A 144,179-nucleotide genomic window follows, 5' to 3' on the forward strand; every position below is an offset into this window, starting at 1 on the left:
TTTATAGAATGTTTTCATATCACACCTTACAGATATTTATTTGTAGACTTGAAAGCTGAAATCCCAGAAGAGTTTCGGCTTAGGTCAGGTGTATTATCCTGAGATAATCCTGCTATATTCATACCTAAGAAAAACAAAACTTTCTAATATTCAAAGTCTATTAAGTCTACATGTGCTGACAACCCCAAATAAATCATCTCCACAACAAAGGAACGTTATATTGTAGGGGCTTCTACTGCTCACAGAGCTAATTCCCAAATAGACATGCATGCACAGACCCAAGGTTCTGGCCCATTAAAAAACTAGTTTCTAGTGTTGAGTTTAGTCGAACAATGAATAAAGTTTCCTTCCTCTGGACTTTCTAATTAAACGGCTCTTCGCCTCATTCCAAAACGCGCTCTAATATTACAAAATGCATTGACTGACCTTAAACTAACCATTTGCGAGTTGGTGTTTAGTCTACTCCTGTTTAATATTCAGACTTCAGGTGTTATGCCAATATCTGTGACCGTCTAATTCTGTGACCGCAGACCGCTGTTGCACATTTCCTGCCTACGTGTTGTCAAGAAAGGCACGAAGAAGAGCGTTTTCACAAACAACTCATAAATATTATTTTAGATTACTCCTGCTCTGCTGTGTGCAACGCATTTGATGATTGCGATCTGTGATGGCAGTTGCATGGCCTCCGATAGTTGTGAAACTAGTTGATGGTTTCTTATTTTTGAACTGTCTGTGGTTCCAAATTGCTCCAAAATTATATTCCACTTCCCATGCCTATCTGGAATCAGTCCAGATGTTGGCAGTTTGCCCCTCGGGTAATTGACATACTCTGGTGTGGGACCAGAAGTGTTAGTGGGTCGCATCCCACTATATTTCTAGATGCTATCAGTGCCTTTTCTGCAGCTGCTATTGTGCGCACACACAGGCTGCCCAGCTGCCACGGGGTCTAGTTTTCCTGAGAAGTTAGCTACCGGACCCTGCCCGGCACCATGGGCTTGTGTCAAAACACTTGTCATGTAGGCTCCTTTAACACCGACTCTCTGTTCAAATGCTTTCAGGGGATCTGGTCTTCCCAGAACAGGCATGACCTGGAGCAGTCGAATAAGTGCTTTGAATGCCGAGTGGACCTCTTCAGTCCATTTCAACTGGGTTGAGTTAGATTCTCTTGTGGACATAATTTGTCTTAGTGGGCCTTTGTGTTTGGCATATGACGGAATGAACGTGCAACAATAGGAGCACATGCCCAGAAAAGACAACAGTTGTTTCTTAGTTGTTGGTCTCTGTATCTTTAAAATGTCCTCTATTCTATCTCCTGACAGAGAGCGAGCTTCCTTTGAGATGACATGACCCAGGAAGTGCACTTCTTATGGACCTTGTGGCCTTCCTTTGCTAAATGATTTAGCAATATCACTGTGGCCTCTTTGCATGCCTCTCCTGTGTTTGCACAAACGAGTAGGTTGTCAACATATTGCAACAGCGCAGTGCCTTCTGGAAGTTCCCGAGAGGCCAGGCTGTCTCGCGGTGCTGCATTGTAAATGATGTGTGACTCACAATAGCCTTTGCATAAGAGAGTGAATGTGTATGTCTTACTTTCAAAGGAAAATGCAAACCAGTACTGGCTATCTGGATGCACGGGGACACTTAAAAATCCATTTGCTAGGTTCAATACGCTGAACCACTGACTACCTGGGGGAATCTGGGAGAGAATGGTATGAGGATTTGGTTCTTCTGGGGCCCTGTGGTGTACTTACACACTGACAGCCTGCAAATCCTGTTCAAACCTCCATTCTTCCCGTCCTTGTTGTTTCGGCCTATAGTCAGATTTTGGGGTGAAGTGTATGGGGTCACATACCTGTATGAGCCCCACATCGCTCTTACCTTGTGCCCACAATGCTGCAGGAACAGTTCTGAGTTCCACATCCTCTTTCTGAGAGGGTGAGATGGCTAAAAAAATACCAAAAGGGTCAATCAGCTCCACTCCCTGCCTGCAGGGGAGCCAATAAGAAGCCAGTTGCATCTATGCCCTCCTGCTAGGGCTAAACATTGTACTCCTGCCAGGACCTTTTTTCCTGTCGGCAATATCAGATATCTCTATAATCCATTCACCGATGTCCTGCCACTGTGGTTACTCATATACACTGTAGCGAATACACTGGTTATTTATGAATTATGAATGGGGCATCATCCTGATTGCTCAGGAACCAATATTGTGATATATTACCAAAGGGTTAAGTTCTGCTTCCACGCAGGACCTAATATCATCGAGCAAAATATGTATTTACCACCGTGACCAGTGTGTAACGATTCAACCAGGAAGACTCGGATCCAGTTGCGGAATGCTGTAGTTTTTATTTTTGAAATGAATACGGAGTACTCGTACAGGTGAATAACTCCGTGGGGTGTGTGCAGTGTATGAGTGCGGTAGTCGAGGTCAGGACGGTCCGAGTTCACGCTGGGTAGACAGATGGCTGGAGGTACAAGAGGGCTAGGCTGGGGACGAGGTCTGGAACGAGAGCAAAGGTCAAAACACAGGAGAGCAATCACGGGGAGATAACGCTTGGTAGATGGCATGCCAACAATACTTCGCAACCCGGAAGATAGAGGAGGAAGCTTAAATAGTGCGAAAGGGGAGGGGCGATGAGCGGCAGGTGAAACGCATCACACGGCGATCATGTGCTGTTCCTGACACAGAGTAATGAATAAATGTACAAATTGATATTACAATTGATGCATTATAAGGAATAACATATGGAATGATTTGGCTTAAGAATGAAACTAAACCTATATGTAAATCTACTAATCTAAACCAGAGATATAATGATAACCAACAAAGAATAAGAAATTAAACACAACAGAATAATAAGCAACTATCGACGGTCATGGGATTTTAAATGGATTATATGACTAACGTAAGACGTCTCTAACTAGCGTAGGACCCAGAGAGGGACACGAAGTCTTAGAAGGAAACTAGGAAGGGAAAGAAGAAGGATTCTGGCAGAGGCTAATGGTAACAACAATTACTAACCGGACTCTGGGAGAGATAGAAGTTGGGAGACAACAAATTGAACTATCAACCCCAAGGCAGCATATGAACTCTGAGGGTCTTACTTTGATGAAGGCGTGTTGTGAAGCAGACTAATCGGTGCGCATTCACGATTCATTTACTCCCACAGTGGTTCAGGTATGCCGGAGTTGGCTTCTCTGAGACTGCTCCAATGGCGGAGACTTAGCAGCGACATCACAGTCGTGGCTGGGGGGGGCATAGTCAAACTTGTTGCTGTTCACTTGAGGAGGTGTACTCGGAGTTAAATTAAAATCAATATCTATCAGCCAAACAGAATTAACTTTACCTTAACTAAGGAAAGAGACTACGTGAAATGAAAGTAAGTGAGGAAGGGGGAGAGTTGTGACAACTGCCCGTCTCCCCTAGGTCCAGTTAATGGTTGATGAAAGGCAGCCTGGCACAATTTAAAATTTCAAGGTTTTAAGAATAATTACCCTTTCCTTGGTTGGAAGGTTGTCGAGTTGGTTCAAGTAGGCTGGGTTCCAATTCCGTGTACAGTTCAGATTTGGAGTTACAAAGATCTCTGAAATATTTGCATCTTCAGTTCTGTATTTTAACACAGGACTTAGTTTTATGAGTGTAGGTCCTTCCTGTGTTGTGAGCCCTGTGTTCTTCAGATTGTAGTGGTGCTTCGGCACCTCTATGCGTGCTGCAGGCACACTGCGTCGTTATTGACGTCATCACGCTGTTTTGTCGTCCCACATTAGTGATGGGCTTTAAATTCAGGGCGTAGACCCTGCCAGACGCACATTCTGGCGGTCCTGCGCCATTCTGCCTGGCCATCAGCATTGGGTTTGCTGTTCGCCTGCGGGCGATTTCGGTCGAGGCCGCATTTGGGATCCTTGTTTTGCACATGTAATTTCAGGGAGTTTTACTCAGTGGTCAGCATTCTGCAGTGGCTCCTCGGGGTTTTAATTGTGCTTTGCGTTTACGCGCTTTTAATCCTTGCAGTGGTTTACCTAGTTCACTGTCTGTGGGTTTGGTATGTAACTACTCAGCCACGTATTTGCGTAGCATTATATTTTTATAGTGCGTTGTGGCTAACGCTTCCCCCTTTGTAGGCTGCTGAGTGCTTCATCCTCTTTACCGGGCCTACAATCAGTTTCACCGTGCCGGGCTTTGCTCCGGCTGCTGTTCTGCTGTAACGCTGTACTGCTGTAACGCTGTACTGCTATTCTGCTTTTTTGTGTTTTATTATAGAGTACTCTCACGTTGTGCTTGCTCTGCCAAACGGCGGTGCTACATTGAGCAAGGCCGCGTGCTGTATTAGCATACGGCAGCACATGGGCAGTAACTAGAATCAGCATGTGGGTGTGCGTGTGAGGTTGTATGATGGCGTGAGTGTTACTGGGTATTAATTCCTTGTTATTGAATTTATTGTTTGGTTATTTGGTTTGTTTATTTCCTTGTTTGTGTTTTGAGTGAGTTGGTTAGTTATTTTGTTCGTTTCATTTTCTTTGGGCCTTGAATTCCTCCTGGGGGTGGTTGAGGCATTTGTGGTGCCCTTCTTGGGGATGCTATATCTGCTGTGCCCTCTGGGATGTGATATTTGAGTCAAGTGTACAACTTCTCTTGCATGTGTGATCACTGTATTTTGGGAATTGCCTTACTGCTGGCCTGGTGTGCCCAACCATTCTTCGGGGGGCATTGTACAGGGCTAATCATCATATTTTTTTGGTCTTTTGGCAGGAGCAGGGACGAACGGTGGGGAGGCCATAGCCAGTGGTGGTGGGCATTTGCGAGAGCTGCGGTCTCGGTGGCAAAACCGAAGCAAACAACGCTAACCCAGGCATTTCAAAAAGGCACCACGTATGACAAGTCCAGTAAGCGGTGGAGCGAGATAACGGATGCTGTTACGTACTATCTAGCTAAGGACATGGTTCCTTTCACGGCAGTGGAGGACGAGGGATTTAAACACCTTATGAAAGTACTTGACCCCCGCTACGAGATGCCAAGCAGGAAATTTTTTTCCAACACTGCAATGCCACGTCTATACACAGAGTGCAGACAGAAGTTAGAACATCAAATACAAAAAGTGCAGTTCTTCGCAACAACCAGTGATCTGTGGTCTAGCCGCACATCTGAGCCTTATTTAAGCTTGACCATCCACTACATCGACAAGTGGAAGCTCTGCAGTGCGACTCTGCAAGCAACATACTTCCCAGATGATCACACGGGGGAGCTCATCGCCCAAGGGCTGAGAGACGCACTTGAAAGTTGGGGACTCCGTGAGGAGAACATGACTTGCATGACCACAGACAGTGGGACCAACATGGTGAAGGCCCTACAGCTTAACAACTGGACTCGTCTTCCCTGTTTTGGGCATAGGCTGCACCTAGCCACTGGTGAGTAAACGTTATAAATTAATAATGCAACATCTGTTAAGATGTTTTCAGTACGTATCCGGAACAGATTATAAATTAAAAAAAACAGTGATGGGGTGTCTATGATTAAATAGTTAATATTATTGTTTATAATATTTATAGTACATTCTACCCACTGCTTATTGCTCTTCTGGTCAGATGCTAGACCACATTTCGTGGCCTGTACTCGTACATGTGCAATGACAATAAATTGAATCTCATCTCATCTCAAATGTTTCTTCACATATAATAACAATAATATATATTATTATAATGATGCTGATAATCATAATAAAAATTCTGAATGCGCATTGCAACACTTTTAATGTTAATAATTAATGGCATATTAAAATGTTCATTTTGTTATTTTGGTTTATTTCTGTCATTGCATCTTACTAATGAAATACTGTGCTCTTTTTTCATAGAAAACAGTGCCAAAGATCATAGAGTTGTTCGTGTGACATCTGTCTGCAAAAAAATAGTCAGTGCATTCTCCTTCAGCTGGAAGAAGAAGAGGGATTTGGCTCAAGCTCAAACAGCTGAAACTCCCACAAAAAAAACTCAAAACAGAGTCGCCAACCAGATGGGGTTCCAGACTTGCCATGATCGAGAGAGTGTTGGAGCAAGAAAGTGCCATCTCGCAGGTCCTGAAAGCTGACAAGAAGACACGGCAGTTGGCACCATCATGGCAAGATATTGAAGTCATGGAGTGTGTTAAGAAGGCCCTTGGCCCTCTGAGAGATTTCACTGATGCGCTTTGTGGGGAGGACTATGTGAGTGTCTCATATGTCAAGCCAGTCCTGCACCTGCTGAAAGTGAACCTTCTTGAGCTGAATGAAGAAGACATTGAGCTCACCAACACAATGAGGACAACAATCCTCAACTACCTCACTGAAAAGTATCAGGACCCCACCACTGATGACCTGCTCGACATGGCTTCGCTTTTGGATCCAAGGTTCAAGAGACAGTACATTGACAGTGACAAGACAGAGGAAATACAAGCCAGAGCTGTTTCTGAGATCGAGTCCTTATTGAGCACAGCACAGCATTCACTGCCCACCTCCACTTCGCAGAGTGATCCTGGGGCAGAATGCCAACCCCCACCAAAGAAAGCACAAAAGAAAACATTAGGCGGCCTTTTGAAAATATCAGGTGCTGCATCTGCAGCTGGCACAACAGCTTCCACCCCATCTATAAGAGAGGCAATCGAGGGGGAAATGAAGGCATATCTTTCCACTCCACATGCAGACAGTGAGATGGATCCTCTGGATTGGTGGAAAGTCCACGAAGGAAACTTTCCATGAGTTAGCCAACTAGCTCAGAAATATCTGTGCATTCCAGCAACAAGCGCTCCCTCTGAACAAGTCTTCAGCACAGGTGGCAACATAGTAACTTGCCAAAGGGCTACTCTCAAGCCAGATAAGGTGAACAAATTGATTTTTCTGACTAAAAATCTGTGATGGGGAAACTGTGAATTTCTCCTTTTTATCAGGAGCAGTTTGATATTTCTATGTTGAAAACTTGCACTAATACAGTTCTCAGTTTGCTTTGGACAATTTTTTAAAGCTATTTTGTGTTTGTGTTCTTCGTTTCATATTTTACTTTATTTTTTATATTCTATGAGAATGTTCTTTTTATCAGAGTGATGTTCATTTTATCAGAGTGAGAATGTTTACTTTATCAGTGAAGATGTTTAATTTATCACAGTGATGTTTACCTACTTAATCATGTTTACCTACTTAATTCACTTATTTTGTTCTTAATTATATTCTAATAGTGCACTTTATCAATGTAACGTGTGTTGTTTAAATTTTTTGTTTACAATGTTTGCACATGGAAAATTGCAATACCGTTCATTAAAATCTGCTTAAAAAGAAAGCTTTTTGTAGCCCCAATTTTTTATTTTTATTTTGGATTTTTTCCCATATCGCCCACCCCTAGTGTGGGTGCAACCATTTTACTAAAAGATTGGAAAAATACAATTGAATACATTTGATAGTAAATAAACATTTCTACAATAACCTTGTCTCTGTCTTGATTGCACAAACTTGATTGAGTGGGAACCCTGGTAATCAGAGTTGTATAGTAACGAAGTAGAACTACTTCACTACTGTACTTAAGTACTAAAATGCTGTATCTGTACTTTACTGGAGTATTATTTTTTCTCCTACTTCCACTTTTACTTCACTACATATTTTCCATCAGTTTAATACTTTTACTCCGATACATTTTTTACGTGCTGTATAGTTACTCGTTACAATTATAAACATGTTAGCTGGCGCTGTCAACGGGTCAAGCGATCAGGCTGTCTATGAGAAAACTGCGCATGCTCCAGTCGCGTCTCGTTTACTCTGCTGCTGCCTTCACTGAACACTTGAGCTTTGTAATTTAGGTTCACTTCACACGTCGTGACTGGCGCAAGGGTCCACGCGGTAAAAATGACGCAATCGCGGTGGATTGTGATCTTTGACATCTTTGTAAGTGATATATAAAAACAATTGATAATCAAACTTTGTTGGCTTTCTTTAATTAATTCAAAACACTTAATTAATTCAAAAGTACACAATACTTGTACTTTTTACTTTCAGTACTTGAGTAATAAATTTTAGACTAAACTACTTGCAATACTTAAGTACAAACAATGCTGAATACTTCTGTACTTCTACTTAAGTAAAGTTTTTAAAGAACACTTCAACTTCTACTCAAGTCAATTTTTGATAGAGTACTTGTACTTTTACTCAAGTATGGGTCTCTAATACTTTATACAACACTGCTGGTAATTGGATCAATTTGAGATGTTTGTGACCACAAATTCACTTTCCCTCGGGAGCTTATACCCCCAGGGGTGGCGTAGTCAAAGTTACCTTCTGGTTTCTGCCATACACTACAAAAGGAAGGTTGATTCTGACCAGAACTCTCAGATGGTCTTTCTCCCAAGCTCAGGAGATCATATAAGGTTAGAATTCTAAGCTTTGGCAGACAACACCGCTATCTACTAAAAACTTCACCTTGGTGCCATTCACTATCAATGTTATTTTTGGTAAGCCCTGCAGTTCCTCACTAATCTTCTGTAAACATTGATCATTTAAACCAGATACTTTCCTTTTGTTGTCTTCCATTTGTGGTCCTGTGCTGTACCCCTCTCTGCTGCCCATCAGTCCCTGGAGTTTTTAATCTCCTGCTCAGTGTCTTCTTTTTCGGGACAGTCTCTTGCAAAGTGTCCTGGTTTTTCACAGTTGTAACAATTTCCGTCACCCATTCCTTTGGGGTAGCCATTTCGTCCCCCTCCACCTCTACCCTTTCCTCTGCCCCTCCCTCGTCCTCTGCCAGTGAGCATGTGTTGGGTAGTTTGTACCATGGTCAGCATAGCCTGTTATCGAGTGTCATTCTGTTTCTGAATGTTCTTTTTTTCTTTCTTTGCCAGCAGTGCCTCGAGGTGCTTGGCATGAGTTCTTCTCCGAAGTGTCATCCTCACATATCTGCAAATGCCACTCTAAAAAAGCCTTGCCACCCCTGATGCCACCCCAGTTGGCAGCAACAAATTAAAAGAAAAGTTTTTAAACTTAAAAAGTTTTTAAAACTCTTGGCAGGGTTATGCTTTTTTTTCTGGCATCCAGACAAATTCCGTTGTGTTCCTCATACCCTCTCAAGTATTCCTTCTCGCTGCACATTTAACCCATGAGGGGTACCCGCTGCTCTCCTGTTTAGTTTTCAAAAAACATTTTAATGTAATCTGAAAACAGGGTGTCGGAGCATTTGGGGAAATGCCAGACTTTAAAGATGTTCAGCATCTCGTAGCCTCTTTCGATGCACCAAGTATCTGTCAGGCCTCTTTTGTTGTTGGTATGCTCGCACTCCAATAGCCGTTGTAGCATGCAGGTTTTACAGAGAGGGAAGGTGAGCTTGCCATTTACTCTGTAGGGCAGAACAGGCGCCCACAAGCCTCTGGGGGGCAGAACTTTGACCCTGACTATACAGAAATATTGATCTATCAGCGGGAAGTCCTTGAATATGATGACGGGGTGTCCGAGGGGATATGTCTTTGTTTTGTTGGCGAACGGGTAGAGAGATGTAGTAGTAATCGATCCTTTCACTGGGTTGAGCCATGTAATGCAGATTTAACGCGTTGGTCCTACCCCCAAACAAAGTGTCGCAAGGGTTTAGTCTTTCAGGAAAATCAAAAGATTTCAGAAAGCTTTCCACATCTTTGTCGGTCTTTTTCATCTTGCTCCACTCGTGTTCCCATATCACAGTCACGCGCACATTGTACGTGTGCTTCAAGTGCTGAATTCTCATCTTCGTTCTCTTGCGTAAACTCCCATATGTCGCACCTCGAGTCAGAGGATGATGCTTGTGTGAAGTGGAGCATTTATCACAGCCATGATAAAAACACCCTAAAACTTTCTGCAAGCCTTTCTGTTCGTTGTATACATCCACGGTGTATTTACCGAATTCCACCTCCTCGCCGTTCAGAGCATGCTGAATGTTTATCTTCCACTTTTGCACCACATACTCCAACCATTGAATAGAAGAAGATGAAAAAGGTTTCTGCCCTTTGTCATGCCTAACCCCGCCCTCCCTTTCAATCATGTCTCGTGTGTTTGGTTTTTGTTCCGCCCTGTTATTATTCTCTTCAGCTGTGTCTCATTAGGTTTGCACATTAGCTTGTGTATTTATATTGTGTGTGTTCTGTCATAGGTATGGGTTAATTTGTGTGGTTGTATTTGTAGTGGTTTTGTAGAGTATTGAGTGCTTTGGTATATGCTTTGTTGTGTTCTAGGTCATTTCCTGTCTAGTTCTTGATTTGTCTTGTCTGGTTGTTACACCCTTTCTATGAACCTAATCTGGAACTGGATAATAAATTGAAGGCTGGGTAAAAAACAAGCAAACCAGGTGACTGTGGTGCTGAATTTAGCTATTCATTATATTACGCTTGCTGAGGATTTGATCATCCTGTAGCTCATCATTATGGAGATGATTCCGTGCCTATTCGAAATGTAATCGCTACTAGGCAAAAATGGAAATGCAATCCACAAAATGCATTGCTTTTCCATACAAACATGCAGAAAATGTGCCACAATGAAATGCAAAAGCACTATTACATTACGTTTCAATGCACTTTATCTCTTTATTGAAAAACAATACACAAGAATTACCATTCAAAACCAAAACGCTGAATTTGTGCCAGAATTGAATATAATACAGCTCGAAATGTAATCACGGCACCGAGGTATTGCTTTTCACCGTACGGTATTTCTGACATAAATGTCTCCTTTAAATGTAATGATCACGAGATTGATTTAAACACTGATGTGATGAAAACATGCCACAATGAAAAGTAAAAGCTACAGTGTGTGTGGATTTGTATTTAAAGAAAGAAACGCTGAATTCGTGCCAGAAGCCACCTTGAAATGCAATCGACTGAACGTCATTGTATTCCACTGCGAAGCTGTGTTTGTGCCAGAATGAAATCTAATCACTGTCCAATAGGAACGCTCGCCTGAATTTGGGGCGGGGCTTAGACTCCAGTCAGAAGCAATCGCTCGTAGTTGGACTTGAAAGCAGCAGAAATGTCTTTTCACGACAGAATAAAAGAGGAAATAAGCAGTCTAATTGGACAAATTGAGGCTGGTGCAGTTACAGACGACTACGTGCTTAACTTAATTAAGCTGAAGGTGCTGGACAATATTGAAAACGGACCTTGAAAGTGTCGTACATGTGCTTGAATTCCACCTTGTGAAGGTGGATGAACCCTGCAAACAGAGCTGAAGAGCGGACAGTCACCTCGACCCGCCACAGCGGAGCCCCCACGATTGCTACCCGTATTTTCCAGATTATAAACCGCTACTTATTCCCTCACACTTTGAACCATGCGACTTATAATGAGGTGTGGCTTTTCTGCAGATGTTTCTTCACCCGTCAGGGGTGGAACAGAAAGTTAATCAGGTGGTAGGACAAAGTTGTAAATCAAAGAAGAAAGTGCTCATTTTCATTTAACACATGCAAGCAGCAGGCACGACGGAGAATTTTTTTCAAACGAACTTGTGCCGAATTCCGACACCCCTAGTTTGCACACGCATAAAAACACTACAGATGATATTCCGGAGTTACAGTGATTTTAACTTAGTTCATTGAGCACTCTAGTTTTGTCCTAACTAGATATTTAGACATAATATTGCTCTAATACTGCAAAGTCGTGGTCAGAGGTGAACTTCGTATAGCCAGTGTGTATTTTATTTAACACCCTTGAGCAGTGGCGTGCACACATAGACATCAGGTGGTGCTAAATGTAACGACCACTGTTCGGTCACTGAAGCAGTCGGACACAGGGGCTTGCTTTCCACTGTTTATTCTGAAACAGATTTTATCATGCGTTTATCTTCTCTTGCATAAGACGGCTGCAGACATCACAAGCGTCCATCCCAGAGCTCTCACTCGTCTGATAATTTATACCGTATAACTGTACAAAACGCACGTGATCGTATAGATTGTTCTTACTAAAAACACCGAAATTACAGATGAAAAGCATTTTCTCAATGCACGCAAAATGAACATGTTGTAACACACACAATACACCTACACAATTGTGGAGGGAAAATTGACAAACTGTAACACACCTGAAACAGATTTCATCATGTGTTTATCTTCTCTTGCATAAGACGGCTGCAGACATCACAAGCTGGGTAATAAAAATATCAGAAATTATATGTTTAATCAATCTTCGCCGACGAAGCCATCAAACACGGCTCAGGTAACTGGAGCACGTGTGTCGACAATATAGCAAAGTTAACTTTCTCAACTTTTAGTTTTGTTAATCAAATTTACTCACTAAAAAGGGACAATATGTTTATAAAATGTATTCGAAAAGTGTTTTAGGGCTTTTAGCTAGGTATTAACTAAATTATATAATATATTAATGAGAAACTGCAGCAGCTACACACCGTCCATCCCAGAGCTCTCACTCGTCTTATGGAGGTACGGTAACAGCAAAGGGACACAGTCTGCAGTGACGTCAGAGCGAGAAGAGAAAAGCTTCCCAGAACCATTATGAACCGTTTTATAATAATGAAGCCATTTTGGTGAAACTCACTATATTATTATATATATATTTTAACCCTGTTACATAAAGCACCACCAACTCTGCCCTTTATCAACGAAAGTGCCCTTTTGAAACTTCGTTTTTTAATAATAATAATTATTATTATTATTATCATCATCATTTTACTGAGGTCGGTTTGAAATGATCTTTTGAAAACCTGAGCGATTTAAAACAATGCCCTAAAATGAGCCACCACCTCGCACACACCCGACCTCTCTCTTCCTTTAACACCAGATGCGCTGCAGCTACAGTTCAGTTCAAGGAAGCGTCTTCAGCACAGCACGCACGCTCACAGATAGACTTCTTCTATGGAAGAAAAATAGTTCCATCGGATTTTGAATTCGTATTTGAAGCACTGAATTTGTTTGCCCTTGAATTTGAAGCTCTGAATTTTTTTTGCACTGAAATTATGCATCTGAATTTTGTTGCCTTTGAATTTAATGCTTATTAAAATACAATGAAAAAAAAATTCGAGCGTTAAAAAATTCAAAAGATTTTTTTTCAAGTTGCTCGAATTCGATTGGTCAAATTTGGCTCACAAAATACGCGTGCAAAATTTCGCGTGCTAAAATACGAGTTCAAAGATATTTAGAGTAAACATCCGGGACACAAAGGATGAGCAATCGATTCAAGACTCCAATCGAACCAAATCCAACCAATCACGCTCCACTGGTCACGGCGCTGTTTGAAGCCACAGGCAGAGAGAGAAAGTGAGTTATGTCGGCGCACGGGATCGGCTCCTCTTCGGTGAGTGTATTTACTCCTTTATTTGTCTATTGTGGTGTTTTTAAGATTCAGTAAGATACAGTAAACGACGTGTTGCACATCAGAGGTTTGCGCTGGACTGATCTTTTTTTTAACTCGCTATGTAGTCAACATAGCTGCATATGTGTGTGTCCGTCAGTCCACACTGTGCTTTATGATATTATATTTATCATAAAATCATTACATTCGTTTATTATTTCCTTACCAGTCGAGTAGTTTACAACTGTTTTTAACTCTCCGTGGGGTAATGGTTAGTGACGAGAGCTTCGGACAAAACGGGCCTGACGAGTGATTTGTTTTTTAAAATTATTATTATATGTATAAAATCTTTCTCTCTGAGTTTACTTTTGGATAAGGAATTTATTTTTTCATTTTCTCTTCTGTTTATTACTCTAAACAGGTAGTTGGACGTGTCACAAGACAGATCAAGCCGTTAATGCCCGGTTCACACTACACGATTTTAGGCTGGTTTTTCAGTCGCCGACTGATCGGCGACAGAAACTGTGGTCGGAGGCAAATCGGATAAAAAAAACAAAAAAAAAACGAATCTCAAACTGCGAAGATTGTGGAGTGTAGTGGAGTGTAGTGGAGTGTTGTGTACGATGTTAGCAGGTGCACCACTAACACAGCAGGAATTCAATGGTTGCAACACAGAAATAAACAGGACGAAATATTTTTCCTCTGCCTCTAGGGCATATTCATTTTAATGAACAAATCGCTATAACAAATCGCTCTAACTGCTACCACGTTGCAGTTTTTAACAATCAGAATAAACCCAGAAATAAATCAAACGTTTACAGTACATACAGTACTTAACACATTTACATTCACATTCATCAGACACTTGTACCAAACATGACTCCCGAAAATTTAATCAATTTAACCTTTGAGACAGGCTTGGTCATAGCATCTGCTATCATTTCATCTGTAGGACAGTAAACAAGTGTCATCTTTCCTTCTTTAATGGTTGACCTTATGAAATGATACTTGATGTCCACGTGCTTGCACCTTTGTCTGCACACAGGGTTTTTCACAAGTGCAATAGTGCCCTGGTTATCCTCATGAACAACAGTTTGAGCATATTCATAGGAATCCATACCCTTCAGTAACTGCTCTAAATTGATACATTCCTGTATTGTTAGCGCTAAAGCCATGTATTCGGCTTCGCATGTCGATAATGCTACTGTGGGTTGCTTTTTGCTTTTCCAAGATACCAGTGAGCTGCCTTTGCTCATGCTCACACAGTAGCCAGACGTGCTCCGTCTGTCGCTTGTGTCTGCCCCCCAATCTGCGTCACTGTATGCCCGGAGGCCTAAACCATCGCTGCTTTTTCTAAAAGTCAGCTGCTTGTCTGTGGTACCTCTTAGATAACGCAGTACATGTTTTACTGTAATCCAATTTTCCTCTGTGGGATTTGCAAAATGTTGTGATAATTTACCTACCACAAAACATAGATCAGGTCTTGTACAAGTAGCTAAGTAGATGAGACTACCTACAGCTTCCCTGTATTTCCTTACATCAGCCATCTTGGGTGCATCATCGGTGTAGTCAACCTTTTGGTCACATGGTGTCTCACGTGTTCTGCACTCCTGTATCTCAAATCGGTTGAGAATCCTTTTAACATACCTCTGTTGTGACATTGTTATACAATCGTCAGATTGGCTGAAGTCTATGCCTAGAAAGTGCTTCAGCCTGCCTAGGTCCTTCATCTTAAACCTGGTGGAAAACATTGCCTTCACTTGCTCTAAACTACATGTGTTGTTCGCCACTATGATAAGATCATCCACACAAATGACAATTATCACCTTCCCTGCCTGTTCAGATTCTTTAGTGTAGACACAATGGTCCGCTGGGTTCTGCATGAAGTTGTCATCTATCAAACATCTGTGTAACATCTCATTCCAGTTACGCCCTGATTGCTTCAGACCATAAATGGACTTCTCTAGTTTACACACTAGGTTTTCTCCCACTTTCTCATAACCTTCTGGTTGGTCCATATAAATGTCTCGGTCTATGGGTGCATGTAGATACGCCGTCTTTACATCCATTTGATGTAGTGCTAGATTTTTAGGGCTGCCTTTTCTCTTTTCTCTGGCTATATCCCTTCACCACAAATCTGGCCTTGTACTGTTCACGTCCATCACCACCCTCTTTAATAGAGTATACCCACCTTCCTCCCACTGTTTTTCTGCCCTTTGGCAATTTGGTCAGAGTAAAGGTCTGGTTTTCTTCCAGTGACTGTATCTCCTCGTCCATTGCCCTCTTCCATTCACCTGCCTGTGGTGATGCCATAGCCTGTTTAAAGGTCAGTGGCACACCACACACTGCTCGGTAGCAATAGTCAACACTGGTGAGTGTACTATCATCATCAACATTATCTTCCTGTGTATAGTCACTAAGATAACTCGGGGGTTTACGCTCTCTAGTGGGGTATCTCCCACTGCTTGAGACCTGTGGCGTCACCCTGTGGTGCTTCTCGCCATCGTCTCCTGGGGATTGTGGACTGTCTGTCTGTATGTCTGTGCTCGTAGTACTGGGCTGAGATGTGTCTGTCTTCTCACTACTTATAATGGGGTCAAATCCTAGGTCCTGAGTCTGAGTCTCGCTCTCACATGTGGTCTTTGTGATAAACTTGACCAGTCTGTGCTTCTGCACTTTTCCCTTGGTGGGGTAGTAAACTAGGAAAGCAGGGCTGCCCTTGTCGTGCCCTACGAAGAGTCCCTTCTCACACCTTGGATCTAGTTTACCCCGTCTTGTTGGTACGCGTAGCATTCTGACCCGAATTGGTGCATCTTGGCTAGATCACATTTCTTCCCTGTCAGTGCTGTGTACGGTGTTGTGCCGGTGTGCTTGTTAAAGCATCGGTTCCTAGTGTAGGCTGCTTCCTGAACGGCATAATGCCATAGGCTCTTAGGTAAGTTGCTGTCGATAAGCTTACACCTCGCCATCTCAAATAGAGTGCACCCTTCCCTCTCAGCTATCCCGTTCTGGTGTGGGGAGTAAGGGCAGGACGTCTCGTGTCTGATTTTGTTCTCTCTCAGTAAGGCCTTAAACTCTCTGTTAGTAAACTCTGTCCCGTTGTCTGAGCGAATGCATTTCACATTACCATAAGGCGCTACGTCAGCCAGGAACTTTTCAGTAGCCTGTACGGCATCACTCTTTGCTTTGAGAAAATATGTGAAAACTACTCCTGTGCCCACATCTGTAAAAGACTGCATATACTTGAACCATTGGTCACTGGACCAGCTAGATCAGTATTCACCAACTCAAGTGGTGTCTTCACCTTGTCAGTTGTATTTCTGTTTCTCGTCTGAGTAAACTTCCCCTCTATGCACATGACATTCTTTGTCAGGCTTACGCTTTGCACCTTTAATGTGCATGCCTACGGTTACATCCTGGAGTCTTAGTATATCATCATAGTTACAATGCCCCATAATCTCGTGCCAGGTTTGGATATCATGGCTAACATTGCACACATCATTTTCATCACACACTGTTTGTAAGTAGTACATTCTGTTGCACACTTGAATGTTAAACCTTGTGCCATTAGGTGACATAAGAACATCATTACCTTCCTTGAAGAGTACCTTGGCACCATGTGCAGTGGCACACTTTACGGAGAAAAGTTCTTGTGGAAATGAAGGGATGTACAGGGCGTTCTTAAGAGTCACTGTACATCTCTGTCCGTCGCTGTCGATGAGACACACCTGTGCATCTCCTCTGCCTTCCGCCAAACCGAATGTCCGCCTCCCGTCGGCCAGTTCCATGCTGTGGCTCTCCGGTTTGAATGTGCTGTCGAAGGTCTTGAATCGACTTCTGTCGTTCAGCATGTGGGATGTCGCGCCTGTGTTGACGATCAGCCTCTTTTCCTCGATCTGCCGCTGCTGTGCTGGCTTGCAGGTGTCGTCGGTCTCCGCCTGGAATGTGGTGTCGTTTCCCGCGGGTCTCCGCGCGCCGATCCGTTCTCCACAACTCGCTGCACGACCGCCGCTATCTCCAGCGCGAGCGCACTTATAGCTTTGCACGCGCTCTTTCTTTCTGCAGGCTTTGTCTGTGTGGCTTGTGCTTTTGCAGGAACCGCACCAAACTTTCCGTGTGTATTTGTCTTTTCGATGCCCATTTTCTCCGCATCGCCAACACGCCATGTTTGTCAAAGATCCGCCGTTCCTTTCCTTTTCCCGCTGCGCGGGCTTTCAGAACTCTTTCTCCCGCCATTTCGATCACTGGCTCTGCATCCTCCGACACCTCGAAGTTTCGCAGTTTAGCCTTGAACTCCGTCATTTGCATCTCCGCTGAACTATGGGTTACCATCAGCGTAAACGGTTTGTATTTCTCTGGAAGTCCCCTCATAACCATTGCCATCATCAGTCCCTCACTCGGTGCCTTGCCCGCACCTCTGAGCGCTGTGAATATTTGCTCTGCCCGGATAATGTACTCGGTTACAGTTTCTGTATCCGCTTTCTTCAGCGAGGTCAATGTAATGTACAAGGAAACAATCCGTGGCCTACCTCTGCCAATGTAATGCCCTCTCAGCACTTGCAGACTCTCATGTCCCTTGTTCTTAGTATCTCTGAATATCAGTCCCAAACTCACGTTGTCCAGCAATGGCGCCAACGCGCAGTATGCGTCAGCATTTAGCTCATCATCCTTAGCTCGTTCCTCTGCGGTCAGCGGTTCAGGAGGCTCGTTCAGAATAGTCTCTTTTAATCAAACACGGTGCAAGCAACACAGCATCCGTTCTTCCCAGAGCTCATATTCAGCTTTACCGTCGAACATCGGCCACTTTGCCTTTTGGTTTGCCATTCTTCCCAACTTTAGCTTAGCTCTCCGGTTTTACCGCGCTAAACTAGCTATCACACTTTCTCTTGTTACAACTATTGTCGTCGTTCCTGGGCCCATAACCTGTTAGCAGGTGCACCACTAACACAGCAGGAATTCAATGGTTGCAGCACAGAAATAAACAGGACGAAATATTTTTCCTCTGCCTCTAGGGCATATTCATTTTAATGAACAAATCGCTATAACAAATCGCTCCAACTGCTACCACGTTGGGAGAAGGCCAAGAGAGAGCATCAAGTGCAATACATATATATGTGTATGAGGGCGTGGCTTCACCAGTCATAGTACAATCATTAAGTCGATAACCCCCCCTTGTGGTGTGAACAGATATATCTGAACCGCTTAATCCCACTAGTCGGGGTCACGGGGGGGCTGGAGCCAATCCCAGCATCTCCGGGCGAAGGCAGGGTACACCATGGGCAGGTCGCCAGTCCACCGCATGGCCAACACACACGCACACCTACGGGCAATTTAGAGTGATCAATCAACCGAACACGCATGTCTTTGGACTGTGGGAGGAAACCGGAGCACCCGGAGGAAACCCACGCAGGCACAGGGAGAACATGCAAACTCCACACAGAGCAGCCCAGACCGAGAATCGAACCCAGACCGCCTTGCTGTGAGGCGACAGTGCTAACCACCACACCACCATGCCGCCCGTGAACAGATATACATTACAGAATACATCAGTCAATCATACACGTCAACATACGATAAGCTCATCTCGGGAACGCGATCGCTCTCTCACGCTGTACGCACGAGAACATTGTTCGTTTTTTTATACTGTATTTATGCGTAAAAATTAAAGCGCATCTAAATCTAGGTTCATGCTTAAAAACGAAAGCTGCTTTACGACGAATATTTCAGTCTCTAAACCCATCGTTAAGCGGGGACTCATTGTACATTTAACTGAACTGATCAGTTTCTGAACGGTGCCTGTCAGTTCAGAGTTCATGCCTGTAAGGTCTTTCGGCCGGTGTTGTGTTGAATTCGTTTATCCGCGCATAAAGACGCTACAGATTGCGATTTATGTTTCTATGCATAAATAAGAGCTAGACTTTAATTATCCATCACAGCAAATGGCACGGAATTATCTATGTCCAAAGCCACACTGGATCAAGGGTGTTAATTATTTTAAATAAAATACACACTGGCTATACGAAGTTCACCTCTGACACGACTTTGCAGTATTACAGCAGTATTATGTCTGTAGCAACCCTTGGATTTCAAGAAGAGAGTCTCGACAAGCGCTTAAGTTTCTTTTACTTTGCTTGAATCACAGCATAAACGTCGTTCATTTATTTCACCTCATAGCGCCGTGAAAACTGAATAAAATACAAACAAGATATCAGTCACTCCATACAAATCACACCAACCATATATAAGCCATACAAACAAACATACCTCGCTGCGCTGACCAAGGACTGCAAAACATGGATTGTCTTACTCTGTTGTTAAACACAGGCGTCAATATTTCTTTTAACAATGCAAACCCGCAATACACCACAACTAGGCTGCCTTTGCAAACGGCGACGTCTCATTACGCCCACCTGTGACACCTTTACCTTTATAGGCATTCCACCCCGTGCAATCCACGGCATCCCCAGCAGGACAAATCCAACCACATAAATACAAAACGCACACAAACATGCACAGAACACAAATACATCAACACACAAAACCAAAATCAATAAATCCAGTGAATTTAAACCAATGATCCTGGTCAGTTACACTCCCACCAATCATGTCATGTTACAATTCATACATGATTCTCAATTCTAATGATCATTTAATATCCCAAGGTCAAATGTGCAAATAAGCATAAAATATTCATCATGTTTATTCATGTACCCATATGTGTGTGTGATACTATTCACTCTCAAGTAGCAGAACTAACTTTTGTATTGGTCTTTCTATGATTGAGAATTTAGATGGAGAATTGTGTTTAGATGATCTCTGTTCCCCTACTTGTAATTTAACTCTTCGAACCAAACCATCACCATCCACAGTTGTTTCTACCACTCGTCCCAACTGCCACTTACTTCTCTGAAGAATTTCTTCCTTGATAATGACCACATCATTTACCCTAAGGTTTCACCGGGGGACATGCCACTTCTGCCGTGTCGAGATATTGGACAAGTACTCCCTCTTCCATCGGCTCCAGAATTGTTCAATCAAATATTGAATCCTACACCATCTCCTTGTACCATATATGTCCTCTTTCACGAATTTCCCAGGAGGCGGAAGTGCAAGCTTTGATTTCATAAGAATGAGATGATTAGGTGTTAATGGTTCAAGAGAACTGGGGTCATTTATTCCATCCAAAGTCAATGGGCTGTTGACAATGGCCATGGCCTCATAAAGGAGTGTTCTAAGAGAGGCATCATCAAGCCTGCCTACACCTTGAGCCAAGGTAGCATTTCACACTGCCTTTCAGCAAGAAAATTTTCCAAGGACTGGTGATCACATTGTTTATGCGCTTCTCTTAATTCATTCTTGGCTCCTACAAAATTCCTCCCTTGATCACAATACAGCCGACTCACAGCTCCTCTTAAACTGATGAAACACCGGAGAGCATTAATAAATGAATCTGTAGATAGATCTTCTAACATTTCTATATGCACTGCTTGGGAATAAAGGCAAGTGAATATCAAACCATATCTCTTGTACTCCTTACGGTATCTTTTAGTAAGAAATGGTCCAAAGCAATCCATTCCACAGTTTGTGAAAGGAGACGATCTCTCAACACGCTCTTTAGGGAGCTCAGCCATGCGTTGCTCTTCCACAGGACGCCTCAATCTCCGACACTGTACACACTTGTGTATGAGCTTGGCAACCAACTTACTGCAACCAAGGATCCAAAACCCATTTGCCCTAAGTTCCATTTGAGTTTGACTTTTGCCCTGATGGCACACTTGAGAATGATAATGAAGTAAAATGAGCCGAGTGATGTGACCATCACTGGGTAAAATGACCGGATGACGAAAGGCTTCACTGAGAGCTGCATGTTTCAATCTTCCACCAACACGGAGTAAGCCATCACTCAAAATTGGATCGAGACAGAAGAGTGGACTGGAGCTTGGAAGACGTCCCATTTCAAGCATCTTTATTTCTTGGCTAAAGGACTGCTATTGAACAAGGCTTATCAGCACTTTGGCTGCACTCTCACGTTCCTTTACAGTCACAACCTCCATGAAACATTTTGGCCCAGAGCACAGTCTTTTAATTCTTGCCACTACCTTAAGGAGTGTTGCCCAGGACGAAAACCTAGACAAGCGTTCAAGCATGTCTATACGCTCACTCGTGCTTGATAGAAATAGTTAAACTACCTTCACCTCTGGGTCGCCAACCAAGAGATCTGATGGAGAAGGTTCAGCTTGAACTTCTTGCCTCCACAAGAACTTCGGACCTGATAGCCAGTTAGATGACAGAATCTCTGATGAGCGAAGTCCACTAGATGCATGATCAGCTGGGTTTTCTGATGTATCAACATAATGCCACTGACTTGAATTTGTATTTTCTCTTATCAACTGGACACGGTTTGCTACAAATACGTGAAACCTCCGTGCTTCATTATTGATGTATGCTAGAATTACTTGAGAATCTGTCCAAAAGAACTCTCTATCAATCTTCATGTTCAACTCTGATTTTAAGAGAGCACTCAGTCGGGCTGCAATCACAGCAGCTGACAATTCTAAGCGGGGAATACTTGTGACCTTTGATGGCGCGACTCTAGCTTTAGCCATGACAAGGCTACAATGGACTTTGTTATGGTCATTCTTATAGCGCAAGTAAGAGCATGCTCCATATCCCACACTGCTGGCATCTGAAAAGTGGTGTAATTCAATGCTCACATTCTTGCCAAATTGTGTTGGATAATAACATCTTGGAATTGAGATCACTCTCAACCCCTCAAGATCTGTTTTCCATTCCTCCCACCGTAAACGCAAGTCATCAGGAAATGGATCGTCCCATCCAATACTCCTACGGCACAGCTCCTGAAGAACACTCTTTCCACTCAAAATGAATGGAGCCACGAACCCCAATGGATCGTACAAGGAAGCTATGACTGAAAGAATACCACGACAGGTGTCAGGTTGGTCCTTCCAATTTACATTAAAGCTAAAGTGGTCAGTTTCGATTAGCCACTGAATTCCCAATACATACTCTACTGGGGAAAAATCTTGATTGAAATCGAGGCTTTCAATGGTCGCCGCTCTTTCAGAGGGATCCACACAACCAAGAACTGTTTTCTCATTCGAATTAAATTTGTGAAGCCGCAGGCCTCCTCTTTTGCACAACTCCTGTGCTTCAACTATTAACTGAGAAGCTTCTTTAACTGAGGGAACGCTCACTAGTCCATCATCAACATAAAAACTGTTTGTCACAAAGGCTGCTGCAAGTGGATAGACTGACTTGTATTGTTCTGCCAAGTACTTCAAGCCAAAGTTAGCACACCCTGGGGAAGATGCAGCACCAAAAAAGTGAACAGCCATCTGATATTCTTTGGGCTCACAATCCAGGTCTCCATGCTCCCACCATAGAAACCTCAGATAAGTGTGGTCCTCAGGCCGGACAAGGAATTGGTGAAACATTCTTTCAATATCGCAGATGATCGCTACTGCCTCCTTTCTGAAACGGCAGAGGACTCCCACCAGAGAACTAGTAAGATCAGGCCCTGTCAAGAGTGTGTCATTTAAAGAGATGCCATGAAATTTAGCTGAACAATCAAAGACAACTCTTAGCTTGCCAGGTTTTTTAGGATGGTATACACCATGATGAGGTATATACCAAATAATCTCTTCCACCTCTGTCTCTGGAACCAGCTCTGCATCACCATTCTTGATCACCTCTTCCATAAAGGTTTTGTAATGGTCATACAATTGTTGATTAGCTTTCAACTTCCTCTTTAAATGATGAAGGCGAACTATAGCCAGCTTCTTATTATTTGGCAGTGAGGGAGGACCTTGGCCTTTAAACGGAAGAGGCATCTCTAAATGGCCATCATCTCCCTGTTGAATGTTTTCACTAAGAAGCTGAATAAAACGCACATCGTGTTGAGACACAAGTTTGCCCTCAGAATTTCTCTCATTAAAGTCAGACTCTAAAACTCTCAGGATGTCTACAGCGGGTGGAACAGCAATTTCCTTCACTCCAACTCTGTGCACAAACCTTTGGCTTCCTTGTCTCGCCAAATGGGGATTCGCTGCTCCTATAATACTCCATCCCAATTCAGTCTTTTGTGCAAATGGCTCATTCTCATGACCAATAATGACCTCAAGGGGTGCCAAAGCTGAAGGATAATCTTATCCAATAAGCAATCCCACACCACAATCTTGAAGTGGTGGCAACTTATTTGAAAGATGTTTAAGATGAGACCACTGCAAAGCTGTAGCTCTAGTTGGTATACAAGACTTGTCAACAAGGATAAAGTCACGTGTATATGCTTGACGTAACAAAACACACCTTTTATTGTAAAAACTTCTAACTTGCAAGCCACGTACACTTTGACTAGCTATGACTGTATCTACAGCAGTCATTGTACTTAACTTCAACTGCAGAGGTTGAGTAACTACATTTAGCTCTCTAACAAGGTCTTCCAAGACAAAGGTTGAATCGCTCTGTGTGTCAAGAAGAGCATATGTAAGAATTTCCTTTTCAGGTTCATTTACAGAGGACAAGAAAACAGGAACAATGCTTGAAGTTGCAGATGCCTCTCGAATCAATGCATGAGAATTGACCTTATGAATGTCCTGGAACATTTGCCCTTCTGTGATAGCAGAATCAGTCGTTGTAACCTCTCCAGGGTTTCTCTCTCTCTCTTCATGCAAACAAGTCGGATGGCGACGGCCACACACCCCACATGCATGTCTTGTCCTACAGTCTTTAGTGATATGGCCCTTACGTAAACATCCAAAACAAAGATGATTTTGATATATAACTGACCTTTTTTCTCCCATAGATTTTGCTCCAAAGACTGGGCACTTAGCATTACTATGAAACTGATCCTTGCAGATGGTACACGGTTGCCTTGGCCTAAATGCAGATCCACTGTCTGAGATCTTTAACTTATGATCCTTTGTTTGGGCACTTGTGCTAAGAGCCTTTGCCTTTTTATGTGGCCTCTCATCTGATGGTCTAAAACTCTGCAAGAAAGGAGAGGCAATAGAGTTGCAGGCTATGCGTGCTTCCTTCAACACAAACTCTGTGAAGCGGTTAAAGGTTGGATATACTCCCAATGCATCAAGTTCTTCTACAACGATCCTACTCCATTTTCGTATCATCCAATCTGGCAGTTTTTTCAAAAGCTTATGATTCTCCTCGCAGTCATTTAAAATAGCGAGTCCTTTAACATGAGGCATGGCTTCCACACAGCCCTTTAAGAAATCTGCAAAATCTCTTAACGCAGAAGAATCATTTAAGCTAATCTTAGGCCATTTCATAAGTTTGTCTCGAAAGGCCCTTTGCATAACAAATGGGTTTCCATATCTATCTTCTAAAACGGCCCAGGCACCCTCGTATGCATCTTGAGAGCTGCGATAAAAGAACCCTTCTACAGCTTTACGTGCCTCTCCTGCAAGGTAACCTTTCAGAAAGAGCATCTTCTCACCAGCAGGAATAGGTTTTCTGCCAATTAAAGTCAGAAATGACATCTTAAAATCAACAAACTTCAAAGGACCTCCAGTGAACACAATTGGTTCGGGAACAGGGAGACGATTTAAGCTTAGAGAACTAACAATTGCTTCAGCCAAGCCGACTGTCGAACTCTGAGAAGATACTTGTGGTTGTGACTGTATAACTCCTTTGCTTACGGGTCTGCTTGTATTCATAACAGACGGGGTTCTGGTAACAGGAACAGTATCACAGAGCTCTCCACCTGCACTCTCCACATCTCCTTCAAATTTATTATAATGTTCAAACTCGAGCTGCAGCCACCTTAACAGCCATGTCTGCTTGCATCATTTCCAGTCTTGATTTCTCCTCCTCAAGCTTTTGCTCCACTTCCGCTTGTTTCTGCTTGATTTCGACCATCATCTGTGTCTCATGGAATTTCCAGTCACTTTCCAGTTTACTGAGTTTAGTCTGTTGAGCTTGTATCTTCTGCATAGATTTTGCATGTTCTAACTTTGCTGCAAGATCTGCCTCTGCATCTGCTCGCTTACTAGAAGCTGAATTGGCCACGGACACATTTTCTAACGCTTCCGGTACTTCTGAGAAGACACTTTGTGTTTGTTCCGCCGAAAACAGATTTATATTCTTCTCTATTTAAAATCATCCGTACTCTTTCCTTTTCCAGTTCAGCTTTAAAGGGCTCATGAACAAGGCTCGATTCTATTCGTTTACTCACTAAATCACATATTTCTGTAGTTAGTGTATTACAAGCATCTAACTTCGAAACAATATCTGGAGTATTACAGTTTTTCTCGATTGTTTACACACTAATACTGGTAATTGAGACACAATGACCACAACATGTAACTATTGCACCAACCCCCTGAACCAATTCTACTAAACTACAAGCACAACTCCTGTTTTACACTCAAATTGCAGTTCTAAAACACACTTTTTTCCAAATACTACACACAATTTTCTGCATTTGGCATAATTTTCATGAAGAAAATCTCTTGTTTTCACAAGGAACACACTGCTATTCAAAATTCTAAAGTTAATTGTCCTATTATGCACACTGACTCATCACATCAGCAAACACCTGTCTCACATGTTTACAATCAGCAATCAGAGCTTTAGCATAAAATGGCAAAAGGTGAGCTCTTCTGTTTTGGAGCAATGGATGCCAACATTGGAAACAGAGGCAGAGCCAGAGGAGTGAGAGTAAGAGGAGGAGGACGAGGACGAGGAAGGCCAAGGACCGTAATCTCTGATGAGATCCGAGCCACTTTGGTTGACCATGTGGTCAACCATGGTCTAACAATGAGGGAGGCTGGGCAAAGAGTACAGCCAAATTTGAGTAGGTACACTGTAGCATCCATCATCCGGACTTTCCATAATGAGAACAGGTAAGAAATCAGCACTCAGTAGGAAACTGCAGGACTGCATATCAATACAGTACTCAATGAGTACAGTATTGCCTGTGGACTGTTTTGTAGGACTGTAAATATAAATATAAATGTTTCAAGTATTTGGGAAATGTATTCCTGCACAGTATTTACAGTATTTTACTATTTGGATTGCAGAACTGAAAGGTTACCACCACGAGGTGGACGGGAACGTCTTTTGTCTCCTGAACAGGAAACTGAAATCCTGAACATGGTCCTAGTAAATAATGCCATAACATTACGGCAAATACAAAGAAAAATAATAGAAGACACCGAGATCTTTCAAAATATTGATAGGGTAAGCTTATCAACGCTGGACCGTGTCTTGCGCAGAAATAACCTGAGGATGAAGCAGGTCTACAGGGTGCCTTTTGAACGCAATTCAGAAAGAGTCAAAGAACTGAGATATAACTGTGCAAGTAAGTCCTATACAATCTCACAACTGATGTATACACTCAACACTGTATAAATTATACATATTTCAGTATTGTAATCATAATGATTGTGCTTCACAATAGTGACTCCTCCATGTCTATTTCTGATACTGTCATGTGTGTTGCAGAGAATCCTTGAGCTAGAGGTGAACGCAGTGGAGCACCAATTCATATTCATTGATGAGGCTGGATTCAACCTCACAAAAAGACGAAGGAGGGGAAGGAATATCATCGGCCAGCGTGCCATTGTTGAAGTTCCTGGCCAGCGCGGAGGGAACATCACTATGTGTGCAGCGATTACCCACCACGGCGTCATCCATCACCATGCTACCCTTGGCCCCTACAACACTGCCCATCTAATCACATTCCTCGACACCCTACACAACACACTCATTCCACCAGATCAGATAGACGGTCCAGAGCAGCTCAGGTACGTTGTCGTTTGGGACAATGTAAGTTTCCACCGGGCTGCTCTGGTTCATAATTGGTTCACTGCCCACCCACGCTTTTCAGTTGTTTATCTCCCTCCATATTCTCCATTCCTCAATCCTATTGAGGAATTTTTTCTGCCTGGAGATGGAAAGTGTATGACTTACATTCACAAACACGTATACCCCTTCACCAAGCTATGGAAGACGCATGTGGAGATATAGCAGTTGATGCTTTTCATGGCTGGATTCGCCATGCTAGGCGATATTTCCCCCGCTGCTTGGCCAGAGAAAACATTGCTTGTGATGTGGATGAGGTGCTGTGGCCAGACCGAAACACGAGAGGATGCAACATAGTTTTTTTTTTTTTTTTTACTGTAACTGTATACAGTAAATTCTTCTGTTTTGTATGAAGGCCACTGTATGTGCAACTTTGTGTTGGGTGGGATGTACACTGTGTACATTGCTTTTGTGGGAAAAAATAAAATATATTTGTTACTGTATATGTGTGTTCTGAGTATAAAAACACTATTCTAAAATATTTTACAATGCACTTATGTATTTCCTGTCTGTAGTAAGTGTAACACTGCACAAAAAAGGCCAAAGTCATTATGATGAATGGAGAAGAAGTGTTTTCCATTCATCATAGTGTTTTACATTGAGCACATCAGTGTTCAACCAGTTGTTATAAATGTCTATTCATATGATGGTTTGTGTGTCATCTGAGAACAAAATACCATTTTGAGAAGATATAATATTGTTCTGACTGTAAAGTTTCATTTTGAAAGAGAACTGAGGGGTTTTGCCCATTGTGTGTGTGTTTTTCTGATTTGTGTGTAGAGTTTTGAGAGTATGAGGCATGCTTTCAGACAATGTGTGTAAACAATCGAGAAAAACTGTAATGGAATTGCGTTGGAGTGGTTCATAACTTTGATTGACGCGGTCATATCCACTTTGAATGTACTGATTTATTTTATCCAGATCCTCCTTTGAACAAAATTTCGTAAGACCTTGTCTACATTCTCTAGCTCCGAGTTTCCAGTTTTCGTATGCTTTAAAAAATGCCTTTACGTGTTTCTTAGCTGATTCTTCGCGCATCTGCCTACCTCGTTCAGTAGGTCGCCTTTCACGAGAACCAGAGGCCATTTCTTGTGTCTCAAATGATTTTTCTTCTGTTACAGGCTCTTCAACAAAGGCTCCCTCATCAGTGGGTTTACCTTTTCCTTCCAACACTGACATCTTAAACTTCTAATTATTATATAGTTTGTAATTACCTCTAAGCAATCAAACAAATCATATATTAAGTGTGTAAAGGTGCGGCATTACTTCGATCGTTAAAACATTAATCCAGAGTAAAATTTAAATGAGCTTGTGCGAATAAACTGCACTCAATGAAACACGTTTGGCCTATGCGGGTTTGCTTAATTTAACTAAAAAATGTGAAAGGCTTATCTGGACCATATACATTTCAAACATGAACAAGTTACATTTGAAATAAGACCACTAAACATTCATACGTTAAACATTTCAAGCACATTAAGTAACAATTCAATTTCAAACATTTTCTCGGGAAGTTCGTTCGCAAACAAATGAAACGTTACTTCTGCTTGAATCTATGGAGATGATTCCGTGCCTATTCGAAATGTAATCGCTACTAGGCAAAAATGGAAATGCAATCCACAAAATGCATTGCTTTTCCATACAAACATGCAAAATACGTGCCACAATGAAATGCAAAAGCACTATTACATTACATTTCAATGCACTTTATCTCTTTATTGAAAAACAATACACAAGAATTACCATTCAAAACCAAAACGCTGAATTTGTGCCAGAATTGAATATAATACAGCTCGAAATGTAATCACGGCACCAAGGTATTGCTTTTCACCGTACGGTATTTCTGACATAAATGTCTCCTTTAAATGTAATGATCACGAGATTGATTTAAACACTGATGTGATGAAAACATGCCACAATGAAAAGTAAAAGCTCCAGTGTGTGTGGATTTGTATTTAAAGAAAGAAACGCTGAATTCGTGCCAGAAGCCACCTTGAAATGCAATCGACTGAACGTCATTGTATTCCACTGTGTGTCTCTGCGAAGCTGTGTTCGTGCCAGAATGAAATCTAATCACTGTCCATTAGGAACGCTCGCCTGAATTTCGGGCGGGGCTTAGACTCCAGTCAGAAGCAATCGCTCATAGTTGGACTTGAAAGCAGCAGAAATGTCTTTTCACGACAGAATAAAAGAGGAAATAAACAGTCTAATTGGACAAATTGAGGCTGGTGCAGTTACAGACGACTACGTGCTTAACTTAATTAAGCTGAAGGTGCTGGACAATATTGAAAACGGACCTTGAAAGTGTCGTACATGTGCTTGAATTCCACCTTGTAAAGGTGGATGAACCCTGCAAACAGCGCTGAAGAGCGGAACGCGACCTTGACCCGCCACAGCGGAGCCCCCGCGATTGCTACCCGTATTTTCCAGATTATAAACCGCTACTTATTCCCTCTCGCTTTGAACCATGCGACTTATAATGAGGTGTGGCTTTTCTGTAGATGTTCCTTCACCCGTCAGGGGTGGAACAGAAAGTTAATCAGGTGGTAGGACAAAGTTGTAAGTCAAAGAAGAAAGTGCTCATTTTCATTTAACTCATGCAAGCAGCAGGCACGACGGAGAATTTTTTCCAAACGAGCGTGTTGTGCCGAATTCCGCCCCTCATCCGGAGTTACAGTGATTTTAACTTAGTTCATTGAGCACTCTAGTTTTGTCCTAACTAGATATTTAGACATAAAACTGCTGTAATACTGCAAAGTCGTGGTCAGAGGTGAACTTCATATAGCCAGAGTTAATTTAAAATAATTAACACCCTTGATCCAGTGTGGCTTTGGACATAGATAATTCCGTGCCGTTTGCTGTGATGGATAATTAAAGTCTAGCTCTTATTTATGCATAGAAACATAAATCGCAATCTGTAGCGTCTTTATGCGCGGATAAACGAATTCAACACAACACCGGCCGAAAGACCTTACAGGCATGAACTCTGAACTGACAGGCACCGTTCAGACACTGATCAGTTCAGTTAAATGTACTGTAGCGTCGGTCCGCTGAGGGACGGCGCTATTTCCCATGAGCCCCTGCGGCTCCGGTATTGTTCCTGTTATGTGTAATGTTTGTGCATGTATTTATTGGTTATGTGTTTGATTGTGTGTGTTATGTAGTTTAAGTCACCCTGTATTAGTTTAAGTAGTTATACATTGTGTGAGTCTACCTGCCATGTGTGTGTGATGTTACTGTACTGATGACCTGCCCTCATGTTTCATGTGTTGTTGAGTCTGTTCTGCGTGTTCACGTCTCCAAGCGTGATTACGTTGCCAAGGCGATTTAAATAAAGGTGCTTATATTGCAAAATGGATCGCTTTCTGACTCCTCCCTCCTACACCACGCCACATTTGGTGTCAGAAGTGGTCCTACGAGATGAGATAGAGCGCATCTCCAAAGACCTCGAACGGCTGAGGAGGGAGACGGAGAAACCGTACGGCGCTACGAGGAAGAGACAACAGCTGGACGGCCCGAACGACAGCGACCCACCACTCTCGACCCGGCAGACGACGAGGAGGAGCGTGACGGCGGCAGCAACCCCGCCCACTCCTCGCGCGCGAGAAATGGAAACGACGGCGGCTAGCGCGGGACGCCGGTTGAGCCTCCCATGCTACAACGGCGACGCTGACTGGGCAGCCTTCGAGGCCCAGCTGGAGGTGGTGGCAAGCTCCGAGGGGTGGTCTGACGCGGAGACGGCGGCGCAGCTCTGTTTGTCGCTCCAGGGACAAGCGCTCAGGGTCCTGGTAGAACTACCACCTGAATGCCGACGTGAGCTCGCACCATTGAAAAGGGCACTGACGACGCGGTTCGGAAGACAACCCGACGAATCGGCGGCAAAACTACTTCTGGCCAACCGGAGACGGAGCAGGGGTGAGCGGATAGGTGTCTTGGCCTCTGAGGTGGCGCTGCTGGTACGACAATCCTACCCGTCATTCCCCCGGGAGGCGCAACAACAGCTCTCCCTCGACCACTTCGTACGCGCATTGGAGCCGAGCGAGCTGCGGATGCACGTCCGGCTGGCGAACCCGGACACCATCGATGCTGCGGTGGACGAGGCGACCAGAGCCGAAACGATTCTCTCCGGGACAGTCGACGGATGGACGGCGACAACACGACCTCGGATCAGACAGCCTGGAAAACAGCTGACGTGCTGGCGATGCGGCGAAACCGGCCACAAAGCAAACTCGTGTGACGCGCCGGGAAACGACATGGGAGCCGCCCGGTGAGGGGCGCGGCGACTCCACGAAGCACCAAGGAGCCCTCTAGTGTTATCTCCCGAGTTACCGGACTCCCAGGACTCTACATCAACTGTGAGTTAAGCGGTAATTCCTTCCTGGCGCTTATCGATACGGGGTCGTCGGTCTCCTTAATCAGGCCTGACCTCTTGCCCGATGACGTGGGGGGTAATTTATCACTGTCGGGTAGGACCACGGAGTTAACAACCGTGACGGGGGACCGTTTCGAACTGGTCGGGTGTGTCCCCGTGACACTGGATTTCGGGCACGGGCCTTGGACCCAGTCTTTTTGGGTGGGGGGTATTAAGGACCCGTGCATTTTGGGCAGTGATTTTTTAAAACGCGTGGGGGCGGTGATAGACTTCGACAGCGGTAGTTTGACACTAAATGGCCGGGGGGTCGCTATACACGGGGATACTGTGACGGCAGAGAGGCCGTGTACTGTAGCCGTACGCCAGGCGGGGAGTGACGTGACAGCGCCGCCTAGTGTGGACCCGGTCCGTGATTTGTGGGAACGTAGCTGTGCGGGGTTGTCTGAATCGCAGAGTCGGTCATTGCGGGAGCTGCTCGAGCGTTTCAAAGGGGTTTTCGCCGCTAGCGAGCGTGAGTGCTCCAGGACGGGGCTCGCGGTTCACTCAATTGATACAGGGGACGCGTTACCCGTTCGGCTGAGGCCGCACCGTCTTCCCCTCGCAAAGCGTTTGACAGCGGAACAACAGATCAAAGAGATGGCCGCGGCGGGGGTGATAGAGCCGTCGGACAGCTCGTGGTCCGCTCCGGTTGTGCTGGCTAAAAAAAAAGGACGGCAGTTGGCGGTTCTGCGTCGACTATCGTCGGTTGAACGCAGTAACTAGGACCGATTCGTACCCCATGCCGAGGGTCGATGACACGCTGGAACAGCTGGCGGGCTCGGACTGGTTCAGCTCGCTAGATCTTCGCAGCGGGTATTGGCAGGTTCCTTTGGCGGGCGAAGCGAGAGAAAAGACAGCGTTCTCTATTGGCACGGGTCTGTGGCAGTTCACCGTCTTGCCGTTTGGTCTCTGTAACGCACCTGCAACGTTTGAGCGCTTGATGGAGCGAGTGTTAGCGGGAGTCGCTAGGGAAAAGTGCGTGATTTATCTAGACGATGTGTTAGTGCACGCTACCGGTTTTGAGGCTGCATTAGCCAACCTGGAGCTAGTTTTAGGCCTTATTAAGGAGGCGAACCTCTCGCTTAACCCGGCAAAGTGCAACCTGCTGCAACGACGGATCAGTTTCCTCGGTCATGTAGTTAGCGGTGAAGGCATCGCGACTGACCCGAGCAAGACAGCTGCTGTCCACGACTGGCCCACACCCCGCACGGTGCGCCAGTTGCGCAGTTTTCTGGGCTTTGCGTCATATTACAGGCGTTTTGTGAAAGGCTTCGCGGAGATCGCCGCGCCCTTACACCATTTGACGAGTGGCGGCGGCGCCAAATTCCGTTGGTCTGATGATGCGGATAGGGCTTTCCTCACGCTGAAAGACAGCTTGTGCAGCGCGCCGGTTTTGGCTTACCCTACAGCGTCGGGGCAGTTCGTGGTGGACACCGACGCCAGTGATCATGGGCTGGGGGCTGTGCTTTCACAGTTACAGGACGGATCGGAACGGGTCATTGCTTACTTTAGCCGGCGGCTGGACAAAGCCGAACGCAATTACTGCGTGACGCGGCGGGAACTGTTAGCGGTTGTGGAAGGATTGCGACACTTTCGGCCGTACGTCTACGGTGTCCCGTTCAAACTGCTCACAGATCACGCATCACTTTTATGGCTCATGCGGTTTCGTGAACCCGAGGGCCAGCTCGCGAGGTGGCTTGCGAGGCTGCAGGAGTTCGACTACACGGCTGAGCACCGTCCGGGCCGTAGCCATGGGAACGCCGATGCTTTATCTCGTCGTCCGTGCGCTGAGTCGAACTGCGTGCACTGCCAGCGCGCTGAGAATAGGACTTCTGAGGTGGGGCATTGCGCGGCGGTTGGTCAGGCCCCCGTTGCCCCACCGACGCTGCCATGTGTTTCCTGGGAGGAACTATCCACGGCCCAGAGGGGGGATCCCGAGCTGGGGTGGGCGCTGCACGGGTTGGAGGCCACCTCGTTACCGGAATGGGACGCCGTGGTACGACTGGGCCCCGTAGCCAAAGCAGTTCGATCCAGCTGGGCTAGTATGAGGATTGTGAGGGGTGTCCTTTGCCGCGTGTGGGAAGATCCGGGTAGCAGGCGCCGGCTGACCCAGGCAGTAGTGCCGCGGAGCCTTCATGACACAGTGCTACGAGCAGTCCATGGACTACCGGGCTCAGGGCACTTTGGTATCACAAAGACACTGGGGCGATTGCGACAACGCTTCTGGTGGCCAGGCTGTCGTACTGACGTGGAGCTCCATGTACACTGCTGCGACGTCTGCTCTGCAAAGAAGGGCCCGCCGAGGGCTGCCCGCGCCCCCCTTCATCCGTCTGGCTCACCTATGGAAAGGGTGGCGGTAGACGTGCTCGGGCCGTTCCCGGTCACAGATGCGGGAAACCGTTTTGTTTTAGTAGCCATGGACTACTTCACGAAGTGGCCGGAGGCCTATGCTGTGCCAGACCAGAGCGCGGTGACAACAGCGGAGACTCTGGTCAATGAGTTCTTTTGCAGGTTCGGGGTTCCTGAAATCCTACACAGTGACCAAGGAAGGAACTTCGAGTCGGAGGTGATGGGGGAGGTCTGCAGGCTCCTAGGCATCCACAAGACGCGCACGACTCCCCTTCACCCACAGTGCGACGGGCTAGTCGAGCGGTTTAACCGGACCCTGGCCGCTCAACTAGCCATTGCCACCCAGGGAAACCAGCACGACTGGGACAAGCAGCTGCCCGTTGTGCTGCTGGCCTGCCGCTCAGCCGTCCAGGAGACCACCGGGTTCACTCCGGCTATGTTGATGTTCGGGCGGGAGCTGCGGTCTCCTGTTGAACTGGCTTTTGGCCCTCCTGCGGACAACGAGGACAGCGCGTCACCTGGTCCTCCATTTGTTGCAGACTTGCGGGCCCGGCTGCACGAGGTGCATGCGCGGACCAGGGAAAGCCAGTCTGCGGCTGGAGAAAAGCAGAAGCGCGCATATGACATGCGGTGCTACGGCACGCCTCTGCCCCAGGACTCTGATGTGTGGCTGTACAACCCCCAACGCAAAAAGGGACTGTGCCCCAAGCTTCAGTCAAACTGGGTTGGGCCATGCAAAATCCTCTCCCAATTGGGTGAGGTTGTCTACAGGATCCGCTGGGGCCGGCGGCGCCTTGTGGTGCACCGCGACCGCCTGGCTCCTTACAGGCCAAAACTAGTGGGCGCTGGACGTCGCCCAGACTCTCATGCTCCTGTTTCCCCCTGTGTTTCCCCTGCTGTCCCCCCTTCTGTGTCCCCCATGGCCGGACAGGCCAGACCGCAGCGCGCACGGAGGCCACCGCGTCGCCTGCAGGACTACGTGTGAGTAGCCTACTGCTTAGTGTCGTGCTGATGTCATGTGTGGGCCTGGGATTGTTATGGGGATGTTCAGTATGCTTGTATAGTAATTGCAAAAAAAAAAAAAAAAAAAAAGTTTATCTGTTTTCTGACGTTATGTGCCTCTGTATTTATGCTGTTATTTGATGATGTGCCTTGAGCTGTACTTTGCATATCTGTTGTGTGACCACTATACTGTTGAGTCCTGCTTGGTCGCCGGGGACGGCTGACCTCTTGGGGGGGGGGCTGTGTAGCGTCGGTCCGCTGAGGGACGGCGCTATTTCCCATGAGCCCCTGCGGCTCCGGTATTGTTCCTGTTATGTGTAATGTTTGTGCATGTATTTATTGGTTATGTGTTTGATTGTGTGTGTTATGTAGTTTAAGTCACCCTGTATTAGTTTAAGTAGTTATACATTGTGTGAGTCTACCTGCCATGTGTGTGTGATGTTACTGTACTGATGACCTGCCCTCATGTTTCATGTGTTGTTGAGTCTGTTCTGCGTGTTCACGTCTCCAAGCGTGATTACGTTGCCAAGGCGATTTAAATAAAGGTGCTTATATTGCAAAATGGATCGCTTTCTGACTCCTCCCTCCTACACCACGCCACAGTACAATGAGTCCCCGCTTAACGATGGGTTTAGAGACTGAAATGTCCGTCGTAGAGCAGCTTTCGTTGTTAAGCGTGACCCTAGATTTAGATACGCTTTAATTTTTACGCATAAATACAGTATAAAAAAAACGAACAATGTTCTCGTGCGTACAGCGTGAGAAAGAGCGATCGCGTGGCCGAGATGAGCTTATCGTACACTACACTCCACTCCACAATCTTCGCAGTTTGAGATTCGTTTGGTTACTTATTCGCAGCTCCTTATTCGGCAGCTGAAGTTGGTTCCTTATTCAAAAAGGTTATGTTCACGATGCGTGTTTGCTGCGCGCTTTGTTTAAAAGAGATAGATTAAACAAACGAGCATAGGAGCATACATTTAAGAGGTTATTGTTTTCCATACTGATTTTGTGAATGTAGAAAAAAATAAAAATATAATGAAAGCATTCCTTATGTAAAATGGTTTCTATTTCAAGTCGTTCCAATTGTATGCGATTTGTACATGATGATTGAATTCGTCAGCTTTTCTAACGTAAGGAAACATTCTTAGATTTGAAAACTAAACACAGAAATGCTAATGGGCAGGTTCAGAAGCTTATTGAAGGCCTCATTGATGGTGGACCAGAGAAATAACAAATGCATCATGAAGAACAGGTCACTTCTTAAGAGAGGAACCTGATTTTAGCCTGATCCAACATCATTTTATACCTCAAATATATCTGGAAACACAACATAGAGTAGGTAAGCGCACAGAAAGCGCACTGAAATTATTCAGAGGGGTTCAGAGGCCTGCTGTATGCCTATAATGCGTTGGGCCAGACAAGCAACACATGCATCATACGTAAACGGTTACTATCTGTAAGAGAAACCTCATTTTGGCCTGGCCCAACATCATTTTCTGCCTCAAATCTAACAGGAAACATGGCATATTGAGTAAAGTGCACAGGTGAAATGGTTCAGAGGGGCAAGCTCAGAGGTATGCTGGATGCCTGTAAGGTCTTGGGCCAGGCAAACCTCAATTGCATCATACATAACTAGTTCTTATATGTATGAGACACCTGACTTTGGCCTGGCCCAGCATCATTTTATGCCTCAAATCCAACAGGAAACATGGCATATTGAGTAAAGCGCACAGGTGAAATGGTTCAGAGGGGCAAGCTCAGAGGCCTGCTGTATGCCTGTAAGGTCCTGGGCCAGGCAAACCTCAAAACTCAACTTGCCCCTCTGAACCATTTCCACGTGCACTTTTTAGCGCACGTGGAACACTTCATTATTAAAAAACATTACAAGCACATGTTGAATGAAATTTGACTTTTATTTGTAACATTCTCTAAACGTGAGTTTTCAATGGAAAAAGTCACACCACTAACTGATAAAATCCATATCCAATATATACAGTCATTTTTAAGTCCTTCAGTTAACTTCTGTTTACCCACTGTCTGCAGGCCTTGTTGCATATATTTTGCAATTATTAAATCTATAATATAGGCCTACAATAAAGACAGTAAAAAGACCAAAAAGTACGAGAAGGAGTTATAGGCTACTGAGTGTTTTCATTACACGAATGCAGATGGGCATTTTTCACAGGTAATGGGGAACTTCCCGTTTCTTCTTTCACAAACCAATGTGTTAATTTATGTTGCCTAACAAAACCTATACAACAGAAAACGTTCAGCTTAACACATAGATTTGCAAACTCTACCTTAATTATTTGTATGTGGTCGTCCTCACGTTATCTATCGAGCGACTAGTTTATCAGGTGACCAGTCGGCTAAAAATGCTTAGTAGTTTGGTGCTGTATGAGACATTTTACTGCACAAGAAAATGGTTTCACGTACGAAGTTCACCTCTGACCACGACTTTGCAGTATTACAGCAGTATTATGTCTAAATATCTAGTTAGGACAAAACTAGAGTGCTCAATGAACTAAGTTAAAATCACTGTAACTCCGGAATATCATCTGTAGCGTTTTTATGCGTGTGCAAACGAGGAGACTCTGAATTCGGCACAACAAGTTTGTTTGAAAAAAATTCTCCGTCGTGCCTGCTGCTTGCATGAGTTAAATGAAAATGAGCACTTTCTTCTTTGACTTACATCTTTGTCCTACCACCTGATTAACTTTCTGTTCCACCCCTGACGGGTGAAGGAACATCTACAGAAAAGCCACACCTCATTATAAGTCACATGGTTCAAAGCGAGAGGGAATAAGTAGCGGTTTATAATCTGGAAAATACGGGTAGCAATCGCGGGGTCTCCGCTGTGGCTTGTCGATGTCGTGTTCCGCTTTTCAGCACTGTTTGCAGGGTTCATCCACCTTTAGAAGGTGGAATTCAAGCACGTGTACGACACTTTCAAGGTCCATTTTCAATATTGTCCAGCACCTTCAGCTTAATTAAGTTAAGCACGTAGTCGTCTGTAACTGCACCAGCCTCATTTTGTCCAATTAGACTGTTTATTTCCTCTTTTATTCTGTCGTGAAAAGACATTTCTGCTGCTTTCAAGTCCAACTATGAACGATTGCTTCTGACTGGAGTCTAAGCCCCGCCCCAAATTCAGGCGAGCGTTCCTATTGGACAGTGATTAGATTTCATTCTGGCACAAACACAGCTTCGCAGAGACACACAGTGGAATACAATGACGTTCAGTCGATTGCATTTCAAGGTGGCTTCTGGCACGAATTCAGCATTTCTTTCTTTAAATACAAATCCACACACACTGGAGCTTTTACGTTTCATTGTGGCATGTTTTCATCACATCAGTGTTTAAATCAATCTCGTGATCATTACATTTGATGGCCGGTTCAGACTACACGATTTTAGCCCGATTTTGACCCGATTTTGTCGGAGCCGACAAGTTGCCTGCGTCGGATCCGAATTTCAGTGTCGCGAGCGACAAAGGTCCGTGTAGTATGACATAGTCCACGAGCAGTAATTTGACGTGAGCGACGCCGTCGGACTGTCCGACGAAAAGACTAGCATGTTAGAATTTTTTGTATTTTATCGCCTAGTTTGACATGCTGCACGATGTGCTCCCTGACGCTGACCAATAGGAAGACAGAGTGTTCTGTGGCGCACAAATGTAAACATGGCGAAGAGAAAGCGGGACGCTGCTCCTGGAGTTCGCTGGACCAGCGTATTAGAAGATAAGTTTGTTGAGCTGTGGCAACAATACCCTTGCCTTTTTGACATTGCTTCAAGGGAGTACCATGACCGGGTTAGAAAAGAAAGAAGTTGGCGAGACATAGCGGAGGCAATTCAGCTACCCGGTTAGTAGCTGTTTATGCTAGGTTGCTATTCTCCAGTATCCGAAACGGCACCCCTGCTTCTGGAACGCTGATGTTAAGCTAGCATAGGTTTAATACAGATATGTTAATGTTAATTATTTATATATATATATATATATATATATATATATATAAAGATACAGGTGTTGATTATATTCCATTATTTCTAGATGCATAGCTGTATAGAGACGTAAGCTAGAATGGTGCTAAAATGGTGTTCCAATGCTTTAAATTTACATTACAGTTGGTGAGGTTCAAACCAAAGCAGCCTCACTAAGAACACAATATGGAAAGCTACTCCGTCCCCAAGCAAGTGGTAGTGGTGACAAAGAACTTACAGCCAGGCAGAAATGGATTATGAGGAGTTTGGTTTTCCTGCAACCATTTGTGACCCACAGAGTTTCTCAGACAACACTTAATGTAAGCACAGCTTGGTCCTATGTGGTTACAACTTAAAACAAGGCTAATTTTTTTAATGATCAGTGCTGATAGCATTGTTGGTAATCCTGCTAGTAACATATGGCTTGTGTTTTTTGATGACCATTCATATTTAACTATGACTAATCATTTGTTTTTGTAAACAAACAGTACAATAGAAATCTGTATATAAAGTAATAAGGTTAGAAATGACTATTTCTACCAGATAGCCCACATGTAGTGTTATCTTCCCTGCTTTATATATCTTGTATTCATTATTCTAGGTAGATATGCATTCTGTCAGCACAGACATAACAGAGGAGGTCAGCGAGTACAGGGAGACAGAGGATGATGTGTCAGAGTCTTCCACCTTTACTTTGTCAACTTCACCTACAGACCAGACGTTAAGTTCATCTATACTCTCATCTGAGCTGAACTCACCTGGAAGTGCATCATTTCATTCCAGTCTGGCAGGAGCTAATAAACCTGATAGGGCACATAAGTCCAAGCAAAAGTCAAAGGATAGGGGATCTGATGACATAGAATGTGAGAAAGTTGCAATTTTAAAATCTATGTCTCAAACACTGCTGAGCACTAGTCAGGATGTTGATGAAACATTTGGCAAACAGGTAGTCAGCGAAATCAAACAAATAAAGGACCCTGTTACCAAGATGAGACTCCGTCGAAACATACTTTTAATGCTTTATGATGCCCAAGAAGCAGAGCAGAGAGCATCACCACATCCTGTACCCCAAAGCACAACACAGAGGGTTCACAGCTACCAAACACCTTGGCAGGGATTAAAAGTTATGTCATCTTACTACCCAAATTCACCCAGCCACATACCAGTACCTGCCCCAGTCAACTACTTGGCTGCACCTCAAGAGCCATATGACGAGGATAGACAAACCCTACAATCTCTGTGAATTTAATTATCACTTTGGTGTTAGACTGTACACTCTGAGTGCCTGTTATTTGTTGTTTTGTTACGTTAGCAGCCATGTTTAGCATTGGAATTTTTGGATATTTCTGATTACAAATTAGTGATAAAGCTGCTGAGCCATATTTGCCATTTGAAGGCTATTGGCTGTGTTTTATGTTTACAAAAGCTGCTGAGCCATATTTGCCATTTGAAGGCTATTGGCCGTGTTTTATGTTTACAAAAGCTGCTGAGCCATATTTGCCATTTGAAGGCTATTGGCCGTGTTTTATGTTTACAAAAGCTGCTGAGCCATATTTGCCATTTGAAGGCTATTGGCCGTGTTTTATGTTTACAAAAGCTGCTGAGCCATATTTGCCATTTGAAGGCTATTGGCAAGACTGTGTTTAATGTCTTTTTTTTTTTTTTGTACAATTTTTACAACCGTGAATAAATGTTTTTGGTGTTTTCTTTTAACACCCACCAGGAATGTATTTGTTAACCATTTAACACGCTACAAGAAAAGTGCCTTAAAAAACAAGCTAATTAACTCTCTCTTTAAAAAAAAAAGTAGCAATAAAATAAAAAAAAATCTCTTAATGTCCATATGGTAGTTTCATGAAACTCAAGGTTTCAGAAATTATGTTAATGACTAGATCATATTTTCCTGCCATGGAACTGCTCCAGCTGGTGACAGAAAGTATGCCTTCAACTCATCTCGCTGTTCTTTTGCTAGTATTGTAGCATTACGTGCCCTGCTTGCTGTTACAGAAGAGAGTTCTCCATTCCTTCGCCATGCTCCATGAATGATTCCATGGTTCTCATCCTCTGTATCCACAAAAGCAGGGGGCAGGTAGACCTCTGATGCCCTGTCCCTGAGAAAATTGTGAACAGTGAGAGCAGCAAGTGTGATTACCGTCACTTTATCAGGCTCAAGTGCAATGTTGGTCAGGAATACGCGCAGTCTGTTGGCCAAAATTCCGAATGCATTCTCAACTGTGCGCCTTGCCCTCGAGAGGCGGTAATTAAAGATTCGCTGCCCATGGTCCAGGTTTCGGTAGGGGTACGGCTTAACCAAATCAGCTCGAAGAGGAAAGGCTTCATCGCCAACAAACATATATGGCATGGTTATGTTGGTATCTGGCAAAGGCTCTGGACAAGGAACATTCAGCAGATCTCTGTCCATGGCAAAGCGTAGGTCTGACTGTCCAAACAGTCCTGCATCTGACACTCTTCCCTGTGTACCAACACTGGCATATATAAATTTGTAATTTGCGTCAACTACTGCCATGAGAACCACTGAAAACCTGGATTTATAATTATGATAGGTACTTCCAGAGTTAGCAGGCGGCTGGATGTAGATGTGTTTGCCATCAATGGCACCTAGGCAGTGAGGGAACTGCCACTTTTCTTGAAAAGCTCTTGCCACTTCTCGCCACTCTGCTTCTGTTGTGGGTGTCTGGTGAAAAAAAAAATTAAAAATAATATCTTTTTTTTCCACAAAGTCCCACACACAATTGAGCTATAACAGTAACTGTAACATGATCTTCAACAGTGAGTCATTTATCATTGTATAGAGATTTTTTTCAACAAGATCAAACCACTTTTAGTTTAAAAGCACCAAAACTTGGCATTCATATTTTGTTTTAAGTAGATAATAGCAACATACTGTATAAACACAAAACTTGCTCATCACAAAATGTTTCAATCACAAAAACTCAAAATGACTGCTTGTAAAATTTAAATATGAATGGTATGGCAAAATTTGTATGAGGCACAGAGATAGTGCTTCCTTTAGTGCTTTTCATAAATATTTCTATAATTTCATGTATTCACTCAAAACTCAAACTTTTATTTAGAGCAAATGTCATACCTTTAAATGGTTTTCCTTTAAGGTTTCATACAGGGCTACACAGGTGTCCATTATTATCTCACTGATAGTAGTTCGGCCAATTCGGTACTGGAAGCTCAGAGACCTAAAGGATTCTCCTACAGAGATTAGCAAGTTATTATGTGTTTGAAATGAAATATTTTATTTTAATCAATGTTCTTAAATTGACTATATTTACCAGTAGCAAGGAAACGAAGTGTGACTGACAGACGCTGTCTAGCACTGATGGCCCTCCTCATTTTTGTGTCCTTCTTCAAGATATGTGGCTCCACCTTTCCAAGTAGGTAGTTGAAATCTTCAACATCCATCCTGAGAAGATCACGGAATGCCCTCCTATCATTGTCCTATAGGATAACAACATCAATATAATCTTTGGCAATATTTGGACAAAAAAATATATATTTTATACAAAAAAATACTAAAGTGACCTTTTTCATAGGACTATCACCACTGAGTTCCCTAGTCAAGCTGACAAACATTTGATTTGTTTTCTGACTTGATTAGCTATCGATTCTAGATAATTGTCAATCATAATTCAACAATAGGAATGCTCTGTATTATGAAATAAAATATGACATATTTTTAAAATATGTGACCCTTCATGGTAAAGGAATCAAGCCTTGCTCTCGCAGCCTTATGATGTAGATTGTACATTTACTAGTTGTGATTGACTGATCAACATAACTTGTGTGTATGCCAAGACAGCAATGCTGGGCGACAGCAATAATAATAAACAATTAAATAATAACATTCTAATCACAAGTATTACTTTACTTTTATCCATATACGGCTTTCCAAACATCATACCTAGACTTCTGCAGGTAGCATGTTTTAATGTGGTGCCTTTTTAATATATTTATTTACTAAGTACATTACAGTTGGAGAGGTTCAAACCCAAGCTTCCTCACCAAATGCACTAGTTGCACGGTTTGAAAAGGTTGAGACCGATCACAGGTGTTGTGGCGAAATCAGCACCCCCGTCAAGAAAAGCACACCTTCTCGGTAGGGGGTGCATGATTTTTTATTATTATTTCTTACGAGTCAGCGTAGTTTAGAGCAGTAGCTTGGATATTTCCATTTTTGGTCGTATTTCTAAGTAAAGTTAAAAGTCTAGTAGCTACGTCTTTACCATACCTCAAGTTCTCTCTGGAGTACACAAAGCCCGTGAAGTCCTCTTTGGGTCACCCAGGAACGAGCCCACAGTCGCCGTTTCCTCTTTTTTTTGTGCTTTTCTGAGCACAAAAGCGCTACCACCACGCAAAGCGCTTCTGTCGCCATTATTGTCAGCTTCTATTCCCCGCCCCCGCGCGATGATCTACGAACTCACGCCGGGACGAGGACGATGTTTGGTCGGTGACAAACGTGTAGTGTTGCCAGTTCCTCGAGTACGACATGAAACGAATATAACTGCTAATCTGACATAGTGAACATCGTGAGGGACAAAAAAGTCGTGTAGTCTGCGCTTGGCATAAAGGAGACATTTATGTCAGAAATACCGTACGGTGAAAAGCAATACCTCGGTGCCGTGATTACATTTCGAGCTGTATTATATTCAATTCTGGCACAAATTCAGCGTTTTGGTTTTGAATGGTAATTCTTGTGTATTGTTTTTCAATAAAGAGTTAAAGTGCATTGAAATGTAATGTAATAGTGCTTTTGCATTTCATTGTGGCACGTATTCTGCATGTTTGTATGGAAAAGCAATGCATTTTGTGGATTGCATTTCCATTTTTGCCTAGTAGCGATTACATTTCGAATAGGCACGGAATCATCTCCATATGAATCAACCATGGACGCACTACGACAGTTCAGCTCAATTAGATTGTCCAGTTAAGTTCTCTCACCGCATCTGCAGTCTCTGTGTAACCATACCCACTTCTCGTGGAACTACAGCAGCCTCCGCCCTCCGACGCAGACCGGCTGGACAGACGACTCAGATGTAGCGACGAGTTTTCACTGTAGCAACCCTTGGATTTCAAGAAGAGAGTCTCGACAGGCGCTTAAGTTTCTTTTGTTTTGCTTGAATCACAGCATAAACGTCGTTCATTTATTTCACCTCATAGCGCCGTGAAAACTGAATAAAATACAAACAAGATATCAGTCGCTCCATACAAATCACACCAACCATATATAAGCCATACAAACAAACATACCTCGCTGCGCTGACCAAGGACTGCAAAACATGGATTGTCTTACTCTGTTGTTAAACACAGGCGTCAATATTTCTTTTAACAATGCAAACCCGCAATACACCACAACTAGGCTGCCTTTGCAAACGGCGACGTCTCATTACGCCCACCTGTGACACCTTTACCTTTATAGGCATTCCACCCCGTGCAATCCACGGCATCCCCAGCAGGACAAATCCAACCACATAAATACAAAACGCACACAAACATGCACAGAACACAAATACATCAACACACAAAACCAAAATCAATAAATCCAGTGAATTTAAACCAATGATCCTGGTCAGTTACAATGTCTAAATATCTAGTTAGGACAATATACACTGTGCGATCTTTTGCCCATTTTCAGCCGATGTTTCACTCGTGCGACTATTTTTGCGATCGGGCCGAGTTTCGGCTCAATCGCGTGTCGTGCATCGTATAGTTTACACAGGTAAACGAGGAGCGATTCACACCTCACGACCAACTCCCGATCAGAAATCGCAGCGTCGCAAGAATATCAAACATGTTTGAAATTCAAATCGCTCTTCGTGAGATCGCATGGGAGCGTCGGGTCGTATAGTGTGAGTATATGAATCGTGAGCTGTGTGTAGCGTCCCGGTTGAAAAAGTGGTCTCTCGAACGGATGGTTCACAACATAACATTTTATTATTATGCCTTAGTCATAAACACATCGTAAGAGCTTGTTCCCTCATCAACCAGGTGCTAAAGATCCATTAAAGTTACGAATAATTATTTAGTAATCTTGTTTTACACTGTTCTTTCAACCTTGACCGTGGAGTGCACCTGCTAACTACGCCTCGGAACTCACACACTGATAGCGCGTTTATTTTTCTCTTCTTCGTTTCTTTCTTTCAAAATAAAAGCATAGCGCTGCAACAAAATAATAAAAGCTTAGGAACCAACTTGCAATATGAAAACACTGAATATCAGGTCAGTTACACTCCCACCAAATCATTATAGCTTAACTGGCAAACAAATGGAGTAATAATGATTTCCTAACGAAGAAATGACCTGTAGCCTTAACTCATAAACACAGTTTGTAATAAAGAATGAACTTTAACTGTGGAATGCAATTAAACAGTCTCTAATAACAAAACCAGTTTCTGCACTGGGCGTTCCACTATTGAAGGTTTACTAGAACATTGTCCTTTCTCCAACTTCTTTTCTGCAAAGCGAATCTTTACTTTCCTTACAAGTCCATCTTTGTCGGTCACTGTGTCCACTACACGAGCTAATCTCCATTCATTGCGAGGTAAATCATCCATCTTTTCCATGACGACATCTCCTACCTTCAAATTTCTTCTTGGAGTGTGCCATTTCTGCCTTGTTGCAATGTTAGACAGATATTCCCTTTTCCAACGGGACCAAAATTGTTCTGCTAGGTACTGCACTCGCCGCCATCTTTTTCGTGCATAAATGTCCTCCTTAATGAAGTTCCCTGGAGGGGGCAAGGCTGCCTTTGACTTCATAGTAAGCAGGTGGTTCGGTGTCAATGGCTCGAGGCTGTTCGGGTCACTGAGGTTGTCTACTGTGAGAGGCCTGCTGTTCACAATTGCCATCGCTTCATAAAAGAATGTTCTTAATGATGCATCATCCATTCTGTCTGATGAAAGTGAAGCTGTAGAACGCATAATGTTTCGAACCGTCCTGATTTGTCTTTCCCATACACCTCCTGTATGGCTTGAGTGAGGAGTGTGCATTTGGAAGTCATACTGTTTCTCAGCCAGAAACGTGGTAATGCGGTTAGTGTCCACTTGTTTCAAAGCTTCCTGCAGTTCGTTTTTAGCTCCGACAAAGTTGCTTCCTTGATCGCACTTTATTTCACTGACTGCTCCTCTTATGGCTATAAAACAGCGGAGAGCGTTGATAAAGGCATCCGTAGTCATGTCATCCAACATTTCTATATGAATTGCCCTGCAACAAAGGCAAGTAAACAGAAGTCCATAACGTTTATGTACTTTGCGATCTTGTTTGGTTGTAAAAGGACCAAAACAGTCCATTCCACAAAAGGTGAATGGTGGAGATGGATCTAGGCGCTGTTTTGGGAGATCCGACATTTTTTGTTTCTCTGTGTCTCTTCTGAGCCTGCGACATTTTACACATTGGTGTATAAATTTTGCCACGGCTTTGTTGATGCATGGAATCCAAATTCCGTTTGACCTAATCTCATTGATTGTCAGTCCTCTCCCTTGGTGTTGTACCTTGCTGTGACAGTGAGCGACGATTAGTTGAGTAACGTGATGGTCCTTGGGAACTAATACTGGATGCTTCAGTGTGGAGGAGAATGAAGCATTTCGGAGCCTTCCTCCCACCTTAAGGAGTCCATCACTATCAAGAAACGTGTCCATTTGAAGCAGTTTACTTTTGATAGGAAGTGCCTTTCCCTGTTTAAGCAGTCTTATCTCCTCTGCATATTCATTTGCTTGTAGGTCCTTTATAACAACACATTGTGCATTTTGTCTTTCTTGTGATGTGCTATGGCCTGTTGTTTTATCTCCCTTAACACGGCGGATCAGTCGAGCTATGGCTTGAGTGGCCTTGTACCATGAGGAAAATTTTGTCAACTTGTCTGACAAACCTTTCTGCTCCGTTTTAAGTGAGTTTAGTGCATGTACCTTTTTAACCTCTGGATCTCCGAGTGGCACATCCATGTCAATCTCTGTAGCTGTGGGAATTTCTTTGTTCCATAAAAACTGTGGCCCTTGGAACCAGTTTGATGTCATAAGTTCACTTGCACTTAAACCTCTGGAGGCCATATCCGCTGGATTTTGCTCAGAGGAAACATATCTCCACTGCTGGGGGGAGCTGTTGAGCCTTATCTTCTGAACTCTATTGGAAACAAATGTGTGAAAACGACGTGCTTCGTTATTAATGTAGCCTAAAACCACCTTAGAGTCTGTCCAAAAGTACTCGTCTATCTCCGTCAATCCTAATTCATCCTTTAACATGAGGCTTACAGTGATGGAGACAGCAGCAGCTGTCAGTTCCAGTCTAGGTATTGTTACTACCTTGATAGGAGCAACTCTGGCTTTAGCTGTAACTAAAGTACAATGCACTTGCTCATCTTTGCTTATATGTCTTAAATAAGAACATTGACCATAACCGTACAAGCTTGCATCAGAAAAATTGTGCAATTCTGTTTTCACTATTTTGCCAAAGTCTTTAGGAACATAACAGCGTGGTATTGTGATTTTCTCCAAGTTTTTTAAATCTTCTTTCCATTTTTCCCATGCTGGCTGTAGTTCACTGGGAAGAGGATCATCCCAACTTGTGCCATGTTTGCATGTCTCTTGAAGCACTCATTTACCTGTGAGTACAAAGGGGGAGATGAATCCTAATGGGTCATAGAGAGATGCAACCATTGATAGGATGCCCCTTCTTGTAGCAGGTTGGTCATTGGGGAGAAAGCCAAACCTAAGTGTGTCTGAGTCTATGTGCCAGCGAATGCCTAGTGCTCTTTCAAACTTTGAGTCATTAAGTGCTAGGTCGCATGATTGCTGTGGAGAGGCACGTTCTGATGGTGGAATGCTTTCTAACACTGTTTTGTTATTACTTACAAACTTGTGCAGTCTGAGGCCACCTAATGCACAGAGAGCCTGGCCCTCCTGAGCGAGCTGAATAGCTTCCTCGATGCTTGCAGTGCTTGTTACACCATCGTCCACATAGAAATCTTTCATTATGAACTGGGATGCAAGGGGAAACTGTAGCTCATTTTCTTTCGCCAGATGCTTTAATCCATAATTTGCACACCCTGGTGAGGATGTTGTGCCGAACAGGTGAACCTTCATTCGAAGCTCCTGAGGCTCAGTATTCAGGTTGCCATCCTTCCACCATAAGAATCTTAAATAGTCTCTATCAGCTTCATACACATGAAATTGGTGGAACATTTTTTCAATGTCACATAACAAAGCAACTTGATGCCTTCTGAATCTGAGTAGAACGCCATTCAGATTGTTCAACAAATCGGGCCCTGACAGCAAATGATCATTGAGACTGTTGCCTTTGTATTTTGCTGAGGCGTCGAAAACCACTCTGAGTTTGTCTGGCTTTTGAGGATGATATATCCCGTGGTGGGGAATGTACCATCTTTCTCCTTCCTTTCCTTCACTGTGCACTTCCTCAGCTTCACCCTTCTCTATGACTTCACTCATGAACTTGACATATTGCTCCTTGTACTTTTGGGTTTTCAACAGTTTGTTTTTGAGGCTTTGAAGTCGTACAGTTGCCATTTGCTTATTATCTGGTAAGGAGGGTCTCTCTTTAAATGGAAGTGGCATTTCATAATGTCCTTCATTGTTTTTGTAAATGCCTTCTTTAAGTGTATTCAGAAAGAGAATGTCATCTTGGGAGATTGATATGTTATCCTTGTTGTCATTCTTAAAGTCATGCTCGAGAACCTTGATGGCGTCAGCTGGAGTCATTAAAGGGAGCTCCTTGGTCGTGACTCTGTGACATACAGCAGACATGCTAAAGGCGTCATTGTGGGATGAAGTGGGACCTACAATGCTCCAGCCCAGCGCTGTGCGGACTGCATAGGGTTCGTTCTCTCCTCCTAAAATTACTTGTTGTGGAGCTAATGCCTTGGAGCAATTGTACCCAATTAAAAGCCCAACTTCACACTCTAGCTGTGGAGGAATCTCATTCACTATTGCTCTAAGGTGATTCCATCGCCTTGCCGTTTCACAGGAAGGAATGTGGGAGCGATTAACAGGTATACAGTCTTTAGTGTAAGCAGGAGGGAGTTCAATCGTTTCTGAGAAGTTGTAGCCTCTCACCTTAAGACCTGATACACGTTCACTTGACATAACAGTATCCTTACCCAGCATTGTAGTGAGTCTTAACTTTATTGGAGTAGACTTAGCCTTAAGATTGTTAGACACATCTTGGTCGACAAATACTGTGTCACTCTGGGTGTCTAAGAGTGCATAAACAAGCCTTTCTTTACCTGGTTGTTGTTCTGAAGAAACCCATACAGGTACGATCATGGACGTGTTTGCACATTGTTCACTGGTTTCTGCGTTGAGAGACAGGGTAGTTGCAGCCTGTTCTGCGTCTATCTGAGTTGGGTTTGTGGCTAATTTAACATGGTCATAGTTGAAGTCGTGCAGACATGTGGGGTGTTTTTTCTTGCATATTTCACACACAAGTCTGTAGCGACAGTCCTTTGCGCCATGTCCAGGTTTGAGGCAGCCGTAACAAAGCCTGCTGTCTTTTATGTATTTCCTTCTTTCTACAAGAGGTTTGTCTTTGAACTGGGGACAACTGTGAAGTTTGTGTCCGCTGTCTTGACAGAGCGAGCATGGCAGTGTAACGCGTGACCTTGGTTTAGTGGTTTCTGTCTCTGTTACTACCTGCGTTTGGAGAACACTGGATGTGAGCCTTTTTTCCTTTTGGTGACTTTTACTAGTGGTTTTGGTGGAGTCGGTAGATTGGAGAGCCTGAAATGATGTGATTGGATTGCACAAGATCTCTGCTTCAGAGGACAGAAACTCAGCAAAGTCTTGTAGATCTGGAAACTTTCCCTTTTCTTTCATGCTCTGAGTAGCTTGACGATTCCACCTCGCTGCTGCCCAAGTTGGTAATTTTTGAACGAGTTTTTGATTTTCTTCACAATCGTTGAGAATGTTTAAGCCTTCTATGTGGGGCATAGCTTCATGACATGTTTGAATTAGATCAGCAAATGCTCTGAATTCTGTAGAGTCATTTGTTTGTATTTTTGGCCATTTTGAAAGTTTCTCTCTGAAGGCTTTCTGTACAACAAATGGGTGACCATACCTTTGGTTGAGGCGGTCCCAAGCATCATCATATGCGGCACTGTCATTTCTGTAGAAGATGCCATCAAGCATTCGTCGAGCTGAACCTCCTACATATTTCTTCAAGTAGTGGAGCTTGTCTGCGGGTGAAATATTCCTTTTATCAACAAGTGCTGTAAATGAAGCTTTCCACTCAATGAACTGTATTGGGTCACCGGTGAACATGGAGGGCTCTGGTATTGGCAGTCTATTCATGGCAACGCTGTCCTGTAACGCTTGAGCTAAGTAAAGAATGTCTGATTGTGGAAGCGACTTAGACGCTATGTTACTGTCGGAAACTTGAATGGGAGCGGAAACTGGGGAGGCCCTCTGGACGGCTCTGCTACAGTCAACATGAACGCTGCTCTCACTTTTTATCTCCTGATCATAAGTTATGAGCCTAGCCCTTGCGGCCTTTAACTCCTTTTCAGCCTTTAATCTGTGTAACTCACGTGTCAGAAGTTGGATCTTTTCCATTTGTTTTTCTTCTTCTAATAGCACTTCGTACTCTGCTTCCTTGGCGGCTAATTCAGCCGCAGCCTCCGCTCTCTTCTCAGCAACTACTGACCTTGCAGAGCTTGATTTACTGGCAAATGAATGTTTACTTTTATGTGTGACCGATGAGCTATAGATGGACCGAGCATAGTCCGGTTCGAGAAGCTCACGTAGGCGTGTCTTAACTTTGTCTCCGTCGTAGTCATCGATGCCTGAGAGTCTTTCAAGTGCAACCTTAATAAAGTCTTTTGTGACCGCTTCACATGCATCTGTAAGTCGCCTTGTATCACTAGAGGGGGTAATGCTTTCTCTAATCTCAGCATACAACTTTATGACATTGTCTCGATCTTTCTCTAATGCGTCGATGAGCGAGGCAATTTCGCTGTTTGTTATGTCTCTCTTTAATAGCTCTCGTGAAGTACGAATTTGCTTTTTCCATTGATCGTAGACTTTGCGGAGTCGTCGTTCCTTTTTACAGGCCTCCTCCTCCTGATATACTTGCATTTTTTCCGTAGGTTTCCTTAGACGAACGGAATGTAGAAGCTCCTCCTCCTCGTTGACCTCCGGGTCTTCCGTGTGTTCGGTTTCCTTTCCAGAAGCATCCATGCTTAAGTACGACACAATTAACCATCTGATCTAAGAAGACCTCAGCGCTGAGCGCGGGTTAAGCTCTTCTCAGCCTGGGTCAAGCTCTTACTGTAGCATCCCGGTTGAAAAAGTGGTCTCTCGAACGGATGGTTCACAACATAACATTTTATTATTATGCCTTAGTCATAAACACATCGTAAGAGCTTGTTCCCTCATCAACCAGGTGCTAAAGATCCATTAAAGTTACGAATAATTATTTAGTAATCTTGTTTTACACTGTTCTTTCAACCTTGACCGTGGAGTGCACCTGCTAACTATGCCTCGGAACTCACACACTGATAGCGCGTTTATTTTTCTCTTCTTCGTTTCTTTCTTTCAAAATAAAAGCATAGCGCTGCAACAAAATAATAAAAGCTTAGGAACCAACTTGCAATATGAAAACACTGAATATCAGGTCAGTTACACTGTGAACTTTTAAACCCTGCGATTTAGTCGTACAGTTTGAGCTGGAGCTGAGTACACGATTTAAAATATAGTACAGTGGTAGATTTGACTTGATGTGTATGTGACCTGGCTGGTGGGGCACGGGAGAAGAAGTCTATCTGTGAGCGTGCGTGCTGTGCTGAAGACGCTTCCTTGAACTGAACTGTAGCTGCAGCGCATCTGGTGTTAAAGGAAGAGAGAGGTCGGGTGTGTGCGAGGTGGTGGCTCATTTTAGGGCATTGTTTTTAATCGCTCAGGTTTTCAAAAGATCATTTCAAACCGACCTCAGTAAAATGATGATAATAATAATAATTATTATTATTATTTAAAAACGAAGTTTCAAAAGGGCACTTTCGTTGATAAAGGGCAGAGTTGGTGGTGCTTTACCACCTGATGTCTATGTGTGCACGCCACTGCTCAAGGGTGTTAAATAAAATACACACTGGCTATACGAAGTTCACCTCTGACCACGACTTTGCAGTATTACAGCAATATTATGTCTAAATATCTAGTTAGGACAAAACTAGAGTGCTCAATGAACTAAGTTAAAATCACTGTAACTCCGGAATATCATCTGTTTGCAGGGTTCATCCACCTTTACAAGGTGGAATTCAAGCACATGTACGACACTTTCAAGGTCCATTTTCAATATTGTCCAGCACCTTCAGCTTAATTAAGTTAAGCACGTAGTCGTCTGTAACTGCACCAGCCTCAATTTGTCCAATTAGACTGTTTATTTCCTCTTTTATTCTGTCGTGAAAAGACATTTCTGCTGCTTTCAAGTCCAACTACGAGCGATTGCTTCTGACTGGAGTCTAAGCCCCGCCCCAAATTCAGGCGAGCGTTCCTATTGGACAGTGATTAGATTTCATTCTGGAACGAACACAGCTTCGCAGAGACACACAGTGGAATACAATGATCACTGTGCGATTGGTATGATTGTGGGTGCATACACAGGGGTGTGGTGTATATGGGACAAGCGTGTGTGGGTGTATATGTATGTGTAGATATATATGAATATATGTATGTATGTGTATGTATATATTTATATATATGGATGGATGTATGTATGTATATATGTATATATGTATATATTTATGGGTTAAATGTGTGTGAGTGCATACGTGTATGAAGGAAAGGTGTGTCTAGGTGTATGTGGATGTGCGGACCGGCTGATCTCTGTGGTGGGGGTGGTGTGGATCCGGGCTTGGATGTGGTGGTGGGGAGGGTTGCCGCCCTGGTCTCCCCGGGTCGACCGCTCCCTGCCCTGAGCTGGGGGGGCAGTGAAGTTCGGTGCTCAATGAGCCAGCTAGCAAGCTTTCCTCTGGACCTAAGCATTCCCACCCCCCCCCCACCCCCACCCCCCCCCCCCCCCACACACACACACACACACACACACACACACATCCTTGCTCATTTAGGATTCTGGGGACAGGCATGTACCCAGAGGTTGACGAGGTGGGCCTGCTACCATGGCTCACCCGTCTCCTCACCACTGTCTGTCCCTCAGTTTTTACTGCACTTTAGACATTGAGGGCCTTTGAGGGGACGGTGTGGACATGCACTCACGTTTGTCCTAGCACCTGTCCCCTCAATTTTAACTGCACCATAGTGTCACACACTACTACACATGCATATACACCAACACCTACACACAACATTGGGGGTGGAGGGGTGGGAAGGCCTTCCTTCACCCGCTTCCTGCTCCCTGCCGGGGCGGGGGGGGGGGGTTGCTGGCACGGGACTGGGCTGGTGGCTTCCTAGGACCACTGCCGGTCCTTGCTGGTCCAGCCATTTGCCCCTGCCGCAGAGGGTGTGCCAGTCTGGATAAGTGTGTGTCTCTGTCTTTGTTTTCTTCTTGTCCTTGTTTTCTTCTTGTTTCTGAATGGGTGGATGAATGAGTGCGTGTTGGAGGGAGGGGACATATGGCCAGGTTTGGAGGTGTGAGGGTGAATTTGAGTGTATGTGTGTGTGTATGGGGGTGGGTGTGTGCATGGTGGGGGTGTATAGGGGCGAATGTAGTGTGGGTTTGGGTGTGTGGGTGAGGACAGCTGGTTCTGGGTCGGGGCTGGTCGTGCCCGGTTCACTCCCGGACGCTCCCCTGAGACTACTGCACCACTCCAGAGGGGGGGCGCCTTGGGGCTCCGGAGTCCGGCTTGGCCCCCCGGCGAGGGGGCGGTTGGCCCGCTCCCCTGGGTGGTGGTGGTATGGGGCGGCCGGGTGCTCCTCGACGGGAGGTGGGCCCTGCCGGGTGGTTAGTGGCTTTCCGGGCGCGTGGCGCCGTGGCTTTGCCGCTGGCCCCTGGGGGGGGGGGGGGGGGGGGGGGCGCATCCTGGGGGGGAGGCGCTCTGTTCCCTCTGGTTCCCCTGGACCTGCGCTCCTTGACTGGTGGGGCGCTGTCCGGAGTCTCTCTCTCCCGCCTGCGGGGGCGGGCATGTGAGGGTTTCTGGGAAGTGCGGCTCTGGTACTCCACCAATCCATGGGGGGCCGTGGGCGGGTGGGATTCCCGGGTCTCTCTCCGCCCGCCTCTGGCCTCTGGGGGAATGTTGTCGCAGCTACCCACCCTTGCTGGTGAGTACATTCCATACATCTATCCTATGTTGTACTTCTAGGTTGCACATAAACACACACTCACACACACCCATACATCGCACTCATCTGTACTATATGTATTTGGTTTACTTTCTGTACTTCTTTGCAGTGGTCATTTGAGCTGGTTGCATGTTTTATTTTATTATTATTATTATTATTATTATTTTATAATTTTTTTTTCTTCTTTTCTTTTTCTTCTTCTTTCTTCTCCTACCTCTTTGTCTTTTCCCTTTTTATTATTTCTCTCCCCCTCTTTTCTTGGTCCACCTAACCCCAATAATTATCACTTTGCATATTGTTATCACTATATATTGTTATCACTATACTATATATTATACAGAATTGTTATAAATGCCATTTAAATCTGTACATAAAAACAAAGTTGTCCTCCAAAGATGGGGGGGTGGAGGTGGGCCAAAAAAAAAAAAAAAAGGAATACAATGACGTTCAGTCGATTGCATTTCGAGGTGGCTTCTGGCACGAATTCAGCGTTTCTTTCTTTAAATACAAATCCACACACACTGGAGCTTTTACTTTTCATTGTGGCATGTTTTCATCACATCAGTGTTTAAATCAATCTCGTGATCATTACATTTAAAGGAGACATTTATGTCAGAAATACCGTACGGTGAAAAGCAATACCTCGGTGCCGTGATTACATTTCGAGCTGTATTATATTCAATTCTGGCACAAATTCAGCGTTTTGGTTTTGAATGGTAATTCTTGTGTATTGTTTTTCAATAAAGAGATAAAGTGCATTGAAACGTAATGTAATAGTGCTTTTGCATTTCATTGTGGCACGTTTTCTGCATGTTTGTATGGAAAAGCAATGCATTTTGTGGATTGCATTTCCATTTTTGCCTAGTAGCGATTACATTTCGAATAGGCACGGAACCATCTCCATAATGATGAGCTACAGGATGATCAAATCCTCAGCAAGCGTAATATAATGAATAGCTAAATTCAGCACCACAGTCACCTGGTTTGCTTGTTTTTTACCCAGCCTTCAATTTATTATCCAGTTCCAGATTAGGTTCATAGAAAGGGTGTAACAACCAGACAAGACAAATCAAGAACTTTTTGCATTTTGTGGATTGCATTTCCATTTTTGACTAGTAGCGATTACATTTCGAATAGGCACGGAATCATCTCCATACATCATGGTCAGTGTTGACATACAGACAGTGGTCACTAACCAGCTGGTGACAGGACAATAAGAGACAACAGAGAGTGGACACCTCCTCATCTATATGGGAGATGCTAAGATCGAAAGAGTCAGTAGCTTCAAGTTCCTCTGTGTGCACATGCACATACTTTAGTAGACATTCATGTTCATGTTTCAGGTCTGTCTAAGTTTTGTTGGTTATTGTCTTGAGATAGATGTTCAGTGTTACGTATGGCTTTGTCAGTTTAATTCATGTCTGTATGCAATCGTGTCGATTGAGATGAAACCTAAAGTAAATTCAGGGTACCCGCGGGTCCTTAAAAAGTCTTAAAATGTCTTAAATTTAGTTTTCCATATTCAAGGCCTAAAAATGTCTTAAAATGTCTGGAATTTTATGAGGGGAGGCATTAAATTATTATAAGTGTGTGTTGTTCAGTTGTTCTGGCGCGATGTGAACTTTGCCGAATCTAGCGCTAATGCAGAAAATAACCGCTCCAGGGTCCTAGTGCTAGAATCCTAGCGTTGGAGTATGGGGTTGTTAAGCTGTGACGCATCATCTTTGCGAAACGTCAAGTCCGGGTCCAAACACTCGCTGCATTGAGTCCCTTAATATGCCGCAGTGCTGTGTGCCCTGCTGTTTTAACAGATCCGAGTCTAAAACAACGACCCTTTTGTCTTTCTACCGCTTTCCTTGCAATGAGAAAGAGAGAAGAAAATGGGTGCAGTTGATAAGGTAAGTTCTATTTCTAAAAAAAATCTTGACAGTGCCTCCGTGGGCGCTAATGCTAGCTAGCTAACCCCACAGAGAAAAAAAAGCCAACTTGCCCCTTTTTGGATTGCTTGATATTCTAGCTATGGGTTTAATACAATGTTTCTTGCCACATACAGATATGTTAGTTCTTGTTTTGTTTTATTTGTTGTCCAGCTAAAGTAAAGCTAAAGTAAAGATAGCTCTGGTTAACTTAGCTAGTGGCGCTAACACTAGCTAGATTAGCTAGCTCGTAAAAGGCAACACCAGGATATCTTTTTGGATATCCTTGATATATTGTATGGATACACACACAACGGTTAGCTGATCAGGAGTGTCCGTAAAAATACCAAGCAAAAATACAGCTGATGCTACTGTTGCATCCTATATTTACCTTTTTCAGTATGCATATACATTACTGCTTAGCCCGTTTCCATTAGTTTATTACTGCCGTACACTTACCATACATAATTCTCACATTTTATTGCAATATATATATATACACACACAATTTTATAAGGTCCTTATTTCTTTAGCACTTTGTTAGAGGAACCCAAGTAAGCTGTGACTAATGATTAATGATAATTTTTTCTTCTTTTACAGACGTGAAAACTTCACCCCAAACTGCAACTCCAGGGTGTGTAGTTGGCACTTTCTTAATGGCAAAGCTGCTGGACCTTCGCGATTCGCTTGGAACCAGGGAAAGGCTTTTCATTTTCCTGACCACCCCAGCAATCCTCTGGGGATTTTTTTTGTGGCAACCCCACAAACCCCTACTACATCCCAACCAAGTCTTGTCATGCTTGAGGTTGAGAATGACATGCTTAGAGAAGAGAACAAAAAATTGAAAGAACAGTTGGAGAAACAAAAGCAAACCTTTTCTTTCAGTCAGATTTCCTCCCATCCTAACAAAGTCCAATACTACACTGGATTACCTGATGCTGCCACAGTATTTTTTTTGGAAGCACTTCTTTCTAGATTTGAGCTACAGTATCATTCTGATTGGACTGTCCAAATTATGCCCCTTATTGATCAGTTACTCCTTACTTTGATGAAGCTTAAATTGAATTGTGGCCATGTAGACCTTGCAACAAGGTTTAATTGTAGCACAGCAACTGTAACTAACATCTTTACCACCATCATCTGTGCTCTGTATGATATTTTGTATGTCGGTCTACTTGAAAACATCCCCTCCACGGCCAAGAATCAGACTTCGCTGCCAGACTGCTTCCGACCTTTTCCTAACTGTAGAATAGTCCTTGACTGCACAGAGGTTGCTGTCTCCAACACAGAGAGGCTTGACACACAGTGTCATTTGTACAGCCACTACAAAGGACGGACCACGCTAAAGGCACTAATTGGTGTGGCTCCCAATGGTGTGATTACTTTTGCCAGTAATCTGTACGGTGGGAGCGCCTCAGACAAGTCAATAACAGCTGACAGTGGACTTCTCCAACATCTACAAGCAGGTGATCTGGTTATTGCAGACAAGGGCTTCACAATTCGGGACATTTTGCCAGAGGGAGTTCTTCTTAACACCCCGTCTTTCTTGCTCAACGGACAGTTTACACAGGAGGAAGTGAACAATAACAGACTTATCTCCTGTGCAAGGATACATGTGGAGCGGTCTATTCAGAGGCTGAAACTGTTTTGCATTTTGGACCACATCCCTTACCAGTACAGGAAAAATATTAACAAGATACTGAAAGTATGTGTGTGTCTTACAAATTTGCAAACCCCAATTCTCCGTGAAATTCAATGAAATATCTGATGTATGTAAATCAGTTAGCAGGACAGTGGCAAATTAAAACATGTTTACAATTATTGTGACTGAAGAATGATTTACACAACTTTGCAGAAAACCTTTATTAAAAAAGTAAAACCAGATTAAAATGTTTGTCTTTTTTACATTCAGGAACATGTTAGTGTTGTGATGTGCTACAACCTAATTCACTATAACTCAATCTGCACTTGTAATGCATTGAATAATTAACTTATAATGTGTGGTAGGATTTAAAGTTAAGTACATAGTGTTGAGATTTAGGTTAGGTGCCAACATATTTTGGTGCATACAAAGCACCTGTAAATAAAATACGAAATTCTATGTGAAATTGTTTTTGGGTGCAGAGAATCATAAGTGCAAACTTTTGTCTAATTTCCATGGGTTTACACATTTCTGTGTATTGTAAGTCATGTGTCAAACCATGATCTTGACATTAAACAACAATATGTAATCGCTTTATCCCAGTCAAAATACTCAATGTAGTGCAATTGTGCTGTTTCTGGTAATGTGAAGGGCATATTAGAGTACAAAATACAGAAGTCATACCTGAGGCGGTTCAGAACTCAAAATCCACCCCATTCCAGTAAAACGCCCAAGCTGTGACAAAGATGCCAGGGCCCATTCCTTGTCATGTTGTGTGACAGGTCTTTTGATTCCAGCTTAAATAAAATGGAGTAACATTAGTAATTATGACTTATTTTATTACACACCTTTAATTGTAGATTTTTAAAACATGCAATATACACTATAGTCTCTCTCTAGTCTGCTCTAAAATAGATTAACAAATTGTGAGAGTTTATCAGAACTATTCAATTAATAAAAGTTAATCTCACAAAATTCAATGGCTTTGAAATTACATGGTTCAGGTGTGTTGCCAGCAGGCTGAATGTGAGGGGCTGAATGTCCTCCAGGACCAGGTTTGGAAACCGCAACTTAAAACTGCATAGCGTTAAGCTAATAAACCATGCAACATTGACATCAATTGCAAATTATTTACTAACCTCGTGATGTGGATGGGGCCATCTCAGATACTCTCTTGGCTGCAATTTCGTCCGTTTTCGGTGTCTTCGCCCTTTTCCACACGCATTCCACATCGGTGCGGGACACGTTTTTCTCCACCCAAATCAACAAGGCTGCCATATGATGGCACTTGTCTTTACCGATTGGGCAAACGCAGCTGCTGTACCTCACTGCCTGACCCTCAACGTGTACCTGTATTAAACGTTATTTGACCCATACTCACTTCAGTCACCACACCTCAACCTCAATTCACCTCAACTCACCTCAACCTCGTAAATCGTCTTTTTCATGGACGCCTGGACTCTACCCCTAAATATACCACCTGGGAGAACAGATACACTTAGTACTCTATTGGAGTTGAAAGAGTTTAGACCTTTTTTAACCCTCAATGGTGCCTCACTAAAGAACGAAGTTATCGTAAACAGGTTTACAGGCTCCGCCATCCTTGTTTGTTTGGACCCGGAAGCGGCTGAAACGTCACGCGTGTCGTCACACTTAACAAGCGGATACGTACGGCCTCAACAACGTCAACAATTTTTGTTCGCCCCCCCCCCCCCCCCCCCCCCCCCCCCCCCCCCCGTCAACGATGTGGAACACACCTGCATCCCCAGTAATAGTATTATTTTTTCTTGTGAGAGGTATTAAAAAGGTCTTAAAAGTCATTGAATTTGAGATTTAAAAATGTGCAGATACCCTGAGTAAATAGCATTTCAAACATTTTTTATTTATTTTATATCAATGACACTTATTACCTGAACGTGTGATGTTTCATACCACTAGCATAAAATCACACTTCAGTGTTTTATGAGACTGATGTAGCTGGATTGACCACACACTGGCCACCAGATGTCACTGAGTTGTGATGATTCAAACATTTCACAAGACAGAAACTTTTCATAATGAATATGGTTTCATTTGTTTCAATCTGTCAATAGCCCCACTCCTGCCATCCCTAGTAAAACCACGAAACTGGATGAATACTGTTCTGCAGACTTGGAAAGTCCCATTTTCATAGAGAAATTGTCTCACCAGAAACTCAGAGATATAATGCTCTATCTGCCCTTTGATGACAAACCTTGCCCACCTTGAGACAGATCAATTTACCATGATCTCTGAGATATTTGAGACATCATTGTAGACGTTCCCTACTAAAGTGTGCTGTCATTTCACTCAGAACATGACCAATAAACTGGATATATTTGGCTTTACATTCTGGGTGGACAAATGTATTCTGAACATAAATCCCTATGTAGGGAAAGATGACATCAGACTGGCTGGAACTCTAAATCAAATCAAATCAAATATATTTGTATAGCGCTTTTCACAACAGGTACACTAATGTCAGAGCAACATGTTTGTTCTGATTCATTTTGTCATTTCACATTTAGCTTTTAGACAATGATTTCAGTATGTTATAAATTGTAACCCTTGTTTAGCTCTGCATTTTAATACCAATATATAAAATACTGTAATATTAGTCTATTTGATCTACAATTAAAATTAATGTGTGTGTGTGTGTGTGTGTGTGTGTGTGTGTGTGTGTGTGTGTGTGTGTGTGTGTGTGCATGGACGTAATTTTGATTTCAAAAGTGGGGGGACATGGATTCGTCGCTATATAAATATTTGGTTTTAACCGTAAAAACTGGAGGGGACTTTTGAAAAAGTGGGGGGGACATGTCCCGTCAACCCCCCCCCCCCCCCCCCCCAAATTACGTCCGTGTGTGTGTGTGTGTGTGTCTGCGTGCGTGCGTGCGTGTGTATGAATCAATGCGTGAACCATCAAGTTAAACAAATCATCTCACCTTTGGGGTGCAGTACTGAGTCGTTAAAAATCAAATCATTTTTAAAAGTCACAAAACAACTGGTATTAGTTTTTCGAGTCCATCGCATCTACAGTGTTGAACAATTGTTAAGCACTATCTCTACCTGTAATGGTAATGAAAACTTCTTAGACTACAGCTGAATCTGGATATTGCTAAAGCTGAAGACGTTGTAAACATGACGCGGAAGTCATCATTTCCATCTGTTTGGCGCTGATGACTTTACCATCACTCAGAACTAACTTACATGTCACGTAGACAGCGCGATTGTCGGATATTGTTTTCGACTTGAGCAAGATGAGGGCTGTATTTCTTGGAATACTTGTTTTATTCAAATGTCGCGTTTACGCGTTGGAGCACAACTTTACCGGAGATATTAAGAACTTTGTTGTTGGAAAGGATAAGGTGTATGTTGTCACCGACTCTCGGCTCCACCAGATGCGTCTTAATTTAGTGGAGGAAAAATATAAGGATTTAGCTAATCATACCCACCCAAACAAAATAAATATTTTATTGCCTTTCGAGGCGAACAGAACCCTGATTATCTGTGGAACTTATGACTGTGGATATTGCGAGGTCCTGGATATAAACGATATAACCACAACTATCTACAGGGAGGCTCTGCCAGTTGTACCAGCGAATGAAACATCTGTTACATTCCTTGTCGATTTAGTTAAAAATAAGTTAGAAAACCCCAATGGAAATAAATATTTATTGGTTGCCACGGAGTCTGAACGCAGGAACGGAAAGGAAAAGTGTAACTTCCAACGGGGTGTAACTTTGTGGAATACCCTACACTCTCAGAAAGGTGATATTTTCTCTATTACATCCACTGAGCCAACCGATGCCATCGTTAAAACTAAAGCAGATGTTGAGTGGGTGGACGGATTTCAAACATCTTCGCACTCTCACTCGTACTTATTTCTTAACGTTAAGTCTGAAAACCCACCAAGTGTGCTGCTCTTAAGGATGGATAACAGAGGCAAAAAAACTGAAATGACCAGATCCCTGACAGGTGCGCAGTTAGAGTGCTGTGACGATAAACCCCGTCGAAAGCTCTTGTCCTCTGCCGTTATCTCCTCTGATGCTACTGTTTTATGGGCGGGAATATTCACTGCTCTGGAAGAGCACGAGGACACAGTTTTGGCTATATTCGACATCAGCGACCCAGGAAACCAAGTTCCTACAGATTTCAGTTGTGAACCAACCTGTACCAACAAGGTAGGAAACATAAATAAGACTCAAGTTTACACATTTGAAAAACATATCGTTCCTAATACTTAAAGCCAACTGCATGCTTTTAATATTATTTAGATTAGTAGTTGACATGGGCTTAACTTTGTGTGCGTTGTTTCTGCAGGAGAAACATAAGGTATTGAGGCCAGTGTCTGTGGTGTTCAAACATAGTTCAATGACCTCTGTAGCAGCAGAGAAAAAAGGATCTGGGATTGTGCTGTACATTGGAACAGGAAATGGTCAGCTGATAAAGGTCTGTCTGCTCTTGTTTAATCCCTAATGGGATGTATGTGTCATATGGTCAGTCTATTGCATCATTAACAACATCATGACAGCAATGAAAGCTATCTGAAATTGATTTAAAATTAAATGTTATGATTTTCTATAGAAGCAATATTTCTAGATTGGTTTGTCAAAGCTTGTCTTCAGGTGATTTGGAGCAGAAGTCCATGTACGGGGACTTTAAATTTGTATGTGCTGACTAAAATAAGCAAAATATCTATCTGTTGTGTTTATTTAATTTATCTCTCTTGACCAGATATCAGAGACTGTTTTTATTGGTGTTTTCAGCTTGTTCTGGACAAGACCTTCAGACCTGGATGTGCGATGGTGCTGTACAGATCTAATGATGACAGAATGCTGTTTCCCAGAATGTATTTTGATCCAGAGGATGATAAATACATCTACATAGCTTTAAGAAATCAAGTGAGTCTTACAACTGTGGATGCTATGGACCCATCTAACACTAACATGTGCATTATTATAGGATGGAATTAGAATTGAAGTTGTCCTGGGAGTATGTAGAATTTGATTGAAGAGCATAAAGTATGTGAGCCAGCTAAGTCACTGTCCTGTTTGAGGATATGAACCGTGATTTGACAGTATGTCATATATTAGGGTTTCTTGTATGTATGTATGTGTGTGTGTGTGTGTTGTAGATCCGACGAGTGTCTGTAACTCATTGTAGCATGTACAAGACATTGAGAGATTGCAGATCCTCTCCAGATCCTCTCTGTGGCTGGTGTTTGAACACAAGCAAGTATGTTTCTCCTGTTCTTGTACACATCTCTCATATACTACAACTTAACACAGCATCATATAGGTTTTGTTGTACTAGATGTAATGTGATGCTGGTTTACAGTAACTTTTATTGTACACACCAAAAAAAAATTATAATGTGCAAAATTTTAATGGTGTTGCTGGATTTATATTTTTCATAATATTTTTCATATGCTGACCAGCCAAGTTCTTGAGATAGTGTGTGTAAATATGTTGACAATGGTGCTGCAAACATCCATTTCTCCTAGTGTGACAGACAAAGAAAGTGCAAAAATAAAGCAAGCGATCATGCCAGTCTCAGGGAAGAATGCATAATAATAATAACAACAAGTAAGAAGTGCCCCAACACAAAACCTGTGACAAATCCAAAAAGAAAACAACCACCACTTAACTGGTACATAGACAAGACATATGTAGACAGACAAATGACCCTCAGGTGGTGAACTCTCTAATGGGTAATGCCCACCTGAAGGACGAACACAACGCAACAAGGACAGGACAGACGTAGACTACTGCCGCTCCAGACAGAGGCAGGGGGCCTCCATACTGTGACACCTAGAAGTTCCATAGGTAGTCTGCCTTTAAATGGAGCCATTCTGATGCCCGTCATATGATATATGGGCAGTCATAGCCTGGTGGTTAGGGAACTGGTCTTGTGACCGGAGGGTCGTGGGTTCGATCCCCAGACCTGAGGCCATGACTGAGGTGCCCCTGAGCAAGGCCCTTAACCCTCAACTGCTCACTTGTATAAATGAGATAAAAATGTAAGTCGCTCTGGGTAAGGGCGTCTGCCAAATGCCATAAATGTAAATGTAAATATATAATATGCTCAAAATGGTTGTTGTTGTTGTTGTTGTTGCTGGATTTTAGACCTAATTGTGCTCCTTGACCATATCTTATAAACTGCATCAGAAAATGGCATCTGTAAAACCTCGGATAGCACTTGGCCCTCTACCATTGAAACTGGTATACAGTCCAAAGCTATCCATTTTGCCTTTGAGTTTATAAGCCGGTCACTGGCAAACTTGCCTAGTCTGCATTTGAAGTCCTGATCCAGTATAGCTTCATATACAGATCCTGATATATAGATTCTGCAGAGCACAGTGCTTTAATTCATCATTCCCTCTTGTTATTAATAATTAGTCTGGAGACAATGGACCTCATTCATAAAACACAGATATAATGAATTTGTACAGACTTTACACCTGCACCTGACCATGCATAAATTGTGCATAACATCTGAAAGACTCAAAAAGTAGTTTGACATGACTGCACTTTGATCCAAGTATTATCTAACGAATTATAATAAATAATCCATAAAAATGTAAACAAAAACATAACCAAGCACAATCTCCCCTATTCCGAGCAACCTTCAATAGTCTCTATATGAGCTTCTAAACCATGTGCTGAATTATTTTGTTAGATCTGTGGCCAGTTAGTAAACTAATGTAGGTACTTTCAATATAATGAATATAATTATGATTAGTAATTACATTTGCCATTTATCAAAAATCTATATTTTCATGGATTTCCCTTATTGTGTGAGTGGTTGTTATGTTTCATTGATGTTTCCCTGTCTATTAAACAAAGGCAAACTATTTCTGTTCACCATAGGTCGGGGAAAAAGTTATTTTTATCAATATAGCAGCTCTGTAGTGTATGTGCTCATGAGCTGGTGTGTGTGTCTGTAGTGTATGTGTTCATGAGCTAGTGTGCGTGTCTGTAGTGTATGCTCATGAGCTGGTGTGTGTGTGTGTGTGTGTGTCTGTAGTGTATGTGTTCATGAGCTGGTGTGTGTGTCTGTAGTGTATGTGATCATGAGCTGGTGGGTGCTGCAGTTGTGGCCACTCTGACAGCTCGCTGTGAGATCTGATTGTGAATCTTGCAAAATGTGGTTTTTGGTCTGGTATCTTTTCCCAGATGACAGAGGGTGGTACAGGAAGTGTCTGTGATGTGTATCTCTTGTTGTAAATGGCTGGCTGGTTTTCAGCAGTGGAGCTGTCAGACCAGACCATGGTGCAGTTTGTCAGAATGTTCTCCTCAGTGGATCTGTAAAAGTTCCAGAGTACTTGGTATGGAAAGTTGACACACCATTTATGTTGAATGAAAGTCCTTTAATGTATAAGTTCAACCATTCAGTATTATTTGACAAAAATGAAAGGTATTATTCATGCTATACTCAATAGTACAGGAAGCCAGGACAACACAGGACATAGTTTAATCTCTTTATTGGGTAAAGTGTGATAATGCTAACAAACACATGTTTCATATGTCAATATGAAACATAACAACAAATAAGGAACAAAAACAAGACACATGCTTAAGTATACAAATGATAACACATAACAGGTGCAATGAAACAGGGAACAGGTGAGATGTTTATGAAGATGAACATCTAAACATTAACAACCACGCACACACACAAGGGTGCACACGAACAAACACCTACTAGAACAGATCTACACACAGACACACAGTCGTATCATGACATCAATAAGTGAGAGGTAGTTCAGACTTGAGAGTCAGTGTGTATTCCAGGTCATGTGTCTGAATTTCACATGTGTGTACCTGCATGAAATTTGTTTAATTCAATTTTAATATGGAATGATAATTGGGATGGGAAATGCCTGACAGGACATAGTATTGTGATGTCTATCATGAGGGAAATGCCTGGATTTAGCTGAAAATGAAGAACATTTAAAGTCTACCTAACCTTCAAGGCAGCAGCTAGTGAAGGTTGGTCCATATGTATACTGATAATGTGTTGTACTTCGTTCTCACAAAATTCCCACTGAAGTATAGTCACCCATTCTTCTTCTGGGCTTTCATAAGTTCAGTGTAGATGTCATCTGCTTTAAACTCCAATTACTATTCAGGTTTAGAAGCTATGAGGACCAGTGTCTACATTTCTTTATTTTGAACACTTCTAAAAAAAAAAAAAAAGAAGTCATGAAAGTCATGGAAGTAGCTTGCACAAACCTTGAATAGGAAGTGTTCTCATGTTTCATGCTACAAATAACTGGGCATTTCTTCACTATTTATCACTATATATCAATATTTTTTGTGTCTAGGCTGTGTATAGATCCAAGACCCCAGAAAGGTTACTACTCTTTGTATTAATTTTCATGATTCACCATATAGCCCAAATGGCATGGTGATCAACTGTCCTGTTGAAGAAAGTCTTTGGTTTCTCTCTGGTATTAAGGCATCAGCAAGAATAGCTTGATCTGAACTTGTTTATTCTGTTCATCAGCTATGAATCTATTATTGTGCAGCTAAAAATGATTCTGGATTTGCCTATAATAAACCTCACTCTACTCAGCGTATGCCCCATCGGTCCATGATGCCCTGGGCATCACATTTGCAAAACGTTGTTGGTTTGGAAACTCACTTGTAAGGCTGTGTCTGATCAAATAGAGTCTACAATCTATTGCGATCAACTAGGCATGCCTAGTTGCTAAACATTTATTTTCCATTTGCATTATGTTGCCATTGTAGTTTTATTTTCTCCAAATATTTAAAATAATAGTAGGCCCATGAAAAGCAAAATTTAACACACCGTAGTAAATGTATTAATTAATCAAGTGAACTAGTGTGAGCTGCACTAGTCTTTCTGTATTGACCTGGCTAAGAACTTAACAGTGCAGCAATATTATATTAACAGCTATATTATTTGGCACCCATGCACTGGGCTGATTTATATGGTATGAGGAACTGAAAAGTACTGAGAAGACAGTACTGCTAAAGCTTAACAGAACCATGTGTGTTAAGGGCATGTATGCCTGCCAATGGAAAACAAGAGGATGAACAGTGAAGTGTACAAAAGCATTTGCAATAAAGAAATAAACAGTCAAATTACAGCCCTCCCTTTGGTCGTGTGCATGTGTAGTCCGTGTCTATATATGTACTTCCTGTGGGTGTGGTTGTGTGTGTATGTGTTCACGTGTCTCATCTGTATAATGTGTTAGACATGAGGCTTGTTGCGTCTTAAGTATATATTGTGTAAGGTTGTCTTGTCCCGTGCTCATCTTTGTAAGTCTTCATCATGTCTGTATGTTGAATGTTGCATGGCGCTGCATGCTGTAAACCAGAGGTGGGGACTCGAGTCACATGACTTGGACTCGAGTCAGACTCGAGTCATTAATATTAAGACTTTTGACTTGACTTGAAAAAATATTCAGAGACTTAGACTTGACTTGGACTTTTACACCAATAACTTGGGACTTGAATTGGACTTGAACCTGTTTACTTGCAAAGACTTGATTTTTTTTTACCCCAAATCTAAATTTTAAAACGCATATTAATATTTATAAAGTGCGCCCCATTAATTTCATTTCCGTCCTTCTGACGCAGACCGGTGTTACACCAGATTCTGTGAGCGTCGAGTTTTGTGACCACAGGGGGCGCTATTTCACAGTTTCTGTTCCGAGGCACAAACGCTTTACGAATGCTACGTAAACTACGCTGATGCACTTTCTTTACTCGTTTTGTTGGTGTCCACGAGCCAAAATATGACATGTTTATATTTACATTTTATCGTCTCTTAATTACGTAAACAAGATTTACCATCCCCTCACCATTGCAGCCAACAATTCTGACGGCAGCCATCAGAATATGTGACCCCACTGAATCTCCAGGTAACAATAGTACACCGTGAGCCCACAATAACAGAAAACAATGAAAAAATAACCCTAACCTTTTATTAGTCTATATTTAAACATTTTATCCAAATGTTTAGAATAAGCATTCGTAATGACAGCATCTTGCTTACGATGAAGCTTGCTATTTTCGTGTAAAATGATGTAACGAAACATTCTTGTTTAAGTACATTTATGTAATTAGGAGAAGATAAAATGTAAATGATCTGTCATCTTTTGGCTGGCGGACACCAACAAAACGAGTAAAGAAACGCATCAGCGTAGCATTCGTAAAGTGTTGGTGCCTGTAAAAAAAAAAAGACTCGAAAGGACTTGAAATTCCAAGTTTCAGACTTGGGACTTGACTTGACGGTTGCCTGTCTTGACTCGAGACTTGACTTGAGTTGACTGTCTTTGCTTGAGACTTGACTCGGGACTTGAGGATAAAGACTTGGACTTACTTGAGACTTGCAAAACACTGACTTGGTCCCACCTCTGCTGTAAACGCTAAGCTAAATAAACCCAGTTATTTGCCGGATACTCATCTCTGCAAACCCTTGCCCATTACAGAAACCTTTCATTTTTATGTTCCAATACTCTTGGATCATGGCAATAGTGTTTTAACAAGAAATTTGGTGCACAGTAAAAATAGAGTAAAATGGAGTAAAAATAACTTTCTATCAGATTTTCACCATGTCTGATTTTCACCATGTCTGATTTGTTATCTCATCTGGGTGATTCTAGGTGCTCTACACAGCATGAGTGTTCAGACTCTACTTGGATCTCAATTCCTGACAAACCTTTTCAGAAAGGGCTGATTTCTTTTCAGGTGGCAAAGCACTTTGGAAATGTAAGTTACATATAATGGTTTGGCCAAATCTGTTTTTATGACATTTCGTATTGAGTCAGAGGAGTACCGACCTTGCAACATGTGGCAGATCAGGGTCAATGGCAGCAGATCAAACAACAAGAAAATCAGCTTCAAGTGCAGACCAACCAACCCTAACCAAAGGAATACGCCAAGGGCTAGAAACCACATAAATATACTAGAGTCAGACCAGAGAGATCAATGAATAAATCACTCTGTATGCTACTAGAGATTGTTGGCAATACTTTACAAAGGTAAATTGCTAAAGTCCAGGTGTTTATAGGATGAGGATAATGTGGGTCAATAGATATCAATAATGAGGGGAGGTGTATTTGGTTAGGTGGAGCTGGGGATTCTGGGAAGTGGAGTCCTCAGAGATGACCTGTGTGACAGTTTGAAAATGACTTTTTTAATAAACTGTCAATTTTAGTAATTTACTTTAAAAAATATTTGATGTCTTTAACCAGTCCCTCATCCAGCTCACTGCGACTCTTCACTTGGGTGTGGAAAGCCCAGGACGGCCTCCCTTATTTTTATGCACCTTCAGGAGCGGAAGTAAAGATCTGTGTGATGGCCGTCCTACTGCAATCTTCCCCAACTGCTCCTGTAGTTTCTCCAGTCAGGACCTGCCATCTGAAGGTCAGTCCTTTTTGTTCAAACAATGGGACTCATTTTAATGGTACTGTAAGGATGTTCTATAAATACTTTTAGTGACCATAGTGTACAGATGTCAGTTAGCTCCACCCCTCTTGTCATTCTTACTATGTTTTGGTTTCTCCATGTGTTTCCCTGTCACACTCCTGTCATTTGTTACTCCGCCTCCTCGTCATTGTTTTCAGTTGTGTCTTGTTTGGTTCTTGGTTTAGTCTGTGTATTTAAGTCCTGTGTTGGTCCTTCACTTTATCAGTCATTGTGTTTGTATCTTTAGTGGTTTTCTTGTTCAGGTCTTTGTTTCTCTTTTGCTTACATGTTTCTGTGGTTCAATGTATTAGTGTTTTCTGTCTGATATCTAGTTTTCATGGTAAGTATTTGATTTGACTTTGCTTCACATCTGTACGCTGTGTATAGTCCTGTTTGTAGTTATTTTAACATTCTTAATAAATCTCTATACTTGCATCCAGCCTCCAACCACACAATGTACCACCAGAATGTGCTTCATAAATAAACTTGTCTGTCATGATCATTACTGTATAAGGAGCTGTATTCAGTTAACAGTATATAAACCATATTTCTAGAGATGTTCATAGTTTGTTTTAATGCCTAAATGGTTCATGTTATAAAATATTCCTAAACTTTCAAGAATATACAGCCATGTCCAAATTTTCTTTAATGTGGCACACAAGAAAACAAACAATATTCATGAGTCTTGAGCACTTTTCAACCCCTGAACATGTTTAATAAGAAAATATTGTTTCCGATATCCAGGACTGCCAGTCATAGCAACTGTCACTATTGGAAATGAGAACCTCACAGAAAGCCTGAAACTGAGGAACTGTTCAGACATCTCAGCGACATCAACACATGTTGCGTAAGAGCATCCATTAAAAAACTCTCTAGCTCCTACTAAATAGATTTTACAAATAGAAATATTTGTAAATTGTAATCATATTATTCTTTTTATGAAATGTTTATGTGAACTATCATTGAACACATGGAGCAGGAAACAAGTACCCCTCGATGCAGAAGCAAAAGTCCAGGGGGTGGAGCTGGATCTAGATCCAACTCCTCCCACCGTCCATAGTTTCTTTTGGTCGGTCCAGGGGGCGGGCGGAGCTGCATCTAATCCAACTCCTCCTACGTGTCGCTTAATAATAACACAATACACGTTTTTTTAAGTTTACAAGAAAACGTAAAAGTGGGCAGGAATAATGATATGTGATTGCCAACATAATAAAGTACAGTACATTTCTTAAATATGTACTATTTCATTTTTTTTTTACCTTTAATAAAAAATACTTTTTTTGTTAGGACGGTACACTTCAGTTGTGCAATATGGACAGTGGTATTTACTACAACATCTAGTGCACTGCACAACTGAAAGCGTCTGTCCTTTTTTCAAAACCGTGATATGCATCTATAGATGGATGGAAAAATATAAATAGCATTATATTAGTTTTGAAGTTTTTCAGTGAATTGGTTAATGAGGATCATGGCCGTTACATGCACGCACTACTGAATAACAGTCCCCTCGATGTGTCCATGCGGTACCGAACAGCACAACCATTACACATTATAAGTAACTACAGCAAACACTCATTAATTTAACAGTTTATGTCCAATATGAAGAACAAAACATACATAAGTATTTAATACTGTAATGTACTTTAATAAGTAATGTATTCTCTTTAGCTAACCGCTCATCTTCTAAGATCAGTTTTTACCATTACTTACTTAGACACCTAGATTAGATAAACGTAACAGTGTTTGTGCAAACAGAAACAGTCAGATTTTGTATGATCACCAAAGGAAACTAGTTACTAGCATTAGCAAGATGAAAACTGGTTTATTATGAACTAACTTTCACATTCGTGATTGTTCACAAATGAACGGCAAGTGAGTAAATAAGAATAGCAATTTAGGACGGCAACAGTGATTTGAATGGCTGATCTGATACAACTCCTCCTGCGTAGTGCAATTACTTCAGACCAATGAAAACATGATGGTGGGAGGAGTTGGATCTAGATCCAGCTCCACCCCCTGGACTTTTGCTTCTGCAGCGAGGGGTATCTCACAGGAAATTTATGAAAAATCTTAAAATCCTGTTACAACTGCTGATCATGTTTGTATTTGTTTGAACAGTGCTGATTATATGGTTCAATATCACTGGCTCATCATATAACAGATTTGTAACTAATGAAGAACTTCTAAATACAAAATTAATAATTTGAATACAGTTCAACATAATGTACATTAAAACATTGACAGTCTTTAGTTTTTCTCTGTGAATTTAGTGGTCACCAATCTGTTGTGTGGTACTGGCTGGCCAATCAAGTTAAAACATTAAATGCTTTTTTTGTAACTGAAACATGGAAGTAAATGAATGTAGGAAATCTGTGCTGTCACATTGTGTATGTCTGATGACTTGCCTCAGGTTCTGGCATTCAGAAGTGTTTAAGCAGGATTGCTGGGTGTGTTGTATATTCAGGTGTACTGACTGTGTGTCAGCTGGGTGTCACTGGTCTAACAGTAGCCAGACGTGTACCTGGAATGATGGCTCTGCACCACAGGAGCACATACAGGTAGGCTCATGTCATCTGTTGACATGTGTATTCAGCAGTTTATGTCAGTGCATGCACAGATGTGACAACCATGTTTTAAAGCTTTAGTCTTGTTTTATTTCTGTTTCTAGTTTTCTTTTTTCTATATTTTCAATATTCAGTTCCTGTTGAAAGTTGTGGTTCATTGTTGTTTTAAAACACATTTCTACCTCACTGAGACAGCAAAATACTCCTTGTAATGTCAATCCATGAATATCAGTCTCTGACTCACCAAACGGTTACATCCAGAGTGTAGTAAGCCATGACATCAGACTCAAAGTCAAATTATATATATTATACAATACTTACATAAGACCAGCTTCTACATTTAAATTAACATAAATGGCATGCAGGCAAACATACATGTACAATGTAAATCAACTATAATAAAATTAACATTAATTACTAATCACTAAATTATTCAAAATATCACCATTTGTGCCAGTTGACATTAGCACTGCCCTTGCCAACCATATGTACCTAAGATTTTACTTGCCTTTGGTCCTTCGTTTTTATAGCCCCAGAAATTAGGTTACACATAAACAGGCACGCTCAGATGTCTATATAAAAAAGCACTATATAAATTTGACTTTGACTTTAGATGTAACACTCAGACAGTAACATCCATTCAGCTGTGATGCAGAGATTACTCTGTTTTTTATTTTATTTTATTTTTTACCATTAAACATATTAGGAATTTGTTATTTGGCTGATTGAATAGATTTGGCTGATTGAATAGACTGTCTGAATGACATTTGGCAAAATTTATATCAAATATATACAAATTTATTAATTTTGATCAATACGATATACATACAATATAGGGCTGGGTATTGATTCAAATTCCAAGAATCGATCCGATTCCGATTCTGAAGATTCGATCGATTTATTTCGATTTAATCCGATTTAATCGATTCGATCCGATCCAATTCGGGGTTTAGTGTTATTAAAAATGTATTTGAGCTGTTTCCTGACTGTGTACAGAAGCAACATGTTAAAACTAGTATTATATTGATATTAATCAGCAAATAGTTACTGGTAGTTGGTAGTTACTGATGGCTGGAAAACTGGTGAAAAGGGTAATCATAAATCTACCTTCAAGAAAGGTAATCCAGGACAATAAACAGAGGACATCTTTGAGGTGTCTATATCTGCAACAGTGGACTCCTACTGGGACACTAACCAGTGCATTATTATTATGATTGAAACAATTAAGAATTCACCCAAAAGCTGTTGCTACCAAATGCATTTTTATTTTAAAAGTGCTCACACTTATTAAACTGAAAGTATAAAATGTAAACGTGTATTTTTCTTTAAAGTGAGAATATAAGAACAGAACTGTCACGTTACGGTCCCGACCCTTCCCTTTTGGGCGTGTGTCTACGTCGTCTACGTCTGTGTATCTCCGTGGGTGCGGGTGCGTGATCATCCGTCTCACCTGTGGCTCGTCTCGTCATCACGTGGGGTTTATGTGGTTTGTCTACTTAATGTGCGTTCGCGCAGCGTCCTGTGCTCATCGTTGTTTGAGTCACACATGTTCTATGTAAACGTGTTTTATGTGCGCTTCGGTAAATGTAATAAACGTAACGATTTGGAAAGTGCAAAGGATTCTGTCTCGTCCATCGCCTTGCACCCAAGAACATTTAAAACTTTTTAAAACTGTAAAAACACTGGGTAAACTGTCAGTGACACGGACTAACTGTAAATAGTCACTGGCCAGGGCTCTCAAGTTTAGAATTCATTTCAGAGTGTGAGAGTCGGTGGCGAACGTCAGTTGTTGAGGGGGGGGGGGGGTATAGCGATAAATAAACATCAAATTTATGCAATTTCTTTCCATTTAGTACAATCTTAATGATCCATAAGAACAATCAGACCATCTTGTTGATTCAACAGCTTTATTAGCATTAGAACTTCACATTAAACATTAAAGACATGAAATTACAACATCTTAAGGATCTTTTCTGTAGATTAAATATCTTTTAATGACAACCAGATCCTACAGAATTCGGAAACAATGACAAATATAGTTTGAGCTGAGCCACTACAACACTGCCAGCTAACACCGGCCATTTATGAACCCAACTACACTCTCACAACACTCCTGTTAAATGCTTCAACACTAAAAGAAAAGAAAAGAAAACAGGTATTTCCCTGATATACCCTTCAAGAACTAAGAGATCATTTAAACACAATATCCTCTCTGACTGAAGAAAAAAGACAAATCAGGTAGGGGTTGTTTAAGTGCATTACTGCCAGTCAAATCACTGGAGCAATTTGATTTTCAGTGCCTGTACATTTGGTGAAAGCTTGGTAGAGTCCAAGTCCATCAGGATTTTCTGGTACACCTCGAATGTATGCATGCTTTTTGGATAACTCAAGTTGAGTGCGTAGATCAGCCCATAAAGCATCACACATGCATGGCTGACACTCTGCAGGTTATGGAGAACGTCCACACCTTCCAGCACAACACTAACATCAGCAAAGCGTCCATTACCTGGACCACCAGGACCATGACCCTCTGCTCGGACAGCGTAGATGCCCATGGTCTTCTTTGCAATATCTGCCTCAACCTCTCTGGATTCAATGTCCTGGAACAAAAAGAACAGGATGATGAGCTGTGTGACCCTAACCTGGACCACCAAAATCTAAGCAGTTCATCCTTAGGCCAATTGAATATTAATGTGAAGATATTTCTTTAAAGCGCTGCATATATGCATTCATGAGAATGAGATGGATGCATGTTCAAGGTAACCATGACCTTAAGACCTTTGATCACCTCCTATAAGCCTGGAAAAAAAATGAAAGTCATAAGGATGCATTTTGTGTTTTTGTTTACATGAGATTATATACAGTCTTCTCTCAAATTGTGAACTTTTCAATCAAGACGAAGGGATTTCCGGGGAGACTGCAGAGCCTGCTCTTTTCCCAATGAAGCCTTTGACCTGCTAGAAAAAAAATGCATTTAACAAACCACCAACTAAAAATACATCTAACAATGCATAACCAGGAACCCCCCACTGACTGTATTCAGAGATCAGCGATGTAAATACGTAGCCAGTAGCTGTAAGAGCCAAATAAGAGACTGTTCATTGGTGCAGGGAAAACAGATTGAAGAAAAGGAGTCAAACCTCTCCAACCACCTCTCACTTTTCAGCAACTGTAAAGAAGTGAGCTGTCTTGTATTGGCCTAAGAGAGGACAGTAGGAGTGAGAGGAAGGTTGGAGGAGGACGATAAAGAAGAGAAAGAACCAACCTTTCCCTAACCTTCCCTAACAATAATTATCCCATTGTTTCTCTCCATGAACAGCAATCCTAAACATACTACAAGGAAGACAGGAATGACATCTTTGGAAATTACGTTGTAGAAAGAAAATAAATTGAGAATATCCCATTAAGACCAAATTTGTTACCTTTTTAAATTCCCATGCAAAATTGCATGAAGTTACACTGGGGGGAGAGGAGTGAGTATGAGAGAGAAAGATACAGAGAAGACAGTAGGGGACAACAGTGAAAAGAGCAGGATGGAGAGAAAAAGAGACTGAGAGGAGAGTAGATGAAGACAAAGTATGAGAGGGAGACAGTGTGAAAGGGACAACTGCTAATCAGGGGTGGGTGTCCCGAAACGTTCGTAGCGCTAAGTACTTCTTAACCTCGTACGTTTCATACGATGTTCTGTGTGATGTTCTCAAGGCGCTGGAGTTCATAAGCAGATAGTCCACAACATGCATCCTAGTGATCCCCCCCCCACCACACACACACAAACAAACATTAGAATCCAGCTGATCAGAACCAAGAATCAAAATAACTTGACATTATTTGAAAGGCATTTCTTAACACTTCCAAATCATGCTGCTGGGTCATAAGAAATATGAAGTGTCTGTGTCCTCACCTTGTTGTTTTGGCGTTGTTTTGTTGTTTCACTATCCTTTGCATAGTGAAGGCGTTTAGATTTAGGTGCCCCAACCCGGCTCACTTTATCCTCAGGTTCCTCTGGCCAAGTGGATTTACTTCCTACAAAACGACAGCACTACCACCACTTTCCTTTTGGGAATTTCTCATTCTAAACAAACAAGCCATTGTACTTAATTATAAATTACTGGTGGTCAAGGTCAATGTGTTCTCATGTCTATCCCATTCTCATGAATAGCACGTTACCAGGCACATCTGGATGGAAATTACATCTGGCACAACAGACAGTAGGCCAGGGGTGCACAACATACAACAACGGCCTGCCGATTGATAAATAATTTGGCCCGCCTTCTGGCTTCGTGCCCTAATTTGAACGACGAACCAACAGTGTTGTTTTTTGGGCTACTTTTTAGTTAGTTAGTTTAGTTAGGACTTTAGTTAGGGCTTTTTAGTTAGTTAGTTTAGTTAGGGCTACCATGGGAGTAAGTAAACATTAAGAATCGATCGCGACATAATTTGTCTCCATTTTACACTACTCGCCGCCTACCCCCCCAAACACATATGATTCATGATTGTTAGTGTCAGAAACTCACTAAAACACAGGCTAACAAAGTCAGTGACATTTCCTTAGTTGACCACCCCATCACCTTGTTTTACCCCAGGAAAGCGATATCATGAAAAAAAAGCAAAAAAGAGGCTTACGTGTGCACTGGAGTCTGTAAAGCACTCCAACAAAGTGATTTGTACTCATGACTAAACTTACGAAGCACAATGACACCCACCCACCCCAAAAAAAAAAAAATGTTATATTGCAGATTTGCACAAATCACAGAAATGCCATATTGTGCATTCATACCACAGAGTTTCGTCAAATTGTAATGAGTTTGCACCTACCAAAACGCCTCCATGGCATGGAGTTCTCAAGTTCACCTTTAAATAAGCAGACAGCGCCTAACTTATTACAAAATGAATATGCTAAATGCTTTCCTGCTTGCTAGTAAACTAGTAATTTTAACCGGCATGAAAACCAACCGCAATGGATTAGTTTAATCCAGTATCAAACTGTATTACCGAACTAGGTAAGATGTCGCGAAAAAGCTAGCTTGTTAGCTGTGATGCTAGCATGTGCTGGTATTGTCTTGTCCAGCAACATGACCGACATAAAACTGTTTAAAATAATCAAGAACTATACAAATACATTTATATTGATGTGATGTGATATAAACGGCACGATTAGGACACATTTGAAAGTAATCAAACGTAGGATGTCTCTGAGCAGTGCATTTCATTTCTCATAACTTCAATGAATACCAGTCACATAAATTTTATATAACAGAATCTTGTTTGTTTTACAACTGTAATTATTTAAACTGTGTAGGTATAAATTAAATAATTACATTCAATACATTTTAGAATTGATTAGATTATGTAGATAATAATTAATTTTAAGGCATAAATATAAAATATATGAGTTTTTTTAATAAAATCAAATAGATGTAAATGCATAAAACGTACCTACCCCCGTGTATATATGTACCCTGTGTTCTTAATGTCCCATGTGTATCTTCTACTTTTACCCTGTTTGTGTTCTTGTTCATTTATGTCCCGTGTGTGTCCTGGTTTGTTCTTGTTGGTGTATTTCTCGTGTGTCTACTTTTAGCCGGTCTGTTGTGTTATGTTCCCCTGCTTCCATTCATGTGCTCTTTGGTTTTGTTTCTTTATCGCAGTATTATGTCTTTATTTAATTCTAGTTCTTAATTTCTTTTCATGTTATACTTAGTTTGTTTTCTTATTTGTTTTTTGCCTTGTCTGTCTCCTTGTTTCTATTCATTATGCCATGTTGTTCCCGCGTAAACCCTTGTCTATATGTCGGACATTTTACCCTAGTCTGGTATGCTGAATTTCTGTTAATGCCCCTATTAATCCTCCCTTCTCTACACACTTAATGCCCCTATTAAACCTTGCCTCTCTATGCACTTGTGTGTGTACACATTACACAGGCTTTTTTGAGCATTTAAAAGCTGCGTCTGATAAAGATCTGAAATGGAGCCTATTTAAATACCAACATATGTCAGCGCCATGGATTTGTGGAATAACGATTTGTGGAATGTCCTCAAGAAATTTCTGTTATGCTGTCACGTAGGGCTACGCCCCCCTCTTCTAGCTGTCACTCCGGTTTCCCTGCTCCTCATGTCTGTGTGGTTCCCTGCGTTTCTGTCTCTGTGGTACCCCCCCCCCCCCCCCCCCCCCCCCCCCGTCTGCCACGCTTGTGTCATCAGTGTCTCCACCTGTGTCTTGTTAGTTCTGTGTATTTATAGTCCCTGTGTTTCCCATGTCGGTTATCGGTTGTTTTGTTTCATTGGTTAGTGTGATTCATGCTTCTAGTTCTTGTGCTCAGTCTGTTCTTGTGCTTTTGCGATCTCCATTGTTTTGTCTCGTTGTGAGTATTGTTTCCTTTAGTCGGTGTGCCTGCTCATTCTGCGTTTCCCTGCCTTGTTTAGTTCTTGTGTTAATCATGCCTATCTACCGGTCATGTTCTGATTGCCCTCCCGATATGACCCATGCCTGTTATTATGACCACGACTATTCCCTTCAATAAATCTCACTCTCCTCTGCGTTTGTGTCCGCCTCCTAGCTCCGCAGCGCAAAAAGCGTTACACATGCTAGTACTAAAAGAGAAGACCGAACCGTCAACATTTAAACCACTGGAATTGGTTAAACAATTGGAAATTGCAATGAAAATGGATTATAAACATGCAGCTAGTTAGTTAGCTAGTGTTTACAGTACACTTACTTTCATTAACATTTGAAGGTGTGTTAATGAAAGTACGTTTTCTGTAAACTCTAGCTAGCTAAGTTATATTAACATCACTTTCACTAACCAATAAACGACATACAACAAGAGTTGACTTGTTTTTTTCCATTTGCTTTCCTTCTCTGTAGGACATGTGTAAAGGATTATTTACAGGACGCTACACAGTAAGTAAAGTGTTACACACACAGCATCAGTGGAATTAAGGTCTGTATGTGTGTGGGGGAAGTGGAGGGCTTGTAAAGGGAACTGGACTCCAGGAGACATCCGTGTTCCTAAACTGAGTTGCAAAGCTACTTTCACAAGTCATTTTGTTTAGATCATGAAACATAGAATGCATAGAAGGACAAATCGTTGATGTTGATTAGTTGTGTACATAATTAGGTATTCGTTAGGCAGCAGTGTGATCCTTCAATTAACAGTACATCAAATTGCTAGTGTCACATATTTCTTCTGTTTGTTCTTTATTAGCCAGAGATTCTCTCTCTGTGGCCGAGTCAGGTCTCCTTTCATGGCAGAAACAATGCAGTGATGAAGGGGACAAATCTGGAACAGGTTGTGAAAATTCGTCTCCAAGGACCCATGGACTGCAGTGCAAAGGAGTGAGTGTCACTGATGGTGCGTGTACTGGTGTGCACAGAGGCACATTTGGTTGGTTCATTTCTGCTGTTTTATTTCGCAGGTCTCCGGTGTTGGTGAGATCCAGTGATACTCTGAGGTTCCACATTCCAAGTGGAAATAAAGGAACCGTTAATGTGTGTGTGGTAACAGCAGACGGGAGTTGTCATAGCCACGCCACCATTACATATGGCTCCCAGCCCACATGTACAGGACTGCAGCCCAGAACTACATGGGCCAGGTAAATCAGGGAAAATCCCTGACAGTCATATTACAAAATATCATACCAAAATGTTAATGAGTATAATACAAGGAGCAGAAATATGTTTGTGCAAAAATATTTTATAGCATTTTTGTCAAATTTGAGTCCCTTTAAAAGTGTATTTCAGGGTTGAGAAACAGCATTCAGTCTCATAATGAAACAGTTTTGCTATATGCAACGGAACGGAAATGCTGTATTTGTAAAATTGGCTGTAGCATTTTAAATAATACACCAATGCAAACTTTGATGAAATATAATGGTTGTGGGTTGGAGGCTGAACACAAGTGCGGATTTTGAAGGAGTTTAATAACAAAAGTAAAGAAACCACAGGAAGTATACAGACATGAAACCAAACATCAGACATGAAACCAAGACAAATCAAACATCAATCAAGAACACCAACTAACACTGACAGAAAATACTAATACATAACACAGGAGAACATTACAACTAACAAGGAAATAAGACATAAAGACCAAATGATCAAAAGCCAGATAACAAGTTACACTACACTACAAGTTACAACTTACAATACAAAAACTGACAAATAGTGAACAAGGACATAAACAGCAGACAACCAAAGACACATGAAGCAACCTGTAATCATACAAACTAAAGAGACATGGCAAACACCCAATGAACAAGACTGGAAATCAGAGACTGGATTTAACACTAGAAAACAAGATATGATCAAAGAAGAACTGAAGGAACTAAATAATATTTGATAGAGAAACTAATTGCAATGACCAGCAACCAAAAGTAAGAAACACGGTTTAAATACACAGGTCAAACAAGGAATAAACAAGACAGAGGTGCAACCAATAAACAAAGTAAATAAAACCAAAACAAGAGGGGTTAAAACATTACTGAGGCTGAATGAGACTAAAATGTATGGGGCTATTTTTCAAAGAACCCTCAGAATCAGCTACTTATACTGGGTTGTAGAAAACTGGAAAATGAGTTTCTTTCATTCTGACTGTAATAAAATAAGGACAGATCTCAGGCTAGGGCCGCTGCTCTTTGCTTTTTCCTAACACCACTGCAGTTAAATATGCTTTGCTGCCTTCACTGCTCTTTGCTGCTCTTCCCCATAAAGCAATATCTTGGCTTAAAATCTACTTATGCTTATTATGCTGATGCTTATTGCTTAGTACATGGAAATGGGTTCAGTGTTTCTTGAGAAACTAAAGTTAACAATGTTAGCATTCAGTTTTGGTGTTTTACTAGCTTAGTCTGCCTTCTAAAAACATCTGATTCACTGAATGTGTTTAACATTTTTCATTCAGTGGTAAGCGGCAGATTCACGTTCTGGGGACAAATCTGGAGTCTGTGGAAACAGTCACTCTTCATTCATTCCCAAAACAAACTAAACTCAACTCGGACAACAAGGTATGAAATTGTGCTCAAACCTCAAAATAAGTTACATACAGTGAGTCTTGTTTCAGTTTGAAGCTGCCCTTCAATGCCATCACCCTCCTAACCTTTCTTACAAGCCTGCCCCACTCCAAATATATACAGACTAACATATACAGTAGTTATTTTAACTGTGTGCTCTCTGCATATTATAATGAATGAATGAATGAATAATTCAATTGTAATAAAATTAAATGATTAATTATTAGCACCCAGTGTCCAGTGTTCAGAAATTAACTAATGAGCCAAAAGCATATTCCCTCAGTTTTATTTTCTTTATGTAGTGCATTAGCTGCAGGTAATCTAATGCAGCTATAGGTCAGAGTTCATAGATTAATGCCTGCCTTTGTCACATTGCCCCAGTCCTTTTGGTTCTACTCTGATGAGGGACAATACCAGGCACCGGGGTCATTCGGTGTCTCACTCAGCATGGGGAACATAACAGTGCCCTGTGCAGAACGTCTCTTTTACCACCCAGATCCAGAATTCACCAGCTTTGACACCACTCTGGTGGACAATGATATGCGCGTCACCATACAGGTAAGAGCATTTCCAGCTGTCATTTCAGATTAGCTGTAACTCCACTCCAGATCATAAGAGCAAGAACCAAGATTGCCATTGGAGCATTTTAATACAGAACAGTTTTTCTCTTTTCTGGTATGCCTGATTCTACTTGTAAATCTATAAACTGACACATTTTACTTTACTATAGAGCGAAATTACAATGCTTCGGGTAGCAGTATTAGTTTGGTACACAGACGTAATTTTGGGGGGGGACTTTTTCAAAAGCCGGTTTTGGTCCCCCACAGTTTTTACGGTTAAAACCAAATATGTAAATAGCAACGAATCCATGCCCCCCCCACTTTTGAAATCAAAATTACGTCCATGGGCACATGCAACTGCTATTAAAAATAATAAGAGATTAAAAATGAAAGGTTTTTGACCTTGAATTTTTCTCAGTAATACAACAAAGGACACAGAAATAGGCTGTGTACTGATTAGCTATTATAACTAGGGTTGCCACCTAGGTCTGACAAAAAACAAGAACACTGTCATACGCGAACGTAAATTGTTGACGGGGGGGGGGTGGCGAACGTAAAATGTTACCGGGGGGGGGGGGGGGGGGGGGGGGGGTGTAAAATGGACACAGCGAGAAAAAAAGACGGATTTAAAGTGTGCAGAAACAGTCTAAATAGTCGTTTGAACTAACCTAGTGAAAACCGGGACATTAAATTATTTTTTTTTTTGCGACAGGTGGCAACCCTAATATAACACTATCCTGTGTTGTACGCAAGCTATCATTACACGGCCCCCCCACTTTTTCAAAAGCCGGTTTTGGTCCCCCCCAGTTTTTACGGTTAAAATCAAATATTTAAATAGCGACGAATCCATGTCCCCCCCCACTTTTGAAATCAAAATTACATCCATGGTTTGGTATGCTGATTGGAAGAGTTGAATTTGAATTTCATGAGTTTCAGATACAAACTCTTCCTTTACATTCCACTGTAACAAAGTCTTTTTGTGTCTTGTTATATGTTTGTGTTATTCTCTCTCCCTCATATTTTGTCTGAAGAAAAATAAAGACGAGTTGAATGTAACTCTGAAGGAGATGAATGTGTCGGGGCTGCAGATGGAGGAACCGTTTCCTTGTTTGATTGTGGAAGTTAAATCCACCGCTGTCATTTGTATGATTTATGGAAAAAAATATGTCAGCATAGACTCACTGAGGGTAAAGATTTTTAATCTCTCATTGTTTTACCATTGACTGTAATGTTCCCATGAAGAACAAAACAATTGCAACAATTTCATTTTTTTCCAGACAATACAAGTTACATTTAATGCATTTTCAAACTACAGTGTCAGCTGTTACAGAGAAATTCACTGACTCATGTCATTTCATTTCACTTTTCAGATTGCATTTGGCAATATAACAAAAACATTAAATATGACTCCAAGTCCTAAAAAATATTTGTACCTGCTCATCATATTCATCATTTTGATTCTTTTTGGTGGAATAGGTAAGTTTTAGGTTGAATTCCTTTGAACTTTGGTTTGAAGTAATTGGGCAATCTGGATGCTTAGTTAGTGTGTGTATGTGTGTACCTCTGTGTAGCTGGAGTATGGATCCATCGTAAAAGCCAGAGGCAGATGAATGCCAGAATGAATGAGCATCTGGAACTTCTTGAAAATGAAATTAGAAATGAGATCAGACAAGGTCAGTCACCAAGACATCACTAATGGCACCACATACAGTATGACTCCGTAATTGACATGCAGTCTGTCGGGAGGAAAGCCTAGGGTCTGATACGGCTCTTCAAGCACAGAAGGCACACGGCGGCCTGGGTTTTTCTTATTAAGGAGCTGTTGCAACTCTGTAAAATGTACTTTACAGAAGTGGTATACTGTTGCTTTTCTGTTGTATGCAGGGTTTGTCGACTTGCAGACAGAGAAGTCAGACCTGATTGAAAATGTTGGAGCTATTCCCTTCCTTGATTATAAGCATTTTGCTTTGAAAATATTCTTTCCTGAGGTTTGTGGTCATACATCTTACCTGTTACTTGAAATTACTGGTGTGTATAGGAATTTGTAAATTTGTACTCCACTTTTCTGTTTTGTCTTTAGGGTGGGCCTTTAGCAGATGGAATGATTAAAGACATTAACCAGGTGAGATACATATCACTGTAAAGCCTGTTGGCTCATACAAACCTCGTAAATTATGAATGTACAAATTTCGCCATTTCCTTTTGCAGTAATACTTTTAGTACAAACTTTTACCTAAATAGTTTCATGTATAAATGATTCACATTTAGTGTCTGACAGTTTGATACTGAGAGGTACATCTTGTGTGTATATATATATATATATGCCTGTGACGGAGGCTGTAACATATGTGCTGTAACGTCCGGGTGTAGGAGGCAGGCACCAAGACGGTTACGGTGAACATATAACATTTATTGTATTGTATTATACACACACGAACGCACATTATATAGGTGAGTTACACAGACCCACGTGACCTCGAGACAAGGCACAGGTGTAACAAACGAACACGCTCACAAACAACCCACACCCACGGAAGTACAAACATGGACATAACCGCACGCAGACGACAATATGACACGCCCACAGGGAAGGGTCCGGAGCTGTTCCGTGACATGTGCTCTTTGTTCTTCTTACTATTTTAGAACTTAGGACTTCTGAATAAATAACCTTTCATGGAACTAAATGTAAATGAATTCAACCACATGGGTGATGCAGGTCAAGTCAAAGTTGCACTGGTTTGACACTTGTTGACATTTTGGCGCCTGTGAAGCATTTTTGCCTGTGTGTTGTGTCAGGTCGCGAGAACGGAGCTGGATGACAGATGCCAGGTTCTCTCCACCCTGATCCGAGATCAGATGTTCCTCACATGTTTCGTCCATGCTTTGGAGGAGCAGAAAAACTTTGGCATAAAGGACAAGTGAGTCTGATGCCTTGGTTACAGACATATCCTCCCAAATACTAAAGGAACTGATCCGAGAATTAGTGGTAATTGACTGTTTCAGTTGTATTATGCTTTTACCAGCCTCATTTTTACTTTTTTTAAACTTTCATTTTATTCAATTAAATTATACATTTGTTGAGATGATGCTAAGCTAACTGCTGGTAATGGTCTTGTTAATTGTGTTAACTTTGACTCTTTCCTTCCCAATGTCCCTCAGGTGTACAGTGGCATCTCTGTTGACTGTAGCTTTGCACAGTGACCTACCATACCTGACCCAGGTGATGGAGAACCTCCTGCAGAGCCTGATGGATCAGCCCAGCAACGCCCAGCCCAAACTCTTACTGCGCCGCACAGAGTCGGTTGTAGAAAAAATGCTCACCAACTGGATGTCTATCTGTCTCTATGGCTTTTTGAGGGTTAGTTTCGTTTCCTCCGGAAATATAGAAAAACTAAGTGTGGTTGGAGGCCTTTTGTTATTGCTTACTGTTTGGTTGATGGATGAACTTTCAAATGCTTAGTTGTAAATACATGGCATGCGTGTGCGTTATTACACGTGCATGTAACGTCAGGGGTGTCAGTGAGCAATAAGACAAATGTATATGCTGAGTAGAGCGAGGTTTACTAAGGGCAATTCCGTAATCAAAGTCGGGTTCATGGTCCAGGTTCATATAGCCAACACAGATACTCATAGTGAAAAAACAGAACTGAACAAACTAGCAGGAAATGAACAAAAACACTAAGGAAAATGAACAGCAAAATACTAGAAACAATTGACTTACACTGGACAACCAGTGTAAAAAAAAACACTACGTACATACAGTTGTGATCAAATTTATTCAACCCCCACTGAAATAAAGTGTTTTGGCCAGTTTGACATTGATTTTGATCATTTCAGTCATCTTATTTACAATTATATCAAAGAGGCACTTATAAATTAGACAAACATAACATAATATTTATGATGGAATAACCACAAATGTCTTTACTGTGCTCACATCATTATCAGTTTTATTCAACCCCCTAGTGACATTATTTTTTAGTACTTAGTACAACATCCTTTTCCAGTTATGACAGCTTTCAAGCGTGAAGCATAGCTTGACACAAGTGTCTTGCAGCGACCTATGGGTATCTTAGCCCATTCTTCATGGGCAAAAGCCTCCAGTTCAGTCACATTCTTAGGCTTGCGCACTGCAACTGCCTTCTTTAGGTCCCACCAGAGGTTCTCAATTGGATTTAAGTCTGGTGATTGCGATGGCCACTCTAGAATGTTCCAGCCTTTCATGTTCAACCATGCTCTAGTGGACTTGGATGTGTGCTTCGGATCATTGTCCTGTTGGAAGGTCCAACGTCTCCCAAGCCGCAGGTTTGTGACTGACTCCATCACATTTTCCTCCAAGATCTCCTGGTACTGAAGGGAATTCATGGTACCCTGCACACGTTGAAGCTTTCCTGTACCATTAGAAGCAAAACAGCCCCAAAGCATAATTGACCCCCCGCCATGCTTCACAGTAGGCAAGGTGTTCTTTTGTTCATAAGCCTGGTTCTTCCTTCTCCAAACATAGCGCTGGTCCATTGTCCCAAACAGTTCTAATTTAGTTTCATCTGACCACAGTACACTGTCCCAAAACCTTTGTGGCTTGTCCACATGACTTTTGGCATACTGCAGTCGACTTTTCTTGTTCTTTGGAGTCAGCAAGGGGGTGCGTCTGGGCGTTCTGGCATGGAGGTCTTCGTTATGCAGTGCGCGCCTTATTGTCTGAGCTGAAACTTCAGTGCCCACATCTGACAGGTCTTTTTTCAGTTCCTTAGCAGTCACGCGGGGATTTTTCTCCACATTACGCTTCAGGTAGCGCACAGCAGTCGCGGTCAGGATCTTCTTCCTGCCACGACCAGGTAACGTTTCCACTGTGCCCTTTAACTTGAACTTGCGAATGATACTTCCGATAGTGTCTCTTGGAATATTTAACAACTTCACAATCTTTTTATATCCATTGCCATTCTTGTGAAGAGCAATAACCTCTTCTCTTGTCTTCTGGGACCATTCTCTTGCCTTCACCATGCTTGGAAACACACCAGTAGATGTCTAGAAGGAGCTGAGTATCACAGTCCTTTTAAATCTGCCTAATTGGTGCTTATCATGCTTGATTGCTGCTCGTTGACATCCACAGATGTTTTCAATACCTGATGGAAAACACTGGAATGAACCTCTGTTCTTAGGAGTGGTAGTCGTAAAGGGGTTGAATAATTGTGTCAATGAAGAAATCACAAAAAGGCCATTTAATACTTTATGACAAAAAAAATTGATGCTATCTTAGTTGCATTTAGTTCTTTAACAAGTCCTTGTAAGATTTCATTATGAACACAATTACAAATGTGCACTGAATTCCATAAAACCCTTCGCAGCATTGGGGGTTGAATAAATTTGATCACAACTGTACATTCAGAAACTTACGAAACACAACCAGGAACTACGTTCACACATTCAATAACTACGTTCACACACATTCACTAGAATGATTGATAATCATGGGGCGGGGTTACTAATGTCATGGAAGTGGCAGAAGAAACACATGGGGACACATGGCTAGAAAAACAGACACATGGCTAGAAAAACAAAAGGTACACTTGACAGATGGGGGCGGGCCTAGACGTGACATGCTAGTGCATGGGCATGTGTGTGCATGTGTGTGACTGTGTGTATGTTCATTTCCCAGGGGTCAGTTGGGCAGCCTCTGTTCCTGTTGGTGTCTGCCCTAACACAACAGATTTCTAAAGGACCAGTGGATGCTGTGACAGAGAAAGCTCTGTACACGCTGAATGAAGACTGGCTCCTGTGGCAGGCTCAGGACTTTGACTTCAGCCCCCTGGTTTGCATCTTCTCATCTTCTGCTTCATGCTCAGAAGTGATCTGATGTCATTTAAAACTATAGGTGCAACGCTACTAAAAATACTCAGTTAAATGAGCATTTGAAGTATCACCATGTATTCATACATTACTTATACATTACTTGTTTGTTTTACAAGGTTGGAGAAATTTTATTCCATAACAGTTAAAAAGAGATGGACCTTATCTTTGACTCTACTGCATTTGCCTAATACCTATTTACATCGGTAAGATAAAACTGTGTGAATAAGGTTTAGGCAAAAAGAAGAACTGTGTTTGCACTGAAAATCATTTCATATTAAATAACCTGTGTGACAAGGAAATACACCTACAAACTTATGAAAACATTGCCTTAATTAATAATTAAGGCTACACATCTATTTTCTATTCTACTCTAAAGTTCTATTTTTCTTAATATTCTTAGTTAAAGTTTAGTGGAATACTTTCATTTTTAACATTTCAAAGAATTTCTATAGTTCCACCAGGTTTTACAACCTGTTACAAATCATGTTGTGTTCCTATTCAACATTACTATACAGCCTGAAAGAACCTTTCTCATGGGTGCTGCATATTAGTCCCCTGGTCTCGCTGTCCCCGCAGTGTGCACAACGGCTACACACCGCACATGTTTCAAACTTGTGTAATATGCTGTCTCTGTTTCCTGCACAAGGAACGTTTCTCAATCACTGAATGAGCTCCTTCTTACAGGAAAGGTTGAGGCACACCACGAAGAACCTTCGGGGCACTTAGGCACTCTCCAGGACTCAAGAACATGCATTTGGCTTTTAGTGTGAAGCATTCGATGTTGAGCAAAATAATGCTGAGATGCAGTGTGCTTTTGTTCATACAGTATATGCCTCTGTCTGATTCATGAGCAATTTTTTTTCACTTTGATTCTTTTTATAATACTGGCTTCGTGTGGAATCTTGCAGTTCATTACTGTCCTGCACAAGTTCAAACGGGCAGTTCTATCCCCCCTTCAAATCTGTAATCCACTCTCTTCAGTGCTCAGCTGAGCAGTGTACAGCCAGGTTTAAAATGCAACCTTCTGCTTCACCTTCTTCAGAAGTTGAAGGTGCTGTTTGCTGTGGGTACAGAGGGAGAGGTCAGCGAACCCCTGGAGGTGAAGGCCCTGAGCTGTGATACCATCGAACAGGTGAAGGATAAGATCCTACAGACTTTCCAGCGCAAGTTCGGATTCTCATATACGAAACAGCTCCGAGAAATTGACATCGGTTAGTATGCTTGCAGAATATTAATTCATCTAAAAATATATATTAATGTAGACAAATGCATAATCCACCAAATGTTAAAAAATAAAATGAATTCAAAAGCTACTTGATAGTAGTAGAATTATAAAATTGTTGTATCAACAAAAGTTGTATCAACAATAGTTTGCCATAGCAATACTGTTGACCTAAAAGGATAAATCGCCAAACCACAGTGCCACAATAATGCAAAAAAAGCAGAATGCAAGTAGCCTTGCATGATAAGTTAGAAGCACAGATGTGCTCGTGTCCATAACACTTTTATAAACCGTGATCACTGACTATAGTGATCAGAAATACACTTGTTTGTCCTGAAATTAATGTGTTATTTTGCAATGCCACAGAAACTGCTGAGCAATGGCGTGCCCTTCCTAATCAGTGTAGTTAGTATTCCACTGCTGCTCAGAAAAACGTACTTGAGGCCATGATGCGTCATGCCTGCTGTGTGTTTCTGTTTTTCTGCTTTACTGGAAGAATATGAGAAGGAAGGAAGTTATGTGCCTTTGGAGGAAGTTGATGGCAGTTCAGAAGTGCAGGGGGAGGTGACCATGCTGAACACGCTGAGACATTACAAAGTGAGTATCTGTTACACATCTTTAGTCCATGTAGAGTTTAGCTGGCTTAGCTGGAAACCACAAACGGTCATGAATTTGGCAACCCCTGCATTTTTTTTTGTGCATATTTTATTTTGATAAGCAGCTCACACTACACACAAACGTAGAAGCTCTTTCCGGCCTTTTGTCCTCGTTTTCGGCCTGTTAGCATGCAGCCTTCTGTGCTCTGAGACTAAAAGCATCAGAGCATGTGACACATCATTAGCTCACCATGCCAGGCCAGCTATGTTTCGTGTCAATGCCGTAGTGCTCATTTCTCCTCACAGATCCCAGATGGGGCTTCAGTTAAAGTGTTCACCAAAAAGGTCCATGCTCCCCTCAGTCCACAGACAAGTTTGAAGGGTGAGTGTAATGCTGAGCATACACTGTAATAATGTGAAAAAAATATGTAGGTTTCTTTTGTGGGGGTGTGTGCATGTGCTCCACCTCAGTAACTGAACATGTTGCACCCTGTGCTTTTGCTATATAGTCCTACGGTTTTGGGTTTAATATGGACATTTAAATACACAAATGAATACTTGTACAGTACTTGTATGCAACCTATTAGAATGTAAAGTTTTAATAATGTTAATCACTGTTTAAACCACTAAACCACTTGTTGGCCACGTTAAATGTATGTGCTTTTCTCACTTATCTCACTTCTGTGGCCACTTTTCCACATTTAGTTTATGTTCATAATTCCAGTGTGTGCTGTCTGTGCTGCTGTATAGGTTGTATATTCCAAATGAGACCAGTAGAATTCAGAAGTCAGTACTTGTGTAAGCCACTTCCAGGAAGGTGTGGCACCACAGGATTTGACAGTGGGATTGGAAATATAGGCAGACAGCTATGGGCAAGACTGGAATATTATCTATTAAGAATATGTTCTTTACTGAGTAGTCCAAGAACAGGTTATGTTCATGTCAGTGAAAGCAGTTGTGTGCCTCATATCCTTAGCATTGTGTTGGCATGGTCAGGTTAAGAGTACATTTTGTTATTACTCATATTCATACTACTATGAATTGTTTAGCAGCTACAGTGAAACTAATATGATAAAAACTATACTGTTAGTTTCAGCACTGAGGAGAGTTAATATTTACCTTCAATTACTGAAGGTAAACGTCAATAATAAATTAACCTGACATTCACTGTACGTACATGGGAAATGTGTTTACTTTCTTTAACTTCTTTTGTTGGTGTTACAGATGATCAGAACTTCTCAGTCAAGTACTTCCACCTGGTGAGTCTCATTTCTAAATATTACTGTATACACACAAGTGGAGTTGAGTTTGACAATGTATGTGCATAGTGGGTGTGCTTGAAAATGTTCTTTCAAAAACAAAGGCTTTTTGAAAGCTGGATGTAAGCATCTTGTGTACACTGAAACCATGACTTGTGGACTTGGTAACCCATAGCAGAGATACTGTAGATGTAATCGTAGCTGGACACAACTCTCCTAAGTACTCTCTTAAGTACACTCTTTAGTATGCTCGTTTTGGCACAGCAGTGACGTTTGGCCAGAGCAGGACTCAGACTCTCATGTCTTAATGTATTCTGTTATGTTTTCTTGATGGTTGGAGTGCAGTAATGGAGTGTTGAGGAGTGTCTCATAAATTAATGACATGAGCATATTACAAACATATATGGATATTCTGTGCATATATGAGGTCATCAGTAAAGGTGCTTAAAATAGCACAAATCTGCGGAAATGTATTACTTTGTTTATTGTGTTGTGGTTGTTTGGCCTGATAGATTGACCCAGACATCGATAAGGATGAGAGCCAACACCCAGAAAGGAAAAAGCTGAAACTTAAAGAGATCTACCTCACCAAATTACTCTCAACCAAGGTGGGACCCATTAAATATATAAGTTCACAATGAATTAATTAATTCAGTGATTCTCAAGGCAGGTCCAAACATTTTTGTGTTTTCTGAATCAGTTCATGCATGACTAGCTAATAAAAGTACCGAGCCATACTACCTTATGGTAAACAAATCACAATACTGCAAGCATAAGATATAAGTAGTGACAGAGGTAGTGCATCTTTGGAAAGATATAATCTTTTGTTCATCTCAGGTGGCAGTGCACTCATTTGTGGAGAACCTCTTCAGGAGTATCTGGGCAATGCCCCACGACAAAGCCCCCCAAGCAGTCAAGTACTTCTTTGATTTCCTGGACACGCAAGCTGAGAAGAAAAAAATCACAGATCCAGATGTTGTTCACATCTGGAAGACAAACAGGTGTTGAATGTTCTGAAGATGTTACGTTTTGCGACATAGAATCTGAGTCAATTTTGTAATCTGTTCTCATTTGTGGAGTGAGTTTTGTCTGAGTTTCATTTTCATAATGAAATGTACAGTCATGTCATTAAAGAAAACAGAACAGAGAACAGTCATAGATTTACTTTTAAATTTATTTATTTTTTTAATGAGCTTTTTAGTGTTTTTAAGCTAGTTTGGTATAACCTTTTTCTGTATGTACATTAATTTAAGTATATAAATTTAGATTTTGGTTAATCTGTTATCACCTTCTGATATGGTGGGGCATGACTAGGCAAACAGAGGGAATCTATGCCATTCTTGTTCACACGTAAAAAGTGAGCACCGATGCGGCATTATTTGCCAGAGCTCCCAGTGACCACCATGTCTTTTCCGTCCAGCCTGCCTCTGCGTTTCTGGGTGAACATTTTGAAGAACCCCAACTTCGTCTTCAGTGACCTGGAGAAGTCGCCTCACCTGGACAGCTGCCTGTCCGTCATCGCCCAAGCCTTCATGGACTCTTTCTCCCTTACAGAGCAACAGCTGGGGAAGGTAATCAGAAAGTGACTGTAGAGCCTTAAGAGATTCCCAAGCCCTAAAACCCTAAAGCCTTCTTATGCCATTCCTCTTTTGTCATAACAGCATGCACCAACCAATAAACTGCTGTATGCCAAAGACATTCCTCAGTACAAGCAGGAAGTGAAGACATACTACAAGTCTGTGAGGGAACAACCATCAGTGAGCAGTCAAGAGTTTAAGGCTTTCCTGCAGGAGGAGTCCAAGGTCCCATGCACACTGAACACATAAAATAAGACATGTACAGGCAAAGTATCTGTGTTGGAAGAGCCTGTTTGCAATGTGAACTGGCAAGCAAAGCTCTTACTTTGTTGGTTGAAATGGATATGAACAGGTTTTGTCTATTTCCCACAGAAACACGAATATGAATTCAATGAATCTGCAGCTCTACGTGAACTCTACAAGTACATGCAGCTTTGCTTCACTGAGGTATGAGATTACCTGAACTCACTGTGACAGAACCATTCAGAATTTTTAAAGGATTATTACATAATTGCTGAAGAAATTCCAGCTGTTTTCAGAAGATTGTTGCACTTTCATGATTGCGCTTTGGTAATCAGATAAACACATATTGCAAAAAGAATGCTGAAAATACAAAAGTAATAGGGTATCACAAAGCTAAGATGCATGTCCACTGGAGCAGAATTAAGGTGTGTTGGCAGTTGGTTTGAGGAACACCAAGCTCAAGTAGACCATTGTTGGTTACAGTTCATTCTGTTTGGCTTCTACTTCTGCTTTGCCTGGAAGCCAATGAGACCAGCAGTTCCGTTCTGTAGCACCCACTGAAGTGGTAGACATTTATTAAAGAAGGTCTTAGCTTTGTATTTCTGCAACCTTTTATTTATTTCCTTTTAATTTAATTTTCAACTACAGAATTGGTCTGTATGAAAGCTGTATGTCTCTGGTTGCCCAACCTACATGGAACCACATTTCTTAAAAAAAACAACAAAAAAATCACATGTACATAAATAAGTTTTCACAGCCTTTGCCATGACACTCAAAATTGAGCTCAGGTTCATGCTGTTTCCACTGAGCATCCTTCATCCTTGACAACTTGATTGGACTCCACTTGTGGTAAATCCAGTTGATTGGACATGATTTGGAAAGGGACACACCTGTTTATATAAGATCATATAGTTGACTGTACATGTCAGAGGACAAACCAAACCATGACATCCAAGGAACTGTTTGCACATATCTGGGGAAGGATACAGAAAACGTTCTGCAGCATTGAAGATCCCAATAAGTACAGTGGCCTCCATCATCTGTAAATGGAAGGCGTTTGGAACCACCGGGACGTCCTTGTGCTGAACTGCACAGCCAGTCTGAGTGATCAGGGTAGAAGGGCCTTAGTCAAGGAGCTGACCAATAACCCAAGGGTCACTCGGACAGATCTTCACCATTGCTCTGTAGAGTGAGGAGAAACTGCTTGACATCCTGCTTGGAGTTTGCCAAAAGGCAACTGAAGGGCTCTCGGATATTGAGAAACAAAATTCTCTGGTCTGATGAAACAAAGATTTAATTCTTAGGCCTGAATACCAAGCACGAACCAGGCACTGCTCATCATACTTCACTGTAGGGATGATATTGGCCAGGTGGTGATGGCACCATCATGCTGTGGGGTTGTTATTCGGTCAGGGTCTAAGGAAAGATGAATACAGCAATGCAGAAAGACATCCTTGAGGAAAACTTGTTCCAGAGCACTCTGGACCTCAGATTGGGGCGAAGGTTCATCTTCCAACAACCCTAAGCACAAAGACAAGACGACTAAAGAGTGGCTTTGGGACAACTCTATGAATGTTCTTGAGTGGCCCAGACAGAGCCCAGACTCAAACCCGAATTAACATATCTGGAGAGATCTGAAAATGTCTGTGCTCCAACACTCCCCATCCACAGGGGCGCAGATGGCACTGAGGACGGGGGGGACATGTCCCCTCCAGATTTATATTGACCCCATCCGAAATCTAGCATCTACAAGCATAAACGTATATATTGTACAGCTTGGTCCCCCTCACTTCAGAATTTCCATCTGCGCCCCTGCCCATCCAACCTGTTGGAGCTTGAGAGGTTCGGGAGAAACAGCCCGAAATAGGTGTACCCAAGAATATAGCATCAAGTTTTGAGCAAAGGTTGTGTACATGTGATTTTTTTTGTTTATTTTTGAGGGAAATGTTTTAATCCATTTTGAAATAAGGCTGTAGCATAACAAAATGTGGAAAAAGTCAAGCCCTGGGAAAACATTCTAGATGCACTGTGTCTAAATTATGTAGCAAAGCCAAACTGATAGCATAAGAAGCTTAGTTAGCAAGTGTGCGGTTATGAGGGTTCAGACACACCAGTCTCATTTCCCTCCTCTCACTTCAGTTTTAAAAGTCACCTTTTCCCCTTTTCTTAGTCTCTGGTGTTTTAAAAGACACTATATCAGCAACATTTTTATTTTAGATTGACAGTAATTTTAAGATTAGGGTATGATTTTTTACTTTATTGAGCTTAGATCTAAGGTTAATTAAGCTCAATTAATATTTCAAACTTTAGCTCCTCAAGTTTTTTTGTGGTGAGAGTGAGGTGTCTTGTCATGTACTGTGAAGGGCACACCTGGCACACACCTAGGAAGGAACAAAACCTTTTTTTTTTTCTTAAAAACCCTGCCATATATGTTACAGATGTGTGTGTTATAGCCCCATGCTGGCCTGCCCTACTGGGCCTGGAGTCATTGAATGCTCTTATGTCTGGAATTGCTAACATGAACCTGATATAGGCCTGCAATGCTGATAACGCACAACACATGAAGAAAGTTTGTCTTATGGTGTGAGATGTACAATATACAGACATATACAAGGTCTTAGAAAAAGTTAAGGAGGCTAGGCACTATTATTGTAGTGGGTTTCTGTAGTTTGATTAATTGATTAGTAGTTCAGTTTAATTAGTTCCTAAGTGCTTCCACTTTTCAATAACCCCGCTCACAGCTGATAAAGAAATATCCATGAGCGAAGACATTTGCAGTGGTGGAATTCTATTACAGTACCATGCTCAATTTCAATTAGCTCTTTAGATTGACCCATTCTTTTACAAGTGTTAGTAAAGGCAGACTGTATGGTTGGTGCTTGGTTTTATATTCCTGGGGCAATGGGACTGAACGAAACACCTGAATTCAATGATTGAGAGGTGTGTCTTGTCCATATATGTGTATGTATGGAGAACTTTATCATCTAAGGCAAGTTCAATTTTGGAAACATACAGAGGTGTCAATTCCAGGTTCAGAAAGTACTAGTCCTCACCAGGATTTTGCTCAGGCTTCCTGGATTGTGTTGATTCCACTAATTTTACCTGGATTGCACTAATTAGAAAATCTAGCAAGCTTGAGCAAAATCCTGGTGAGGACTTTTACTTTCTGAATCGACACCTCTGGAAACATAAGTTTAAAATTGCACTAGTAGCAGACCCTGTGAGTTGTGACACAGTTGTGTGACCCTGTGAGTTGTGACACAGTTGTGTGACCCTGTGAGTTGTGACACAGTTGTGTGACACTGTGACAGTTGTGACAGTTAATTCTGGTAACGGTGTGAATACAGGGTGGCAACTGCATTATCCTGTTATTTATAAACTGATAGCCCACATAGAAAAAGAGGGAGACATTAGTTTTAAGAGAACTCATTCTTAGTCCATCAAAACAGAAGTGAGCTAATCCCTACACTATTTATATATATATCTGTGGTTTCCTCTTTGGACAGATTGGCCAGAAGCTAGAGCAGAAAGGTGCCTCTCCTAGACTGAAAGAGAAGATGCATCATGTGCAGGAGCTTTCTGAGAACATGAAGAGAAGCGCGTGGCTCTGATCTGCCTTCGAGCCTCCTGTGGCCTCCCGTCCTACTGGCCTCCCCATGGCCTCCCCGCCTGTGGCCTCCTCAGCAGCGATTGGAGCAGCTCCCATCACAAAAGGAGTCTGGTTGAATCTTTTCAGAGTAGATGTGCCCTTGCCTGTATCGGACATTATAAGCATGAGAGGCAATGAGGAGCCCTGGGCGTGACCCATATACACCCTGCTCACTGCAGGAGGGTCCACTGCAGGATCTAGTTCACACATTCTGCTGATCAACGCACATGAATAGATATTTTATGCAGCATTATATTCAAAATAAAATATTTTCTCTAAAGAGTCAATAGCGCAATTTTAACATGTAAAAATATTTTATATGATATCCATTAACCATGGTCCCACTAGAGCAGGGCTATTCAACTATATTTTTCTGCTAGCAAGATTTGGCAGAGAGCTCTGATCTGTGGGCCAGACAATTTTCAGACCTATAGCAATACTGTCATAATGGATGTAAAATTGAACGAACATAAGTTCGTAAACGTAAATTCGAACGTAAATTTCGACACAGTGTCGTAAAATGTTGCAAATAAAATGTTTAATTATACGGCGGTTTGTCAAATATTAATTATTATTTATGGGGAGATGGGCCGCGGGCCGGTACAAATTCATTAGCAGGCCACCAGTTGAATAGCCCTGCTCTAGAGAGTGCTACAGAACTATACAATGGTGTATTTCCACCTAATTTTGTGGTAGCCTACATAAATTAATGGTTTCAAACTTGTCTTGGTCTCAGCATTATTTGTAATCCGTCATGTCTTGGGCAGTGATCATTGAAAGGGACTTTTGTTTTTCTTTTCCTTCATCCTAATGAACAGGTCGTTCCTGGGAGCGGGTGCCTGTTGAACTTCAACCTTTGTGTTTTTACTTATTGAAATGTTTCATTGTGAATGGGACATGCTAAGCTTTTCGAAACTACTTTTGGTCATGTTCAAGAATGTAATCTGTAGCATTTATTAAAACATGTTAATGAATACTGACTCAGCTAGGGGTCCACCCTGTTGTGTACATGCTCATAATTATTTGAAAGCCGTAAGGTTTAAACTGATGGGCAACACAGACGTTATCTAAGATCCAATACGCTCCTCTTCAACTTTTTAGTGACTTATTAAATGTATTATTTGTTTTAAATTGTATAATTTTTTTGTCTTACAAGCACAGGTTTTAAATTTTTTTGGAAAAATGCATGATAGAATTCCGAAGCTCCAGGAGTTTGCTCGGTGGTTATACCAGTCCTGCTCTGGCAGCTGTTTACCTTCCAGTTCTGGGCATCGATCCGCCTCGAGTGGCGAACCCCACCAAGACCAGGACTGGAGCTTCTGAGGAAGCCCCCACCCCCCTCTCCTCCTCCCTCACGGCCCTCTGTGATGGTAAGGTCTGCACTGGAGGAGCTGGCATGTCTTACGGAGGTGGGGAGATTCTAGCTTCTCCTCCCTCTCTGCAGGCGATTCCCGAGTATGCCCAAACTCCAGTGCGATTTCCCCGAGTTGTCAGCACTGGGACTTTTGTTAGCTGGCAGGAGAGAGAGGGCGGTGCCACTTCTGCTTTTTACTGTGCTTCCCCTTTGGTATACGTACGAGGGTGAAGACAGGACACTGAGACGAAAGCAGCATGAAAATCAATGTGGCTTGTATTTAATGTAATAATAGCGCTTAAGCGCAAAAAAATAACAAACATGAACACAGGTGAGATTAAAATGTGATTATTTAAAATTTTTATCTTTGTAATATTTCTTATCACAAAATGTACCTTTGAAATTGATTAATATGAGATATACTGGTGAAGAAAACTACATGTGAAGAAATGGGAATTGTCACGTTACAGCCCCTGACCCCTCCCCTTTGGGCATGTGTTTATTTTGTCTACGTCTAGTCGTCTGCATCTGTGGATCTTCGTGGGTGTGGTTGTGTCTGAGTGTGTTCATCGGTCTCACCTGTGGCTCGTCTTGTGATCACTTGGGGCTTATGTGGTTTGTATATTTAATGTGCGTTTGCGCAGTGTCCCATGCTCGTCTTTGTTAGTGTTGTTTTGTATATGTTATACGTGCACTGTCTGTGCATGTTTAAAAATAAAGTAACGTCAGAGTGTGCAAGAGTTGCCTCGTCCTTCTCTCCGCACCGCACGTCACAGGAACCAAATGATAAAAAAGTACAGTGTAAGACACTGAAACCAGTCATTAAATTTGATCATGCAAAAAGCAGCAAACATAATGGATATTATTAAAAACTATAAAATATGGCAAACAGCAGCTATTAAAGAGATTATAAGGTTAAAATCCACTAAAACAATTTTAACACCATAACACCATGTGAAAGCATTAGTAACTGGTCATCTTATAATCAGCTGATAGTCTTTCATATACTTGGCCAAAAGTATTTCTTACATCCTATGCAGTGCATGTTATCCACCATGACACTGCTGAATGATACCAACGTATGCTTGGTTGACAAAAAAGTCACCAGAACCACAGTTATTGGTCAGTGGTGTGTGGTGACCTCTAGCTTCCTTTTGGTGTGATCGTGTTCAATTATGTAAACGTTGTCGAGTTGACAGAATAGTTTTTGTTTCAGTTTTATTTATTAACATGTAACACAAACACATGCAGGATGAAGTCTGAACAAGAACTGACAGACTCAGACTAACACACACACTTAAATACACGAACACAAGACATGTGTTGTACATCACGGGACAAGGAACATGTGTCAAGAAAAACGAGACAAACGCTCTGATGGACACAAACACAGGCGCACATGGACACAGATGAACATAAACACACACACAGACATGAAAGAGTCAGGGGCTGTACTGTGACAGTCAGGAGTTGCAGTTATCACGAACATGGCATCTTTAAGGTCATATGATTCATGAAAAAGGGGGCACATAAACAAAAAAAGATTAGATTTTCCCCACCCAAAATATTAATGAATGCAGGTCAGAAAACTGACAGTGATATTTTTTCAAGTGATTTTTAAACAGTTTTGGCAAAACTGTGAATTGACTTTTACCCGTACAATTAATGTTATGAAGGAGGTTTTTGAGACTACATTCAGTCTACTCAGAAATTGCAGTCGCAAGATTCTAAACATCACAATTCATTTGCTATGTAAGTCCAACAGTTATGTCTTTAGTTTCAAAACAGTTTCATGTTAATACAGTAATACTAGGAATACCTTTAAAACTATATTACCTCTGACATTGTTTCAGTGTCATTTTCAGTGTGGACTTATTGCTCGTCAGTGTCTTAAACAACATCTTTATCTGTCTGTCACCCTACTAAGTGCCTATTTTCCCTATCCTCAGAACAGACGTGTGCCCAGATCATGGATCAGGTTGGCTCAAGTATAATGTAGTCCGTATAGACAGATGGGAGGGAAGGTGACTCGTTCCTGTTTGCTAACTGGGTGCAGACAGTGCTTCAGTATGAAGACCTGCCTGTTGGTGTTACCCTCCAAAATACACTGAATGAATCTTCAGATTGTACCAGATGTTAAAAAAGATCTGAATGACAGGGGAAACACAATGGCTTGGGCAGACATGGTTTGGTGGTTAGGGAACTGGTCTTGTGATCAGAGGCTTATGGGCTTGATTCCCAGGCCCTAGGCCACAGGTATCAAACTCAAAGCCTGAGAAATACTAATAATGATCCCAAAATGTCCAGGAAGAGAGACAATTATGCAGATGGAAGGGTGGTGGTTGTCAAAAAGTACAATATACGTCAGAATTTTGAGACCTAACACAGAGATAAGTATGTCAAAATTAGGCATCAAGAAAAACAACAAATTGCCAAAGAATTAAAAGTCAAACTGAATGTGTTAACAGAATGTGTTAACAACCACAAACAATGCGGCAGTAAAAGCTAGCTTTGTTGTGGCTGAATAAATCGCCGCGCTTTTTCAGAGAGAGAATTTTTGAAGCACAATTGCTATTTGTAGTTATTTGATATTTCAAGTTCTGAACAAAGTAAATGTGATATATTTGATGGCATTTTTCTTTATACACTTGTATAGTTTGATAGTTGATTGATGGAGTAATGTGGGTTTTTATGTTATAATAACAGTAACAAGCAATCATTTTTTTACAAACCATTTTTTACAAGCAAGCATTTTTTACATCTATGCAAATATATATGTAGTATTTGTACCTTGAATAAGTAATAAATTCAGAGTTATTTAACATCAAGGAGTAGTTACATTTATAAGTTACATATGGCCCTCTGTGGGCAATGATAATACTGATGTGGCCTGCGGTGAAAATGAGTTTGTCACACCTGCCCTAGGCCATAGGTATCAAACTCAAGGCCAGGGGGCCATATCTGGCCTGTGATACAATTATATCTGGTCCACAAGATCATTTTACATTGATCTATTATTGTTATTAATGGCCCGGCGACAACAGCTGCCTTGCTGAATGATACATGTTACTGGGAACAATTCAAGTCAAACATCTGTTACTGTCTGCAACACTACTGTAATTTCAAAGTTAGCCCGTAACAATGACAAAAAGAAAAGTTGATTCTGAAAAGATGAAGCTTTATGGTGAAAACACACCGACTCCTTAAACCCATCCAGCAATCACCATAAAGGTGACTAAGTTGGAACCCGGGAGCATTCTGGGCTACATGAATGCTTCACCCCAATTACCAACTGTTGCGCTATGAACGCAGTTTGCTTTCTCTCTTGATATTGGTGTGCTGTTTAAAAGAGCTGCTATTGTGGTGGTATCATTAACATGAGCAGTTTCACTTCTTCTGGCTTCTTCACTTCGCCCCAATATGGTTGACATTTCCGGTTGTTTGTGGAGCTAATGTGGTTGTAATTAAGAAATTTAATCTAAAACGGCACTTTGAGAAAAGAAGAGTTAAAGAAGTTCGGCCCGCAACCTATAGTGTGTTTTGAGTTTTGGCCCCTTGTGCAATTGAGTTTGACACTAGTGTGTGTTCCGTATTTGTATATGGTATTCTCATGGAACTCTGCACTTTCATGCATTTTCCACTGACAGGAGGGTCTCTATTCTATTCTATACTATTCTATTCTCCTCCTCCTCCTTCTTCTTTCGGCAATTCCCATTTAGGGGTCGCCACAGCGGATCAAACTCCTCCATCTGTCCCTGTCCTGAGTGTCCTCCACTGACACACCAGCCACTCTCATATCCTCTACCACTGCATCCATAAACCTCCTCTTAGGTCTACCTCTCTCCTACTCTTGCTTGGAAGTTCCATCCTCAAGACCCTCCTACCAATATACCTCTCCTCCCTCCTCTGTACATGTCCAAACCATCTCAATTCTCTAACTTTATCTCCAAAACATGCTACATGTGCTGATCCTCTAATAAACTTATTTCTGATCCTATCCTTCCTCGTCACTCCAAATGAGAATCTCAACATCTTCATCTCAGACACCTCCATCTCCCTCACCTGTCTCTTTGTCAGTGACACTGTCTCTAGTCCATACAACATAGCAGGTCTCACTACTGTCCTATAGATCTTTTCTTTCATTCTACACCCTTCTATCACAGATCACCCCAGACACTTTCTGCCATCCACACCACCCTGCCTGCACTCTCTTCTTTACCTCTCTTTCACTTCCTCCATTACTCTGTACCTTCGACCCTAAGTAGATAAACTCGTTAACCTTCACCAAATCAACTCCTTGTAACTGGACCTATTCACCGTCTGTCCTCTCATTCACACACATGTACTCTGTTTTACTCCTGCTCACTTTCATTCCCCTGCTCTCCAAAGCATATCTCCATCTTTCCAAGCTGACCTCCACCTGCTCCCTACTCTCACTACAGATCACAATGTCATCAGCAAACATCATAGTCCAAGGGGACTCCTGCCTAACCTCGTCCGTCAGTCTGTCCATGACAATTGCGAACAGGAAGGGACTTAGGGCTGATCCCTGTTGTAGTCCTACCCCCACTTTAAACCCACCTGTCATTCCTACCACACATCTCACTGCTGTCACACTGTTCTCATACATATCCTGCACTACCCTCACATACTTTTCTGCTACTCCTGACTTCCGCATACAATACCACAGCTCCTGTCTCGGTAATCATAAGCTTTCTCTAAATCAACAAACACACAATGTAACTCCTTCTGTCCTTCCCTATACTTCTCCATTAACACTCTCAAAGCAAACATAACATATGTGGTGCACTTAGCTGGCATGAAACCATACTGTTGCTCACAGATCTGAATGAATGAATGAATGAATGTTTCAATTTATATAGCGCCTTATCTAGATACCCAAGGCGCTTTACAATTGTAAACACAGCTACGTCACAGACAACCAATCACACACCGGCGAGAAGCGGCAGCCAATTGCGCACAGCGTACTCTCTACCGGAAGCCACAGCCCCCTGGGGGACTGAATGGGGTGCAGGAAGGGGAGAGAGGACAGACCCTAGTGGCAGAGCACCATCCACCACTGGGCATACAAGCACACACACAGACAACAACTTGTTTTTATTGAACAGAAAGAGACACAGACACACACACTCGGGGAGAGACACAGACTCAGGGAGAATTTGTCAGGCAGGGCCAATTTACCTAACCTCCATGTTTTTGGACTGTGGGAGGAAACCGGAGATCCCGGAGGAAACCCATGCAGACATGGGGAGAACATGGAAACTCCACTCAGATAGGGACTTGAACCCAAGACCCCAGTGCTGAGAGGCAAACGTGCTAACCACCAAGCCACCATCTCTACCTCTCCTCTAAGCCTAGCTTCCACTACTCTTTCCCAGATTTTCAGGCTGTGACTGATCAACTTTATTCCCCTGTAATTACTACAGCTTTGAACGTCGCCCTTATTCTTGAAAATCTGCACCATTATGCTTCGTCTCCACTCCTCAGACATCTTCTGACCTTCCAAGATTCTGTTAAATAACCCAGTCAAAAACTCCACTGCTGTCTCTCCCAAACATTTCCATGCCTCCACTGGAATATCATCCGGTCCAACTGCCTTACCACACTTCATTCTGAGAATTGCAGCCCTTACTTCCTCCTTACTCACCTGGGGCACTTCCTGATTCACAACCTCTACCTCTTCTAAACTTCTTTCTCTTTCATTCTCTTGATTCATTTCGTCATCTCTCTGAAAATCCCAATTCTTTTTAGCCAACCGCTTTCCTCTCAAACTTTCCTGAACTTCCTCATTCCACCACCATGACTCCATGTCTATCTTCCTCTGACCTGAGGTCACACCAAGTACCTTCCTAGCCACATCCCTCACTGCATTTGAAGTCTCATCCCAGGTATCCAGAACACCACCACCAGTACCCAGTACCTGCTTCACCTCATCCCTGAATTTTACACCACAGTCCTCATCCTTTAACTTCCACCACCTGATCTTAGGTTCCGCTCTCACTCTCTTCCTCTTCTTCACCTCCAAAACCATCCTACATGTCACCATCCTATGCTGTTTAGCTACACTCTCCCCTGGTAACACCTTGCAATCACTAACCTCTTTCAGGTTTTGTCTCCTACAGAGGATATAGTCGACTTGTGTGCATCTTCCCCCACTCTTATACGTTACCCTGTGCTCTTCCTTTTTCTTAAAGTAAGTGTTAACTACAGCCATCTTTATCCTTTTAGCAAAATCTATCACCATTTGTCCTTCCGTATTCCTTTCATTAACACCATATCTACCCAACACCTCCTCATCACCACTGTTCTCTCCACCAACATGTCCATTTAAATCTGCTCCAATAACCACTCTCTCTTCTTTAGGAACCTGCAAAACAACTTCATATAACTCTCTCCAGAATTCTTCTTTCTCCTCCACATCACAACCTACCTGAGGAGCATAAGCACTGATGACATTCATCATCACCCCATCAATCTCTAACTTTACACAGATCACCCTGTCACTTACTCTCTTTACCTCCACTACACTCTTACTAAACTCATCCTGCAGGATTACCCCTACTCCATTTCTCTTCCTGTCTACACCATGATAGAAGAGTTTGAAGCCACCACCAATGCTCCTGGCCTTTCTCCCCTTCCACTTGGTCTCCTGTACACACAGGATATATATCTTCCTCCTCTCCAGCACATCAGCTAGCTCTCTCCCTTTACCTGTCATAGAGCCCACACTCAACGTACCAACTCTAACCTCCACTGTCACGTAGGGCAACGCCCCCTCTAGTAGCTGTCACTCTGGGTTCCCTCATGTCTGTGTTCCCTGCCTGTTTATCCCGCCCAGCTCGTTTGTCTTCGTGATTCCTCGTTTGTTACCACGCCCCTGTATTATCGTTCACACCTGTCCCTCGTTTTCAGTTCATTGTATTTAAGCCCCTGAGTCTCCCTTGTCCATTGTCTGGTATTGTGATTCTTTGATTATTGTGCGCTGTTAGTTCGTGTACCTGACCCCGTTCTTTCGTGTTTTGTATTTTCGCCCGTTTATTCCTTGTGCTCTGTGTCTCCCTCCCTGGTTGTATCTCCTCGTGTTCAGTATGCCGGTGTTTGCGTGTTACTCGGACTGCCCTCCTGTTATTGACCCTGCCTGGCTTAGTGACGACGATTATGGAATACCCTGCAATAAATCTCGCTCTTCTCAGCGATTGTGTCCGTCTTCTCGCTCCGGGGCGCGAGCCTCGTTACATCCACATCCACACACACACACACACACACTAGTGATTACTAGGGGGCTGTGGATCACACGTGCCCAGAGCGGTGGGCAGCCCTAGCCCGGCACCCGGGGAGCAGTTGGGGTTAGGTGCCTTGCTCAAGGGCACCTCAGTCATGGTCTCAGGTCTGGGAATCGAACCCATGACCCTCCGGTCACAAGACCAGTTCCCTACCACCATGCCATGACTGCCCCTAGTATGAAAAGGTATTAAAGTATGAAAGGTGTTATACAAATAAAGTTTATTATTGTTATTATTATTATTATTATTATTATTATTATTATTATTATCATTTGATTTGGCACAGTTTTTACACCAGATGCCCTTCCTGATGCAACCCTCCCTATTTATCCGGGCTTGGGACCGGCACTAAAATACACTGGTGTGTGCACCCTAGTGGCTAAGTTATATACTAATCTATTCTATACTATTATAATCTACATTTGTGGGCAGCACATCTAAGAGTCACCAGATGGCTCAGAGGGAGTATGATGCGAGACAGTGGTACTACATCCCAGACTGGCCTGAGGGCTCAGAGCGGGTATGACATGAGACAATGAGACTTCGTGAGAAATCTCTTGTACAAATTTTTTATGGCATCAGTGAGCCGCCATTTCTGCATTTTTTCCATCTTGTGGTTGTTGACAAACTGTTGTCATATAGATACAGTCGTCACCTCTCAAGTAGAAGGCTTTACTGGTTGCTTGTTCTGAGCAGCTGGTCACTTCCCCCTTTTCACTCTGAAGAGAATTAAGCTCATCTCCAACTTCCCCTTTTCACTTCTTTGAAAAGCCCAGTGTTGTCTCAACAAATCCCATTATTTTGTTTTTATTTAATGTCAAGTTCTGTGGTTTTTTAACAGTTCTGTGGTCTGTTAACACTTGTTTGAGCTCTTCAGTGAATGCTTTGTGTACAATAATTTTTCAGTACTTTAAAATGTTGGACTCAAGCTGTAGAGTCTGCATTGTCATAACCACCTGTTTTATGCTTCTTATTTTTGCATTTCTCTTTTTCAAGTTGTGCTTCACGTATGTCAGTTTCATTCTGAAATGCTCAATTTGTGCTCCTAGACGGGATCTCTGCCTAAAACAGCACAAGTTTCCCTTAGTTTACGAATACGAATACGAATACTTTAATGTCATTGCACAATGGACGTGTACACTCGTTCAACGAAAATAGGGTCCAGCCTCCATCATGGTACAAATATGTTATATACACTAATATAATAAAATGGATTTAAGAAAACAAAATAGAAAATAGAATAGTCGGAACCAAAAAAAAAAGGCAAAACAGAAGAAACAGAATTGTTTTTGCACATGTGAATTAAGTTGCACATTTCCCAGTAAAGTGAACATCTTTAATTGGGTTGAATATATATATTGCACAGTGCCCGAATAAATGCTTTAAGAGTTTAACAGAGCGATAGCCCTGTTATAAAAACTGTCCCTTAGTCTATTCGTCTTTACTTTGAGTTGCCTGAACCGTCTACCTGATGGCAGCAGTTTGAATAAGTAACCAATGATTTTCTGGGCGGTGTAGATGACCCTCTGTATGGCCTTCTTGTGTTTGATGTTACAGCTGGCGATGTTAGTCATGTCTCTTTGCTTTAGTTATTGTTCCATGACTGACTTCCTACCCGATATGACCTTGGACTCTATTTTTTCTACAACTCACTACATGTGCCTTTCTTTATGTAAATTACTGTAAATACAATATTCTATTCATGATTATGAATTATTTAATATTGAAATATATATTTGTATGTTTTGTAAAAACAAATTACATAATGCTAATCAACCACACCTGATGATGGAAGCTATTTGATGCTCTTTGAATCTGAATATAATAATAATAATAATAATAATAATAATAATAATAATAATAATAATAATAATAATAATGCTCTTTGAATGTGAATATTTGATATTGTGGACCTCTGCCTGCGACTGTAGTGCAGCAAATTGCAGAGACAGCTGTAACATTGCATGTTTGTGAACTGCCTCTAATGTCAAATCATCTTGACAAAGGAGATGGCAATGTGTCGGTTCTGAGAGACAGATGCATCTGCATGACAGGAAGTAACCCTAAGTGATCTGAGTTGTGAAGTTACACCTATATAACACAGTTCTCAGTACCCAAGGACAAACTTGCTCCTACTTCCTTTTCGCTCTAACTGCAAGGGTCTGCTAGGGCTGGTGATGTCATCCCAGCGGTCAGTGACCGCGGTAAAGTTGGTTCAACGTTCTATATTCGCCAGACATTCACGAAAGAATGGGCTCGTTATTTAAAGAAATCAGATGGTGTATGCGATAGATACCTATTATGCAATTCTTACATATTGTGAATTTATCTCTACACAGTGGCTTTCAGTAAAGATAAATTTAGAAGATGTGAAAAGATCACATCTATGAATTAACGAAGAGTTCACGTTAGTCGGTAAGCGCTTCAGTGCCAAGACAACTTTTCAAAATAAAAGTCATGGGTTAATTCAACTTTTTAACATGTGCAACTGAACATGTGAACCTACAAACACAAAGGTATCAAGTACATTCAAGGAGCAATGCATTTCATGTGCATCTGGACTTGTGAAACATTTCTCACATTTGTGAAAACACATCAAAGCTCAGATTTCCTATATTTTGCATTGGCAGTGCAGAATACATGGGGCTCACAGTTAAATAACATGACCTAGACCAGGGGTGCCCAGTTTTCAGCTTGCGAGCTACTTATAAGATGTCAGAAAGATCTACCGGGGTGGCGGCGAACGTAATTTGTTGAGCGGGGGGGGGGGGGGTGGGGGGTGGGTGGCGAACGTAATATGTTGAGCGGGGGGGGGGGGTGGCGAACGTAATTTGTTGAGTGGATTGCAGATTGGCTACCGTGAATGTCAATCAAAATACAACCGTCAGTGCAGATGTGCGATTCATCTACTACTATTTTATGTACCTGAAATGGAGTCCAGATGCACATGCAATGCATTGCTCCTTATGTGTACTTGATCATAGACCTGAAATGGGGGGTCTAGGTCATGTTATTTAACTGTGAGCCCCATGTATTCTGCGCTGACAATGCAAAATATAGGAAATCTGAGTTATAATGTGTTTTCACAAATGTGACAAATGTTTCACAAGTCCAGATGCACATAAAATGCATTGCTCCTTATGTGTACTTGATCATAGGCCTGAAATGGGGGGGTCTAGGTCATGTTATTTGACAGCGAGCCCCATGTATTCTGGTCCACCAATGTAAAATATAGGAAATCTGAGCTTTGATGTGTTTTCACAAATGTGACAAATGTTTCACAAGTCCAGATGCACATAAAATGCATTGTTCCTTGTATGTACTTGATACCTTTGTGTTTGTAGGTTCACATGTTCAGTTGCACATGTTAAAATGTTGAATTAACCCATGACTTTTATTTTGAAAAGTCGTCTTGGCACTGAAGCGCTTACCGACTAACTTGAACTCTTCGTTAATTCCTAGACGTAATCTTTTCACATCTTCTAAATGTATTTTTATTGAAAGCCACTGTGTGGGGATAAATTCACAATATGTAGGAATTACATAATAGGTATTTATCGCATACACTACATCTTGTTTTTTTAATAACGAGCCCATTCTTTCGTGAATGTCTGGCGAATATAGAACGCTGAACCAACTTTACCGCGGTCAAACACCGAACGTCCCGGGGACGTTCGCGGACGTTCTTATTAGAGGTTTTTTATAACGTTCGCGATAGGACGTTCCTAGGCCATAACGGACGTTCCCAGCAGGTCCCCTCGAAGTCCTGGCGGAACGTTCCCAAAGATACATTCACAGGACGTTTGGTGACGTCCCCGTATAGTCGTTGAAATAACGTTATTTTTGTTACATTTAGAGAACGTTTGAGAACGTCCGGACGTGGTCCCGCGACCGTTGTCATGGTGCGTGCGTGAAAGGCAGTCAGCTGATTTAGAGTTTTACTCACTAGAGGATTAGCAAGCGGGAACATAAACGCACGAGCCGTCTTCTCGCGACGTAGGAACGTTAGCTAACGTGAATATTCTGACAGAAGCCGTTATTTTAAATTCAAGGTGAGTCACCTACATTTGATTAAAATATGGTTAGCTAGTAAATACATATCTTAGTAAATTTATCTTCTGAGTTGCGGCTAATGTATGAGGTGATTTTAATAAACCCTCAGCTAACCCCTCTGGATAATCATAAAACCCGATCAGCAAAATCAAACAGTTGTACCAAAAACGGATGCCCATCTGTGGCTGGACATTATTTCCATATGGTCATGGCTAGAGCTAAATTATCACTACGCTACGCTACCAAATGATAAAGTTATATGAATCACTGCATTAAGACTTCAATAGTATGTAACAGGCATGAAAATCTGTCACCTTTCGGCGAAATTCGCCGTTTTGGAGTTGAAAAGGGTGACCTACGTGAATCGTGTAGATCCGATGAGTTTTTTGTTTTGGGGGGGGGGGGGGGTCGGGAGATTATATTTTAATGATCATATTGACTTAATTAGCAAACAGAGCACTTCCGAAATTGGCTATTTCAATGACAGTGGCCAGCAGTTTCCGCCCAGAACCTTCATAGAGGCCAAATAGCGTTTCAATCATACGAACGTTCTTCATTCATGTTATTCATTTACTGCTAAGCGGGACGAGAAGCAGGACCTAGTGCTACACCGCGGACAAGTCAGAAGAGCGTACATTTACCACTACATTTACCAGATCGTACATTTACCACTACATTTACCAGATCGTACATTTACCACTACATTTACCAGATCGTACATTTTTAATTGGGTGGATTTAATTGGGTTATTAATGGTTTCAATCGTTTTCATATTTTGCGGTAAAACAAAGTTACTGCCGTTCGCTACAGCGTTGAACACTGTCAGATCTAACCACAAGCTCTTGTGATAATAGACCCATCTATCTACCTATTTAAGTTCGCGTCAACCCCGTGTAGTTAACGGTGACATAAATTAAGAAACAAGATTTTTTTCTAGTGTGTCTGTAGTTGTAACTGGTGAATCCAGGGACGTGTGAGGATCACATTCGCACCAGGGCTGAAAAGGTTGAAGATGAAGTTGTAAACTCTTGTCGTTTGAGTCTACTCTGTGCTTTAGCTCATGTTAGAAAATAAAAACACGTAAACCTGGTATTTTTACAATAATTTTCGCCGCTGATGTATGTATTGGTTCATTAAGACGTCCGGAATGGCGAAAGCGGCTTCTTGCGTTTACGGATTGCGTTTACATTGAATCCATTGACATGACAGTCAAACATTTTTTTTTATGGATTTTACTATATTTTACGGAGCCCGTAAGGTGACATCATGTAAAAAATAAATAAATAACGCGTGGCCACGACTTATTAACGCGTGGGAACGAGATACTAACGTCGCCTTTCACACGCGGCAACAAAGTTTATTTTTTCACAGCAAAGCAAGCAGATCCCAGGGATGTTCGCGAACTGACTGCCCAAGGAAGGTAAACCTGGCCTTATATAAAGTAATACTTAATTATCTTGTTCGCACGCGTTAGTAAGTCGTGGCCACGCGTTATTATATTTTTTACATGACGTCACCTTACGAGCTCCGTAATAGTTGGCATCACCTGTCGCTGTATCCCCGTACACCAGCAGCCACACCCAAACCCCCCCCCCCACCCCCGTCGCAGTATACCCATGACGTCACATGTCAACGCCCCGTCGCCGTATCCCCATGACGTCACATGCCCCGCCCCCCGGTCTTCTCACCTTTTTAACCCCTGACCCATTTTCATGCCTGATGTAACGTTAACTGATGTTGATGGTCTCAGCCACAGATAACAGCCGACGATAGCATTCGCTATAAGTAGCTAGCCACATTAACAAGTTAATGCCAACTATAGCTACCTGGGTTAGCATTGATTTGAGTAGCTGATGTTCTTCAAGCAAAACGTTCAAATTACTTCATTTATCGAACGCTTTATTATAACTAGAGGTCACAAAATTAAATGTTAACAAACGTGTATCTTTGTCTATTTTAGGCTTCACCCCAAGAAACGTGTGAAAAGGAGGCTTGAAACGGTGTTCAAAATGCGCACATCAGACACTTTTTTCGCATTTCAAATAAAAAATAATAACTTGTTTACAGCCTATCACTTCTTGTGTGTTGTTTTTATTCCATATGCAATACCCGGATTTACTAAATCAATAAAATCTAAGTTGTTTTAGAAGTAACATAAGAAGTAGACCTAAACAATTTAACACATAAGAGACGTTTAAAGGACGTTCCTTAAACGTCCGCTCATTGTCCTCTGGATGTTTCCAGGTGGTCCTACAAACGTCCTTTGTAACGTCCACTGAACGTCCCCTGAAACATTTTGGCGACCCTACAAAAAAACGTCCAGAGGACGTTCGCAGTGTTGGTTCGCGGGACGTCCTCGGGACGTTTTTTTGTTAGCTGGGATACTGGTCCTAGCCATCACAGCTGATTCCAGGTAATTGCAGTGTACATATGTAAGATATGTAGAGATATTACAAGTTTTAGTGAAGTTTCCAGAGAAATAAGATGTTTTGGACAGAGGTCTCTTTACTTATTTTTTACTTAATATTACCTAAATTCATGTGGAAGAGATGACAGTTGCACTGCAATACCAATGCAATACCTCCCTCTGCTGGCCATTTTAGTCAGAAAGCAATGTCAGTGCTGTATATGTTATCTTTTCTTGTAACAGATCTTCCTGTTTCACTTGTACAAGCATGCTTGTTGACCGTAGTAACTAAGTAAGTTCAAGTTAAACCACTGCTGAATTAAGCCCAGAAATACATATATCCATCCACCTAAAAGATAACACACGTTACGCATTTCACTTGACACCTACGAATGTAGACGTCAATCATAGCCGATCTGATTGTGACGTTGGTGTTGGGCGGGTTCCTGTTGGGTGACGTCACACGTAGGTCTGCCCATCAGACGTCGGTGACGTCACGTGTAGGTCTGCCCATCAGACGTTAGTGACGTTGCACACGGTATGGAGCCGCTGGGGTGTGTAGAGTTTAGAGTTAACGTCTCCGATAGGTGTGTAGAGTTTAGACATCACCGACATCTCCGTTAGTGTGAGGTGTGTAGAGTTTATAGTTTAGAGTTTGACGTCTCCGTTAGTGTGAGGTGTGTAGAGTTTATAGTTTAGAGTTTGACGTCTCCGTTGGTGTGTGAGGTGTGTAGAGTTTATAGTTTAGAGTTTGACGTCTCCGTTGGTGTGCGAGGTGTGTAGAGTTTATAGTTTAGAGTTGACGTCTCCGTTGGTGTGAGGTGTGTAGTTGTGTCGCTCGCAGCACGTTTGCAGTAATGTGTCTACACAGTGGAGTAGGCGGTTAGGAGGCTAGGCGGCTAAGCTAACCACAATGAAAAGCATGAAGGTCTGATCCTGGTCTGTGGATAAACCAATACCATACAGTCATGGCTGGTCTGATCAAGAAACAAATCCTCAAACATCTCTCCAGGTCAGTGTTTAGCTTCTACATTCTTTAACTTGTTTGCATTCTAATTAAATGAACATTTCTCGTTTACAGTGGTCAATGGCGGCGTTAAAACATTGCCCTAGTTGTCATACCAGCTAACCAGCTACGTGAAGAGACTCAGGTTTCTATCAGACAGACGCAGTCATATCGGCTAACTAGCTCCGCCAGGCTAAGCAGAACTAGCTCAGGCAGAAGGCAGGTCGCTCCATTGATTGTTCTGGGAATCACGTTAGCTTGCTGGCTAAATAGCCGGTAGAAAATTCCACCGGCACAACCACTAGCTAACTAGCACTGACGTGTAAATTGCATTTTATTTAAAGCTCGTTAGCTGTCAGATGTCGTTTCACTTCACTGTGTTGGGTCGGACCAGACTGCTAACTATCAGCTAACTGACTGGCGAGCTGGAGATATCTAGCAAGATATGTAGCAGTGTCTGTCGTGATTGTCCTTTTTGTGGCCGTTAGCCGGAGAGAAGATGTTCCTCTGGCTTTTCACCTGGCACCTGTCAGTTTTCATATTATTTTGCTTCCTCGGCGGACATACTGGGTTATAATGATATTAGCTTGTCCCTTGGGTACAAAATGTCCATGGCTTCTTGCACCACAGCAGATAACGAGCCTGAGAATCAGTAGGAGAATCAGACGATTCAAGCAGTAGATGAATCACTCATCGTTCATATGAATCCTGTCAAACCGAGTAACTCTTAGGCCGACCTCACCAGCACACGAGCGCATATGAATGATTTCATCACTGGTCTACATGGCATGACTTCTGACGAATTACATCCGCAGAAGCTCTGAAGGGAAAATGTTCTGTTCAGTATGTGTATTATGAAATTTGTCAGTTGTAAATCAGAAGTAAATGACCATGACCGGGGGTGTTGCTCACTGAAGGAACAATATTTCATAGTGGGTGTTAAACACACTACAGGAACAATGTTTTTAACAGTTAATGTTAGTGGGTTGAGAAGATATCCATAGACTAGTATATGGATCTCAAAAGATGAGCTATGCTCAGACACAGATGATATGAAGTTTAATATGAACTTTGTTTTGATCCCCAGTGTGTCATTCATAAGACCAAAGTCCTCCCCGTTGTACCTGATAGATTTTGGATTTGTGCCATGCATGCCCAAAGATTTTCCCTCTTGGGTTCAATAACATTTTGTCTGTCTTGGAGACAGCATTAGTGCTGTGCCTATTGTTTATGACCAATCTATGCCCAACCTACCTGCATTATTAATTGTTTTGGGGGAGCTCATAGAGCTGTAATCCAATATACCTTTCTAAAGGGCATGTGTGCCTGTAAACTTGAGAAGCTTAATACAATACATTCCTCATTCTCATACATTAATTGCTAGTTGCAATGATTACCAGATTTATAATATGCTACAAAATTGTACCTATTGACAGTCATACACTTTCATATTGTAATAATTCAGATAGCCATGTATACCATACTGCTCAAGTGATCCTCCAGAGTACACCACAATGTCTCATTTATGTAAGTTGCAGTTGATTTTTAGGTGTTCTAGTGCAATGCAGCATGTTCACTATCAGCATGAAACTGATTCTCCCATCCCAAGTTCCTAGTGCCTATCTTATATTCTATCTTATTCTTATATAGATAGTATTCTGAATATAATGATGAGGGTTGGACCATTATAGTATTTTTGACAGTTTCAACCCAGCAAACTGGTGTCACCAGTTGAAGTTGAGTACATGTAACCCCCCTTCCTTAATAAGACAGAGAAATAATGTAATAATACAGAGAAAGAACTTTCGCCTTAGCATCACAGCAGGAAAAAAGTTGGATCAACGGTTTTGAGGTCTAGCAATGCAAATGCTAAACGTGACTCAAGACAGATCTACCAGAAGATGGGGTGATTCTGTCTGGCCTTGTTCTTTTACACCTACACATGCGGTGACATGGTGGTGATGCTCTTTCCTGTTTTCTGACCTTTAGTCACCTGGGTCTCAGCAGTTTCACTTTCTGGTGCTGGAAGGGTTCTTCGGTGTGAGGTAGTGTAAGTGCAGAATGGATCTCTTATCACCTCTGTGTTTTTCCAGTACTTCCAGCCTAGGAAATGGAATCTCGAGTAGTTTGGCTGTACGCCTTTCTTGTCGGCTCCCTCGCTGATGATTTCTTCCAGGATAACTCCGTCTACATTTTTTATATTTGTGTCTTACCTGTAGCCTGGTCTTTCAGCCTACCTCCACACACTCTGTCTATACCCAGACCTCTCTGTTGGTCAGAATAATCTTTTAAATCCATCTTGATGATAAAGTTAGCTATGATGTCATTGTGAGCTTTGTGTTTATTAAACTCCATAATTCACATCTGGTACAGGTGTGTGGGTGTGTGTGCAGGGGAGAGAGAGGTGTATAGAGAGAGAGAGAAAGATTGATTGATTCTGTGTGGGAACATGCAAGATATTAGAATCACCTGGTCATATTATGCCTTCATCGACAGTAGCAGCACCAAATGTCAGCAACTCCAACTTTCACCATCTCACATGTTCCTGTGTTTGTGCCGAACTGGAATTTCCAGAAGCTGGATTTCTTGCTGAGCGCTGATGTGGTAAAGCAGTCTTTCCCAACACAGTTCTCAAGGACCCCCGGGCAGATTCTCCACATGCTTACAATCAGCAGTTCTAAATCCTGAATCCTTCTGCAGTTGTGCTCAGGGCTAGCACAGGGCATAAAGGTGGACTGTCTCTGGGGTCAGTAGTGTTGTGGGTGCAGACACTCTGGGTAACTGTGTATTTGCACAAACATGTCAAACATGTTCTCTAGTTTTATAAATAGAACATTGTAATCTGTCATAGGACATGATTAACACAGATTGTGATGGACTATCTTATGGAAGGTTATTACCGTTGTGCTGTAGTAACAGAGTAGTAGTATTTTATCATAAAGGTGTGCTCAGTGTAGTGTCTGTTTTGTAGCTCTTGGTTAGCTGGTTTTGTGAATAGAACATAATGGTGAGATGAAGCTGAATAAACATGGACAGGGTAGAGGACATGGTTTCTTTCTAGGCTTTTAGAGACGCCTCAATTCTGTTCATTATTGGGAATAATTTCCTCAATATAGGGCTACTGCAGGGAAGTCATTGTGTGTGTATATGCAGAGAGAAAGAGAGTGAGGAATATTTAAAGTCAAGTCAACATACCATTCTGCTGGCCAGCATATGTGAAATTAGGCCAACAGTCCTCCTCCCTGCTGTCACTGAACAATATTGAATTCTGCTTTGTTTCTTCCCCCACTGCGGTCACAGTCAGAGCTCCTGATGAGATGGAGCTGACACAGGGCCTGTCTGTCTTGTATTGCTTCCATCAGTGCCCTCTGCTTCCTCCTTTTCTCAGTGCAGCAGGGTAGTTCTTTTCTTTCAGTTGTTTCTGCACACTAGAATACGAGTAATGAGCTGCGTTGTTTCCCCAAGGAACACCATATTGTAACTCCCAGATGAATTTGATACAGGATGCTAGAGCAAGCTTGTGATCAGCCTCATAAGTGAGAGGTGAATCTCTGTAATAAGTTATGTGCATTTCCAGTTTGGAATGATTGTTTTCCGTGCCGTTCTCTTGCTCTGATATATGAATGTATGTATGTAGGTTAAATGATGTTGGTTTACACACATAACCCCCCCAAAAAACCAAAGAGATTTACGTGTTTTTATTTTAAAGAAATGTTCCTTGCACAATCTAAAATCTTAACTCTGGTTTCGAACAGTATGGTTTTAGGACACTTTTACAACTGTATGTCAGACACTTTGAGTACACTTTGAGTGATTATTGAACTAACCCATGTCTTTGGAAAGTCTTTGAAAAGGTTGTTTTTGTATGTTACACTTGTGCAGCTCTTAACATGAATCTAAATCTATCAAAATAAAAGTTCTGTTGTCCAGTATAGTTGTATAAAAATAACATTGCAGGTGCAATATAACCTTAATTTAGGTATCCTGCTCAGTTTACCACGTTTGACTTTTTTTTTAAGTCTCAGTTGATGCAATAGATTTATTTCTTTATTTCTCTGTAAGTGGAGCACGCCTGAGACACCTCCTAGTTGAAGTAAACCCCACCTGTAGCTGGCCTTCCTAGGACGAGTTAACATCACCTTTCCACTCCTCACTCTCCTACACTGTGCTCACCCCACTCTTGGACGCTCAGCAGGGCCACTGTCCCTAACACATGAAGCAGAAGCCACCCGATATTCCAGCCTGGACGTTTTTATCTCCTCTTGCAAGTCAGCAAACTACGTTTGGGCCTGGACTTGCATGGGATATTACAGTTGTCATGTGACCACTAGTTTATGGTAGCTTGTGTAGTGTCATGTGGAATATTATTACCAAGGGCTATATGGGCAAAAGTACGTGGACAGCCCTAATAAACATTGTGTTCAGGTCGTTCAGGCACACCTAAGCAGGGCTCCAGACAAAATACTCAAGGTGCCAGTGGCTCCTAAAAGGAAAAAATCAGGCACCATAATATAAACTAATAAGCATTACAACGTGCATATCAGGATCAGGATGCATATATTTCTCTTCTTTGTAACTGCAATAAAGTTGGTTTCACACTCGCATATTTGGAATTAGACATGTTATTTTAAATGTATTACTGTCACTGTCTACAAATGTCATAAAGGCCCCAGAGCACTACACACAAAACCACCAAAGAAGTATTACATTAATGCATCCTAAATAACAACCTACAACTTTTGAATGGGTATTTCTCCCTCTTCTTACCTATTTACGGTGGTCAGTTTTTGTTTAAACCTTATAGTAGCTTTTAAACGGTCCATCATTAGAGCATAAAACAATTTGTATTGCATTAAGTGCATCCTAATCAGCAACCTTGTTTTATGGTCTTATGATGGACTGCAATTCAAATTTTGAGACAAACTACTGACCACTACAAATTGGTGCAAGGTAGAAATAACCATTCGAGTTGTAGGTTATCATCTTAAAGATGCCCAGAGCTGGGATTTGTTTCATTCCTAAATTTATGTTGAGTAAAGCGGGATCTCTGGAGTCCAGACACCAGAGTCAAAAGAACGAGAAACAACCAGAATACTATGCACAGAAAGCAGAACACCATAACCAAAGGAACAAACTGACAGGTTAACGTAGAGAAACCCTACAGCACAAGTTAATTTGCAAATTACTCTAATGAGGTCTTCAACTGCCATGTTTCCAAAATTTCAGTTGTTACGGAGTATTCTGAAATACTCCTCTGAAAATTGTCCTCTGGGGATCAATAAAGGCATTTTTTCACAGGCATTTTAAAGGCACCCTGTATCTTATTTCTTATTATTATCTGTTATTGTGTCTTGGAGTATATTTGTGTTTTTTCACTGCTATACAGAAAGCAAAATTACATTGTCTTCCTATTTTAGGTATATTTGCCAATTTTGTTTCATTTGTCAGTAGTGGTCAATTATTATTTGCTTAGATTTTGCTAGCTGTGCTGTGACCTGGAGTACAAGGAAAGTTACAGTGACAGAAATGTAGAAAACACAATTTCTACAATGTAAACAACTTTTTACCCAATTAATGTAGGCTTGTCTTAAATTATTAAGCATTGAAAATTTGCCAAATTCATGTCAGAGTTTTTTCCCCTTTCCTTGTAAATGAATTCTTTTTCACCGTGTTGGTAATCGGATCAATTGTCAGGGCTAGACACAGTTTAACAGGCTTAGTGCAGAGAAGCTCCAGTGGTTTCTACAGAGCCCTAACTCAACCCAACTGAATACCTTTGGGATGAATTTTATCATTGATTGTAAGGTAGGCCTTCTTTCTACACGTCAGTACCTGAACTGCTAAATGCTCTTTTGAGTGAAAATGCACAAACGTTCCTAGATTAGTAGGCTAGATGTTGTTTTTGCTGTAAAAGTTCCCTACTCTATAAAATGGGTCTGTGGCTTTGGAGAGCGATGTCCAAACTCGTCCACATACTTTTGGCCATATGTCCATTGTCTACAAAATGGCTTCTCCTCCCATCTTGAGTGGAATTTCTGAAAAATACATGAGGAAAAGGAGACTCGGATATGAATTGAATTGAAAGGCACTTTGTAGGGCTGAGCTTGGCTGGCCTCAGTCCAGGTGACTCAGTGTTCATGTTGGCTGTCCTGCCACCTGATCACAGGTACGGGAAGCACTTTTAGAATTAAACTTTTAACTGCCCAAATGGCAAAACAAGTTCTGTGGATCCTAAACGTTCCTGATCCGTGTCTCCGTGTGGTGCTAGCAGGCTCTGATTGTATGTGTTTGGTGGCTGTTAGGGTTTGTGTAGTGTGGTGGGTGGTGCGCAGGTGCAGTGTTGGGGTAGACTGCCTTTGCTGTTGCCCTTGCGCGTATCCTGTGTACTATCAGGCAAGCTCCGCACAACAACTCTTCAATAATTCACACCACAAGCCTGCATGGCCTCTCCCCTGACTGGTTTGGGGGTGGGGGGGATATAAAAAAGTTATAAGCTTTAATTGAAGATGATGGTCTATTCCAGGGGTCACCAACCTTTTTGAAGTTGGGAGCTACTTCTTGGATACCAATTATTGCGGAGGGCTACCAGAAAGAAAGTTGTTGAGCGGGGGGGGGGGGGGGGGGTATTGGGTTCATGTGCGCATGTCAATTGCTAAGCGGGAAGACCACTAGCAACCGCGGACAATCGCTAATAGCAGCAAAAACATAAACGATGCAGCGCTTTGGTGCATGGCAATATAGTGAGCTGTTTTTAAAACAAGCCCGCGGGCGACTCATAACGTCCACAAGAAAAACTAAAAAGTGGACAACGATGGCTGAAAGCCAAACCGAGGAGCTGGTAAAGAAGAGGAAATCCACCTCTATAATCTGAAATTGATTCGGATTTTCTTCCACTGACCAAGACCAAACTACAGCGATATGTAAAGTGTGCAAAGAACACGTGAAAACGTCCGATGCCAGTACAACAAATTTATTCAATCACTTGAGACGTAGACATCCCAAGTAATATGCCGAAAGTGAAACAATGCGGGCAGCCGTCTTACAAGTGACCATAGCGCGCGACTCCGCCACACCTCGCGCGAACGATATGTGGTAGTATAAAGAAACACCCCTCAAAAACGGGAAGGAACATTTACTTGACGAATTTTAATGTTGCTTTGTGTTTCAGGTTTAAAAAGTGCTGGAAATTAGGCTAAGTAGCCTACTTGAAAATGCTTGAAATTGTAACTACTTCGTTTCACAACAAATATCTGTCTGACTGATCAGTTCTCTTTACGTTAACAAATACGAATCTCTTGTAATTCCAGGACGAAACATGAGAGAACGTGAAGACGTTAAGATTGGGCGTTTTGGAAATAAACCACCATTAAATAATGTGAATAAAAAAGCGAATTATATCGAATCATTTCGACTATATGTATAAATATTTAACTTTTAAGTTTAAAGTGCTGGGAAATATTTAGTGCAATAGTACACTTTAACAGTGTAAGGAACTGCGTGACGCAGAGCAGGGAGGCGGACACAAACGCTGAGGAGAGCGAGATTTATTGAATGGAACTCCAAAGGTAGTGTCGTAATACCGGGCAGGGGTCATAACGGGTAGGCAGTCCGAACATGAAATATAAACGGGCATGGTGGCACAAAGAACAAAAGGCAGGGGAAACAAAGACTAGGCTGAACGTACTTACAATGAAGACGAAACAGAAACAGTTAAATCCACTAGAGCACGAATGAGGCAATAGAATAAACAGGTAAGTAGCACAAAATAACCGATACCGACATGGGAGACACGGGGACTATAAATACATTGAACTAGACTAGAAACAGGCAGGGTTGCCAGGTCCTACAAAAATATCCCGCACAAAGTCAGTGTAAAACCCGCCCTTCAGCAGCATAAACTAGCCCAAAGTGTTTAAAATGGAGACAAATTAAGTATTATATCGCGATCGATTCTTTGTCTTGACTTGTAACCCCCGTGGTGGCCCAACCGCACCCCGCGTCCCCAGAATTTTTACCCGCGGCAGCATTTTCAAACAAGCCCAATTTGGTGTAAAAACCGCAAACCTGGCAACTATGGAAACAGGTGAAGACAATTAGTGTTGTCAAAAAAATCGATATATCGATACGTATCGATACTGAACATTCTGAAACGGTACAATACTCGTTTCCCTTAAGTATCGATTCTTTTTACATAAAATGCGCTTTCGTTTGATCCACCCAAGCTGCCGTAATGCACAGGACAGTTTGTAATGCTAATATGGCAGCTAAAGCAAACGCAGTGCTGTTGGATTCGAAGCAGATACAGATGGAAAACCGAAGGATATGAACAAGCCCGTTTGCAAGCGGTGCTTTTGGAACATTTCAACGAAGGGCGCTAAAGCCTGGTTGAGTGACCATAGCGCTCGACTCCGAGTCCGCGCGCACCTCGCGCGAACCTCCGCGAGCGGTGGAGGCTTTATACTTTCCGAAACTATATGTGGTAGTATAAAAGAAACACCCCTCAAAACAGGGGAATGAACACTTACCTGACGAATTTTAATGCTGCTTTGTGTTTCAGGTTTGAAAAGTGCTGCAATTTAGGCTAAAGTACTTGAAAATGTTGAAATTGTAACTACTTCGTTTCACAACAAATATCTGTCTGACTGGACATTTTTCTTGTATTACATTAACAAATACGAGCCTCTTGTAATTCCAGGATGAAACATGAGAGAACGTGAAGACGTTAAGAAAAATGCACGTTACGTTATTACGTTAACTCTTGTAATTTCAGGACAAAACACGAGAGAACGTGAAGACGTTAAGATTGGGCGTTGTGAAAATAAACAACCATTAAGTAATGTGATTAAAAGCGCAATATTTCGAATCATTTCGAGTATATGTATATATATTTGACTTAATTAAGTTTAACGTGCTGGGAAATATTGGTACAAGCGCTTGAATTGAACCCTGCAAACATGACTTTGTTTATTGCGCTGAGGCGCGGCGCGCGCGAAGTTACAAAATTCGAGAGGTGCACGACCTCGCGTGCGCCGCGCTTCAGCGCGATGAACAAAGTCATGTTTGCAGGGTTCATACACCTTGTGGAATTCAAACACTTGTATGTCACTTTCAAGGTCCATTTCAATATATATTGATATTGTCCATTTCCCAGCACGAGCAAAGACACTTTGTTAGACGTTCAAAAGACGTCCACTGAAAAGCCAGAATGAAAGTTTTAGCGACGTCTTTTTTAAACGTCCATTACTGCCGTTCAGTTGCAGTTTTTGCACGTCCTGACATCCAATAAAGGTCCTAGTCAGACGTTCGGATAGAAAACTCGTCATAGACGTTCATGTTAAGTTAAAAGGTTAAGGTCCTAGTCACACTGTCAGATTTTGAACCAGTTTTGAACGTCCACCAGACATGCAAAAATGGGTCTGGACTGACCGACGTGATACAGACTTGATTTTAACGTCTTTCTGACGTCGCATGTTTGTTGGGATAAGTTAAATATTTATATATATACTCGAAATTATTTGCTTTTTTATCACATTATTTAATGGTTGTTTATTTTCAAAACGCCCAATCGTAACGTCTTCACGTTCTCTCATGTTTCATCCTGGAATTACAAGATGCTCTATTTGTTAACACAAAAGAACTGTTCAGTCAGACAGATATTTGTTGTGAAATGAAGTTACAATTTCAAGCATTTTCAAACACAAAGCAACATTCATTTGTTTGTTTATAAAAAAAATAAAAAGGCTTTAAAACGGAAATTAGCACCGTATCTGACTTTGGTATCGAAAATGGTATCGAATTTCAATATTTTTTTAAGTATCATATCGAAGTTGTAATTCTTAGTATCGTGACAAGCCTAAAGACAATAACGTAGCCCTATGTGACAGTGTCACGTGTGTTGTTTACATTTTTTGTTTACAATGTTTGCACATGGAAAATTGCAATATCATTCATTTAAATCTGCTTAAAAAGAAAGCTTTGTAGCCCCATTTTTTTTTGTGTGTTTTTTTGGATGGAAGATCGTGATAAAAAATCGAAATCGTGATTTTATGAAAAAAATCGTGATACTATTTTTTTCCCATATCGCCCACCCCTACCGTAAGGTGACATCATGTAAAAAAAATAATAACGCGTGGCCACGACTTACTAACTAACTACGGGCTCCGTAATATTTGGCATCACCTGTCGCTGTATCCCCGTACACCAGCAATCACCCCCCCCCCCCCTCCCCGGTCGCCGTATACCCATGACGTCACATGTCAACGCCCCGTATCCCCATGACGTCACATGCCCCGCCCCCGGTCTTCTCACCTTTTTAACCCCTGACCCATTTTCATGCCTGCTTAAGTGCAAATAATATTGTAAATTGTATTTAAAAAGCAAAACACACAACCTGATTAGAAAATAGTCTACTAACTATAAGTGCTGTACTCATCAGTAGAGGTCTGCGCGGGACTGCTTTTTTAATCCCGCTCCCGCTTGTTTTAGACCCGCTCCCGCCCGCTCCCGCCAAAAAATCGCTTGTTTTAATCCCGCTCCCACCCGCACCTGCTTGTTTTAATCCCGCTCCCGCCCGCACCGGCCAAAAAATCGCTTATTTTAATCCCGCACCCACCCACCACATACACATTTCTGTCGCCCCCGCCTGCAATCCTAATATGAATTGAATTAATTAGATTTAGTACTTGAAATTTTCTTATGTATTTATTAAAACAGCAATATAGCGATGGATCGCGCTGTCCCATTTCTTATCACAGTCCAAACACATCCCGTTAGGTGACGTAAAGTTGGCACTCCATGTCTCAAAGGTTGCCGACCCCTGGTCTACAGTCTCTGCCATTTCTGTATCAAAATGACAAAATGACGCACACTTCATGTTCACGTGATCAGTTGCTTAGCCAATATTTTGAATTAGTTTATTGCTTACTTACTGATTGATTAGTTGTTTTCGTTCCTGTTCCTTATGCATGGAAATCATTGCGTTGTTATTATTATACTAATTCAACTCCCGCTCCCGCCAATAACAATTAAATTCTGTCCCGCGCCGCAAGATATTCTGTCGGGTCCCGCGGGACCCGCGGGATTACCGCGGGAGTGCAGACCTCTACTCATCAGTGCTCTTGAACAAGTGTAAACCAAAGCTTAAGGAAAAATCAGTGCAAATACCGTAAACTATTTAAAAGCAAAATGCCTTCTACTTCCCAATCTCCTCCACACTTTGCTGCTCCATCCCCATCGACACACTCCCTTCAATTCCAACTGTTTGATCTGCCTGCAGTCCGAGCATGATGGGGAGATTATTTTTTTTTTACAAAAACGAGCATTTCAATATGGAGTTGAAGTCTTCGGTTTTCTTTAGAAACATTTCATGTTGTTTATGGTGGTATTTCGCTAAATGCTTGATTAGATTGGTTGTATTAAAAGTTCTTACAGCTTTACCACCACGCTTGACTTTACTGTAGCATATGTTGCACTCTACCTCTTCGTCTTTGTCGTCCTTTAAGGTAAAATAATCCCACACAACTGACATTTTTACTGATAACTTCAAATTTACATGGCTGTCTTAATGGTTAGGAGATGCCACGGAGCTAAATTGAGGAGACGCTATGCTCGTGTGCTGAAGGTGTGCTGGAAAATGCGGACCAGATTTTACTCTCATTGCAACTCAGCAAAAACTGGAATGGATTATCTAAATGGGTCGGGAGTCTGGATTGGCATTTTCTCGTGCCTGTTGATCCGATACCGATACGCATTTTTGCAAATATCGGCGGCCGATCTGATCCAAATATCGGATCGGGACAAGCCTATTTCACACCACGGTATGGACCCCTACAGTTCGGGTTCGCACCACAGTATGGACCCCTACGGTTCGAGTTCACACCACGGTATGGACCTCTACGGTTTGGGTTCACATCACGTTATGGACCCTATGGTTCGGTACAAATTTGGTATAGCTTTGGGGGGGGGGGATGAAGAGGCTGAAGCTCTGTTCAAAACAGCCTATTACATACTAGGCTAAGTTATTTTGTAGGCTACTGGTATTTAGCCATGCAGTGCTAAATATGTGCTAGGTTATTCTAAGATGTCTAATAACATTAAACTTCTATCTCAAAATGAAAGCTATGTCTGTAGCACTTCTGAAAGGCTTTACAGCATTTCTCCTCTGACAGTCGGATATTTCAGGACTTCACCAGAAGCACAGAAGCATCTTTGGTGTTGGAAGATAAATAGGCGGAACATTAGACAGTCGTGTGGCCCGTGGAATGGTTTGCTTTTGTTGCATATTGGATACTGTACTGCATACTACTATGAAAACAAGTATTTTTTTTATTAATCTTTAGTTCGTTTGCTTTTTCCCTGTATTGTAGTTTGGTGTAATTTGGTTTGGTGTATTAAATCCCACGTTCGGTATGGGACAGTCTTGGCTGGTCACCTAGTGACTCCAGTTCTGGGTGTAATACTGGGTGTGCAGGTCTGATGATGATGATGATGATGATGATTATGACTGAGATACGGTGCTCTGTTCGTTGTTGTAGCTGTAAATGATGAGTTCACTGAAAAAATTGCGAGGTGCATCCGGCCCCGATGGAACAGAGGAGCGGGTTCTGCTGGGGCGTCCTGGTAGGCTGAAGCAGTCTGCCCAGGTCTTCAACAGTGCAGGCTGCAGGCGGGGACTGTCTCTCTACTGCACTGCTCTATGCAACAGGACGCTCCCGCATCTGAACGGGACTTTAACCGCATCCGCCACAGGGCACTGATGAACCCCGGGGGACTCCGCCTGTTAAACATTAGACAGGCTATACTGGGAAAGTGCACAAAGGTGGTGAGGGCAGGGAGTGCAGAGCAGTGGCTTCATGAACAGCTTGCCAACGCACAATAAATTGGCATTTCAGAACGAAGTCGGGATTTTCTAGCTGGCTAGGTGTAACAACGTAGTCCTCCTGAATGCTGTGAATCACATCAAAGTTTCTCGAAAATGTGGTGCAAACACAGGCCTCCTTCATTTGCACATGCTCAATAATTTCAACATTCTAGCTGTTCTACTCAACCAACACACGTTAGGTTGGACTTGTACGGAGCAAAATTATGCTTATTTACTGAAAGTAACATTTAAAGTTAATGAACAAAAAATATAGTTTGTGATTCAATATATTTTTTTGTTTTGTTTTGGTTGCTATTTTCATGTCATGCTGTGCCAACAAGTAATTTTATATTCCCACAAAAATTCTGAACATGGATTTTTTTTTCCAGCGTATCCATTTTGCCGTAGAGAACTTTTTAATGTGAAAAAGTTGTCTGTTTATTATTGATGGTCATAAGTACGGATGGTCGACCACCAAAACCTCTGTGATGTCACCCAGATGTCACTCTTCTGAGTTTGCTCGTCTCACCACAGGGTTGTGGTTAGTGGTCAAAGTTTCACTCAACATGTTTGGCCAAGCACTGCCTTGTATTGCAAATCAGCCGACAAACGGTCTGAACCTGAAGATGTGACTCAAGTGCATATTTGGATTAGCTTTAGACTTTTGAAATGTCTGACCTCGCTATAGTGCACATGCAGCTTTGACACTCAAAACAGCACTGACTAATGCGTCCTCTAATTAGTGTCTAGTAAGATAAGTCTGCTCTGTTGCTTTGTTGTGTACACCTCCACTTGCTGCCCTACTGCCTGTGTTTAGAGGTGCAAGGCCGTCTGTAGACTAATCCTCAACCACAGAAATTAAATGACTTGGTCCTTGTACCAATTGTTAATCATTGCAATCGTAGGTTTCGTAATTGATGTTGCAAAAGGCTGTAATACGAAATATGAGGCTTCTGTGTGTGTTTGATCGATTGCAGCTGAATGAATGATCATTCATTTTGTTCTGACTCTGTCGCTGTCTATCATGATATCTCCTGTAGGTTTGCTAAGAACCTGTCCCCGGATAAGATCAACCTGAGCACACTGAAGGGGGAGGGGCAGCTGACTAACCTGGAGCTGGATGAGGAAGTGCTGCAGAACATGCTGGACTTGCCCACCTGGCTGGCCATCAACAAAGTCTGCTGCAACAAAGCTTCTATTCGGGTGAGAACCATCGCTGTTCCCCCCCCACCACCACCACTCACACACACACACACACACCCCCCACACCCGCTCTGGCCAGACCATTGGCAGCATCGTGAGTCAGCTCCAGGCAATGGCTGTTGGCCTACACTGGTTCTGCTGGCTTTGGCTACTGCTGCCATTGTAGGTGTGGTACGTGGTAAAGTTTCAGGGTGTGGTGAAAGATGCTGCTATCCTCATGAGCCTTCTCTTTCCTATGGGTCAGCCAGGAATCAAGTCTGGGAGACGTCTCTCTCTCTTTCGCCCTTCAGTTTTCTTGCTTGTTTGCTCTCCCTTGCCATCTCTCAGCTTGGTGTATTTCCACCACCCTCCTCATTCACTCGGATTGCTTCGTTGGGGCGGGGTTCATTTCAGCCGGGTTTGGCTCAGCCGGGGGCTAGAGTGTCCAGAGTTCTGCAGCCATTCATTTGTATAATGAAAGTCCCACCATGTGTGTGTGCAGTGGAGTGTGGTGTGTGGAGTACAGCATGTGAAGTCACTGTGATTCACAGGTCAAGCTGTGAGTGTAACGGTCTGTGTATGAAGTCGGCAACTATGATTAGTCACTGGGTGATGAATATGGTAGAGTCATGGACAACCCATGGGCCAGAGCCTCAGTGGAGATGTCCACTGGTTCCAGTACAGGAGAGGGAGAGGACCTATAATGGACAGAGGGGTTTTCCGATTCACATCCTCCACCCCCTCAGTTTGGCCAGTTTGAAGGCCTTTAGCAGAGCCGGAGTGGCTAATCGGGAGATTCGGGAGCGTTCCCGATGGGCCGGCTCATGTCAATCTCTAGTTTGGGCCGATTGGGAGGGAAAAATTATTTTGGGCCGGATTTGTGCATGAAACTCCCGGGATGAAAAAGGGACCCACTTCGGCCCTGGCATTTAGCCTTGTGGTAGAGTATTAGGGGAGGTGTTTGAAGTGATGGTCCACTCAGACACGCCTGCCTGTGTGCTGTGATGGAGGTGGAGGTGCTGAGAGTGGGGCAATAGTGTGGGGCAGTAGTGTGGGGCAGTAGTGTGGGGCAATAGTGTGGGGCAGTAGTGTGGGGCAGTAGTGTGGGGCAATAGTGTGGGGCAGTAGTGTGGGGCAATAGTGGTTAGGGCATCATAGGGCGGCAGACATGGAGAAGCTGCTCGACCAGTTCGCTGTTGCACTGCTAAACACGGTGTGGCTTCTTGTTATTGTGTTTGTTTTTTCTTTTGTTGTTAAAATAAAAAAGCTATGGCAACGGTCTTGATGTGCTTTGTGTCTGTGTCTGTGTCTGTGTGTGTGTGTGTGCGTGTGTGTGTGGTCCAATCAGATCCCATGGACCAAGCTGAAAACACACCCCATTACCCTGGTAAGTGTCACAGCTCACACACTCCACATGTAAACTGAGAACTTAATTTTAGTGGTTAATTTTCAAGTGTTTAGGCCCACAGCACCCACTAAATATGTATGAAGTACAGCTCCTTAGTTCCTCTGTCAAACAAAAATTGACAATATGGCACATTTACGTTAAAACTATGTCTTTCAGTCACTGGACAAAGTGGTAATGGAAATGAGCACCTGTGATGAGCCACGCCCACCCAATGGCCCATCTCCTATAGCAACGGCCTCAGGTCAAAGGTCAGCTTAATTCCTTTTTTGACAAATGTGCTTCATCTTCTGCTTGCTACCTTTAATTTCTCTTAGTTGTTAATCTGTCTCTATATTCTCTCTCTTTCCCCCTCTCCAGCGAGTATGGTTTTGCGGAGAAAGTGGTAGAGGGTATTTCTTTGTCTATTAACTCCATCGTGATCAGGATCAGTGCCAAGGCTTTCAACGCTTCCTTTGAGCTCTCTCAGCTCCAGGTGTACAGCGTCAACACCAGCTGGGTGGTCAGCGACTTGCGCTATACACGCATTCAGGACCCCACGCGTGGAGAGGTGCCCATGCCCCAGTGCCCGCCCACACACACACACACACACACACACACAGTGGCACTCACATGCACTAATCTGCATGTTGTGCTGTAGATCCTGACCTTTAAGGAGGTGAGTTGGCAGATGATCCGGATCGAGGCGGATGCCATCCAGAGCTCTGAGCACGAGGTGGTCAGTGCCCCCATACGCCTCATCACCAACCAGTCCAGAATCAGAGTCACGCTCAAGAGGAGGGTGAGAGGACACACACACACACACACACACACACGGCTGTTTATGCAAGTCTAGTTAGGCTGTACGTTTCTTGGTTTGAGCAAGTTTAATATTTGACCTGTTCATTACTGTGTACAGTGTGTTAGAGGAAATGGTGAAAGTATCAGTATTCTGGTCATTACTCATGCTCGGATGAATCAACTGCAATTAGAAGTCAGCTGGTTTTCTTTTGAAACTCAGTGGGCATAGGCTGGTCTCAAACAGTTTTACATAATGTGAAATATGTGAGAATATTTCTGACATGAGCAGAAGAAGATCTAAAGAGGCACCGTGGCAAACGTCCTGGTCTGCTCCCGCTACTCATGATGCAAGTGTGACTTGTCCCTTGCGTTGCCCGTGTAACACAATTTCCTCAACACTGCAAGCTGTCGTTTGTGATCTCTGCTGTCGTGCAGATGAGTCATGCAGGTTTTTCCCTCGACAAAGACCAGCACATCCCCTGACAGTGCAGCACATATAAAACCGTGGTGGCTGTGAAACCAAGAGTTCTCGTACATTTAGCCTGGTATTGACAGCAAGCTTGTTGAATAAGGCAGGATTCTTGCTACACTCAACATCAGTATAGCCTAGATATGTGCTACTTTTTACATCGGGCAGCTGGATTTCATAACACCAAATTGGTGATCGCTATTATAGCATTAAAAAAAAACACCCAGGGAGATTATAGCATGTTTACTGGTCATGGCAGAGATCCAACATCATGTCATAGGCTGTCAGCTCTGATCAGCAGAGCTTTAGAGTCCTCAGAATCAAGCTTGACTCACATGCACACACAAACACACACACACACACACACACACATATCTAATATAATCTGTGTCTATGTTTGTCTGTCAGATGAAGGACTGTAATGTGGTGGCATCTAAGCTGGTCCTGATCCTCGATGACCTGCTGTGGGTGCTGACTGACTCTCAGCTCAAAGCCATGGTGCAGTACGCCAAATCCCTCAGCGAAGCCATGGAGAAGTCAGCCATGCAGAGGAAGAGCATGGCACCCGATTCCTCACAGGTGCGTCTGTGTCCGTCAGTCTGTGTCCGCCTGTCTGTGTTTGTCTGTCTGCCCCGCCTGTCTGTGTCAGGCTTCAGGACACACCCCCTCCTTCACACCAGTCATGGTGTCCTTTTCAGTGCCAGGATGTATTCATATCTTTATTGCTCTCTCTCTTGCTCTCCTGTTTCTGCCGTATGAGTGAATTATGTCCCGGTCCAGTGAACCCGTCAGCTATAATTGTCTTACCATACGGCACAGACAAACACACCCTGCAGTCAGGACATGGATGTGACCTTTTCGTAGTCGTATTGCTCCTTGTCTTATATTTCTGCACCCCCTGTTGGCTGTAACGGGAATTATTAATTGTTGGTATATTGAGTTGTCTTATGAAAATGTGGTCCATAAATTGTGTTGAACAACATTTTTATAGGAATTTCATATCTGACATTCAGACTTATCATTAATAATTTTCAAGTCAAAATTTGAAAACAGATACTACTGTCCCATATAATTGTTATACACAGTGCTATTTTTGAACATTGTAACCATAACAATGGATAAAATGGCTTTTAGTAGGGTGTTTCCCTCTGCATTTAACCTGGGAGGGAGGTTGCTTGCTGTAATACTAATGAGGAAATTAAACTTTCAGTTGACTAATGAGGAAATCAGTATTCAGTTTGGCTTTCAGTTTTCATGTGAGTTCTGTGACTGATTCAACCTCGGTGCTTTGAAAGGGTAGTGGTGTTCTGAGCCTTCAAGGACACCATGTACAGTAGGGAGTGAAATCTGAAATAAAACTCCAGCTAGGAAATCGCCTTGCTTGGGGTCCTTGGACTAATAAATGAGAACCTCTGACCAAAAAGCCAGGAAGAGATTTTAATATATCATTTGGTTGATTTGTGGAGGTCAGATATTTCAAACTGAGTATATTGCTGAACAGCTCATTTGATTATGGGAAAGCATTCGCAATTATACCAGGAAAAATTAGTTTAAAAAAATTCTGGATCCAGATGTACAAAGCACAAATAATCCCACTAAACATGCAGCTGGAATAGCAGTAAAAAGCACTGTAACTGCATATAGGGAGGATGAATAATAACAGCATAAGATAATTTTTTGCTTAATAAAATTTTCACAATACAAACTTTTTATTTTATTTTAAAATACATTTCTGGACAATAATGATAACGAGTCCAGAAAAGCTCCAAGTAGCACAAAATTTGAAAGTTCAAATCCTTTCGGGGCGTGCGTGCGTGTGTGCATGCGTGTGTGTATGTAAAACATTGATGTGTTGGACCTTGCGGACCCCACTGTGTGTGTGTGTGTGTGTGTGTGTGTGTGTGTGTGTGTGTGTGTGTGTGTGTGTGTAAAAAACACTGATGTGTTGGACCTTGCTGACCCCACTGTGTGTGTGTGTGTGTGTGTGTGTGTAAAAAACAGTGATGTGTTGGACCTTGCGGACCCCACTGTGTGTGTGTGTGTGTGTGTGTGTGTGTGTGTGTGTGTGTGTGTGTGTGTGTGTGTGTGTGTGTGTGTGTGTGTGTGTGTGTGTAAAAAACACTGATGTGTTGGACCTTGCTGACCCCACTGTGTGTGTGTGTGTGTGTGTGTGTGTGTGTAAAAAACAGTGATGTGTTGGACCTTGCGGACCCCACTGTGTGTGTGTGTGTGTGTGTGTGTGTGTGTGTGTGTGTGTGTGTGTGTGTGTGTGTGTAAAAAACACTGATGTGTTGGACCTTGCTGACCCCACTGTGTGTCTGTGCGTGCGTGTGTGTGTGTGTAAAACAGTGATGTGTTGGACCTTGCTGACCCCACTGTGTGTGTGTGTGTGTGTGTGTGTGTGTGTGTGTGTGTGTGTGTGTGTGTGTGTGTGTGTGTGTGTGTAAAAAACACTGATGTGTTGGACCTTGCTGACCCCACTGTGTGTGTGTGCAGATAGCTACAGCGCCCCCCTCTGTGCAGCATGTCCATGCCCAGCAGGCCTCGGGCACGGCAGACCCCAGCGCCTCCATGGCCTGTCTCTTCCACACCTACAACGTGTGTGAGACCTCACACCACCTGCAGATTACACACCTTGATCTGCACATCTGTGACGACATCCATTCCAAGGACAGAGGTACAGCACCGTGCAACACACACACACACACACACACACACATATATATCAGGGAAAGTGCAAGAAATCATACTCACGTCACCCAACACATCCATCTTACAGCCATCTTAAGACCGGCCTGTTGTTTCCTACCTCAATCATTGTGTGTTTGTGTGGCTCTTGTGGGCATGACGACCAATCGAATACATTTCCCCGTTTCTCACCCTTTCTCAGGGACCAATAAGAAGACTGAAGGCGGAGCCATGCAGCTCTCTTTCAGCTCCATCACCCTGGACTATTACCCCTTCCATAGAGCAGGTGAGAACTAGGGCGGGACTGGGAGTGAGTGGGAGGGGCTGTGGGAATAAGTGGGAGGGGCCATGGTGTTGGCTTTGAGAATAACCCCTGTGTGTGTGTGTGTGTGTGTGTGTGTGTGTGTGTGTGTGTGTGTGTGTGTGTGTGTGTGTGTGTGTGTGTGTCCTCCATTGCTCCATGGGGCAGGTGAGAGCTGCCTGCACTGGATGCACTACAGCGACTCCACCAAGACTCGGGAGGGCTGGGCGCGCTCACTGCTGGAGGAGTTCCGCTCCAACGTGGACATGCTGAAGACGGCGGTGACCGGCCAGTCTCCCGGCTCCCCTCTGCACGGTGAGGCGCGTCTCCGTCGCCTCGCACGTCTGCCTCGCACGTCTGCCTCGCATGTCTGCCTCGCTGCCTCCGCACTTTCCCCTGACAGCCCACCTCACCTAATGAATGTGTGTAGGTGCTCCGCGTGGAGTCACTGCCTTCCTCTTTGGGATTGTTGGAAATACAGGCACACTGGAAATACCCACGCCTTGTGTACATGGACTGAAGGCACCTTGCATGAATTGTTCCTTTTGAATGCACACTGTTCTGATCCAGAAAACGTGTACTTTCATTGCTCTTAGGTAATGACAGGTAAACAGGACACGTTCATTTAATTATAAGGTCAAAATTCATCACATGGATCCAAAGTGTAGTATTTCCTTAAGCATATGAATATTTGAGTGGCTTTTATTTATTTAGTGCTTGTCTGTGTTTTTGTGGCCTAACTCACCTGTGTCAAACCTTGAAGTTGGTTCATGTTTAACTTTTCCATGAATTGTCGATAGCGTGTCTAGTGAGTGAACTTTTAAAGGTGCGAGTCACTGATCATCGACTCCAGCGTGGGAGGACGGGCTTTCCTGCACGTCCTGAATTGTTGGGAACGTCTCGAGTAACAGGAGTGCGCCTCTGCTCATGATAATTCATTTGCTGCAAGCCAACATTACCTTCTGGTCCTGTAGGGGCGGAGCCTTTCGTTTCAGACCCGCCCACACCCCACCCCCTCCCCCGTCCACGCACACTCCTCTGGCTCTTTGCCAGCACGTGTGCTGCCCTTAGGCCCACGCACCCCCGGTAACAGGTTGTGTATCTCCTTAGAGGAGCCGGCTGCTGCTATAGTGGTTAGGCAGCTGGACTCTGGAGTCGAGGAGCGGTCTCCTCTCCCAGACACGGCCCAGTGCTGCTGGTGCCTGGCGCCAGGTACCTCTCCCGTGTGCGTTTGGGGTGCCACACACACACGCACGCACGCACGCACGCAAGCATGCACGCTCGCTGACCTTTGGCCCGGCCGGCCGGCGTGCGCGTGGCGCTCTGATCGTGCGTGCTCCTCTCCTCCACAGGTAAGATCTCCACGGGCGTGAGCAGCACCTTCGCACCGCCACCGCTGCCTCGATCACAGCTCATGTCCAGCTCCCTGGTGCTCCGTATGGCCGACTTCAGCATTTACCAGGCAAGCACAGGCGCCCGCACAGGCGCCCGCACACTCGCCCGCACAGGCGCCCGCACACTCGCCCGCAGTGTCGCCCAGAAGACGCGCTTAGATACTGTACTTACCTTTGGACTAGTCTGACTGGATGTTTGGTTCTCATTGTTTTAAAGGCATTGTAATCAAATGGTTTATGCTTAAAGAATTTTTTATACAAATGCAAATAGTGACAGCTGATTCTATATGAATTGATTTCCCAAAACTATAAAAATAAAAACTTTTAAAAACAAAAAACTAATTTTAAAACCAACGTACACTCAAGTTTTCTCTGTCTTTTGGTTATTCTTGGCTGTTTCTTTCAGGTGTCGACGGCAGACCAGAGGCGCACCAGCCCTAAAGCCATGATCTCCTGCAATAAAAAGACCCTGTATCTCCCTCAGGAGATGCCCGCCATCCACGCAGAGTTCACCGAGTATTACTTCCCCGATGGCAAAGACTATCCCAGTAAGACCACTACACACCTTGTACACCAGTACCAAGGTCTTTAAGGTTACTGCACACAATGTCTGCTGCCCTTCTAGAAGCAGGACAACTCCAGTCAGACCTGCCTACACTGCCTTAGTGGCAGTACAAACCTTTAAGGACAACAGCTTGCAGCAGTAATATTACTCTGGTACCACGTCACAGTCCTGATGAGATGCAGCGTTTGTAGAAGAGGCTGCTACTTTGACTGCATTACTAGTATCCAAAGCTGTAGTGTCTTTTTCTTTCACGGTTGATGGAGTCCAGGAGTCCTGGTTAATGTTGTGTGCTTCACCTTATGGCTTGTGAGATTTGTATATGTAAAGCAGTTTAGCACTGAACCTACTTTAAAAGGCAGCAAAGCCAATTTGGTGTACAAAGGTGTCCCATCCTTACACACACACACACACACAGAAGCACACCAAATAGTGAAATTGTAAATAGTCATTTGTGTAAATGCTGAACACCAAATATGTACTGTTGGTACCGTTTAATGGCCTTCATCAACAACGGGCTTTTACTGTCGCACCCCAGCCCTGTGTCCTGCAGTGCCGGGTCTCAGAGCATGGTGTGCGTGCGTGTGTGTGTGTGTGTGTGTGTGTGTGTGTGTGTGTGTGTGTGTGTGTGTGTGTGTGTGTGTGTGTGTGTGTGTGTGTGTGTGTGTGTGTGTGCGTGCGCGTGTCCCACAGTTCCGTGCCCTAACCTGTACGTGCAGCTCAACGCCCTGCAGCTGGTGGTGGACCCACGCAGCCTGGCCTGGCTGGACCTGTTCGCCCTGGACCTGCGCCACAGCCTGGAGCAGTTCATGCAGCTCTATAAACTCACCGACTCACAGAAGCCCGACGAGCACGTGGACGTGCGGGTGGACGGCCTCATGCTGAAGGTGGAGAGCGTTTCGCACGCACGCACTCCGCCACTTACACAAACACCCGGGGAAGCAGCATGCTGCCTGCCTCTAACACACTGACAGTTCGATGTGTGTTTTGACTTTTAAATGCATAGTGCAGGTTGTATTAGGGTTAGGAATGGGATTAGGATTAGTGTAATACAAGACTGCAAAGGTGTGTGTGTATGTGTGTGTGTATATATCACGTGTGTGTGTGTGTGTTTGTGTGCCTGCCTGCGTGTAGTTGGTGATCCCCGTTGAGCAGGAGCAGACCCAGCCGGACGTGCCGCGCTCCGTGTCCATCCAGACGTCTGAGATGGTGGCGACCAACACGCGCCACCCCTCCACCTGCTCGCGCTCCAGCCTGGAGGCCCTCCTGCAGGCCTTCCAGGAGCAGGCCTTCTTCACCGCCTCCTCCTCCTCCTTCCCTCGTGGGCCGGCCTCCTTCCCCGTGCTGCACCCGGTCTTCCGCCGCCACGCCCACGAGCAGGACACGCGCGTGCACGACGTGTACCGCGGCCTGACTCCGCCCTCCCTCTCCGCCAACGCCCTCAAGGCCTCGTCGGCCACCGACCTGTGGGCGCTGCACTTCTCCCAGTTCTGGGTGGACTACGAGGGCGCGCCAGACTCCCGGGGACGCCCCGCCCCCTGCGTCGACTCCTTCCCCCTCACCCTGTGGGTGTGCCAGCCGGCCCGCTACGCCCAGCACCAGCAGGCCCTGAGGTCTTCGGCGGGCGCGCGGCCGCCGTCCACCGACCCGGCCGTCCCCCTGCGGAGGAATAAACTCCTGAAGGAGTTCTACAGCACGGAGACGTCGCCCCCCTTCGCCCCGCGCGCCAACGGCCTCCCCAAGCCCCGCTCGCTCGACGGCCTGGCCGCGCCCCCCGCCCCCGGCGAGCCGGACGTGCAGGTGCTGGTGCACGTGCGGAAGGCGCTGAGCGTTCAGGTGAGCCACGCCCAGGGCGTGTTCCTGCTGCAGCTGCAGAGGGCCGTCACCTCGCTCCAGCGCACGCTTCAGCTCCACCGCCAACGCCACGGCCTGCGCCTCCAGACCTCCCCCGCCCGGCCCTTCGCCGCCTGCGTGGCCGTCCTGGTGCGCAGCGCCGAGGTGGCCCTGCTGCTCCGGCCCGCGGGCCAGGCCCAGGCCGCCGCGGCGGGCAGCCCGCTGGGCTCGGCTCCCTCGCCGGAGGCCGGCAGCGAGGGCGGCAGCGAGGCCGGGGAGAGGCCGCCTCACCCGCCCGCCTCAGAGGAGAAGAGCGCGGAGGGGGAGGGGAGCGTCGCCGAGCCCCCAGCCCTGCAGGGGGAGCCCTCGCTGTGCAGGGTGGCAGCGCCGGAAGCCACGAGTGACCCGCTCTCCCGAAACTGCACCGAGAAGAACCACGGAGCCCGACTACCCCAGTCCATGTCCAGGTAAAACGACATCACTGCAACGGCCTTCAAAACTCTAGCAGTCACAGTGAGACGGATGACGAGGTGCCTCGTGAAATAAAACACTGGTTATTATCGGAATGACCCGTCTGCATCGGTCAGGACAGACAAAGACTCGCTCTGTCATGACAGCTTCTCAGTGTGAATGTCCTGTAATGTTGTACTCGGCCGTATGTGGATTGGTGGCGGCTTGCACATGACAGCTTCTCTCCTCTCTACCTGTTACTGAGCTGTGTTTCACTCTCTCTCTCTAAAGGAAAGGGAGTTTATCTGACCTCTTGACCTCTACACACACCAGATCTACTTCCTTATATTCCATATCCAACATGTAAGACCTGCCCTGTGGGGCTTTGTGGCCGTGTGTTCATGCGTGCAAGAGTGTGTGTGCTTGATGTCCACTGAATAATCGTGACATGATTGTGCCCATTTCAGCCTCTGTGTGTGTGTGTGTGCGTGTATTAGTCTGTGAGTGTGCTCATACATCCGTGAGTGTGTGCGTGTGTTAGTCTGTGAGTGTGCTCATACATCCGTGAGTGTGTGCGTGTGTTAGTCTGTGTGCTCATACATCCGTGAGTGTGTGTGTGTGTTAGTCTGTTAGTCTTTACTGTGTGGTCATGCACACAGCTGGTGGTTGACTGTTATTTACATTTGCATAATGAGGACACTGATTTGGTCAGATACGCGACCTCACTAATGGGACTGTTCCCTAATGACCCTGTAACCCGTAGCATCACCACGTACGGTGACGTAAATGAGCTAACTCGTGTCAGGGCACCGTCACGTCTCCCCGTACTCCTCTGCTCCGCTCTCACTGCCTCTCACGTGTGTTGCAGTGGGCGTCTCATGCGTGACCGGTCCCAGTCCAACTACTCGGTGTCTTATAAGAACATGAAGAAGAGTCCCTCGCTGCAGTCTCTGGACAGCATCTCCATAGACAGCTATTTAATGGAGGACGGGGATGGCTACGGCCTGCTGGAGAAAGGTATACCCACCAGCCTCGCTCTCCTTCATGGGCTCCTGTCCTCTCCTGCTTGGTTGGGCACAGTCTGAGCTGCAAGGTTTCATTTTCTGCCATGTCGGAGATGTGGCCACCAGGTGGCAGTGTTGCTCTATGTGCTCCGTTAGCATTTTTTGTATTGTCATTCATTCCATGTGTGTGGCATCAAACCGTGACCTATATGTTGCGCGTGTGTGTGTGTGTGTGTGTGTGTGTGTAGACGACATGTCTATCTCTGGTTTTAAGGCAGCTCTGAGTGAGTCGAGCGTTCCTGAACAGGCCACTGATGCTCTGATGCAGGACGGTGATGACTCCCAGTCACCTGATGCAGTCAGCGCCACCTCACAGAGCACTGATGACCCTACCAAAGACCTGGTACTCTCTCTCCCTCTCTCTCTCTCTCTCACACACACACACACACACACACAAATCACCCCTGCTCTTTGTCTTACACACTGTGCCTTCTCTACCCCAGGTTTCAGTTCTGGTTCTGAAGGCCCACTCTGTGTGCACCTCTCTGGACCTGAGAGGTGATAACACTGCTTTGGCTCTGGAGGTGGGGCAGATTCGGCCCAATCAGCTGGGCAACATCAGTCTACGCCAGTATCTTAGCAACCGCAGTCTCAGTAAGACCACCTCTTTAATATTGAGCGTGTGTGTGTGAGTGTGAAATAGAGTGAAGAGGGACCTGTTACTATACATCAGTATAACGAGACTGCATCCCTTAGGACTGGTCTCCCCCCAAACGGATGATCAGTGCAGTGACGGTATTGTTTATGTTTGTGTGTGGTGGCTTTGAGGTGTGTGTGCGCGTTGGTGAACTGCATGTGTGTGCGTGTGTGCAGTGAGGCTTTTCTGTGTGTCTCCCTGTCCTGTCCGGTCCTGGGGTGGATTTAGTTTCTGAGCACCTCAGACGTTCCTTTTGTCGTCTGCTGTGAGCTGCACTAAAGCCAGAAAGGAGCTGTACCTCACAAATTTACCCGCGTATACACTAGGGGTGATGGAAGTGATCTGTAATACATCACATTAGGCACTAATGGTCAAACGTAAATAATTTAATTAAGATAAATGTAACAATCTTGTTCTCAGTGGAAAACAACAAAAACAAACAAATAATAATAACAAAAATGAGGTCACAGAGGGTACCTGCTATCTAGTGGCTTTTTTGGTAGCAGCAAGTTTAATAGTGTTTAATAACACTATTAAAACAGCAATGTGCAACATAAAATAAATAATAAAAAAACAAAATAATAAAACATGTACAAAATAATAGAACAAATAGAGCCTTAACAAACTAAACTCTATCCTACAAAATTTATTTTAAAACAATTTCTTTAGTGTCTTCATACATGGAGGGCAACACTTTAGTTGTAAGATGCGACCTTATACTTTCGCGAGCGTCACATTCTTTGCAGTGTTCTCCGAAACGATATGTGGTAGAATAAAGAAACCCCCTCAAAAACAGGGGAAGGAACATTTACTTGACGAATTTTAATGTTGCATTGTGTTCCAGGTTTGAAAAGTGCTGGAATTTAGGCTAAAGTAAAGTTAGGCTAAAATGCTTGAAATTGTGACTACTTCGTTTCACAACAAATAGCTGTCTGACTGAACAGTTCTCTTGTATTACGTTAACAAATACGAGCCTCTTGTTATTCCAGGACAAAACATGAGAGAACGTGAAGACGTTAAGATTGGGCGTTTTGAAAATAAACCACCATTAAATAATGTGATTAAAAAAGCAAATTATTTCGAATCATTATGAGTATATGTATAAATATTTAACTTAATTAGGTTTAACGTGCTGGGAAATATTGAAATGGAACTTGAAAGTGACGTACAAGTGCTTGAATTCCACCTTATAAAGGTGTATGAACCCTACAAACATGACATTGTTCATTGCGCTGAGGCGTGGCGCGCGCAAAGTTACAAAATTCGAGAGGTGCACGCGAATCGCCAGCGCACGAGGCCCTTGCGCACGGACAGAGCCACCGCGATTACGTCATTTTCGGCATGCGGACCCTCGCGCCGCGTCAAGTATAAACCAGGCTTTACTTTGCGTAGTGTGGGTGCTTGCGTAGCTTACAGGGAGGGATCGTCGATCATCTTTTTGACTTCGAGGCTTGAGATCGTGACACAATTTCGATCGATTTCGATATTTAGTATAGACACCTCCACACGCGTACACACACCTCCACATGCGTACACACACACATACAGACTAGGCCTGTCACGATAACAAAATTTTCAGAACGATATATTGTCCCAGGAATTATTGCGATAAACGATAATATTGTCATTTAAAAGTGCCATTATAGAATTTCTTCTGGGCTCCCCAAAGGAGCTTTAAGACAATATGCCACAATAATATTATAGTAGCATAATAATACAATTACACCAGTGTGTAGTAATGTAATGTATTGTAAAGCTCATTTTTGGGGTCATATTTGAGCTTGACCACATATCTGTAGTGGCAGAGTAAAATGAGATGTCTAATCTCTTTCAGAATGCCATCTTTCACTTCATTATATAAGGTTGGAATGGCAGTTTGGGAGATATAGGTTTTCTTTGGCAGTTCATACTGCTTGTCAAATCTTTGCAGCATGTTTAGAAATGTTTTCTTTTCGACCGTATTTAACGGCAGCTTCTCTTTGGCTATATAGTGAGTTAAGCCTGGTTTAAACTTGACGCGGCGCGGACCCTCGAAAATGACGTAATCGCGGTGGCATCAAATTATTTAATGGTGGTTTATTTTCAAAACGCCCAATCTTAACGTCTTCACGTTCTCTCATGTTTTGTCCTGGAATTACAAGAGGCTCGTATTTGTTAACGTAATACAAGAGAACTGTTCAGTCAGACAGCTATTTGTTGTTAAACGAACAAATTCCAGCACTTTTCAAACCTGAAACACAAAGCAACATTAATTTTTGTCAGGTAAATGTTCCTTCCCCTGTTTTTGAGGGGTATTTCTTTAAACTACCACATATCGTTTCGAACAACACTGCACAGAATGTGACGCGGAAAGTATGAACGTTTGCGCCGTTCGCAGAGGTTCGAGCGAGGTGTGCGGAGTCGCGCGCTACGGTCACTATAATAAACAACCACTAAATAATGTGATAAAAAGCGAATTATTTCGAGTCCTGTTAGCCTCGAATACGTTCGTGAGTTAACACATCTCCACCTGTGTGTGTGGCGGCACTGTTATTGACGCATATGCTCTCCGTGTACTGCACTCATTTCCTAAACGGTAGATGTCGCTCTCTGATCAGATTCATCTTCCCTTAAGGGGGGAGGGGGTGCGAGAGAGCAGCACTGCGTGCCTTTCTGAAATCTAACGTAGTTGCGGTTTATTCTCATGTAAACAAATTTAAAAACCCAATGGCCAATTATCGACATCAGCAAAAATGATCGCGGTTAAAAAAATTATCGTATGATAAGTCGATAATGTAATTATCGCGACAGGCCTAATACAGACACATACACACCTCTACACACCTTCACACAGCTCTGCGGTTCTGCTGTTGGGATTCAGCTGCCGTAACCTACTGAGTGCTGCAGAAGCCAAACTGCTGGTTCAGGAGAAATTTAGCTACACATGCTCATGCTCACACACACACACACACGCACACACAAAATAACCCAGCTTTAGAGTAAAATACTGTCCCTCTACTATTGTAGGTTTGGACTGGCAGCGTGTTTCAGTGATGTATAATGTGATTCCAGCCTGTGCCTTCAGAGACACATTTCTGCACTGCATTTAGTCCGGTGTATTGGCTGAAGAGTCACATTAGGGCTGTATGCCGCTCAGGAGACCGTTATCCCCCTTGTGTGGCCCGTCTGCCCACATCCAAGAACGTTAGAACGTTACGAACATTTTATTATACTCCGACACGGCGATATCCCCGAGGGACAACACTCATGACTGATCTCCAGGTTGTGTGCGTTTGTGGAGTCACAGGTGATTGAGACCTGTGTTATGAAATTGGTCTTGAGGACTTTTTATTAAATTGTGTGCTCACAGGAGGTTTGGATAAATTAAGCATTTTCCTGATGCTTGTGTGTGCGTGCGCGCGCGCGTGTGTGTGTGTGTGGCAGACTCTGGCTCAGAGCAGGACCTCTCCAGCGAGCAGCAGACTCCAGAGGTGCGTCTCCGGGTGGAAAGCGGCCCAGAGGCCGCCGCCCACTCCCCGCTGTGCGAGCGCAACGGCTTCCTGCAGTGCCACCTACAGGCCTTCAACGCCGACTTCCTGATGACGACCCTGAGAAACCTCGGCGTCTTCCTGGAGGACGACTCCACCTCCCAAGTGCTGCCCATGGAGATCATGATCAGAGACACACACGTCAACCTGAAGGTGCGTGCGATGCAGATCCATGCCTGCGGGGGGTTTTCCCACCACGCCTGCTCCTGCCACTGTCTTCATGCTGCGTTGTTGGTCTGTGGGTTGTAGGATGAAGGCCCTCTGGACAGCCCAGCAGAGCCGGAGACCACCACGATGGCGCTGCACATTCACCATCTCCTGGTGCTGCGCAAGGATGATGGCTCCTTTCACATTGGAGGTGACATTAACACTTCTGTTTTTTTATTCTCTCTCTCTCTGTGCTCGTTTTCTCCTTTCCTGAATGTAATCCCTTTCTTTTTATTCCACGCATGTTAATGGTTTACCCGTTTTCAATTTTTTTTTTATGCCTGGACTTTATTTTGAAATTGAACAGATTTTGAATGATGCCTGTTTTATATTGGCCCCTCCCCTTCCTCTTCCATTTGACAGTTGAGCGTGCTGCAGAGGCAGAGCCTCAGAAGGCGGGGCCTGTGACTGACAGCAGGCTCAGTTCTGTCCCTGAGGTTCCTATGGGCGTGGCCACTGAGCCGAAAGCCACTCAGACTGCACCTCTGTCACCCACAAGCCCCATCCCCACCAGTAGAGAAAAGGTATAGCGTAATGAACACCCGTATATTCAGTATGACTGCTTGCTACAAACTATGACACAGCATATACACTTTTGGAACTGGCAGTACAGAATCTGTAGTCTGGGGACAAAACAAACCTGGCCTCAGTCTTGCGGGCTTTCACTCTGGCCGTCTGCCACAGATTCAGTCTGGCATGAAATGAATGATGAATTTTTGTGCTCATGTGTGACGTTGGCGAGCTAGCCAGTAAAGCCAGCACTTGGCGAACCCAGTCAGGGGAGGACAATAAACAGCTTCGCGACTGAGGAAAGACTTCAGATAATTACAGTTTCTTTTTATTCAATTGTGCCTTCTACATCTGTTATACCTGAAAAGGATCCCTTTTAGGGCAGCCTGAGGAGGTACTGCTATGGTTTCTTCTATAGTTAAACCAAACACACTGATGGGCCTGGCTAAGCCAAACTCCTCTTTCTTAGATTATGAGCAGACTGAGTCCATGGAGAGCGAAGTGAATATGTTGCAAGATTTAGAATTTTCTTTGGGCTATGAGACCTGTTGTGTGAGCTGTTATTGAGATTACTTTCTGTCACTAGTAGTATGGATCCTTATGAATGCCGACAATTAAATAAACTAGAATGTCTGAGATGCATGTTGTGCATTGCATTCTGAATGTGGTTTGTGTTCTTCTCTGTAGCTGCTGCTAGAGGAGAACGAATGTTTAAAAGTGGAATTGTCCAAAACCAAGATGGCGCTGGCTGAGGCCCAGATGGAGAAAGACTCCCTCCTGCACTGCATGAAGAGCCTCAAACTCAACATTGGGGGCAGCATCAGCTAGTAGTGTGTGTGTATATGCGTGTGTGTATATGTGTGTGTGTGTGTGTGAACGTGCACGTGTGTGAGCGTACGTTTGTGTGTGTGTGTGCGTGTGTGTGTGTGTGTGTGTAGGACTGACACCAGCCATGGGTGAGCAGCAGAGAGCGTTGATGTGCCTGGCTCCAAAGGAAGGCCCAGGTCTCTCACACGGCTCATCCTGGGGGAACACGTGTGTTAATTAGGCCCAGAGTTGAACGGCCCTGTGAAGAGTTTCGCTTTAAAGTCTCTGATTCCACTCTTCTCCTCATCTCTCCCATATCAGGTTCTTCTGATGGACTGCTTGACTTTTGCTTTCACAGCTCAATTGCTCTGTGGGACGTTCACTCACACAACCCCACCACCAATTACAAACTCTGGGTGTGTGTGAGTCAGTGTATGTTTGAGCATAAGAGGACACATTCCATATGTGTAGGCTCAGCTAGAGAACAGTCTTAGTCAAACAAGTAACTCTGAATGTCATATCTCGAGAAGAATGTCTTAGACTAAAGTTGACAGTTTGCACAGAACTCACCGTATCATGTACTAAAACATAATGAGCTATTAACAAATTATGTTTGTGTGTATAATAGAGATAAAAAAGAGAAATGTTTTGTACAGTTTGGAACAGATGGGTTCCTGTGTGTGTGTGTGTGTGTGTGTGTGTGTTTGTGTGTGGAACGCAGGGCAATTTTTACAATGTTTTATTACATCCAGAAAATGGAATTGTTTTCCTGAATATTTAATCCCATGCACACTACAACAATTTCCATAATGCGGCGTTGCACTTAGCTGTTGAGTGTCTTTGTAACTGTAGCAGCACTTTGTTAACTAGTAATCATTAGGTTGTTGTTTTTCTCCCTCGCAGCCATAGGCAACGACCCAGCAATCCCCATGGATTTCTCTGCCTTGTGTGTGTGTGTGTGTGTGTACACGCGCTACTATTCAGTGTTTTTTTCTCTTTTTTAATATTTCCTTTTTGGTTTTTTATTTTACAACTGAAGTGCTGCAGTGTTTGCAGGTCTTATGCTGTGAGCGCATTGTACCTCTGAACTTCTCAGTGAAGAACCTCACAACACGAGTGTCGTGTCATGATAACAGGTCCACTTGGCCTTTCCAGACAAACCCGTCTTGCCTATTGTGACTGTAACATAGAGGACAAATGATTTTCTTTTCCACAGTTTATCCAAGTGGTCAGGCGTGAGTCATGCTGACTCATGGCCGAATTTATACTTGATTTTATGGGAGAATTTAATATTCATGTGTTAAATTAATTGCATAATCAGTTCATTCGTTTTGCACTTGTAATGCTAAGGAGAGACCAGGCCTAAACAATTATGTCCATACAGAAATGAGTTTTAGACCAAAGGCCTGCCCCCGTCCATCTGTCTACTCATAACTCCCAGAAGCCTCTACAAGTGCCTGTCCTCGCACGCCCTTTCTCGCGCCTGGCTGGCTCCGCCCTCTCTCGCGCCTGGCTGGCTCCGCCCTCTCTCGCGCCTGGCTGGCTCCGCCCTCTCTCGCGCCTGGCTGGCCCCGGCCTCTCTCGCGACTGGCTGGCCCCGGCCTCTCTCGCGACTGGCTGGCTCCGCCCTCTCTCGCGCCTGGCTGGCCCCGGCCTCTCTCGCGACTGGCTGGCCCCGGCCTCTCTCGCGACTGGCTGGCTCCGCCCTCTCTCG

At 42.9% G+C, this 144,179-nt stretch overlaps 4 protein-coding genes across 6 annotated transcripts; all 4 read left to right on the plus strand.

Annotated features, from left to right (window-relative positions):
* Positions 1 to 38,257: 38,257 nt before the first annotated feature.
* Positions 38,258 to 40,717, plus strand: LOC143514949 (uncharacterized). The gene is made up of 4 exons (XM_077006774.1): positions 38,258 to 38,366; positions 38,477 to 38,734; positions 38,997 to 39,172; positions 39,454 to 40,717. The coding sequence occupies exons 2-4, from the start codon at positions 38,554 to 38,556 to the stop codon at positions 40,093 to 40,095; spliced, it is 999 nt and encodes a 332-aa protein (XP_076862889.1). The 5' UTR covers positions 38,258 to 38,366; positions 38,477 to 38,553; the 3' UTR covers positions 40,096 to 40,717.
* A 15,148-nt stretch (positions 40,718 to 55,865) lies between these two features.
* LOC143514950 (uncharacterized) lies at positions 55,866 to 57,937 on the plus strand. Its single transcript, XM_077006775.1, has 2 exons — positions 55,866 to 56,019; positions 56,638 to 57,937. The coding sequence occupies exons 1-2, from the start codon at positions 55,898 to 55,900 to the stop codon at positions 57,794 to 57,796; spliced, it is 1,281 nt and encodes a 426-aa protein (XP_076862890.1). The 5' UTR covers positions 55,866 to 55,897; the 3' UTR covers positions 57,797 to 57,937.
* Positions 57,938 to 60,844: 2,907 nt separating this feature from the next.
* plxnc1 (plexin C1) lies at positions 60,845 to 97,758 on the plus strand. Its single transcript, XM_077006776.1, has 31 exons — positions 60,845 to 61,878; positions 62,018 to 62,146; positions 62,464 to 62,598; positions 62,832 to 62,932; positions 68,334 to 68,439; positions 68,925 to 69,096; positions 69,883 to 69,985; positions 71,603 to 71,696; positions 78,567 to 78,602; positions 78,907 to 79,037; positions 79,118 to 79,294; positions 80,602 to 80,704; positions 81,092 to 81,268; positions 82,302 to 82,457; positions 82,641 to 82,746; positions 82,842 to 82,943; positions 83,155 to 83,258; positions 83,351 to 83,392; positions 84,067 to 84,188; positions 84,430 to 84,628; positions 86,927 to 87,079; positions 88,163 to 88,331; positions 88,839 to 88,939; positions 89,245 to 89,320; positions 90,163 to 90,197; positions 90,710 to 90,805; positions 91,035 to 91,198; positions 91,618 to 91,768; positions 91,859 to 91,999; positions 92,147 to 92,221; positions 95,524 to 97,758. The coding sequence occupies exons 1-31, from the start codon at positions 60,955 to 60,957 to the stop codon at positions 95,626 to 95,628; spliced, it is 4,485 nt and encodes a 1,494-aa protein (XP_076862891.1). The 5' UTR covers positions 60,845 to 60,954; the 3' UTR covers positions 95,629 to 97,758.
* Positions 97,759 to 111,293: 13,535 nt separating this feature from the next.
* On the plus strand, positions 111,294 to 142,713 carry bltp3b (bridge-like lipid transfer protein family member 3B). Of its 3 annotated transcripts, none has more exons than XM_077006780.1 (22): positions 111,294 to 111,796; positions 125,690 to 125,852; positions 127,180 to 127,218; positions 127,396 to 127,487; positions 127,597 to 127,786; positions 127,877 to 128,017; positions 128,894 to 129,064; positions 130,982 to 131,162; positions 131,376 to 131,459; positions 131,643 to 131,789; positions 132,585 to 132,686; positions 132,827 to 132,936; positions 133,275 to 133,416; positions 134,124 to 134,317; positions 134,565 to 135,730; positions 136,582 to 136,730; positions 136,966 to 137,120; positions 137,221 to 137,371; positions 140,838 to 141,094; positions 141,191 to 141,299; positions 141,512 to 141,672; positions 142,346 to 142,713. In XM_077006780.1, exons 1-22 carry the CDS (start codon positions 111,753 to 111,755, stop codon positions 142,484 to 142,486), a joined length of 4,089 nt encoding a protein of 1,362 aa, XP_076862895.1. In that variant the 5' UTR covers positions 111,294 to 111,752; the 3' UTR covers positions 142,487 to 142,713. The 3 variants fall into 3 exon arrangements, with proteins under 3 accessions (XP_076862895.1, XP_076862892.1, XP_076862894.1); XM_077006777.1 differs by lacking the exon at positions 132,585 to 132,686 and adding an exon at positions 136,005 to 136,076; XM_077006779.1 differs by lacking the exon at positions 132,585 to 132,686 and having other exon boundaries at positions 111,295 to 111,796.
* Positions 142,714 to 144,179: the final 1,466 nt, after the last annotated feature.

The sequence above is a fragment of the Brachyhypopomus gauderio genome, chromosome 5 (assembly GCF_052324685.1).
Source record: "Brachyhypopomus gauderio isolate BG-103 chromosome 5, BGAUD_0.2, whole genome shotgun sequence".
Taxonomy (NCBI): domain Eukaryota; kingdom Metazoa; phylum Chordata; class Actinopteri; order Gymnotiformes; family Hypopomidae; genus Brachyhypopomus; species Brachyhypopomus gauderio.

Bases quoted from the DNA above. Each gene is read 5' to 3' on its own strand.
- LOC143514949 (XM_077006774.1), top strand. From the start codon at position 38,554: ATGGCGAAGAGAAAGCGGGACGCTGCTCCTGGAGTTCGCTGGACCAGC. The intron at 38,735-38,996 runs GTTAGTAGCTGT...TTTACATTACAG, and splicing joins GGAGGCAATTCAGCTACCCG to TTGGTGAGGTTCAAACCAAA. The intron at 39,173-39,453 runs GTAAGCACAGCT...TCATTATTCTAG, and splicing joins TTTCTCAGACAACACTTAAT to GTAGATATGCATTCTGTCAG.
- LOC143514950 (XM_077006775.1), top strand. From the start codon at position 55,898: ATGCCGCAGTGCTGTGTGCCCTGCTGTTTTAACAGATCCGAGTCTAAA. The intron at 56,020-56,637 runs GTAAGTTCTATT...CTTCTTTTACAG, and splicing joins AAATGGGTGCAGTTGATAAG to ACGTGAAAACTTCACCCCAA.
- plxnc1 (XM_077006776.1), top strand. From the start codon at position 60,955: ATGAGGGCTGTATTTCTTGGAATACTTGTTTTATTCAAATGTCGCGTT. The intron at 82,944-83,154 runs GTCAGTCACCAA...TGTTGTATGCAG, and splicing joins TAGAAATGAGATCAGACAAG to GGTTTGTCGACTTGCAGACA. The intron at 90,806-91,034 runs GTGGGACCCATT...TGTTCATCTCAG, and splicing joins CCAAATTACTCTCAACCAAG to GTGGCAGTGCACTCATTTGT.
- bltp3b (XM_077006780.1), top strand. From the start codon at position 111,753: ATGGCTGGTCTGATCAAGAAACAAATCCTCAAACATCTCTCCAG. The intron at 131,460-131,642 runs GTGAGAACTAGG...TCCATGGGGCAG, and splicing joins TTACCCCTTCCATAGAGCAG to GTGAGAGCTGCCTGCACTGG. The intron at 134,318-134,564 runs GTGGAGAGCGTT...GCCTGCGTGTAG, and splicing joins TGGACGGCCTCATGCTGAAG to TTGGTGATCCCCGTTGAGCA.